Below are 114,008 nucleotides of genomic sequence, written 5' to 3' on the forward strand. Positions count from 1 at the left end.
TGGAGAAAAAGCTGGAACGGGATACTGAATTTTGATAATCAGCCATGATCGTATTGAATGGCGGTGCTGGCTCGAAGGGCCGAATGGCCTACTCCTGCACCTATTTTCTGTTTCTATATGATGCCCAGATTCTGAAGATCATTAAAAAATGTAAATCATTTACATTTTTATTTGCTTCTTGCCTTCATTTTTGCATTCGATACCGAAAGTCGAGAATTAAGAATGCATGCAGTGCATTCGAGAGATACCAATAGTCGAGAAATAAAGAATGCATGCAGTGCATTCGAGAGATGCCGATAGTCGAGAAATAAAGAATGCATGCAGTGCATTCGAGAGATACCGATAGTCGAGAAATAAAGAATGCATGCAGTGCATTCGAGAGATACCAATAGTCGAGAAATTAAGAATGCATGCAGTTGGAGATACTGATAGTTGGAGATATATGAATGCATATATCTCAATATGCGCGGGCCCGTGCGCTGTGCCCGCCCGCGCGCGTCCACGGCTGATGCCCGCGCCTGCTCCCGCCCCGTGCTTGCGCAGCGCGTCACTCCGTCAGCCTCGCCTGTGCTGGGGCTGGGGCAGGCGCGGGGGGTGGCGGCGAGCGTCCACATTGGCCACAAAGTTGTTGCACGGACGTCGCTTTTAATCCTCCCCGGATAATCCCTCCCGTCTGCAGCCCCGGGAGCGGTGCAGCGCGGTGCGGCGCGGCGCGAGCCCGGCTCAGGTAAGGCGGCGCCAGGGCATCGCCGTCCCCGGGCGGCAGCGGCGGCGCGCGCGCTTGCCCGAGCCCGGAGCCCCAGCGCGGCAACCAGGCGCCGGGCTCGAGTTTATTCCCGTCCCTCTCTCTTTCTCTCTCTCCCTCTTCCTCCTCCATTCGCATCACAAAATGCATGTGGCGACTAATCGGCCTCGCACTTGGGTTGGAGGGTGCGAGCGACTGTAGCAGGTCGAGAGCAGCAGAAAGTGAACGCGGTCTGTAACAAGATGGCTGGTCTGCGAGAAGGAGCTGTACTCGTGACAGTGTGGGCGCGCCGGTAGTGGAAGCGCGATCCGGGCTGCATTGCAAAGGGCGAGGTGAACGGAAGGGACTTGTCCATTTTATTGCAACGATTTTGCATTCATATCCAGAAGCCGAATATGCGGCCACTCTCCCCGGAGCGTACATTCTCCCCTGCAGATTTTTAATACGCAGTCTGTCGGTGTGCATTCAAGATCAACAAACGGAATCGAAACGTGCACTTTTCAAAATTGAGCTTCCAATTAAAATTAAAATTCGCTTTGAATAAATCTAGAACCTATTCTCTGTAGAACTAAAGCTTTCTGACCACATTGTAACAAAAATATTAAATGCTTAATTTTACGTTTAAAATGTTAAATCAGATTTGCCTTATTAATGTAATAGGAGAAGGATATCCAGGTTGTTAAAATTATAGAAATCGGTAATTGCCGGGGCACGGCTAACTGCAATAAGTAAAATGCAAAATAAAAAACGGCGGGGAAGCGCGCGATCCCGACAGGGACGCGGGAAGAGCTGTTTGCAGACGCGGCAATGAGCGCAGTGCATGTCGCTGCTTGGAGAGTGCACTGTGGTGGAGCTTCACCACGGAGACACTCCGCCGTGTGGCTCTACTGTTTATTGCATCGGGGAGGGGGCGTGGAGAATCGAGATGGGAATGGACACGTAAATAAGGGGGAATTCGCGGCACCTATTATTAATCCACCAAGAACTCCACACGCTCTGATGGGTATTAGCTACAGAGCAATTTATACTATTCTAGCCTCGCTGGATTGAGACCCGGCTATACATAAGAAATAGTAGGAGTAGCCCACTCAGCCCGTTACCCCACTTTACCGTTCAATAAAATCAATGGCTGTTGCTTTTTTCCGTATCCCATTCATATATTTCCTTTCGGACTATGGTTTCAATGTCTTCTCATAGCTTAGAGCAATCCTGTTCCACCACAAAAAAAGCTAGAGTAACTCAGCGGGACAGGCAGCATCTCTGGTGACGTTTCGGGTCGAGACCCTTCTTCAGTTACTGAGTTACTCCAGCTTTTTGTGTCTACGGTTTAAACCAGCATCTGCAATTCCTTCTTACCTATTCCATCATAGTTCCCTGAAACCTATTATTTATCACATCTCAAACTCCCTCCAATTCTACCGCCGATCAACATTGGAGTGATTTAAAGTAGACAATTTACTAACCGACTAATGTGTTTTTGAGAACAAGAATATCCAGAGAAGATCTCGCCAATCTCTGGGAGAACAACTCCACACAGTCAGCATCCAGGTTGCTGAAGAAATTAGGCACCAACACTACCTACTGTGCTATTTAGCTGCTCACTTTCCTTAATATAATTATCCATCTATTGAATATACTCAGCAGACGAGCTTACATTGCCCTCTTTGCAGTAAATTCCAAAGATTCATCATTCTTTGGGTGAAGGAATGTCTTTTCATCTCTGTGCTAGGTAACAGGATCTTATTTTAAGACTGGAATCCTTAGTTCCAGATAGTCAGCTTGGGGAAATATCAGCTCTGCATTTGTATTTCAACAAGGTCACCTCAAGGTTAGGACGGAACTGCAGATGCTGGTTTACACCAAAGATAGACACAAAATCCTGGAGTAACCGGGTCAGGCAGCATCTCAGGAAAAAAAGAAATAGGTGATGTTTCTGGTCGAGACCCTTCTTCAAACCTCAAGGGTATGTAGGCCTGGTCGTAATCATTGTTTTTTATTGGACAAACTCACCATCCCAAGAATTAGTCTGGCAAATCTGTTCTGCACTCTTTAGCAGCAGTATTTTCTTCCTCGGGTAGCCAAAACTCTCCACATTGTTCAAGATGTTGTCTCTCAGATCCCTATAATGCCTACTCCTGAATTCAGCTGAGTGTGCGCTGACCACGATCACCCTGTAAACTAACACTGTCCTGCACACAAGGGAAAATGTAACCATTTTTACCAAAGCCAATTAACCTACAGATCTGTATGCATTTGGATTGTGGGAGGAAACTGGAACACCCAGAGAAAACCCACGTTGCCATGGGGAGAACGTACAAACTCCGTACAGATAGCACCCATAATTAGGATCGAACCTATGTCTCTGGCGCTGTAAGGCAGCAACTCTATCGCTATGCCACTGTGCTGCCCCGTAACACTTTAGACTAAAGAAAGACACAAAGTACAGGTCTGAAGAAGGGTCTCGACCCAAAACGTCACCCATTCCTTCTCTCCAGAGATGCAGCTTGTTCCGATGCTGCCTACTCCAGCATTTTATGTCTACCTTAGATTTAAAGCAGCATCTGCAGTTCTTTCCTACACACAAAGTACAGGAGTAACTCAGTGGGTCGGGCAGCGTCTGTAAAGAATATGGATGGGTGACAATACGTGTTGGGACCCTTCTTCAGACTGATTGCAGGGGGAGGGGAAGAAAGGTGGAAGTGAGAAGGGCAGGACAAAATCTGGCAGGTAATAGGTTGATACAATTGATGGGGGGTTGATAGGCAGATAGTTGGACAAAGACCAGAGGTGAAAAAACAAGGTGTGAGACAGAACGAATGAAGAGTTCTGAATTGTGAAGCTAGAGAAAGGAATGTAGGTAGGATAGACAATAGGTGCAGGAGGAGACCATTCGGCCCTTTGAGCCAGCACCGCCATTCACTGTGATCATGGCTGATCATCCACAATCAGTACCCCGTTCCTGCCTTCTCCCCATATCCCTTGAGTCACCTATCTTTAAGAGCTTTATCTAACTCTCTTGAAAGCATCCAGAGAATTGGCCTCCACTGCCCTGAGGATAGGAGAAATTTGTGCGTCCTGGCGGGATACTAGGGAGGGGGAATGAAGGGTGGGCTGTGGAAGAAGGGGGGGGGGGGGGATTGTAGTTACCTAAAATTGGAGAATTCAATGTTCAGACATTTGGGTTGTAAGCAACCCAAGAGGAATATAATATGCAGTTCCTTCGCTTTGCGTGTAGTCTCACTGCAGCAACACAAGAAGCCCAGGACAGAAAATTCAGTTTGGTAATGGGAAGAGCAGCTAAATGATTAGCAACTGGGAGATCCAGAAGGCCTTGGCAGACCAAGTGCACGTGTTCAGCGAAATAGTCTCCGAGCCACTTGGTTTTTCCAATGTACAGGAGGCCACATCAGGAACTCTGGATGCAGGAGATGAGTTCGAGAGAGTGCATGTGAACCTCTATCTCACCTGGAAGGACTGCTGGGGTCCCAGGATGGAGGTGAGGGAGGAGGTATAGGGACAGGAGTTACATCTCTTGTGGTTGCTGGGGAAAGTACCTGGGGAGTGTGTGGTTTCCCCCGAGATCCCGACCACGGGTGAAAATGGAGGAGGACTGGCCAATTTTTGTCTCTTCCACCACAGTGATGAATGCTGTGGTGGATGTTTGTGTTAAATTTTTTGTGTGTTTGTGTGTTCTTTATCATTGTACCGCTACTGGCAAATTCATTACACTTGCACTTTATGTGCAATGTGACTAATAAAACCGTATTGTATTGTTTGGGTGGGAAGAGATGAATAAACAAAGAATTGTGGAGGGAGCAGTCTCTGCAGAAGGCAGAAATTAGTGAGGATGAGGTCACTTTGGAGGTGACAGAAATGTCGGAGGATAATGTGTTGTCAAATGCAGCTGGTGGAGTGAAAGGTGAGAATCTGGGGAACTCTGTTGTTCCATGTGGGGGAAAGACGAGCAAGAGCAGAACTGCTGTGAGGGATCCATCTAAACCACGTTTACTAAAGATTGTGGACATCTCTGACATTTTTGTCCTAGAATCCGAACCAGGAGTCAGGAGTGGTCCCAGCGGATTTAAAAATTGCAAATGTTTCTCTTCTGTTCAAAAATGGAGCAAGGCAAGAGAGGGGAAACTAGTGTAGGAAGGAACTGCGGATGCTGGTTTACACCAAAAGTAGACACAAAATGCTGGAGTAATGCAGCATCTCTGGAGAGAAGGAATAGGTAGAGTTTTGGGTTGAGACCCTTCTTCAGACTGAGAGGCGAGAGAGAAACTAGAGATATGGAAGGGTAAGGTGTGAAAACGACAGATCAAAGCAGACGATTATCAATGAAATGTAGAATGGTTCAGGCAACAATTAAATGGTTTTGGAATACAGTAAACCTCATTATTACGGATCTCTTTAGAATGAGTTTCAGTTATAGCGGACAGATCTACTGACTTTAACCGCAGGTCGACAACGCTATCCCTGGCCCACGGCGCCTCTCCAGCACTGAGCCTTGTTGTACCCCACTAGTCACTGCCTGCCATTCTGAAAAGGACCCGTTAATTCCTACTCTTTGCTTCCTGTCTACCAGCCAGTTCTCTATCCACATCAATACTGAACCCCCAATACCGTGTGCTTTAAGTTTGTATACTAATCTCTTATGTGGGACCTTGTCAAAAGCCTTCTGAAAGTCCAAATATAACACATCCACTGGTTCTCCCTTATCCACTCTACTAGTTACATCCTCGAAAAATTCTATAAGATTCGTCAGACATGATTTACCTTTCATAAATCCATGCTGACTTTGTCCAATGATTTCACCACTTTCCAAATGTGCTGCTATCCCATCTTTAATAACTGACTAGCAGTTTCCCCACTACCGATGTTAGACTAACTGTTCTGTAATTCCCCGTTTTCTCTCTCCCTCCATTTTTTTAAATTGGGGTCACATTAGCTACCCTCCAATCCTCAGGAACTACTGCAGAATCTAAAGAGTTTTGAAAAATTATCACTAATGCATCCACTATTTCCGGGGCTACTTCCTTAAGTACTCTGGGGTGCAGCCTATCTGGCCCTGAGGATTTATCGGCCTTTAATCCATTCAATTTACCTAACACCACTTCCCGGCTAACCTGGATTTCACTCAGTTCCTCCATCTCATTTGACTCGCATACCTACGTTTAATACCTGTGGGCTCTAGTCCTCAACTTCTCCATCAAGAGAAACACATCCACTGGACCCATATCATTTTATATATTTCTATCAAATGTCACCTCAGCCTGTCCTTGTAACAGTGGTCCTTCATCCCAGGTACCATTGTAATAAATAATTTCTGGGCTCTCTCAAACCCAGCATTGTCTATATGTTTTTAAACTGCTTTCTCATCCTGCTCTGACACATTAAATGATTTCTGCACATAGACTCCCAGGACACTGCACCTGTTACACTGTCATAAAACACTATTACAGAATAATATCCTTTATTCTATTTTGACTTTCCAAATTTTTCCAATGAAAATGCATTATCTCAGATCTTTCTGCCTTAAACATCATATCAAGTCGTCAAGTTTATTCGTCACATACACATACGAGATGTGCAGTGAAATGAAAAGTGGCAATGCTCGCGGACTTTTGTGCAAAAAGACAAACAAACAAACAACCAAACAAACTATAAACACAATCACATATTCTTTTACATATTGTGGGCGGAAGGAAAAACGTTCAGTAAAGTTAGTCCCTGGTGAGATAGGAGTTTACAGTCCGAATAGCCTCTGGGAAGAAACTCCTTCTCAACCTCTCCATTGCTATATGCTATACATCTGCCCATTGGACAAGTTTGTTTGTGTCCTGTTGCAACGGGGGAATCAGTTACATACTTTTGTTACATCTGATAAACCACTGTTGACTACTGGTTTGCTTTTTATGCTTTAGCCAATTTCATATCTATTGAATCACCCGTCCGATTAATCTTTCAGCTTTAATTTTTTTTAATGATGGTGCTTGCATTTTACTGCAGGCACATTTAAAGAGCAATTCAAAATGGAGCCACGGGAATTGTTGACTTCATATAGAAGCTATGCTGACGAACAGAAATGTAATCACAAAATGTAAAAGTATGTAAAACCGGGAGCCGTGCTGGTCGATTTATATAAGACGTTATGGGGACAGTGATTATCAAGTATATAAGAAAACATCTTAAGATGCCTCTTGCCCTATGAACAATAATTAATACTGCATTATAGGGTATGGATCATCAAAATACATACTATTTATTGGTTATCTGCAGAAATTGAAGTTACTTTCTTTCCTTTTCTAAACTTTCTTTTTCCAGTTGTTTACAGTGCACAATGGGTGAGGCGATTAAATACAATGACGATGAACATAAAAATACATTCCTGAAAACATTGAATGAACAACGTTTAGAAGGGGAGTTCTGTGACATAGCCATTGTGGTGGAAGATGTTAAATTCCGGGCACACAGATGTGTATTGGCAGCATGTAGCACTTACTTCAAGAAATTATTTAAAAAATTGGAGGTTGATAATTCCTCGGTGATTGAGATTGATTTTTTGCGTTCGGATATATTTGAAGAAGTATTGAATTATATGTACACTGCCAAAATCTCTGTGAAGAGGGAAGATGTGAACTTGATGATGTCTTCAGGACAAATCCTTGGGATCAAATTCTTAGATAAATTATGTATTCAGAAGCGTGATGTTTCTCCTCAACAGAATGCAGCTCGGCGAAAAACCCGATACCCGTACAGTATAAGTGCTAAGATCCATCGGCCCTCAGTAAATAGCACAGACGAAGAGATAGAAGAAATAGGCGATCAGCTTGAAGGACAGTCAGAAGAGGCAGTAGACGAAACTGTACCTAATCCTGATGACGGAAAGACCCAAGCAAATGGCCTGCGTGTTCAGGAAGCTATTTTGAAAGAACTTGGAAGTGAAGAAGTTCGAAAAGTCAATTGCTTTGGTTCTGAAGTAGAAACCATGGAATCAACCGAGCCCAAGGATGTGGCTCCTCAGCCTCCTCCAACTCTTGCTTTCAATGATAGCATGAGTGGAGTCAAGGAAGAACAGGCACCAGGTTGGACAGCAAATACTGATGTGAAATTTGAATATTTGTTGTATGGAGACAGGGAGCAGTTCAGTTGTCAGTCCTGCGGTAAGACTTTCACTGACGAAACACGTTTGAGGAAACATGAGAAGTTACATTCCGCTGATCGACCATTTGTGTGTGACATCTGCTCAAAGGCTTTTACCACACAAGCTCACTTGAAAGAACATCTCAAAATTCATACAGGCTTCAAACCTTATGGGTGTGATGTGTGTGGCAAATCGTTCATTCGTGCTCCTGACCTAAAAAAACATGAACGAGTCCACAGTAATGAAAGACCCTTTGCATGTCACATGTGTGACAAAGCTTTTAAGCACAAGTCTCATCTGAAAGACCATGAACGGAGGCATCGAGGTGAGAAGCCATTTGTTTGTGGTTCCTGCACTAAAGCGTTTGCTAAAGCTTCTGATCTAAAGAGGCATGAAAATAATATGCACAGTGAACGCAAACAAGTACCCACAAGTGTGATTGCCAGTGAGACTGAGCAATTGCAAGCTGCAGCAATGGCAGCTGAAACTGAGCAAAACCTGGAAACTATAGCCTGTAGTTAATTTATTGTCGATGTTCATATTCCTCTTTTGTTTCATAATAACATAGAAAACTGCATTAGCAAAGGTGACCCTTATATATTTTTCTGTTAAATTCTGTTCCTTTTTACAATTTGTATGAAGAATGCTAATTTTTTCTGTCTTGAGTATATAATCTAATATATTTAGTATAAATTGTTGCACTGTATAAGGATTTGATTTTAGTAGGGTTGACCACTTGGGACAACATAATAATTATGTCATTGAATATTTCAAGTGTCTTTAATGCCTTTATCCCTGTATGGTGCAATAATATAATTATTTTGAGTGATGTATTACAGTTTTAATTTTTTAGTAAAGTTGCTTTTAATGTTTTGGTCTGCCACCACCGTCTATTTAACTATATTCTGGTAAGAAATTAGTCATTAGGATTAAAATTCTTCAGGGTTAGGATTCAGCATGTCGGGTTTTTTGATTATCCTTTGTACATTTGCCGATTAGAATGTTGCTAATTTGGTGAGAGGAATCTTTACACTTGAGTTTTAAGTATTCTTAAAATAATGGAATAACTCCTGATGTTTATTTTTCCCAAACTTTAAGAATATCAGAATATCAATTTACTTATATAGCCTAGAATACTCAATCTTTCTTCGTACCAGTAGCAAGTGGCGCAAGAGGCATTAGTTGTACACGCATATTCTGTAAAAATAAAAGCTTAGTTTTATTGTTTGGTACTTTTTATCAGAGAATATGATGTAATCCAAGATTTACTTTCAATATTTTCTTTATCAGGCTAAAGCTTGAGTTCCGCAATGGGCTAAATAGCAGCAGAACCTGACAGCAGCACGTTATTTTAGAAATTCAATGCAACACTGTTGTTCTTAACTTTTTGTCAGTACTTGTATCTCTTTTAAAACTCTTTAAGAGAAATATCTACTGATAATTCTTATGTGAACATTTTTGATATTGGTGTGTAAATAATTTTTAACTAAATGCAAATAATTGTAATGTTAATTGGTAGTTATAAGTGCAGATTAAATTGTATAGCACAACACAAAGTTTAGTAAATATGATTAAGTTTTTATGCATAAATTGGATGATTAAATCAAAGTGTTTAAAGCTCAATCCGTGACAGTGCACTATGTTCATGTGTCAAACCTTAGCAATGTGGTGTAAACATTGAAACGTGCTTCTATTCAAAATGGAGATCAGAGTCTGGACGAATGTTTGGTATTTAGCCCGTGAACCTACAATGTTGAGTTAGGTTATTTCATCATTTTTTGTTCTGTTTGTCGTTGGTCTGAAATTAGCTTAATTTTCTCAGAAAATGTACATATATCTGTTAAACGTCTTTCAAATCAAAATATAAACATTTTGTAACCTGGGTTTTGTCTGTTTTGGATTCATTACTGCTGTTGAACTCTCACACCATTGCCTACCTCATCAAAACCCCTACAATTGACCAGGAACTTAACATAAAAACTGTATCATGAAAGAACAGATGCTGATATCCTCCAATGAGTTAAGGCCCTGTCCCATTTTCCCGAGTTACTCACAAACTCTCCCGAGTTTTCCCCTTGATTCAAACTCGGAGAATTACGGTAATAGCCGTTCGTAGGTACTCTGGCCTTTTTTTAACTCGTGGACATTTTTCAACATGTTGAAAAAACATCCCGACTTACCTGATGCCCCGAGTTCCTACGGCTGGCATTACGAGCCGCTACAAAACATCTACGGACTCGCTACCGACATTCCCCGAGTTCGAATCAAGGGGAAAACTCGGGAGAGTCCGTGAGTAACTCGGGAAAGTGGGAGAGGGCCTTAACTTGCCTTCTGAGTCCTCAAGGCCATTCCAATTTTGATGAGGCAGAGATCAGGAATGAGATTGTTTTCTGTTTACCAGCATACTTCCAATATGTGACAATGTCCTATGCATAATCTTAAATATTAATGACACCATGAGGATACCCTGGTTGCTGTGTACCATTTATCATGACACACTGCAGCAATTTATTAAAGGGCCTGTCCCACTTGGCGATTTTGCCGGCGTCATATCAGTGTCGCCAAAAGATTTTGAACATTTCAAACTCCAGCAGTGACAAAAAGGTGGTTGCGACACTTGAAAAAATACCGCGCGCCATACGTCGTCACGCTGCGTATTTTTCGGTGACATGATACGTCAGTCAATTATGCCGCAGTTGCCGAAAAAATCGGCAAGTGGGACAGGCCCTTAAGCTTTTTCAACACCTCTTAATCCATGACCATTCCTGCCTGGAATAACACAGGGAGCTGATATAAGGTAAAGGTGCCCTCTTCAAATCTAAACCCATCTAAACCCCTCTAACCCCACTAACCCCATCTAAACCCCACTGAACCCGTCTAAACGCATCTAAACCCCAAACAACTAAACCTCTATAAACCCCTTTAAACCCACCTAAACCCTTCCAAACCCCTCTAAAACCCTCTAAACGCATGTGGACCCCTTTAACTTCTAAACCCTCAACAATCTCTTAACCACTCTAAACCCCCTTAAACATCTCTAAACCGCTCTCAACCCCTCTAAACCCTTCTGAACGTCTCTGAACCCCTCTAAATCCTTCCAAACCGCTCCAAACACCTCTAAACCCGTCTGTACCCCTCTAAACACATCTAAATCACTCTAAAGATGTCGAAACCCCTCCAAACCTCTCTGAACCCATCGACACCCCTCTAAACCAATCTAAACATATCTTAACCACTCTAAACCCCCCTAAACACATCGAAACCACTCTGAACCCCTCTAAACACCACTAAACCCCTCTAAACTTGTCTAAACCCCTCCACACCTCTCAAAACAACTCTCAACCTCTATAACCCCTCTGAACACCTCCAAGCCCCTTTAAACCCCTCTGAATCCACCTGAACACCTCTAAACCCGTCTAAACCCACCTGAACCCCTCTAAACCCATTAAACCCTTCCAAACCCCTCTGAACTCCTGTAAACCCCTCTAAACCCATGTAAACGCCTGTGGGCCCCTCTAAACCAATCTAAACATATCTTAACCACTCTAAACCCCCCTAAACCTCTAAACATCTCTGAACCCCTCTAAACGCCTCTGAACCCCTCTAAATCCCTCCAAACCGCTCCAAACACACCTGAACCCGTCTGTACCACTCTAAACCTCGCTAAACACATCTAAATCACTCTAAACCCCTCTGAACCCCTCGAAACACCTTGGAAATCCTCTAAACCACAAAACCCCTCAAAACCGCTCTAAACCCCTCCAACCCCCATGTGAACTCCTCTACACCCGCCGAAACCCACTAAACCGCTCCAAACCACTCTGGACCCCCCACTTAACTCCTCTAAATACCACTAAACCTATATGAACCCCTCTAAACCTGTCTAAACCCCTCCAAATCCCCCTAAGCCCCTCTAAATCCCTCTAAACTCCCCTACATCCCTCTAAACCACTCTGAACCTCCACTTAACACCTCTGAAAACCATTAAACCCCTATGAACCCCTCTAAACACTTCTGAACCCCTTTAAACACCTCTAAACCAACCTAAACACATCCTAACCCGTCTAAACCACTTCAAACACCTCTAAACATCTCTAAAACGCTCTAAACTCCTCTATGCCCCTCCAAACAACTCTAAATCTCTATAACCCCTCTGAACCCCTCCGAGCACCTCTGAACCCCTTTAAACACATCTGGACCTCTCTAATCCCCTTTAAACCCTTCTAAACCCACCTGAACCCCCCTAAACCCGTTTAAACCCTTCCAAACCCCTCTGAACTCCTGTAAACCCCTCTAAAACCCTCCAAACGCATTTGGACCCCTCTAACCCCTCTAAACCAATCTAAACATATCTTAACCACTCTAAACCACTTTAACCCCCTCTAAACCTCTATAACCCCTCTGAACACCATTAAATCCCTTCTGAACCCCTCTAAATCCCTCCAAATCGTCCCAAACACCTCTAAACCTGTTTGTACGCCTCTAAAACTCGCTAAACACATCTAAATCACACTAAACCCCTCCAAGCATCTCTGAACCCATCTGGACCCCTCGAAACCCCTTTAAATCCTCTAAACACCTCGAAACCCATCGAAACTCCTCTAAATCCCTCTAAACCACTCTGAACCCCTCTAAACACCTCTAAACCTCTCGCATTGAGGGTTCAGTATTGATGTGGATAGAGAACTGGCTGGCAAACAGGAAGCAAAGAGTAGGAGTAAACGGGTCCTTTTCACAATGGCAGGCAGTGACTAGTGGGGTACCGCAAGGCTCAGTGCTGGGACCCCAGCTATTTACAATATATATTAATGATCTGGATGAGGGAATTGAAGGCAATATCTCCAAGTTTGCGGATGACACTAAGCTGGGGGGCAGTGTTAGCTGTGAGGAGGATGCTAAGAGACTGCAAGGTGACTTGGATAGGCTGGGTGAGTGGGCAAATGTTTGGCAGATGCAGTATAATGTGGATAAATGTGAGGTTATCCATTTTGGTGGCAAAAACAGGAAAGCAGACTATTATCTAAATGGTGGCCGACTAGGAAAAGGGGAGATGCAGCGAGACCTGGGTGTCATGGTACACCAGTCATTGAAAGTGGGCATGCAGGTGCAGCAGGCAGTGAAGAAAGCGAATGGTATGTTAGCTTTCATAGCAAAAGGATTTGAGTATAGGAGCAGGGAGGTTCTACTGCAGTTGTACAGGGTCTTGGTGAGACCACACCTGGAGTATTGCGTACAGTTTTGGTCTCCAAATCTGAGGAAGGACATTATTGCCATAGAGGGAGTGCAGAGATGGTTCACCAGACTGATTCCTGGGATGTCAGGACTGTCTTATGAAGAAAGACTGGATAGACTTGGTTTATACTCTCTAGAATTTAGGAGATTGAGAGGGGATCTTATAGAAACTTACAAAATTCTTAAGGGGTTGGACAGGCTAGATGCAGGAAGATTGCTCCTGATGTTGGGGAAGTCCAGGACAAGGGGTCACAGCTTAAGGATAAGGGGGAAATCCTTTAAAACCGAGATGAGAAGAACTTTTTTCACACAGAGAGTGGTGAATCTCTGGAACTCCCTGCCACAGAGGGTAGTCGAGGCCAGTTCATTGGCTATATTTAAGAGGGAGTTAGATGTGGCCCTGGTGGCTAAGGGGATCAGAGGGTATGGAGAGAAGGCAGGTACGGGATAATGAGTTGGATGATCAGCCATGATCATATTGAATGGCGGTGCAGGCTCGAAGGGCCGAATGGCCTACTCCTGCACCTAATTTCTATGTTTCTATGTTTCTAAACCCATCTGAATCCCTCTAAACGCTTCTTAACCCATCTAACCCCCTCCAAACCACTCTAAACCCCTCCAAACAACTCTATAACCCCTCTGAACACCTCCATACCCCTCTAAACACCTCTGAACCCTTTTAAACCCCTCTAAACCAACCTAAACACATCTTAACCCATCTAAACCACTCCAAACACCTCTAAAACGCTCTAAACCCCTCTGAACACCTCAAAACCGCTTCAAACCCCTCTGAACCCGTCTGTACCTCTCTAAACCACTCTGAACCCCTCTAAACCCAACTAAACACCTCGAAACCACTCTAAACTCTTCGAAACCCCCCCAACCCCTCTGGACCCCCTCCGGCACCAGCAGTGTCCTTGACCTCCCACATACTGCAAGCATCACACTGAATCAGCTTGCATGACATCTCCTTCTTTCATCTCTCCAGCGTTTTGTGTAGCCTCCTCTCCTCAGCCTCCTCGCCGAAGACTCTCAAGCCAAAGACTCACACTTTCCTCACAAGGTCGCTCCCTAAGCACTGTCTTGCTTATATTGACTGATAAATTGCCTAATTTACCAATTTACAAACCAAATTCCTCAGTTTTCAACTGTTTTCCCCCTCTGACTCACTTCTAACTCTCCTTCCATTCAGGCTAGAGCCAATCAGTGTTTTCTCCTGCTTCTCTTTGTTGCTGTTGCTTCCAAATCCACGGGAGCTCTGATGCGGTGGGTACCGCAAGGCTATTTACAATATATATTAATGATTTGGACGAGGGGATTGAATGCAACATCTCCAAGTTTGCGGATGACACGAAGCTGGGGGGCAGTGTTAGCTGTGAGGAGGATGCTAGGAGGCTGCAAGGTGACTTGGATAGGTTGGGTGAGTGGGCAAATTCATGGCAGATGCAGTATAATGTGGATAAATGTGAGGTTATCCACTTTGGTGGCAAAAACAGGAAAGTAGACTTTTATCTGAATGGTGGCCGATTAGGAAAAGGGGAGATGGAACGAGACCTGGGTGTCATGGTACACCAGTCATTTAAAGTAGGCAAAGGTACACAAAATTGCTGGGGAAACTCAGCGGGTGCAGCAGCATCTATGGAGCGAAGGAAATAGGCGACGTTTCGGGCCGAAACCCTTCTTCAGACTGATGGGGGGTGGGAGAAAGAAGGAAAAGGGGGGGAGGGGGAGGAGCCCGAGGGCGGGCGGATGGGAGGGTGGGAGGAGACAGCTAGAGGGTTAAGGAAGGGGAGGAGACAGCAGGGGCTAGCAAAATTGTAATTTTGTAATTGTAATTTTGCTAGCCCCTGCTGTCTCCTCCCCTTCCTTAACCCTCTAGCTGTCTCCTCCCACCCTCCCATCCGCCCGCCCTCGGGCTCCTCCCCCTCCTCCCCTTTTCCTTCTTTCTCCCACCCCCCATCAGTCTGAAGAAGGGTTTCGGCCCGAAACGTCGCCTATTTCCTTCGCTCCATAGATGATGCTGCACCCGCTGAGTTTCCCCAGCAATTTTGTGTACCTTCGATATTCCAGCATCTGCAGTTCCCTTTTGAACATTTAAAGTAGGCATGCAGGTGCAGCAGGCAGTGAAGAAAGCGAATGGTATGTTAGCATTCATAGCAAAAGGATTTGAGTATAGGAGCAGGGAGGTTCCACTGCAGTTGTACAGGGTCTTGGTGAGACCACACCTGGAGTATTGCGTACCGTTTTGGTCTCCTAATCTGAGGAAAGACATTCTTGCCATAGAGGGAGTACAGAGAAGGTTCACCAGACTGATTCCTGGGATGTCAGGACTTTCATATGAAGAAAGACTGGATAGACTCGGCTTGTACTCGCTAGAATTTAGTAGATTGAGGGGGGATCTTATAGAAACTTACAAAATTCTTAAGGGGTTGGACAGGCTAGATGCAGGAAGATTGTTCCCGATGTTGGGGAAGTCCAGAACAAGGGGTCACAGTTTAAGGATAAGGGGGAAGTCTTTTAGGACTGAGGTAAGAAGAACATTTTTCACACAGAGATTGGTGAATCTCTGGAATTCTCTGCCACAGAAGGTAGTTGAGGCCAGTTCATTGGCTATATTTAAGAGGGTTAGATGTGGCCCTTGTGGCTAAGGGGATCAGGGGGTATGGAGAGAAGGCAGGTACGGGATACTGAGTTGGATGATCAGCCATGATCATATTGAATGGCGGTGCAGGCTCGAAGGGCCGAATGGCCTACTCCTGCACCTATTTTCTATGTTTCTATGTTAACCCCCGCTAAACCCCTCTAAATTCGTCTAAACCACTCTGAACGCCTCAGAACCCCTCTAAACCCATCAAACCCCCTCTAAACGCCTCCAAACCCCTCTGAACACTTCCAAACCCCTCCAACTCTCTGAACCCATCTGAACCCACTAAAACCTTCCAAACCCATCTGAACCCCACTAAACGCTTATAATCCCCTCTAAATCCCTCCGAAGCCCTCTAAACCCATCAAGACCTATACCCATCTGAACCCCTCCAAACACCTCTAAACCCATCTAGACCCCTCTGAACCCCACTAAATCCCTCTAAACCACTGAACGCCTCTGAATCCCTCTAAACCACTATGGTTCCCTCTGTAAACCCCTCTGAACCCATCTACACTAAACCCATTTAAACCCCTCTGAACAATTCAAACCCCCTCTAAATCCCTCTAAACCTCCCTAACCCCCTCTAAATCTACACCCCGAGACCCCTCTAAACCCATCTGAACCCCCCCTAAACCCCTCAAATTCCAGACTAAGAATAGCTTCGTACAGGAAGGAGTTGCAGATGCTGCTTTCAACCGAAGATAGACACAAAATGCTGGTGTAACCCAGCGTGACAGACAGCATCTGTGGAGAAAAGGGTCTCGAAAAGGAACTGTGCGAGTCCGCACTGTCCATCGATCCCCACACATTAACGATGTCCTACACACACTGGGGGCAATTTACATTTAAACCTGTATATCTACAGACCTGCGCGTCCTTGGAGTTTGGAGGAAACCGAAGATGTCGGAGAAAATCCACGCGGTCAGGGGGAGAACGTACAAACTCCATATAGACAGCACCCTTAGTTGGGATTGAACCCGCGTCTCTGGCGCTGTAAGGCAGCAACTCTACCGCTGTGCCATCGTGCTGGATAGCTTGAGCTCAGAAACGCAGATATAACATATGTGGCCACAAAAAGCTGGAGTATCAGCGGGGCAGGCAGCATCTCTGGAGAAAATCCACACGGTCACGGGGAGAACGTACAAACCGTGCAGACGGCGGCCGTGGTCGGAATCGAGCCCGGGTCTGTGGCAGCAACTCTACCGCTACGCCACTGTTTACTGGTGCCCTCCCATAAATCCCCATTTACCGGTGCCCTCCCCTCATTCACCATTTCATGTTGCGCTCCCCTAATTCCCCATCTATTAGTGCCCTCCCCTCATTCCCTATTTACTGGCTCGCTCTTTTCGCACCAGGCTCGCAGCTTGTGCGCCCGGCTCGTAGTTTGCGGACGAGGTTTTGCAGCAGGCTCGCACTTTTCACACCAGGCTCGCACATTTAGTACCAGGCTCGCACTTATCGCACCAGCTCGCACTTTTTCGGACCAGGCTGGCATTTTTCGCAGACGGCGCGTACTTTTCGCACCAGGCTCGCACTTCTCGCACCAGGCACGCACCTTTGGTGCCACGCTCGCACTTTTCGCAGCAGGCTCGCACTTTTTGCGAGCGTGTGAAAAGAGCGCCTCAGTAATTTGGGGAGAGGAGAGGGAACTAATCAATGGGGAATTAGGGGAGCGCAACATTAAATGGTGAATTAGGGGAGGGCACCAGTAAATGGGGATTTAGGGGAGGGCGCCAGTAAACATTGGCGCAGCGGTAGAGTTGCTGCCTCACAGGTTCAGACCCGGGTTCGATTCCGACCACGGCCGCCGTCTCCCTGTGACCGCGTGGATTTCTCCAGAGATGCTGCCTGCCCCGCTGTTACTCCAGCTTTTTGTAACCACATATGTTATATCTGCGTTTCGGATGTGTTTAGAGGGGGTTAGAAGGCTTTGGAGGTGTTTAGAGGGGGTTAGAGGGCTTTAGAGCGGCTTAGAGGCTTAGACGGATTCGAGGGGTTTAGAGGGGCTAAGAGCAGCTTACAGGGGTTGAGAGGTTTAGTGGTTTAGATGGCTTTGGAGGTGTTTAGAGGGGTTAGAGGGGTTTAGTGTTTTGAGTGGTTTAGCGGGGTTAGAGAGGTTTACAGGTGTTTACACGGGTTTAGAGGGGTCAGAGGGATTTAGAGGGGTGTAGGAGGCAACATTGGCTGACAAGAGAATTTAGGGATAGAATGAAACTAAAGGAAAAGATGTATAACACAGCAAAGAGTAGCCGGAAACCAGAGGATTGGCAAACTTTCATAGGACAACAGAAGGAAACAAAACGGGCAATACAGGCTGAAAAGATGAAGTTTGAGGGGAAGCTGGCCAGGAATATAAAGGACAGTAAAAGCTTCTTTAGATATGTTATGGGAAAAATAATAGCAAAGTCAAATGTGGGCCCCTTGAAGGCAGACATGGGTGAAATTATTATGGGGAACAGGGAAATTGCAGAAGAGTTTAAAAGGTTCTTCGGATCTGTCTTCACTAAGGAAGACACAAACAATCTCCCAGAAGTACTGTAAGAGGGGTAGAGGAACTGAAAGAAATGTTCATTAGGCGAGAAATAGTATTGGGTAGACTAATGGGACTGAAGGATGATAATTCCCAGGGTCCTTATGGAGGTGGCTCTAGAAATAGTGGACGCCTTGGTGATCTTTTTCCAATGTTCAATAGATTCAGGATCAGTTCCTGCGGACTGGAGGATAGCTAATGTTATCCCACTCTTCAAGAAAGGAGCGAGAGAGAAAATGGGGAATTACAGACCAGTTAGCCTGACTTCAGTGGTGGGAGAGATCATGTTTGACAAATCTTCTGGATTTTTTTGAGGATGTGACAAGTAAAATGGATGAAGGGGAGCCAGTGGATGTAGCGTATCTAGACTTTCATAAGCATTTGATAAGGTCCCGCACGGGAGATTGGTGACTAAAATTAGAGCACATGTAGGGTAGGGTGTTGACGTGGATAGAAAATTGGTTGGCAGACAGGAAGCAAAGAGTAGGAGTGAACGGGTCCTTTTCAGAATGGCAGGCAGTGGCGAGTAGAGTGCTGCAAGGCTCGGTGTTGGGGCCGTAACTGTTTACCATATATATTAATGATTTGGAAGAGGGAATTAGGAGCAACACTGGCATATTTGCGGATGACACAAAACTGAGTGGCAGTGTGAACTGTGAAGAGGATGTTAGGAGGTTGCAGGGTGTGGGCAGATGCGTGGCAGATGCAGTATAATATAGATAAATGTGAGGTTATCCACTTTGGCGGCAAAAACAAGGGGGCAGATTATTATCTCAATGGGGTTATGTTAGGTAAGGGGGAGGTACAGCGAGACCTGGGTGTCCGTGAACACCAGCCACTGAAAATTGGCGTGCAGGTACAGCAGGCAGTGAAGAAAGCGAATGGAATGTTGGCCTTCATAACAAGAGGAGTTCAGTATAGGAGTAAAGAGGTTCTTCTGCAGTTGTATAGGGCTCTGGTAAGACCACATCTGGAGTATTGTGTACAGTTTTGTTCTCCTAATTTGTGGAAGGACATCCTCATGATTGAGGCAGTGCAGCGTAGGTTCACAAGATTGATCCCTGGGATGGCGGGGCTGTCATGTGAGGAAACACTCAGCTTGCAGATCATTCTCAATGTGGAAAGGGTGCTCAATGGGGACTAGGGCTCTGGCACAAATTATCTACTAGAGTGAACACCCACAGAAACATAGTGAATACGGGGAACAAGGCAAATGGTTTAAAAACAGGACCTTGGGGGGGGGGGGGGGGGGGGGGGAGGGGTTGTAATCTCCAGTTTGCTCATGGTGCTACATGATGCTGAGGGCAAGAACAAGAAGGGAAGACCGGTGAAGGCCTGGCTGCGGAGTTGGTGGAGGCGGCAACCACTCAGATTTTGGGACCCCTGAGATCCTTGTTGGAGCCGAGGTGACCTGTACAAGAAGGCAGACCAAAATGCTGGAGAAACTCAGCGGGTGAGGCAGCATCTATGGAGTGAAGGAATAGGTGATGCAGGGCTGCCAACTCACACGCATTGAGCGTGAGAATCACGCATTTGGCCAAATTCTCTCGCGGATCACAAATTTCTCACGCTCTGTCGTGAGAAATTCTGTGATCAACGAAAATTTCAAAACCTATATCAACTACATGGGCGTTGGAGAGCCGGGGCTGAGGGAGGTACGGAAGCAGAAGCAGCGGCGGGGACAGATGCGGAAGGGAAGTCAGGGCTCGCGAGTGTTTGCCGGGCTGGCAAGTCGCTCACTGCAGCTCCGGCCATGGAGTTGCCTCAATGCAAGAGTCCCGGGCCGTCGGAGGCGTCCGAAGCGTTGCGCCGCTGCCGTGAGAGTCTCTGTGCCGAACTCGCCCAGGTGACCAACATGGATCAGGCTGAGGCTTGGTGCATCCTGGAGGACAACCAATGGTTGCTGAAAGTATTCAGAATGGCGTTTATTGTCATTTAAATATAGGTTCAAACAAAATTATGTTTTTTGCAGTCATAACAACAACAAAAACAAAACAAAAAACACACAATTCACACACAAACATCCATCACAGTGCATCCCCAAACACCTCCTCACTGTGATGGAAGGCAAAATTCTTATCTCTTCCCTGTTCTCTGCTCTTATTCTTCTCCCGCAGTCAAGAAGTCAAACTGCTGCATCGAGCTGATCGAGGCTCTTGATGTTAGGCCCAACGACAATGGAGACTCGACAAGGAAAAAGTCGGGTCCCCGTACAGGGAAGAGATTACGAAGTTTCCCCCGCCCCCCACATATACACAGCTAAAAAATAATATTAAAACTAAAACCAAGACATCCACCTAAAAGGACCAAAAGAAAAAAAGACCAACGGACTGCAGAGGCCGCCATGATCAAAGATCCTATAGCCGAGCAAGATGGCCTACTCTCACGCAAACGTGCAGTATGGTCATGGGCAGATTCATGGGTGATTATAGGACCCATTTTAGCAACCAGCCTCCGCCATCTTGTTTCCGGCCAAAGATCGGATCTTTGCTTCCGCCTCCGCTCCCGTATCTTCGCTTTGGTCTTTGACTTGGGCGGGGAGAGGGAGTGTGCAGCCCGGGGAGGCCTGAGGCCTTGGCGGGGTGAAGGGGGTGCGTGGCCCGGGGCAGCGGGGAGAAGGGGTCCGGGGCAGCGGAGAGAAGGGGTGCGTGGCCCGGGGCAGCGGGGAGAGGGAGGTGCACGGCCCGGGGCAGCGGGGAGAGGGGCATAGGAGGGGGGGAGACATTGTAGTGTGGGTGGAGGCGAGGGAGTGCCGGGGGGGGGGGGGGGGGGGGGGGGGAGAGTTGAGGGGTGGGATAGTTGTGGGGAGGTTTACAATGTTTATTATTTAATGTCCCTTGTCTGGTCTGAAATAAAGTTCATCATTGGATATAAAAACCAGAAGAAATATAATTGTGTGTGTGTTATATGATTATAAACATCTATATCACATTCATGTATGTGTGTTCTTTCCAGCACAATCTAGTCAGTTGTATGCTTATGGAATAAAATCATCCTTAAGTTATACATCTTTTGTAAATCTTGCTCAAACCAAAGTTAATTTTGTGAAATTCTTCAATTAGATAACCCCACAGGCAGATCTCATTCCACTCTCTGGATATTGGGAAGACCAGACCTCTTTTTATTTGTGGAGAAACAACTCCATAGAAAATAAGCACAAAAACATTAAGCAACATTCCAGGGCTAGAGCAACTGGAATCTTCATATTGCTATTATTTTCCCAAATACTGCAGATGTGAACAGTTTGATTACATTAATGTGATTAGATGAATGAATTACAGAGTGCAAGTGTAATGCAAAATCAGCTCAAACACAGCATATGAGCCATTTAAAAAGAAATGATTTATAAACATTAAAAAAGAAAATTACTGATTATATTTGCCGTAATGGAAGATGGGAATAAATTGAACACATCTCAAAATTTATTTTTTAACTATGGTTTAATAATAGCAAAAAAATTAATACTTAAAATTTGGAAAAATACATCAATACCAACGCTTAAAATGTGGATTGCAAGTATGTTGGATACCGCACATCTTGAGGAAATGCGATTCCTCCTAATGGATAAATCAGACCAATTCATAACGAGTTGGTCTCCATTTGTCGTCTTTTTGGAATCATATGGTGCAACACAATTGTAAAAAATAACAGTTTCAGGACTGGACGAGGATTGGTCAAGATTATAAACAATGATTTCCTTACTTTAAAAATTGTTTTTTTTAATGTTTTATTCTCTTTTTTCTATTTTCTTTTTCTCAACTTTCTTCACTCATTCGTCTTTTTTCTTTTTCTTCACACACTATATATCGCACGTCTTTCTATCCTTTACTATCTAATTTATTTTTCTTATTCTAATCTTTCTTTAATATAAAAAAAAAAAAAAGAAGCGGTAGAAAATATATATTAGGCACTTTGGTGCCATATGATTGTACTTACTTCTAATAAAATATTAAAAAAAAAAAAGAAAATTACCAGATGGTAAAATTTATAAACATTTTATTCTTTAACAAGAATTAACAGAATTATGAATCTAACCCTATATCACACAAAAAAGCTGTTCCCCCGCAACGTTGATTACCCTGCGAGTTGGGTCGGGTCGGGTAGGTTCCGGTTAATACAAAATCAACTCAAACACAGCCTATGAACCATTTTAAAAGAAATGATTTAAAAAACATTAAAAAAGACAATTACCAGAGTCAAATTTTATTCTTGACAAGAATTAACAGAGGTGTGAACTAACAGAATTACACCAAAGATCCTATAGCTCTGCTATAAGATCTTTGGATTACACTGCGAGACGGGTTGGGTCGGGTAGGTTCCGGTTACTAAAATGGGCGGGGAAAAATGCCCAAGATCCCCTCCGTAGCGTACTACACGTCAGCCCATTGCATTTCGCAGGAGTAGCCCATCCTATAGGATCTTTGGCCATGATCATATTGAATGGCAGTGCTGGCTCGAAGGGCCGAATGGGCTATTGATGCACCTACTTTTTATGTTTCTATGCTTGAGTATATGACAATAAAAATCGACCACTTAATTTTTAAATTTTAAAATTTTTTAAATTTATTAGAAGCAAGTGTACAAAAATATAACCAGCGGCATATGACATAATACAGGTTTTGTACAGCTTCAATTTTGATTTTAGCTATAGTTGAGAGAAAAGAAGAAAGAAAAAGCAAGTGGAAAAGTGGAATGTGCAAGGATAGAACCCCTAGACTACCAAAGTGACGTAGCCAAAGAGTGAGTAAGTAAATGAAATAAGGAAGATGTAGAGAAATAAAAAGACAAAAACAGAAAGAAAAACAAAAGGTGGTGATATACCTGCCTCGCATCCCTCCCCACCCATCACCCAACCCGTAATTAGATTTAACTCCAAAATTGTGTTGCACCATACTATCCTTGTAATAAATCAATGAATGGTGTCCATGTCTTCGAAAAATGCTGATTTTTATGCTGACAAGTCTAATATTTTCAAGATGTAGCATCTCAGACATGTTTGTAATCCACATTTTAAGAGTAGGGCCAGATGAATGTTTCCAAAATTTGAGTATTAGTTTTTTCACCGTTATCAGGCCATAATTGAAAAAACTTCTTTGAAATATTGATTGCTTAGAGCTGGCTTCTGACGTACCTAGAATAATCAATTCCGTGTCAGGGTCCAATTTGGTTTTTAGTGTTTTTGAGAGAATTTCAAAAATTTCTCTCCAAAAATTATGTAATTTTATGCAAGAGGCAAAGGAATGTGTTATAGTTGCTTCCCGAAGAAGACATTTATCACAAATAGGGGATACATTTGGAAAGATCCTATTCAGTTTAGACTTTGAATAGTAGAGTCTATGCAGTATTTTAAATTGAATTAACGTATGTCTAAAGTTAATCGAACAATTGTGTATATATAAAAGATTTTCTTCCCATCTGTCCTTTAGAATTTTTAGGCCTAGTTCCTCTTCCCAGTCTCTTCTAATTGCTTCTGACAATGGGATTTCTATATTTAGAAGGGTGTTATACAAATATGATGTTAAGTTGTTTGACTCTGAGTTTCTATTCATACCTTCGTCTAGTATATCTGGTAGCAAAGTTTGGTAGTCTTGGGTATATGTTTTCAGATAGTCTCGAATTTGAAGATCTGAAATATTGATTACCTTTCAGGTGATATTCTGACTGTAATTCTTGAAATGAGAGAAGAGTTCCCATCTCGTAAAGATCTCCAAGTTTTTTTATTCCTAATCTTTCCCAATATGTAAACGTTATAATCTATAATAGATGGCTTGACCAAAGGGTTATTGGCTATTGTTGAAAGAGATACATTTCTTAGTTTAAAAGTTGATTTTTCTTGTCTCCAGATTCATAAGAGTGCTGTGAATAATTGGGTTTTTATCATATAGTGTGTTCTTCAAATTTGTTGGAGAGAAGAATCGCGCCTATATTAAAAGGCGAACAATCCTCTCTCCATTATTAACCAGTCTACCTGTTGGCCTGAATTATCCAGCCAGTAGATTACCTTTTTAATACCTTTATAGGGGTTTAGAGGGGTTTACATGGGTTTAAGGGGGTTTAGACGCATTTACAGGGGTTTACAGGAGGTTTAGAGGGGTTTAGATTGGTTTACAGGAGTTTACAGGGGTTTAGAGAGGTTTTGGGAGGATTACAGGGGTTTAGAGCTGTTATTAGGGGTTTAGAAAGATTTACAGGGGTTTAGAGGGGTTTCGAGGATTTTGATAGGGGTGTAGGGGGGTTTAGATGGGTTTACAGGTGTTTAGTGGCGTTTAGAGGGAATTACAGGAGTTTAGAGAGGTTTACATGGGTTTCGAGGTGTTTACAGGGTTTTAGATGAGTTTACATGGGGTTTACAGGAGTTTACAGGGATCTAGAGCCATGTGTAGGGGTTTGGCGGGTGTGGGCAAGTTGCGCCGAAGGGCCTGTTTTGGCACTGTATCACTCTATGACCACATTATATCTCCATTATGCATGAATGCTTCGAAATCAAGTGGTCGAGCTTTATTGCCATATACTCAAGCATAGAAACATAGAAAATAGATGCATCAATAGGCCAGCACTTTGAGCCAGCACTGCCATTCAATATGATCATGGCTGTTCATCTAAAATCAGTACCTCTTTCCTGTTTTTCCCCCATATCCCTTGATTTCGCTAGCCCCAAGAGCTAAATGTCACTCTCTCTTGAAAACATCCAGTGAATTGGCCTCCACTGCCTTCTGTGGCAGAGAATTCCACAGATTCGCAACTCTCGGCGTGAAGAAAGTTTGTCCTCATGTCAGTCCTAACTGGCCTATCCTTTATTCTTAAACTGTGACCCCTGGCTCTGAACTCCCCCAACATCGGGAACATGTTTCCTGCAAGTGAAATTCTAGCAGTCAAGCAGGATGCTTTCTCCAGCCACCCCCACTTGGGGGCCACTATCTTCCACCGTTTCTACCCAATGGCAAGATGGCTGCGCCTCGTGGCAGCGGCCTCCGCAGTCCGTCTGTCTTTTTTTCTTTTTGTCCTGTTAGGTGGATGTCTTGGTTTTAGTTTTTATATTATTATTTAGCTGTGTATACGTGGGGGTGATGGAGGGGGAAATTTTTAATCTCTTCCCCGTACGGGGACCCGACTTTTTCCTTGTCTTGTCTCCGTTGTCGGTGGGCCTAACATCGTGGAGCCGGCTGCCTCCAATCGGAATCGACCTGGGGCTCCAGTAACAGAGCATGCGGACCCACCATCGCTGGCTGACTTGTGGAGTGTGGAGCGCTGTTTTGGCGTGCGGCTGCGGGCCCGACTTCGGAGCTCGTAGGCTTCGGCTGCAGGCCCTGTGGTCGGAAACATTGGGAGCTCGCGGGTCCCTGGTGGGAGACCGCTTTTCTATGTTTCTATGTATTCGGAGCTCCCGCTACGGAAAACCGCCCGCCGAATCGGGGGGTTTAAATAGACCCGGAGCGGGGCCTTACATCGCCTGGCGCGGCTTAAACGGCCACGGGACTTACCATCGCCCCCCGGTGGTTCTAACATCAAGAGCCTCGATCAGCTCGATGCAGCAGTTTGACTGCGGGAGAAGAATAAGAACAGAGAACAGGGAAGAGGTAAGACTTTTGCCTTCCATCACAGTGAGGAGGTATTTGGGGATTCACAGTGATGGATGTTTGTGGAATTGTGTTAATCGTGTGTTTTTGTTTTTTGTTGTTGTTGTTATGACTGCAGAAAACGTAACTTCGTGTGAACCTATGTTTAAATGACAATAAACGCCATTCTGAATACTTTCAGCAGCCATTGGTTGTCCTCCAGGATGCACCAAGCCGCAGCCTGATCCATGCCGGTCACCTGGGCGAATTCGGCACAGAGACCCTCACGGCAGCGGTGCAACGCTTCCGACGCCTCCGTCGGCCCGTGACTCTTGCACTAAGGCAGATCCATGGCCGGAGCTGCAGTGAGCGACTTGCCATCCCGGCAAACACTCGCGAGCCCTGACTTCACATCCGCATCTGTCCCCACCGCTACTTCTGCATCCATACCGCCCTCAGCCCCGGCTCTCCAACACACGCAGCCCACGCAGTGGATATAAGTTTAGAAATTGTCGTTGATCAGGTGAGAAATTTGTGATCATCGTGAGAATTTGGCTAAATATGTGATTCTCACGCTCAATGCGTGAGAGTTGGCAGCCCTGCATCGCCTATTCCTTCACTCCATAGATGCTGCCTCACCCGCTGAGTTTCTCCAGCATTTTGGTCTGCCTTCTTGTACAGGTCACCTCGGCTCCAACAAGGATCTCAGCGGCCCCAAAATCTGAATGGTTGCCGCCTCCACCAACTCCGCAGCCAGGCCTTCACCTGTCCTCCCTTCTTGTTCTTGCCCTCAGCAGCATGTAGCACCAGGAACAATCTGGAGATTACAACCCCTCCCCCCCCACCAGGTCCTGTTTTTAAACCATTTGCCTTGTTCCCCGTGTTCACCATGTTTCTGTGGGTGCTCACCCTACCTACAGTAGATCATTTGTGCCAGAGCCCTAGTCCCCATTGAGCACCCCGTCCCCATTGAGAATGATCTGCAAGACTAGTATTTTCAATCTTTCCTCACATGAGAGTCTCGCCATCCCAGGGATCAATCTCGTGAACCTACGCTGCACTGCCTCAATCACAAGGATATCCTCCCTCAAATTATGAGAACAAAACTGTACACAATACTCCAGATGTGGTCTTACCAGAGCCCTATACAACTGCAGAAGAACCTCTTTACTGAAATCCTCTTGTTATGAAGGCCAACATTCCATTAGCTTTCTTCACTGCCTGTTGTACCTGCACGCCAACTTTCAGTGACTGGTGTACAAGGACACCCAGGTCTCGCTGTACCTCCCCCTTGCCTAGCCTAACCCCATTGAGATAATAATCTGCCCCAATTTTGCCGCCAAAGTGGATAACCTCACATTTATCTATATTATACTGCATCTGCCACGCATCTGCCCACTCACTCAACCTGTCCAGGTCACGCTGCAACCTCCTAACATACTCTTCACACTGCCACCCAGCTTTGTGTCATCCGTAAACTTGCTAGTGTTGCTCCTAATTCCCTCTTCCAAATCATTAATGTATATGGTAAACAGTTGCGGCCCCAACACCGAGCCTTGCGGCACTCCACTCGCCACTGCCTGCCATTCTGAAAAGGACCCGTTCCCTCCTACTCTTTGCTTCCGGTCTGCCAACCAATTTTCTATCCCAGTTCTCCGACCAGTTGCACTGTCCCCCTGTTTAATTTTACTGATTGCATGCCCCCTCGTCACCTTCCCCTCAGCCAACATTGATCCCGTCTACTTTTTCCTTAGCATCGCCTGCTTTGTTCACTCATTTGCACACCTAACCTTTCCATCTCTCCGGACAACCCACTCCCCCCCGACTCTCAGTCTGAAGTAGGGCCTCGACCCGAGGCGTCGCCCATTCCTTCTCGCCAGAGATGCTGCCCGTCCCGCTGAGGTACTCCAGCGTTCTGCATCCGTCCTGTCTCAGCGTGCCGGCCGAAGCATCAGTCTCATTGTCCAGCATTTCGCCACACGAGTTTGCCTAAGGGAATAGTCTCCCGATTTTAAGAGCATTACAAATGTGTCCCGTAAACAAAAACAAACATCCCACTTCTCATCTCATGATTTTTCATCGCAACAGAGATGGTTAGCTACCTTCGCTCCCGACTTGCTCTCATACAAGGACCGTAAATCAAGATTCTCAAACAGAACCACACGTTTATGCGATCAATGGCGTACGTCAATAATCGAACATCCAAAAGCAGACAGAACCACTGTAACTCTTCCTCTTTAGAATGGATCGGGAATGCACAGCAGCAGTGAATTTGCATCCTTTGATTTTATCGTGAGCATATACATATATAATCTACCGCGTAAAAACAAGTGAAATGTTCAAAAATTGAAAGAAAATTCACGCAAAAAAAATAATAATCCACCTGGAATCAAAGTAATATAACCATTTACACACAGCTGGCAAGGTCTGCGCCTTTATAACTCAAGCTGCGGTGAGCAACTTCAGACCAACGCTAAGTGAAATTATTAACTGCAGCATTTGGCACAAACAATGTGTGCGCTTTTGTGCAAGCTTTTAACAGAGGGATTGTTCAGGGTGAAAACGCTGCTGCTGAGACCAGTCAGAAAGTGCAAAAAAAAAGCATTTGCTTTGCTTGTTTACGACACCTCACTAACCTCAATGGCTTTTAACGCCACGATTGCCTTCAGTAACTCAATAACAAAACTGCCGGCAAAGAAAAAAAAAACCTTTAAAAAAAATATACGCAAGGAGGAACTGCAGACGCTGGTTTACACCGAAGATAGACACAAAATGCTTGAGATAGAGTAACTCCGCGGGGACAGGCAGCATCTCTGGATGGAAGGAATGGGTGATGTTTTGGGTCGAGACTTTGTTGTTAGCAATGATCTATTCCACATTTCCCCCGATCTCAGTCCCCTTTGATCTCTCGTTTTCACACCTTCCCCTCCCATATCTCTCGTCTCCCTCTCCTATCACTTTCAGTCTGAAGAAGGGTCTCGACCCAAAACGTCGCCCGTTCCTTCTCTCCAGAGGTGCTGCCTGTCCCGCTGAGTTACTCCAGCATTTTGTGTCCATCTTCTTGCAGTAAAAAAATATATATATAGAGGCTTCCAGAATTTCTTCTCTTCTTTGCACCTTAAAGAAAAACCTGCAAGAACGAATGTAGGCCCATTTTAAGCCTCTGCATTACAATCCACTGCAAAACAACACAACTGCTTAGTCTTCAAACACCAGACATCAAGCTACTGAAATAGCAAGTTACTCCAATAGTTTTCTTCCGTTTGCTGGCATCCCGAATGCTTTCACATCCAGCTCCCAATATTCATATGGAAGGTAGATTCCATCTCTCCTTACTTCCTGCCAACGCCATTGCTCGTCTTACTTCTGCCAGAGTATTTTTTACGCCTTGTTGCACTCTTTTCTGCTACATTCACGTTCGTCACTTCACAGCTTCTGTCACCTGGTTAAAAAAAAACAAAATTAATTCAGTGAATTGTTCATGCAAATTTGAGGAAGGACATTCTTGCTATTGAGGGAGTGCAGCGTAGGTTCATTCCCGGGATGGTGGCACTGTTATATGCTCAGAGAATGGAGCGGCTGGGCTTGTATACTCTGGAATTTAGAAGGATGCGAGGGAATCTTATTGAAACATTAGATTATTAAGGTTTTGGACACGCTAGAGGCAGGAAACATGTTCCCGATGTTGGGGGAGTCCAGAACCAGGGGCCACAGCTTAAGAATAAGGGGTAGGCCATTTAGAACGGAGATGAGGAAACACTTTTTCACGCAGAGAGTTGTGAGTCTGTGGAATTCTCTGCCTCAGAGGGCGTTGGACGCCGGTTCACTGGATGCTTTCAAGTGAGAGCTAGATAGGGTTCTTAAAGATAGTGGAGTCAGGGGATATGGGGAAAAGGCAAGAACGGGGTACTGTTTGGGGATGATCAGCCATGATCACATTGAATGGCGGTGCTGGCTCGAAGGGCCGAAAGGCCTACTCCTGCACCTATTGTCTATTGAATGCAACTATACATCTAAAATATGCCAGCTATAAGCTCTGCCCTTTGCTTTCCATGTGCTTTAATGGTTGTCTGGTTCATGGTGTCCTGCCAAATGCTATTATGTCTGTAATGTTAGTGCCTGTGCTTAAAGATAAGGCTGGTAAGCTCAACAGTATTGATAATTACCGACCTATTGCATTAGCCAGTATCTTATCTAAAGTACTGGAGAGAATACTGTTGACAAAGCTAGAAATGTATGTCCTTACTACTGACAATCAGTTTGGGTTCAAAAGAAAACATGGAACTGACCTGTGTATCTATGCTCTTAAAGAGATTGTGTTCAGGTACACAAGCCTGAATTCATCTGTATTTCTATGTTTTATTGATGCGTCCAAGGCATTTGATAGAATTAATCATGAACAATTGTTTGTAAAATTGCTAGATAGAGGTGCCCCTAAATTCTTAGTGAGAATTTTAGTGTTTTGGTTTGCCCATCAAACGTTTCAGGTTAAATGGGACAATGTTGTATCTGCTCCATTCTGTGTTAGTAACGGAGTGCGGCAAGGAGGAATTTTGTCTCCTATTTTATTTAATGTTTATATGGATGAATTGTCAAATCAGTTAAATAGGTTAAAAACTGGCTGTCTTGTGGGCAACACTATTGTTAATCATCTTATGTATGCAGACGACCTGGTCCTGCTCTGTCCATATAGTGCTGGGCTGCAGCAGATGCTGAAGGTGTGCTCTCAGTATGGCTTTGATTATGACATAAAGTATAACGCTAAGAAAAGCCACATAATGATAGTTAGAAGCGCTGAGGACAGGAAATCAAATTTTCCGACCTTTTATTTGTCAGACAGTCCTCTTGCTGTGTGTGAGGAAATTAAATACCTAGGTCATGTCATATCCGATGACTGGACGGATGACAAAGACCTCTACCGACAGCGCTGTAAATTTTATCTTCAAGCTAACATGCTTATAAGGAAGTTTTCTATGTACTCTGACTCTGTGAAGTGTTCCCTGTTCAGAACCTACATCACACCGTTATATACTGCTCAATTGTGGTCTAATTATAAGAAAAAGAGTATGCAGAGGCTCAAGGTAGCATACAATGATGCAATGAGGTTGCTACTTCGTGTCCCTAGGTGGCATAGTGCCAGTCAATTGTTTGCGTCCACTAGAGTGCCAACCTGTGAGGCACTCTTAAGACAGCTGATGTTTAGTTTTATGTGTCACCTGGACAAGTCAGAGAACCACATAATTGAAGCCCTAGTCAGCCCTCTGAAAAGCTGCTATAGATTCACTTCTAGGCTAAGACGGCATTGGTGCAATAGCTTGTATATCTTATAGGCTAATATGCAATTTTTAATGTATTTTTGTATCTCCTTATACTGTTTGATGTGTTATATGGACTTGTGTCTGAAATAAAGCTTTAATTAATTATACAGGAGGCAGAATTCCACCAAGATTCTTCAACCCAATGTGTTCATCATCTCATTTATTCAGGATTTTTTTTTTTAATTAAAAAAAGTGTAAAGGAAGGAACTGCAGATGCTGGTTTAAACCACAGACACATAATGCTGGAGAAACACAGCGGGACAGGCAGCATCTCTGGAGAGAAGGAATGGGTGACGTTTCGTATCGAGACCCTTCTTCAGACTGAGAGTCGGGGGAAAAAGAGTGCTGCTCAGGAATGCAGCATTTACTGTGACATTCACTCTCATTTCAGTTTAGTTTAGAGATGCAGCGCGGAAACAGGCCCTTTGGCCCACCGGGTCCGCGCCGACCAGCAATGCCCGCACATTAACACTACCATGCACACACCAGGGGCAATTTTACATCTATACCAAACCAATTAACCTACAAACCCGTACGTCTTGGAAGTGTGGGAGGATCTCGGGGAACACCCACGTAGGTCACGGGGAGAATTTTAGTTATTAGTCCTTGTTTATAGTCAGACAGCATGGAAACAGGCCCTTCAGTCCTTGGTCTCAAAGTTTGGTTTAGAAGATGGGTCTCGACCAGAAATGTCACCTATTCCTTTTCTCCAGAGATGCTGTCTGACCTGCTGAGTTACTCCAGCTTTTTGTGTCTATCTTCTCCAAAGATGTTGCTTGATCCACTGAGATACTCCTGCACTTTGTGCTTTATTGGTTCCAGCATATGCGTTTCCTTGTGACCAAACTAATTCCATGTTATCCCACTTTCTCATCCACTCCCTACACACTAAGGGCAATATGATAGAGGGCCGAATTACCTACAAATCTGCACGTCTTTGGGACGTGGGAGAAAACCAGAGCACCCGGAGGAGGCCCACGCGGTCACATGGAGAACGTGCAAACTCCATGCAGACAGCACCCAAGGTAAGGATGGAACACGGGTCTCTGGCGCTGTGAGGCAGCACCTCTACCGCTGTGCCACCGTGCAGGGCACGAAATCTCTAAACAACTGTGTTCAAGGCAACAAGTTGTGGTTTCAAATACAATGAAAAATATTAAGATGTCTTTTACAATGCTCAGGACAGAGATGAATACAAGCAAATAAGGATCGACTGAAGTCAGTGATACAGCATGGAAACAGACCCTTCGGCCCAACTTGCCCACTCCGACCAACATGTCCCACCTACACCAGTCCCACCTGCCTGCGCTTGGCCCATATCCCTCTAAACCTGTCCTACCCATAAACCTGTCAAAATTTCCTTCGCTCCATAGATGCTGCCGCACCCGCTGAGTTTCTCCAGCATTTTTGTCAACCTGTCTAAATGTTTCTTAAACGTTGGGATGGTAAAGTATGCCGAAAGAAAACAGATTGGAGAAGGTGTGTAGGAAAGAACTGCAGATACTGGTTTAATTTGCAGATGTCACAAAGCTGGGTGGCAGTGCGAACTGTGAGGAAGATGCTATGAGGATGCAAGGTGACGGACAGGTTGGGCGAGTGGGCAGATGCATGGCAGATGCAGTTTAACGTGGATAAATTTGAGGTTATCCACTTTGGTGGCAAAAACAGGAAGACAAGTTATTATCTGAATGGTGTCAAGTTGAGAAAAGGGGAAGTACAACGAGATCGAGGGGTCCTTGTTCATCAGTCACTGAAAGTAAGCATGCAGGTATAGCAGGCAGTGTAGAAAGCGAATGGCATGTTGGCCTTCATAAGAGGAGTTGAGTATAGGAGCAAAGAGGTCCTTCTGCATTTGTACAGGGCCCTAGTGAGACCACACCTGGAATATTGTGTGCAGTTTTGGGTCTCCTAATTTGAGGAAAGACATTCTTACTATTGAGGAAGTGCAGCGTAGGTTTACAAGGTTAATTCCCGGGATGGCGGGACTGTCAAATGCTGAGAGAATGGAGCGGCTGGGCTTGTATACATTGGAATTTAGAAGGATGAGAGGATATCTTATTGAAACATATAAGGTTATTAAGGGATGGACACGCTGGAGGCAGGAAGCATGTTCCCGATGTTGGAGGCATCCAGAATCAGGGGCCACAGTTTAAGAATAAGAGGTAAGCCATTTAGAACAGAGATGAGGAAAAACTTTTTCACCCAAAGAGTTGTGAATCTGTGGAATTCTCTACCTCTGAGGGCGGTGAAGGCCAATTCTCTGGATGCTTTCAAGAGTTAGATAGTGCTCTTAAAAATAGTGGAGTCAGGGGATATGGGAAGAAGGCAGGAACGGGGCACTGATTGTGGATGATCAGCCATGATCACATTGAATGGCGGTGCTGGCTCGAAGGGCCGGGTGGCCTACTCCTGCACCTATTGTCTATATCAGTGGTAGACACAAAATGCTGGAGTAACCCAGCAGGACAGGCAGCATCTCTGGAGGGAAGGAATGAGTGGGTGACGTTTCGGGTCGGGACCCTGCTTCAGTGATGTCAGGGGAAGGGGGGGGGGGGGGGGGACAAAGATAGAATGTAGTCGGAGACAGTAAGACGGGTGGCAGAACTGGGAAGGGGGAGGGGATAGATTGGAGAAGGCCCAAGTTATGCAGCAATGCAACAAAAAAAAATTAACAATTTTTCTTAAAATTTGGATTTATTTTCCTGTTCATAGAAACATAGAAAATAGGTGCAGGAGTAGGCCATTCGGCACTTCGAGCCTGCAGCACCATTCAATATGATCATGGCTGATCATCCAACTCAGTATCCTGTACCTGCCTTCTCTCTATACCCCCTGATCCCTTTAGCCACAATGGCCACATCCAACTCCCTCTTAAATATAGCCAATGAACTGGCCTCAACTACCTTCTGTGGCAGAGAATTCCAGAGATTCACCACTCTCTGTGTGAAAAATGTTTTTCTCATCTCGGTCCTAAAATACTTCCCTCTTATCCTTAAACTGTGACCTGGGCTTCTGGACTTCCCCAACATCGGGAACAATCTTCCTGCATCTAGCCTGTCCAACCCCTTAAGAATTTTGTAAGTTTCTATAAGACCCCCCCTCAATCTTCTAAATTCTAGCGAGTACAAGCTGAGTCTATCCAGCCTATTCATGTCAAGGTGTAGTCGTGTGCACAAACCTTTAGCGTATGTGTCATAAGGCAGTGGTGAGAAATCATCGCTGTTAGACATCTCTTCATACTCGGATTCTGAGAGGTTCTGAAACACAAAAAACATTGAACAGTTATAGAATCCTTTCTTTCCACAGATGCTGCCTGACCCGCTGATGTAATCATAGAGTGATACAGTGTGGAAACAGACCCTTCGGCCCAACTTGCCCACACCGGCCAACAATGTCCCAGCTACACTAGTCCCACCTGCCTGCGCTTGGTCAATATCCCTCCAAACCCGTCCTATCCATGTACCTGTCTAACTGCCTCTTAAACGTTGGGATAGTCCCAGCCTCAACTACCTCCTCTGGCAGCTTGTTCCATACACCCCCCCACCCTGTGTGTGAAAAAGTTACCCCTCAAGATTCCTAATAAATCTTTGCCCCTTCACCTTGAACCTATGTCCTCTGGTCCTTGGTTGCCCTACTCTGTGAAAGAGATTCTGTGCATCTGCCCGATCTATTCCTCTCATGGTTATATACACGATTATGTACATGAGATACATTACCATAGCTTATGGATATTGTTGAACTCACCTCTACCCCATTGGATTTAGTCTATGGAACTGATGCGCTACAATGCTGAGAACTATATTCTGCTTTGTGCATCTCCCCCTTTGCTCTACCCATTGCAGGGGAGTCTGACTCAATTCTGTTTATGTATGGTATATTGGATCTGTTTGGCGAGCATGCAAAACACAGCTTTTTATTTGAATGTTTGTACTCACTGAAGTTCAGAAGATGGAGGGGGACCTCAATGAAACTTACTGAATAGTGAAAAGCCTGGATAGAGAGGATGTTTCCACTAGTGGGAGAGTCTAGGACCAGAGGTCATAGCCTCAGAATAAAAGGACGTTCCTTTAAGAAGGAGATGAGAAAGAATTTCTTTAGTCAGAGGGTGGTGTATCTGTGGAACTCATTGCCACAGAGGGCTCTGCGAGGCCATCAGTGGATATTTTTACGGCAGAGATTGACAGATTATTGATTAGCACGGGTGTCAGGGGTTATGGGGAGAAGGCAGGAGAATGAGGTTGAGAGGGATAGAGAGATTAGCCATGATTGAATGGCAGAATAGACTTGATGGGCTGAATGGCCTAATTCTACATCTAATACTATCACTTATGAACTTTCCCTGTACATCGTTACATGCGACAATAATAAGCCTGAAGGTATTCCACTGTGGACATTGAACTTTGTCTCTGGAACTGATGGGCTACAATGCTGAGAACTATATTTTGCATTAGAAAGAACTGCAGATGCTGGTTTGAATCGAAGGTAGACACAAAATGCTGTAGTAACTCAGCGGGTCAGGCAGCACCGCTGGATTAAATCGAAGGTAGACACAAAATTTGCTGGTTTAAATCAGTCTGAAGAAGGGTATCGACCCGAAACGTCACCCATTCCTTCTCTCCAGAGATGCCGCCTCTCCCGCTGAGTTACTCCAGCATTTTGTGTCTGTCTTCGGTGTAAACCAGCATCTGCAGTTGCTTCCTGCACTACATATATACTGTTGAAGTCTCTTAGAAATGTCATCAACCTCTCTAACTGCACAGGAACTGTTTAGACACACAAAGGGAAACCTGGAGACTCTTGTATGTGGACTCCGTGGGCCGTTTCTATGTATTCTGCACTTCAGTTTACAGTTTAGTTTATTGCCACGTGAAAAGCTTTCGATGCATGCGGAAAGACAACACACGATTACAATCGAACCACTTACAATGTATAGCAACATGATAAGGAATAATGTTTAGTGCCAGGTAAAGCCAGCTGAGTCCGATCAAGGATAATCCGAGAGTCACCCACAAAGTAGATAATAGTTCAGGTCTGCTCTCTATTTGTAGCCGGTCTTTCTGCTGACTGGAGAGCACACAACAAACTCGCAGATAGTACCCGTGACAACGAACTCATCTTCTTGCCTAAAGTTGTATTTATTTTATTTATCTTATCTTTTTTGATTGTGCACTCCTCCGGGTTGATTGCATTCGTCGAAACAGGGCGGACCACGTGAAGGTTGCAATCTCCCACCCCGTGACAATGAACGAAACTAACGGATGACAGACACAGAAAGCTGGAGTAGCTCAGCGGGACAGGCGGCATCTCTGGAGAGAAGGAGTGGGTGACGTTTCGTGTCGAGACCCTTCTTTGTGATTCAGTTGCCTGACACCAGCTGGGAAGAAACTGTCCCTCACTTATGGCAATAACCAGTGGACTGTACACCATGGTGCACATGTTAATAAGGAATCATTGAACCTCTGCCTTTTATACAAACTCACCTTGTCGTGTTGACCCGTGTGTTCAGCGTACCACACCATTCCCGCAAGGCAAAGGAAGGTAATCAAAGCCTGTAATGAATAAGAAATATAAACCAAGTAGTCTTCTTGCCTTTTCTGGTCCCAAATTACACAACACAATAATAACGGCCGATGCTGTATGAAATAAGAAGAATAGTTCGGGTAGAGTCTCCTGGCCAGAATAGACAATAGACAAAAGGTGCAGGAGTAGGCCATTTGGCCCTTCGAGTCAGCACCGCCATCCAATGTGAACATGGCTGATCATCCCCAATCGGTATCCTGTTCCTGCCTACTCCCCATATCCTCTTTAAGAGCTCTAAAAAAGCTCTCTTGAAAGTATCCAGAGAACCGGCCTCCACCGCCCTCTGAGGCAGAGAATTCCACAGACTCACAACTCTGTGTGAAAAAGTGTTTCCTCATCTCCGTTCTAAATGGCTTACCCCTTATTCTTAAACTGTGGCCCTTGGTTCTGGACTCGGGGAATAGGGGAATCAAGGACCAGAGGACAGGTTTGAGGTGAAGGGGAAAAGATTTAATTGGAATCCGAGGGGTAATTTTTTCACGCAAAGGGTGGTGGGTGTATGGAACGAGCTGCCAGAGGAGGTGGTTGACGCAGGTACTTTTAAGAAGTAACTTTTCAGAAGCATTTAGACAGGTACATGGAGAGGACAGGTTTAGAGGGATATGGGTCAAACGCAGGCAGGTGGGACGAGTGTAGATGGGACATGTTGGTCGGTGGGGGCTATTTGGGCCGAAGGGCCTGTTTCCACACTGTATCACTCTATAACTAAACCAATCACCATCCACCCCAGAAAGCAGACTTTAAAATTCAGATACATTTGAGGTAATCTGTAATTATAGTCTAGAGATACAGCGCGGAAATAGGCCATTCGGCCCAACGAGTCCACACTGACCAGCGATTCCCCCCACACTAATACGATCCCACACACACTAGGGACAATTTGCATAGTTATACCAGGCCAATTAACCTACAAACCTGTACGTCTTTGGAGTGTGGGAGGAAACCGAAGATCTCGGTGAAAACCCACGCAGGTCACGGGGAGAACGTACAAACTCTGTACAGACAGCACCCGTAGTCGGGATCGAACCCAGGTCTCTGGCGCTTCGAGGGAGCAAATCTACCGCTGCGCCCCCGTGCTGCCCCTTTAGTTTCCTTGGAGATAGTAAGACAACGGAAGAGTATGTTTTGCTATTGCTACCGTGACTCACAGGAATATACTGTGAGTGACCGTGTACTTTTCATGGCCTTGTGAACTGATGAACTTGTGCTCTGAACTGGAGAACAATTCTATGCAACATTGAAAAGATAACTGAGTAAGACATGGCCTACATTGTACTAAAACAACCTTTGCTGGCTGTGTTGTTCCAAGGATATTAAAGCAATAAACAGCTCATCACCCAAGTTATTCACCCAATATACACATTAAACCTTAAAAGAGATGTTCGTTTTCTTACTGGGTAGTTTACAGCAACCAAGATCAATTTAATGGTATGCCCCAGTAATAATAAATTCACTCCCGGGATAAATCTTTTGGAAATATATTAAAAAGAAATGTCATATAATAATTCATGTTTTATTATTATTAATGCTTTGTGTTTTTTGAGTCATTCGTAACTGTCACTGTATGTCATGTTGTTACTTGTGGGCGGAGCACCAAGGCAAATTCCTTGTATGTGAATACTTGGCCAATAAACTTACATATCAAAAATATAAAAAACCGACAATACCATTAAAAAAAAGTAAGGTGGAGCATTGTTAACAGAATAAAGGGGATCCGGGGTGGGGGGAGGGGGAGATCACGGAGAACGAAGGGGGGACCTGGCGTTGGGGGGGGGGGGGGGGGGGTGGGGGGGGGTGGGTGCCGAGAATGTAGGAGGAACCTGGCGATGGAATCTTCATATGAAGAAAGACTGGATAGACTCGGCTTGTACTCGCTAGAATTCAGATGTTTGAGGGGGGATCTTATAGAAACTTACTAAATTCTTAAGTGGTTGGACAGGCTAGATGCAAGAAGATTGTTCCCGATGTTGGGGAAGTCCAGAACAAGGGGTCACGGTTTAAGGATAAGAGGGAAGTCTTTTAGGACCGAGATGAGAAAAACATTTTTCACACAGAGAGTGGTGAATCTGTGGAATTCTCTGCCACAGAAGGTAGTTGAGGCCAGTTCATTGGCTATATTTAAGAGGGAGTTAGATGTGGCCCTTGTGGCTAAAGGGATCAGGGGGTATGGAGAGAAGGCAGGTACAAGATACTGAGTTGGGTGATCAGCCATGATCATATTGAATGGCGGTGCAGGCTCGAAGGGCCGAATGGCCTACTCCTGCACCTCTTTTCTATGTTTCTATGATGGGGTGGGGGTGGGGTAGGGACCACCGAGAATGATGGGGGGCCCGGCATGAGGGGGGGCCGCTGAGAACGAAGGGGGACCTGGCACGGGGGGACTGCCAAGAATGATGAGGGTCTATACCATTGGGGACTACTTGGTAACTTTTGTCTGCCCCCGAGACATGGCGGTTCGATGCATACATTGTGTGTGGAATGCAAAACAAAAAGAGTTTTGCTGTGACATGTCACATGCTTCCACTCGTGGCAGAGTCTAGGACTAGAGGTCATAGCCTCGGAATTAAAGGACGTTCCTTCAGGAAGGAGACATTTCTTTAGTCAGAGGGGGAGGTGAATCTGTGAAATTCTTTGCCACAGACGGCTGTGGAGGTCAAATCAGTGGATATTTTTAAGGCAGAGATAGATGGATTTGTGATTAGTACGGGTGTCAAGGGTTATGGGGAGAAGGCAGGAGAATGGGGTTAGGAGGGAGAGATAGATCAGACATGGCTGAATGGCGGGGTAGACTTGATGGGCCGAATGGCCCTTTTCTGCTCCTATCACTTATGACTTTATAACAGGCAATAGACAATAGTTTCAGGAGTAGGCTATTTGGCCCTTCGAGCCAGCACCGCCATTCACTGTGATCATCCACATTGAGTACCCCGTTCCTGCCTTCTCCCCATATCCCTTGACTCCGCTAACTTTAAGAGCTGTATCTAGCTCTCTCTTGAAAGCATCCAGAGAACAGGCCTCCACCGCCCTCTGAGGCAGAGAATTCCAGGTTTCCTGTCTCTAGCGTGTCCAATCCCTTAATAATCTTATATGTTTTAATGAGATAGCCTCTCATCCTTCTAAACTCCAGAGTATACAAGCCCAGCCTCTCCATTCTATCAACACACGACAGTCCCGCCATCCCGGGAATTGACATTGCTGTATCTTTATACGAATTCTCTTACCATGCAAAGAAGCCAAAGGATGACGTACAATCCCACGGTTTTAGAGAACAGATCTTGGCCAGACTTGATGCACACTATTGCTTCCAGAAAGGAAATGGCACTGTTAACATTTAAAAAAAAGGAAAGTTAGACAAATCTCTTCAATGCAGAATAAGTCACAGCCTGCGATTTGAGTTGAAGGCTTCTAATATCACAAAAATGCATTTAATAATACATTTAATAAAATAAATTACTGCAGGCACCAAAAATAGATGAGATACATTTGGTACAATTGAAATTCAGAGGCGGCACCGTGGCGCAGCGGTGGAGCTGCTGCCTCACCGCGCCAGAGGCCCAGGTTCGATCCTGACCTCAGGTGCTGTCTGCATGGAGTTTGTATTTTCTCCCTGTTTTCTCCCACATCCCAAAGACGTGCGAGTTGGTAGGTCAATTGCCTTCTGTAACTTGCCCCCAGTGTGTAGATGAGAAAATGGGATTACGTAGAACCAGTATGATTGTCACCTTGTCGTGGTGGAGAAGCTTGTGTGGTCCTGAGATCCTGAGAGCGATGCCGTCTGGAGCTATGCTCCTGGTAGGGCCACCCATGGCGGTAAGGTCGAGGGGGGAGGTCTCTGACAAAGAGCAATCCAACCAAGACCGCAACGGTGGAACAGGCGGAGGACGATGGGTGACCTTAGTGGAGCGTCACAACGGCTGGGAAGGCGGATGAAGGCTGCAGCAGAAAAGGGTCTCCGGTCGTCTTGGACTCCATGCCACTGGATCCTGACCCAGATCTGTCAAAGACTTTGGGGTGGCTGTCTGTGCACCAGTCTCCCCACATTAAACAAAGTCACGCACAGACCCTGGAGACACCCATGGTCAGCCACGACCGAGGGGGGCCTAAGAAGTGTGGAATGGGTGATCGATGGTTGGCATAGAATCACTGGGCTAAAGGGCCCGTTTCCCTGCTGTAACTTTAAATTAAACTATAAGCATCTAGCATTTATTTAGTTTTAGAGATAGTGTGGAAGCAGGCCCTTCGGCCCACCAAGTACATGTCGTCCAGTGCTCAATCCCGTTCACGAGTTCTATCCTCCAAACTGGGGACAATATACTGAAGCCAATTAACCTACAAACACACACGTCTTCGGAATGTGCGAGGAAACTGGAGCACGTGGAGAAAACCCATGCAGTCCCAGGGAGAACGCGCCTGGGTCTCTGGCGCTGTGAGGCAGCAACTCTACTGCTTGTGCCACTTGTGTTGAATCAGAAATCAGATTTCTTTTCATCGGGGGATGCAAAGCACTTTGGCCAACGAGAGTTGTTTTTTAAATGTGCTATATATGATGAAGCCGAATTTTAGTTAAAAATATAAGAAGATATTAAATTGGCTTCTGGGCTAGCTTACAGTTTATATTTAGTCTCAAATTAGGCTTGCCTCAGGTTGCGGGTGTGTGAGATAATAAATCCTATAACATTGTCTCCCAAGTGAGGAAGTGACAGAGAAAGAAACAGCTAGTCACATCTTTGAAGTAAGATGCTGTAAACCAAATGGCCAATGTTTATGAGGGACCAAATGACAGCGAGGAAGCAGCGAAAGAGCTAGGGTGATCTCTGTGAAGATAAAATGGCATTATCCAAATGGCCAATGTTTATGAAGGACGAGAGAGGAACCAGGGAAGTAGAAAGATAAAATGTCGTAAACCAAATGGCCAATGTTATCTTGTACTATGTAAACAAAAGGCCTTTGATGTGATGCATTCTGTGGAAACCTTTTCCTGTACCTCTGACCATGACGAATGTCTGTGGAATATGCTAAGGAAACAAAAAAACCCTATTTAAGGCAATGTAATTCTGTTGTTCAGAGAAGTGGACGGAAGACGGTCAAGTGTCTGTATTGGTCACTTGACTGGAATTCTCGCTCCCTTCCATCGGCCGATGTTAAGTAAAGTTTTGAACTGGTCTATCAAACAGTTTGTGTGGTGTCTGTTTATTAAGAAGCGAACCTGGTTTAGTAGTTAAGAAAAGTAACTTTTTCATATAAATAAAAGTGACTTAACTTGACTTGACTTGACTTGGATGCAAACGTATTTAAGAGGGTTTGCATAACAAGGTCAAAATTCAAGAGAACTGGAAAGTTAAGAGAACTAGAATGTGCGAGTAGTGTTTACATTACAAACACATTTTTGATGTGTAACCAGAAGGTGTCAATTTGCATTCATGACAAAATTGGATGCAAACAGGAGAAAAGGCGACCAATGCAGATGGCTGTTTGGAAGGCCCCCCAAAAGAAACACAAATTAAAATAGAAAGCAGACTGTCTGGTTGCACGACAACTTGGTTCGGGAACAGCCCTGCCCAAGAATGCACGACTTGTGGACGGAGCCCAGTCCATAAACACAGATCAAACTGCCCACCGTTGACTCGACACGCACAACGCTGCCTCGGGAAAGCAGCAGACACAATCAAAGACTAGTCCCGCCCCGGTCATTCCTTCTTCTCCCCGCTCCCGTCCGGCAGAAGGTACAGAAGCTTGACCACCAGACTGAGGAGCAGCTTCTTCCCCTCTGTTATCAGGCTTCTGAACGACCCTTCCATAAGCTAGGGTACTGTCCGATTCACCTCTTGCCCCATTGCGGACATTGGACTTTGTCTCTGGAACTGGTGCGCTACAATGCTGAGAACTATATCCTGCACTCTGTATCTTCCCCTTTGCGCTACCTATTTCGCACTGTATTTCTAAATTAAAGACCATCATAGATAGGGGCGACATGCTAGCGCAGAGTTTGAGTTGTTGCTTCACAGCGTGAGACTGGGTTCGATCCCGACTACGGAGTTTGTATGTTCTCCCTGGGACCGTGTGGGTTTCCTCCAGGTGCTCCGGTTTCCTCCCACACTCCAAAGACGTACAAGTTTGTAGGTGAATTGGCTTCAGTAAGAATTTTCTGGAGAGAATACTCTCTAACTTTCCCCCCATAAATTCATAAGTGACAGGAGTAGAATTAGGTCATTCGGCCCATCGAGTCCATTCCGCCATTCAATCATGCCTGATCTCTGCCTCCTAATCCCAATTTTCCTGCCTTAGACAATAGACAACAGGTGCAGGAGTAGGCCATTCGACTCTTCGAGCTAGCACCGCCATTCAATGTGATCATGGCTGATCATCCCCAATCAGTACCCCGTTCCTGCCTTCTCCCCATATCCCCCGACTCCGCTATTTTTAAGAGCCCTATCTAGCTCGCTCTTGAAAGCATCCAGAGAACCAGCCTCCACCGCCTTCTGAGGCAGAGAATTCCACAGATTCAAAACTCTCTGGGTGAAAAAGTGTTTCCTCATCTCTGTTCTAAATGGCTTACTCCTTATTTTTAAACTGTGGCCCCTGGTTCCGGACTCCCCTCACCCGCTGAGTTTCTCCTGCCTGTAGCATGTCCAAACCCTTAACAATCTTATATGTTTCAATGAGATCCTTCTAAATTCCAATGTATACAAGCCCAGTCGCTCCATTCTTTCAACATATGACAGTCCCGCCATCCCGGGAATTAACCTTGTAAACCAACGCTGCACTCCCTCAATAGCAAGAATGTCCTTCCTCAAATTAGGAGACCAAAACTGCACACAATACTCCAGGTGTGGTCTCACTAGGGCTCTGTACAACTGCAGAAGGACCTCTTTGCTCCTATATTCTATTCCTCTTGTTATAAAGGCCCTTCTCCCCAAAACACTTGGCACCCGTTCTAATCAAGAATTTGTCGATCTCTGCCTTAAAAATATCCATTGACTTGGCCTCCACATCCCTCTGTGGCAATGAGTTCCACAGATTAACTAACCTCTGACTAAAGAAGTTCCTCCTCACCTCCTTTCTAAAAGAGCGCCTTCAGGTGCTGCACAATAACCTCAGGTGCTGCACAATTCACCATCCCCACAGTAACCAGGATTGCTATTAAACACACTCCTGTGGAGGCCAAGTCAATAGATATGTTTAAGGCAAGAGATTGACAGATTCTTGATTAGTGCGGGTCTCAGGAGTTACGGGGAGAAGGCAGGAGAATGGGGTTTGGAGGGAGAGATAGATCAGCCATGATTGAATGGCGGAAAATACTTAAATGGGCCCGAATGGCCTAATTCTGCTCTTTGATCTTATGAAGGTAAACACTACACCATCCATAGACACTAAAGGGCCTGTCCCACTGTACGAGGTAATTCAAGAGCTCTCCCGAGTTAAAAAAAAAAAATCAACCTCGTGGTAAGCACATAGAATGTACCTAGCGGGTACGTCGGAGCTCGGGACGTCTCTGAGCGGTTCGTAACGCTAACGGCAGGTACTCGGGAAACGCGGTAAGCTCGTGAGGATTTTTCAACATGTTGAAAAATGTCCACGAGAGCCCCGAGTATCTACGAGCGGCCATTACCGTAATTCTCCGAGTTCGAATCAGGGGAAACTCGGGAGAACTCTTGAATTAGCTTGTACAATGGGACAGCCCCATTACTAAGGAAGAAGGCCTGCTTTTGCATTTAGCCACCTGATAATAAGGTCATAAGTGATTGGAACAGAATTAGGCCATTGGGCCCCTCCAGTCTACTCCGCCATTCAATCGTGGTGATCTATCTTTCCCAACCTGTCATCTTTAAATTTGATTTTTATTTAACATGGCCAAGTTAACTCTTTTGATTTAGTGTGTAGGAAGGAACTGCAGATGCCAGTTTACAATGAAGATAGACACAAAATGCTGGAGTAACTCAGCGGGACAGGCAGCATCTGTGGAGAGGAGATTCGCACTCTCCCCCATAAGTTCATAAGTGTCAGGAGCAGAATTAGGCTATTCGGCCCATAAAGTCGCCTCCGCCATTGAATGCCGAGCAGCGGGGGAGCTACGTGCGCATGCTCTTTGTGGACTACAGCTCTGCTTTTAACACCATCCTTCCCCACAAACTGGTGGACAAACTGGGGGACTTGGGACTTCCACACTCCACCTGCATGTGGATAAATAGCTTCCTGTCGGGTCGCAGCCAGAGAGTCAGAGTGGGCCATCACACATCCACGGCCCTCAGCCTCAATACCGGCTCTCCACAGGGCTGCGTGCTGAGCCCCCTGATCTACACCATCTACACATATGACTGCACCCCCGCCCACCACAGTAACACCATTGTCAAATTTGCGGATGACACTACGGCGGTTGGGACTCATCTCCGGGGGGGACGAGTACGCCTACAGGGATGAGGCGGAGCAGCTGACAGTGTGGTATGGAGAGAATAACCTGCTCCTCAACATCTCAAAGACCAAGGAGCTCATAATAGACTACAGGAAGAAGAAAACGGACATTACACCATTAATCATCAGAGGGGACTGTGTGGAGAGGGTGGCGGATTTCCGCTTCCTGGGAATCCACATTGAGGAGGACCTGACATGGAGCGTGAACACCTCTGCGCTGCTGAAAAAGGTCCAGCAGAGACTGCACTTCCTGAGGGTGCTCAGGAAGAACAACATCACCCAGAGACTGCTGCTGTCCTTTTATCGGTGCTCCATAGAGAGCATCCAATACTGTGTATGCATGTGGTACACCAGCTGCACAGCGGCTCAGAGGAAAGCGCTCCAGAGGGCCATTGACAACGCCCAGAGGATTGTCGGCTGGCCTCTCCTTACCTTGGAGGACCTACACAGTTCCCACTGTCTCAAGAAATCCCAGAACATTATAAAGGACATTTCCCACCCCGGACACTCCCTGTTTGAACTGTTGCCGTCAGGCAGACGGTACAGATTAATGAGGACAAGGACAAACAGACTGAAAAACAGTTTTTATCCCACAGCAATAACTACACTTAATATAGCCACCAAATGAGCGCAGGTGCGCTACATACCAAAGGGATTGTGCAATCGACAGAAGAATGTATGGTTGTGTGTTTATGCTTGTTTTTTTCATGTTATTTATTTTAGTTGTTTATTTTAGATATTTCTCTTTTACGTATCGTTAGCTTTTAGATAATGTGTGAATGGTGCACTGACTGGTTGGTATTTTTAATTTTGTTGTACATGTTTACATGTTATAATGACAATAAAGAACCTATCTATCTATCTATCATGGCGGATCTATCTCTCCCTTCTCCTGCCTTCTCCCCATGGCTGAAAAAAATCATCGGGACTTCTCTTCCTTCAATCCAGGACGTTGCGAGCAAACGTTGCTTGTCCAAGCCCATCAGCATTATAAAAGACCCCACACGTCTCCATCATGGACTGTTCACTCTGCTGCCCTCAGGCAAAAGGTATCGCAGTTTAAGGAGCAGAACAGCCAGGTTTTGCAACAACTTCTTCCCCCCCCCCCCCCCCGAGCCATCAGACTCCTGAATTCCATATAATGTGCCGCCACTATTATCCATTTTATCTTTTTGTTATTTTATGTTGCACGGTGAGCCAAATGCAACGAAATTTTGTTTAGCACTAATCAAAAATCTATTTATTTCTGCCTTAAAGGAAGGGAAACTAAATAGAAAGCATACAACAAGAATGTCTGCCCTGATTGATATTGCATTTCTGTACATTATCAGTCTTATAGATGGACTTCAAAGGTAGACAAAATGCTGGGGTAACTCAGCGGGTGAGGCAGCATCTCTGGGCAGAAGGAATGGGCGATGTTTCGGGTCGAGACCCTTCTTCAGACTACCATCGATTTAAACCAGCACCTGCAGTTCTTTCTTACACATACAGTATTGGGAACAATTCTGCCCAATCTATGATAGGTGTCTATCATAGAGTCATCGTTTTAGTTTAGTTTGGAAATACAGTGAGGAATAGATAGAGCAAAAGGGAAGATACAGAGTGCAGAATATGGTTCGCAGCATCGTAGCGCACCAGTTCCATGGACAAAAAACGTACAGCGCGAGGTTAAATAAAGCAAATTTAATGCCGTTGTGGAAAAGATTTAGAAATAAGCACTTACCCAAACACCCAGCATTGTGTTCCCACTCTTTTGCAGTGACTGTCAGTGAGATATGCGTAATACTGCCTGTAAGAAAACATTAAAGAAGAACATTGCGGGCGGAGCACCAAGCCAAATTCCTTGTATGTGAATACTTGGCCAATAAACATATTCATTCATTCATTCACTGAAGGAATAAGTTGCTTGCAACTTATGTCAACAAACCAAAAAAATGCAGATCAGATCCATTTTGGAACAGTTAAGATTGCATGTTGGGGCAGCACGGTGGCGCAGCGGTAGAGTTGTTGCCTTACCACACCAGAGACCTGGGTTCAATCCTGACTACGGGTGCTGTCTGTGAGGAGTTTGTACGTTTACCCTGTGGGGTTTCTCCCACACACCAAACACGTGCAGGTTTGTAGGTTACTTGGCTACGTAAAATTATAAATTGTTCCTAGTGTGTGTAGGATAGTGCTTGTGGACGGGGTGATCGTTGGTCGGCACGGACTCGGTGGGCCGAAGGTCCCCGTTTCCGTGCCATGTCTTCAAGGTAAACTAATGTGACTACAGGAAACATTTAGAGGGATATGGACCAAATGCTGGAAAATGGGACTACCTTTCCAAGAGAGTTCGATATAGCTCTTAGGGCTAATGCAATCAAGGGATATGGGGAAAAAGCAGGAACGGGTATTGATTTTTGATGATCAGCCTTGATTATATTGAATGACAGTGCTGGCTTGAAGGGCCGAACAGCCTACTCCTGCACCTATTGTCTATTGTCTAATGATAGAGCTCAAGAGAGAACTCAAGGCAAAAAGATAGTGGAACGGAAAAGTAGAAAAATAGAAACTAAACCACGTTCATTTTCATGCACCAGCCATGATCATGGGAGACAAAATGTTTTTTTTATACAAAATGTGAAGTTGCTTTACCGTACGGTCGGTGCGGTGATCACACCAATGAAGAGGATTCGCCCGTAACTCAGGGCGTGGCTTGCTTGAAATACAAAGATGTGCTTCAAGAAAAACGTGTTGAGCTCAGTCAGCTAGAATAAGAAGAACAGAAATTTCAATAGCACGCCTTGAAACATTTCTTCAGCTTTATGGGCCTGTCCCACTGAACGAGATAATTCAAGAGCTCTCCCCAGTTAAAAAAAAAAAAATCAAACTCGTGGAAGCACGTAGATTGTACGTAGCGGGTACGTCGGAGCTCGGGGACGTCTCTTAGCGGCTCGTAACGCTAACGGCAGGTATTCGGGAATCGCGGTAAGCTCGGGAAGACTGGTGAAGTTTTTTCAACATGTTGAAAAATGTCCACGAGAGCCCCGAGTACCAACGAGCGGCTGTTACCGTAATTCTCCGAGTTCGAATCGGGGAAACTCGGGAGAATTAGCTCGTACAGTGGGACAGGCCCTTAACTCAGCGGGACAGGCCGCAACACTGGAGAGAAGGAATGGGTGACGTTTCCGGTCGAGACCCTTCTTCAGATGCTTACCTGCCAGATAATTAGAAAGAGGTAAATTCCAGCCACTCGCTGAACGGAGGATTTGGGGTCAAACCAGCGGACGTATGTCCAGCTGGCCGGAGTAAACTGCAGCACTGCCCGCTTCAGCTTTCCGCTCGTACTGTGAATGGCTCTGGAACAAAGCAGGTTATCACGTTATTACTGTGAGTGTACACTTGAACGAGGAACTTCCTGCACTCTTCACAGAAAAAATATACACCATAACTCCAAATCATTCGAAATAGCATCTTATAGACAATAGACAATAGGTGCAGGAGTAGGCCATTCTGCCCTTCGAGCCATGGCGGTGCTGGCTCGAAGGGCCGAATGGCCTACTCCTGCACCTATTGTCTATTGAAGTAATATCTGTCAAATTACAATAAATATCAAGCAAGGACAAAGAACAAATTAGTAAATCAAAAACAAAATTTTAAACAAGGGAGAAAGTGATGAGGGAAATAAACTAGAAAAATTAAGGACAATTAATTAAAACAGCAAAGATAAACTATTTCTCTAACTTCAAGTAATCTCCCTCTCTCTCCCATCCCCCCCATCCCAGTTCTCTGATCAGTCTGACTACCGATGATTTAATTTTACCTTTGTATGCTTTGTCGTCACCTTACCCTAGCTAACAATGATCTATAGACAATAGGTGCAGGAGTAGGCCATTCGGCCCTTCGAGCCAGCACCGCCATTCAAAGTGATCATGGCTGATCATCCCCAATCAGTACCCCGTTCCTGCCTTCTCCCCATATCCCCCAAGTCCGCTATCTTTAAGAGCCCGATCTAGCTCTCTTGAAAGTATTCAGCGAACCGGCCTCCAATGCTCTCTGAGGCAGAGAATTCCACAGACTCGCAACTCTCCGTGAGAAAAAGGTCTATCTACATTTTCCTTGATCTGCTACCCCTTTGATGTCTCAGTTTCACACCTGTGCCCTTCCATATCTCTATCTGTCTGTGTCTCTCTCTCTCTCCTCCCCCCCTCCCCCCTCCCGACTCTTAGTTCTGAACAAGGGTCTCGATCTGAAACGTCACCCGTTCCTTCTCTCCAGAGATGCTGCCTGTCCCGCTGAGTTACTCCAGCATTTTGTTTCTATCTATGATAGAGCCTGGAGATGTATGTCTCGCTATATGGAACATTCCACCCAGTGATGATGCACTTGGGCGAATTGAGACGAGAGCAAAGTTGAAAATAAAGAGAAAAAGTTGCAAAATGTTTAGACAGGGAAGAAAAATAATTCACTCCATTGTAATAAGGGTATTGGTGCATTATTGTACCGAAAAGCTTTTGTTTACATGCCATCGAATTAAATCAGGTTTTGCTATACGCGAGTACAATCAAACCATGCACAAGTTCAACAGGTAAAAATACCAGGTCGCAGTTACGACTGGAACTGAGATATAAAACACTGGACAGATTACATTTGATAATAGTGCAGAAAGGAACTGCAGATACTGGTTTACACCTTAGAAAGACACAAAATGCTGGAGTAACTTAGCGGGACAGGCAGCAACTATGGAGAGAAGGAATAGGTGACGTTTCGGGTCGCGACCCTTCTTCAGAACTAATTGGAGAACAAGGGTGGGGGAGGGATGGAGAGAGAGGGAAAGCACGGATTACTTGAAGCTAGAGAAATCAATATTCATACCGCTGGGGTGTAAGTTGCCCAAGCGAAAGGTGAGAGGGGACATTTGATAATAGATTGACTTTTAGTTTAGTTTTGAGATACTATAACAGGTTTAGAGGGATATGGGCCAAACGCAGGCAGGTGGGACTAGTGTAGATGGGACATGTTGGTCGGCATGGGCATGTTATGATGGGCCTGTTTCCACACTGTACGACTCCACGAACAGCGTTCAAAAGACACTGGGCCAAGTAATGTGCGAAGGAACTGCAGATGCTGATTTACACCGAAGAAAGACTCAAAATGCTGGAGTAACTCAGCGGGACACGCAGCATCTCTGGAGAGAAGGAATGGGTGACGTTTTGGGTCGAGACCCTTCTTCAGACTGAGCGCCAGGGGAGGGAGTTAAGAGATATGTGGACGGGCAAGGTGTGAAAACGACAGATCAAAGCAGACGATGATTGAGTATATGGTTATATGATTGAGCCCTGGTTCAGTGACGCAACTCGTACAGCTCGACGGAAGTGTCGCAGAGCTGAACGAAAGTGGAAGAAGGACAGGCTGCAGGTTTCATCGCAAATCCTAAAGGACAGCTGGCGAAATTACCAAAATACTGTTAAAGAGGCCAAAAGATATTACCTGTCTAATATAATAGTGTCTAAGCGTCACGACCCACGTGTGTTATTCAAAACCATTGATTCTGTTTTAAATGCCCCACAGCCTGTCTGCTTGGAAGCATCGTCCGAATTGTGCAATGACTTCCTGCACTTCTTTATCAATAAGGTTGTTTCTATACGGGCTCTCATCTCAGCTCCTGCCTCTGACCCCTCTGTTCCGGCCCCATGCCTGGTGGCATTCGATAAGTTTGTGCCTCTGACATTGTCGGGTCTAGAGGATGTGGTTAGCCATATTAAGCCGTCGGGTTCCCCTTGTGATGCTGTCCCTCCTCTTCTTTTTAAAGAGGTTTTCCCGAGTATAGGGCAGTCGGTTCTCGCCATCATAAACAGTAGCTTGTGTTCTGGGGTTGTCCCCATAAATTTTAAACATGCTGTAGTGCAACCACTACTTAAGAAACCAGGCCTGGATCAAACTGTTCTGGCCAATTTTAGGCCGATCTCCAAGTTGCCATTTATCTCTAAAATCATGGAGAAAGTAGTTTATGCTCAGCTGAAACTCTTCCTGGATGAGCACAATATTCGGGAGGTTTTCCAGTCTGGATTCAAAGCTATGCATAGCACAGAGTCGGCTCTGCTAAGGGTCTTCAACGACATCCTCCTGGCAAACGACTCTGGTAATTACGTGGTTCTTGTCTTGCTGGACCTATCTGCCGCCTTCGATACAGTGGACCATGGAATTTTAATTTCCCGGTTACAGCACCAAGTGGGCATTTGTGGCAGTGCCCTGGGATGGTTCAGGTCCTATCTGGCAGACAGAACCATGCGTGTAAGCCTTGCTGGCTTTGAATCCTCCTCCACTCCCTTGGCATATGGGGTTCCACAGAGCTCAATTTTAGGGCCCCTGCTCTTCTCTTTATACCTACTTCCTCTGGGCTCAATTTTAAGAAGGCATGGCATCTCCTTTCACTTTTACGCAGATGATAGCCAGTTATATATGCCACTCAGGAAAGAAGACGACTATTCTCTAAAATCACTTCTGTCTTGTCTTGAGGATATTAAGTCCTGGATGGCCTTAAACTTTCTGGGACTTAATGAAGAGAAGACAGAGGTGATTTTGTTTGGCCCCAATGGCTGCCGTGAACCTCCCTTTGTTGACTTGGGTCCACTGGCATTGTCTGTAAAGCCAACCGTTTTGAACCTGGGTTTTAGGATGGACGGTGATTTTAAACTAGATAAACAAATAGGCGCGGTGGTTAAGTCCAGCTTCTTTCACCCAAGGAAGCTGGCAAAGGTGAAGCCCATTCTCGAGCAGCAGCATTTTGAAACAGTAATCCATGCCTTTATTACATCTAGGCTGGATTACTGTAACGCACTCTACTCTGGAGTCGCACGAGCTTCATTGGCTCGTCTCCAGCTTGTTCAAAATGCTGCCGCTCGCCTTTTGACCGTAACTCGAAATTGGGAGCACATTACGCCAATTTTGGCCTCCCTTCACTGGCTCCCAGTGCACTTTCGAGTTCATTTCAAAATTCTTTTATTTGTTTTTAAATCGTTGAATGGGCTCGCCCCGCCCTACCTCTCTGAGCTGCTCCACCTATATGCTCCTGCCCGGTGCCTCAGGTCAGCTGATCAGCTGCTCCTTGAGGTACCAAGGTCTAAGCGGAAGCTCAGAGGGGATAGAGCCTTTTCTGTTGCTGCTCCGGCACTCTGGAACACCTTGCCGCTGCACATCAGACAGGCCCCCTCACTGTCCATCTTCAAATCCCCCCTAAAAACACATTTTTATTCTTTGGCTTTCGACACTGGCTGAGACATTGCTCCTGTTCTTAGTGCTTTTAATGTCTTTTAATTTTTAGTGTGTTTTTTATAGTCCTTCGTTTTACGGTTTTTAATGGTTTGTAATAGCTTTTTGTCCATGAGTTCTCATGTACAGCACTTTGTGGCAACTGCGGTTGTTTAAAGTGCTTTATAAATAAAGTTATTATTATTATATTGATACGAAGGTAGACAAAAATGCTGGAGAAACTCAGCGGGTGAGACGGCATCTATGGAGCGAAGGAATAGGTGACATTTTGGGTCGAGACCCTTCTTCAGACCATAGATGTTTTATTATTAATGTTTAGTGTTTTCTGAGTCATTCATAACTGTCAGTGTATGTCATGTTGTTACTTGTGGGCGGAGCACCAAGGCAAATTCCTGGTATGTGAATACTTGGCCAATAAACTTACTTACTTATATGGATATACAGACTAGTACATAGATACGAAAGGTTCAGAGCGACATGGGCCAACTGGGGCTAGGTTAGATGGAGCATCTTGGTCAGCATAGACGAGTCGGGGCCGAAGGGCCTGTTTCCGCGCTGTGTGACTCCAGGAGCCATAAATACTGTGTCTCGTTAAATAAAAGAGAGAAATTAAGGCCACATACTTGAAACTTCCCCAGTGATAGGTTCTCATCTCTAGAAAGCGACAGACCACCATTCCTAGCCAGATGCCACCACCATTGCACAGCAAGATGTCAAGAATGACCTGATCCCACCAGCATTCCGCAAAGTTCGGCAACAGATGCATAAAGAACAGCTAAAAGAAAATAAAATGTTGGAACATTGGATACACTTAACAAGAAGAATTTCACTGCAGTTTAGAGATACAGCGTGGAAACAGGCCCATTGGCCCACCGAGTCCGCATGCTCAGATAGATATGATTTGACATAGATAGAATCTTGATTAGTACAGATGTCAGAGGTTATTGGGAGAATGGGGTTAGGAGAGAGAGAGAGATAGATCAGCCACGTTTGGATGGCGGAGTAGACTTATAGACAATAGGTGCAGGAGTAGGCCATTCGGCCCTTCGAGCCAACACCGCCATTCAATGGGATCATGTCTGATCATCCCCAATCAGTACCCCGTTCCTGCCTTCTCCCCATATCCCCTGACTCCGCTATTTTTAAGAGCCCTATCTAGCTCTCTCTTGAAAGCATCCAGAGTACCGGCCTCCACCGCCCTCTGACTCCGCTACCTTTAACAGTTTTTGTTTTAGATATACATGATAGGCCGAATGGCCTAATTCTACTCCTATCACTTATGACCTCATGACACCAACACTAACCCACACACACACGAGGGACAATTTACAATTTTACCAAGCCAATTATCCTACAAACCTGTACGTCTTTGGGATGTGTGGGGAAACCGGAGACCTCGGAGAAATCCCACCCAGGTCACGGGTAGAACATACAAACACCGTACGGTCCGCACCCGCAGTCAGGATCGAACACGGATTTCTGGCGCTGTAAGGCAGCAACTCTACAGCTGCACGTGGGTACACGTGACGATAAAGGAACATTGAACCACATAAAGAATTTAGAAAAACAGCATGATCATGTTTTAATTCCACTACAGTCAAAGGGTTTTGAGGAATTAAATGCTAAAATTCGCTCTCGTTTATGTTGACAGATTCGAATCGGAATAGAGAGAAAGCTGCAATCAATGCAGTCAGATGATGGACACAAAATGCTGGAGTAACTCAGCGGACCAGGCAGCATCTCTGGAGAGAAGGAATGGGTGGCTTTTCGGGTCGAGACCCTTTTAATTTAGTTTAGTTTAGAGATACAGCACGGAAACAGGCCCTTCGGCCCACTGGGTCCGCGCCAACCAGTGATCCCCGCACACTAACACACACTTGGGACATTTCATACATTTACAAAACCAATTAACCTATAAGCCTGTACGCCTTTGGAATGTGGGAGGAAACCGAAGATCTCGAAGCAAACCCACGCAGGTCACTGGGAGAACCTACAAACTCCGTGCAGACAGCAGTAGTCGGGATCGAACCCGGGTCTCCGGCGCTGCATTCGCTGTAAGGCAGCGACTCTACCGCTGTGCCACCGCGAGTACCCTTCTTCAGACGGAGAGTCAGGGGAGAGATGTGGAGGGTAAGATGTGAAAATGGGACATTAAAGGGGACGAAGTTCAAAGAAAATGTAGAATAGGGCGGCACGGTGGCGCAGCGGTAGAGTTCCTGCCTCACAGCGCTAGAGACCCAGGTTCGATCCTGACTACGGGTGCTGTCTGTACAGAGTTTGTACATTTTCCCAGTGACCTGTGTGGGTTTTCTCCGAGGTATTCAGTTTCCTCGCATACTCCACAGACATACAGGTTTGTAGGTTAATTGGCTTGGTATAAATGTAAATTGCCCCTAGTGTGTGTAGGATAGTGTCAATGTGCGGGGATCGTTGGCTGGCGCAGACTCGGTGGGCCGAAGGGCCTGTTTCTGCGCTGTATCTCTAAACCAGATGTGGGCAACCTTGTTCTGCATGGGGGCCGGGACGCATGTCTGAGGGCGGATAGCGGGCCATGTCCCCGGCCTTTTGGCAACCCCTATCCAGACAGTGAACCCCAGACGCAAAAGGTGCGCGGCCGTGCCGGCGACTTTGCGCAGGATGCAGTAAAGCCAGAGATCGGTGGCTCCGCCATTTCGGCCGCCAGCGCAGGCCTCCTTGCGTCACCGCGCCTTGGCGCCGCGGCCTCGGGAGGTACTGGAGATGATGGAAGTCTGCAGGCCGGATAACAACGGGGGAAAAAAAAAAACGCCTGTGGCCGGATGATTTCCGGTTACGGGCCGCATTCGGCCCGGGGGCCATAGGTTGCCGACCCCTGCTCTAAATTAAAGATCATTATTAGCAAAGGGGAAGGTGACAACGAGGCATGCAAAGATAAAATTTAATCAGGGCAGTCAGACTACTCGGAGAACTAGGATGAGGGAAGGATGGACAGGGCGGACAGCAAAGGTTACTTGAGGTCAATATTCATGCCGCTGGGTATACGAGGTCCTGTTCCTCCAAATAGCTGGGCCTCACTCTGACAGTGGAGGAGGCCCAGGACAGAAAGGTCAGTGTGGGAATGGGAGGGGGAATTCAAGTGTTTGTAGGTTAATTGGCTAAAATTAACTGGTTAATTGGTTAAACGGGGTACTGATTGTAGATGATTAGCCATGAATGGCAGTGCTGGCTTGATGGGCCGAATGGCCTACTGCACCTACTGTCTTTTGTTTGGCAACTGGGAGATTGGGTACGTCTTGGCGGACCGAGCGGAGGTGTTCAGCGGAACGATCGCCGAGCCAGCGCTTGGTCTCAGGACTCCACACCTGGAACTGCAGATGAGGTTGGAGGAGGCCTGCCTTCAGGGAATTGCTTGCTTTCTCTGTCTCTGTCTCTCACTGCAAACGTACTTGTGACAGCTGAGGCACGGAAAAATCCAGGCAAACAAGAGTTGCGCGGTGCTATCTGTCGGCGGAGAACCAGCTTGAGAATACTGATGTCCATGAAAACAGCACTCTGCCACTTCCTCAATTGTGCCGGGGGGGGGGGGGGGTTTATGGGGAGAAGGCAGGAGGATTGGGGTTGAGAGGGAAAGATAGATCAGCCACGACTGAATGGCGGAGTAGACGTGATGGGCTGAATGGCCTATTTCTGCTCCAATTAGAACTTCTGATACCAATTGGAAAACTGGATTCTTCACTGCAACTAATGCAAACTTGAAACTCTAGAGTCAATGTGCAATAATTAAACCTGCAAATCTAATTCACAAGATGCTCCAGTTTAGTCCAGCTGTTGCCTCCCTCTCACCGTATCAACTACTCAGCAGCTGTTTGTTTTCACCAACTTCCAACCTCAACATTTGCTAGTCTACACTAACCCACCGCTCCTTGGTAAAATGCATCCAAGCAGGAAATAAGACCAAAGGTGTCAGGCAGCAAGCTGGACTAAGCTTTATAGGCGAGGCAGGCAGAAAGCGTTGGGATAACTCAGCGGACAAGGCAGCATCTCTGGAGAAAAGGGACAGGCGACCCTTCTTAGGGTCCAGAACCGAATCGTCACCCGTCCCTTTTTCTCCAGACATGCTGCCTGACCCGCAGAGTTACTACGGCACATTGTCTCCTGGATTGGGGGATGGGAGGCAACAGCAGCAAGTTCAAGTTCAAGTGAGTTTATTGTCATGTGTCCCTGTATAGGACAATGAAATTCTTGCTTTGCTTCAGCAACAGGCTTTGATGTGTAGGAAGGAACTGCAAATGCTGGTTTAAACCAACGCTAGACATCTAACCCCATTCCTTCTCCCCAGAGATGCTGCCTGTCCCACCGAGTTACTCTAGCATGTCATAGAAACATAGAAAATAGGTGCAGGAGTACGCCATTCAGCCCTTCATGGCTGATCATCCAACTCAGTATCCTGTACCTGCCTTCTCCCCTTACCCCCTGATCCCTTTAGCCACAAGGGCCACATCTACATCTAACTCACTCTTTCTGCGTCAGAGAATTCCACAGATTCACCACTCTCTGTGTGAATTTTTTTTTTCTCATCTCGGTCTTAAAAGACTTCCCCCTTATCCTTAAACTGTGACGCCTTGTTCTGGACTTCCCCCAACATCGGGAACAATCTTCCTGCATCTAGCCTGTCCAACCCCTTATCTTGGGTCCTGGCTTGGGGGATGGGCGGATGGAGGTGACGGCAGCAACAGGCTTTGATGTGTCGGAAGGAACTGCAAATGCTGGTTTAAACCAAAGATAGACACCAAACCCCATTCCTTCTCTCCAGAAATGCTCCCTGTCCCGCTGAGTTACTTCAACATTTTGTGTCTGTCCACAGGCTTTGAAGTGTAGGAAGGATCTGCAGGTGCTGGTTTAAATCTCTAAACTAAACTAAACAATGCATTAAAAAAAAAATAATTTATGCGCATGCATGTAGAGTTCTTTGTTTCGCCACAAGGTCTGTAGGTTAACTGGCCACTAAATTACCCCTCGTATGTAGAGAGTGGATTGTCACCTTATCGTGGTGGAGAAGCTTGTGTGGTCCTGAGATCCTGAGAGCGATGCCGTCGAAAGCTATGCTCCTGGTAGGGCCACCCATGGCGGTAAGGTTGAGGGGGAGATCTCTGACAAAGACCAATCCAACCAAGACCTCAACGGTGGAACAGGCGGAGGACATAGAAACATAGAAAATAGGTGCAGGAGTAGGCCATTCGGCCCTTCGAGCCTGCACCGCCATTCAATATGATCATGGCTGATCATCCAACTCAGTATCCTGTACCTGCCTTCTCTCCATACCCCTGATCCCTTTAGCTACAAGGGCCACATCTAACTCCCTCTTAACTATAGCCAATGAACTGGCCTCAACTACCTTCTGTGGCAGAGAATTCCAGAGATTCACCACTCTCTGTGTGAAAAATGTTTTCCTCATCTCGGTCCTAAAAGATTTCCCCCTTATCCTTAAACTGTGACCCCTGTGACGATGGCTGATCTTAGTGGAGCGTTACAACGTCTGGGAAGGCGGATGAAGGCTGCAGCAGAAAAGTGTCTCCGGTCGTCTTGGACTCCATGTCACTGGATCCTGACCCAGATCTGTCAAGGACCGTGTGGGTATCTGTCTGTGCACCAGTCTCCCCACGTTAAACAAAGACACGCACTGGCGCCCTCCATTTTGGGAATAGCACCCTGGAGACACCCATGGTCAGCCATGACCGAAGGGGGCCTAAGATGTAGAGAGTGAAAGCGAAAGCGGCATAACATAGACATGGAGTGAAGGGTGATCGCCGGTCGCTGTGGACCCTGTCATATGCTGAGAGAATGGAGCAGCTAGGTTTGCACACTCTGGAGTTTAGAAGGATGAGAGGTTATCTCATTGAAAGATTGTTAAGGGCTTGGACACATTGGAGGCAGGAAACATGTTCCCGATGTTGGGGGAGTCCAGAACCAGGGGCCACAGTTTAAGAATAAGGAGTAAGGCATTTAGAACGGCGACAAGGAAACAATTTTTCTCACAGAGAGTGGTGAGTCTGTGGAATTCTCTGCCTCAGAGGGCGGTGGAGGCAGGTTCTCTGGATGCTTTCAAGAGAGAGCTAGATAGGGCTCTTAGAGATAGCGGAGTCAGGGGATATGGGGCGAAGGCAGGAACTGGGAACTGATTGGGGATGATCAGCCATGATCACATTGAATGGCGGTGCTGGCTCCAAGGGCCAAATGGCCTACTCCTGCACCTATTGTCTATTGGTCTGTCTATTGGCATGTTGGAGGCCAAATCACTGGATGGATTTAAGAGAGTTAGATAGAGCTCTAGGGGCTAGTGGAATCAAGGGATATGGGGAGAAGGCAGGCACGGGTTATTGATTGGGGACGATCAGCCATGATCACAATGAATGGCGGTGCTGGCTTGAAGGGCTGAATGGCCTCCTCCTGCACCTATTTTCCATGTTTCTATGTACCCCTTCAGATGAAGGCCAATTCATGGTGCTTTGAAAACTCAAAACAATTCCGAACATGTATCAATTTCCTTTTTTTTTTGTTGCATATATTAAATATTGTATTTCAACTAATGCATCAATTGTTATTGCCTCCGTGGTCTGATTTAGTCCTTGTGCTCCCAGGCTTCAGAAGTTTACCAGAGATATATTATTAAAACTCCCGAGATTAAGCATCATTAGATAATTGAGCTGCAAGGGGAATCTCAGTTTTGTCATATCTAATTAACGCGCAGCGGTAGAGCTGCTGCCTCACAGCGCCAGTCACCCTCGTTTGATCCCGACTACGGGTGCTGTCTGCACGGAGTTTGTACATTCTCACCATGACCCCGTAGGTTTTCTCCGGGTGCTCTGTTTTCCTCCCACACTCCAAAAACGGGCAGGTTTGTAGGTTAATTGGCTGTTAAAATTGTAAATTGTCCCGTGTGTGTGTGTGGGCAACAGACAACACGTGCAAGAGTAGGCCATTCGGCCCTTCGAGCCAGCACCGCCATTCACTGTGATCACACCCACAATCAGTACCCTGTTCCTGCCCTCTTCCCATATCCCTTGACTGCACTATCTTTAAGAGCTCTATCTAACTCGCTCTCGAAAGCATCCAGAGAATTGGCCTCCACTGCCTTCTGAGGCAGAGAATTCCACAGATTCACGACTCTCTGGGTGAAAACGTTTTTCCTCATCTCGGTTCTAAATGGCCTACCCCTTATTCGTAAACTGTGGCCCCTGGTTCTGGACTCCCCCGACATCGAGAACATGTTTCATGCCTCTAGCGTGTCCAATCCCTTAATAATCTTATACGTTTCAATAATATACCCTCTCATCCTTCTAAATTCCAGAGTACACAAGCCCAGTCGCTCCATTCTTTCAACATTTGACAGTCCCGCCATCCCGTAGGACAGTGTTGGTGTACGGGGATCGCTGGTCGGTGCGGACTCGGTGGGCCGAAGGGCCTGTTTCAAAGGGAAATCAGATAGTGATAAAGGTAGGGGAGTCAAAGCACAAGGGGGACTAGATTGAACCGAGGGGCAATTCTTCCCCATCAGAGGGATGTAGGTCTATGGAACAAGCTGCCAGAGGAGGTAGTTGAGACAGGTGCTATAATAGAATTTAGAAGACATTTGCCCATGTACATGGATAGGAAAGGTTGAGAAATATTTGGGCCAAACATAGGCAAATGGGATTAGCTTAGATGGGGCATCTTTGTCGGCATGGAGGAGTTGGGACATAAGTGATAGAAGCAGAATTAGATCATTCGGGCCACATCCATTCAATCATGGCTGATCTATCTCTCCCCCCCTAACTCCCATTATCCTGCCTTCTCCCCATATTCCTTGACACCTGTACTAATCAAGAATCTATCTAACTCTGCCTTAAAAATATCCACTGACTTGGCCTCCACAGCCTTCCGTGGCAATGAGTTCCACAGATTCACCACCCTGACGAAATAAATTCCCCCTCAGCTCCTTCCTAAAGGAACGTCCTTTAATTCTGACTCTCCCACCAGTGGAAACATCCTCTCCACATCCACTCTATCCAGGCCTTTCACTATTTGTAAGTTTCAATGAGGTCCCCCCCCTCATCCTAAACTCTAACAAGTACAGGCCTAGTGCCGTCAAACGCTCATCAGATGTTAGTCAATGGGCCTCTTTCCATTCTGTATGACTCTATGACACGAAGAGAAACCTCTTTGGAAGAAGCGGAGTTAACAAGTATGAGGGATGCAGATCATGTGTAGGCAGATGAGATCAGGTTAATGTCATAGAATGATACAGCATGGAAACAGGCCCTTCGGCCCAACTTGCCCACAACGACCATCATGCCTCATCTACACTAGTCCCACCTGCGCTTGGCCCACATCCTTCCCTATGCATGTACCCATCTACATGTGTAAGAAAGAACTACAGATGCTGGTTTAAATCAAAGATAGACACAAAATGCTGGAGTAACTCAGCGAGACAGGCAGCATCTCTGGAGAGAAGGAAAGGGTGACATTTTGGGTGGAGACCCTTCTTCAGACTGATGTCAAGGAAGAGGGAGATTCATAGATAAGGAAGTGTAAGGTGTGAAAACAGGACAGTGTTCTTGATCTCCATTCCCTTTGCCGTTTGTACACCTTACACTTCCTTATCTATGAATCTCCATCTCCCCTGACAGTCTGAAGAAGGGGGTTGGACCCGAAACGCCAACCATTCCTTCTCTCCAGAGATGCTGCCTGTCTCGCTGAGTAACTCCACCATTTTGTGTCTATCTTTGATTTAAACCAGCATCTGCAGTTCCTTCCTACACATTTTGGTTGCTTCCTGACATTTGGATATTAAAGTCGCTGTGCCTCGAGAGCCTTACATGTTGAGGAGTAAAACTTGGTGTACATTGATTTGATAAGGGCGTAAGTACCTCAGTCAACTCCCAGGTGATGCTGATAGTCCAGCACAGGCCATAGCTGCGTATCAGCAAGGCTTTCATCGCCCAGCCCCAGAAGTGTCCAAAGGCAAAGATGTCAAAATGGCTGAGAATCCTTTCCCAAGTTATGTCGTGACAGTTCACTGCGTATTCCTGTCAAAGACAAAACACACACACACACAAGCAAAATAGTTTAATATCTGACGTTAGTTAGCCCGGCTACCAGATCAGCAAAAAGAACGAGTCTTTTCAGCATTCTTACGAACACAGTCCTAAAATAGGACTTCAGACTTTAGGCTACAGCGTGGAAACAGGCCCTTCGGCCCACCGAGTCAGAGCCTACCAGCGTTCACCCCGTACACCAGCATTATCCTACGCACTCGGGACAATTCACAATTTTTACCGAAGCCATTTAACGTACAAACACGTCATCATCGGCGGTCACTCGAAACGAGTATGACTGACCTCTCCTCAGGGTCGTCCACTTGTGGGTCTGCAGATGTCTGTGGAGGTCGATACGTGATCCACACACCTTGGTGCAACGTGGGCAGTGGAGGCTGGCGGTGGTTGGTAGTCGTCGAGTCCCCTTCTATCTCTCTCTCTCCCCTTACGGTGCTGTCGCTTTGTCTCTGCGACACGGCGTAGTTCCATTTCATGACGTGCAGCTCCTTCCTGCACGGATTTCTTCCAGGAGCGCCTGTCCACTGCAATGTGCTCCCAGTTCCTCGATGTGATGTGGAATTTCTTCAGACTGTTCTTGGAATTTCTTCAGACAAACCTGCACATCTTTGGTGTGCGAGAGGACACCGGAGCACCCTCTGACTAAAGAAATTCCTCCTCATCTCCTTCCTCGGACTAAACATATGTAATGCAAAGGGAATTCTTTGCAAAGTGTATATTCCCACTTTTATTCACTGGAATTTAGAAGGATGAGAAGGAATCTTATAGAAATATATTAAAAATTTTAAGGGACTGGCCAGGATAAATGCACGAAAAATGTTCCCGATGTTGGGGCAGTCTAGGCCACAGTTAAACAATAAAGGGTGGGCCATTCAGGATTGAGATGAGGAGAAACTTTTTTTTGCCCAGAGAGTTGTGGATCTGTGGAATTCTCTGCCACAGAAGGCAGTGGAGGCCAATTCACTGGATGTTTTCAAGAGAGCGTAATATAGTGCTCTTAGGGCTAACGGAATCAAGGGATATGGGGAAGAAAGCAGGAACAGGATACTCATTTGGGATGATCAGCCATGATCATATAGGTGCTGGTTCGAAGGGCTGAAAGGCCTACTCCTGCACCTATATTCCACGTTTCTAATGTGCCACGGATTTGAAATACTGCAAAAACAATATTGTCTCTGCTCATGCTTAAAATATTACAATGATCACTTGAGGATTGAAGTTTGCAGCCAGCGAGACTGAGGCACACCTGATGTTTACAAAGATCCTTCACAGTTGAATGTAAGCACAGAGACATGACTAGTAGTTTAGTTATAGGTAGATAAAACTGCTGGAGAAACTCAAGAGGGTGAGGCAGCATCTATGGAGCGAAGGAATAGGTGACATTTTGGGTCGGGTTGGGTTGGGTCCTCCAATTTACGGTGGTCCTCACTCTGGCCATGGAGGAGGCCCAGGACAGAAAGGTCGGATTCGGAATGGGAGGGGGAGTTGAAGTGCTGAGCCACCGGCAGATCATGTTGGTTATTGCGAACTAAGCAGAGATGTTGAGCGAAGCGATCGCCAAGCCTAGGCTTGGTCTCACCGATGTAGAGCAGCTGACACCTAGAGCAACGGATGCAATAGATGAGGTTGGAGGAGGTGCAGGTGAACCTCTGCCGCACCTGGAAAGACTGGTTGGGTCATTGGATGGAGTCAAGGGGGGGGGAGTAGTTTAGTTGTTGTCACTTGTACCGAGGTACAGTGAAAATCTTTCATTGTTGCGTGCTATCCAATCAGCAGGACTATACATGATTACAATCATCCATCTAAACTCCAGGCCCAGTGCCGTCAAACGCTCATCATTATTAACCCTGTACCCGCTGGAGTTTAGCAGGATGAGGGGGGGGGGGGGGGGGGGGGGGGGGAGAACCCCATTGAAACTTACTGAATAGTGAAAGGCCTGGATAGAGTGGATGCTTCCACTAGTGGGAGGGTCCAGGACCAGAGGGCACAGCCTCAGAATAAAAGATCATACCTTTAGAAAGGAAATGAGGAGGAATTTCTTTAGCCCGAAGGTGGCGGATCTGGGGAATCCATCGCCACAGACGGTTGTGGAGGCCAAGTCGGCGGATATTTTTACGGCAGCGAAAGATTCTCGATTGGGACGGGTGTCAGGGGTTGTGGGGGGAAGGCAGGAGAATGGGGTTGAGAGGGAGAGATAGATCAGCCATGATTGATTGGCGGAGTAGACGATGGGCCGAATGGCTCCTGGAACGTATGAACTTACAAAACACAAAGTGCAGAAGGAACTCAGAGGGTCAGGCGGTATCTGTGAAGGAGATAAACAGATGGCGTTTCGGGTCGGGAACCTTCTTCAGGCTGATTTTAGAGGGGATGGGGAGGAAGAATATGTGGCAAGTGATATGTGGCCATTCAGGGGTTCAGTCTGTTGTGGAGGGAGCGTCCATTTTGCATCGAGTCCCACGCTGTGGCTCCCTCTTCACTGTCGTTTTGATTGACTGAGTGAGATGTTCAGATGTTTTTCAACCCAGCGGTATGAATATTCGTCTCGTCCAGCAAGATAATCAAGGACGAGTCGCACCCTGGCCACTCCCTCTTCTCCCCTCTCTCATCGGGCAAAAGGGACAGAAGTGTGATTCCTCCAGATTCAGGGACAGTTTCTTCCCAGCTGTTATCAGGCAACTGAACCATCCTACCACAACCAGAGAGCAGTCCTGAACTACTAACTACCTCATTGATGATCCTTGGACTATCCTTGATCAGACTTTGCTGGCTTTACTTCGCACTGAACTTTATTCCCATATCATGTATCTATACATTGTAAATGGCTCGATTGTAATCATATATTATCTCTCCGCTGACTGGATAGCACGCAACAAAAGCTTTTCACTGTACATCGGTACTCGTGACAATAATAAACTAAACTGAACTGAAGGTTTGTAGGTTTATTGGGTTTGATCAGTTGTCCCTGAATCTGGAGGTGTGCGTTTTCACACTTCTGTACCCTTTGCCCGATGGGAGAAGAGGGAGTGGCCAGGGTGCGACTGGTCCATGATTATGCTGCTGGCCTTGCCGAGGCAGCGTGAGGTTTAGATGGAGTCAATGGAAGGGAGGTTGGTTTGTGTGATGGTCTGGGCTGCGTCCACAATTCGCTGCAATTTCTTGCGGTCTTGGATGGAGCTGTTCCCAAACCCAGCTGTGATGCATCCCGATAAAATGGGCAGTCACGGTGGCGCAGGGGTAGAGTTGCTGCCTTACAGCGAATGCAGCGCCGGAGACTCGGGTTCGATCCCGACTACGGGTGCTGTCTGTACGGAGTTTGTACGTTCTCCCCGCGACCTGCGTGGATTTTCTCCGAGATCTTCGGTTTCCTCCCACATTCCAAAGACGTACAGGTTTGGCTTGGTAAATATAAAAATTGTCCCTCGTGGGTGCAGGATAGTGTTAATGTGGGGGATCGCTGGTCGGCGCGGACCCGGTGGGCCGAAGGGCCTGTTTCCTTGCTGTACCTCGAAACTAAACTAAAGTAGAAAGTTGGTGAGTCTTATGGAAAGATGCTGAAGGGCCTGTCAGCTGTGCAGCCTGAACCTATGACGTCAGAGTTATTTCATACAAACACCTACCATAACGTCCGATTCACGCGTGGCATAGCGCAGATTAGGATCCAGCCAATACATGACGGATTTGACTTGCTCGAAGTTCAGGAACAGCAGGAAGACCAGGAAAAGAAAATATAACACGCTGAAACCTGGAGTATAATACAAAATAAAACATCAAGTGAATGTCACCTTCACCCAAGCTTCAGATCAGGCATGCCATACAATGGTCGCCAAATGTTCATTTAAGACTCACAAATATATTCAGTTCTGAGCACCGTGTTATAGGAGAGACGTTGTCAAGCTGGAAAGGGCACTGGGACGATTTTTACGAGGCGTAGCCAGGAGTCAAGGGTCTGAGCTATTGGGAGAGATTGAGCAGGCTGGGATTTTATTCCCTGGCGCGCAGGTGGATGAGGGGGTGACGGTTCTGGTCGAGGCCCTTCTTCAGGTCAGTCTGACCCCGAAACGTCACCCATTCCTTCTCTCCAGAGATGCCGTCTGCCCCGCTGAGTAACTCCAGCATTTTGTGTCTACCTTCGATTTAAACCAGCATCTGCAGTTCCTTCCTACACAGGGTGAGGGGTGATCTTGGAATGGAATGTTTTATTGTCACCTGTGGCAAGGCACAGTGAGGGTCTTTGCTGGCATGCCCAAGGTATACAAATAGTGGCCACCTAAGGTGCTAACAAAGTTACAAAGCGCGCCAGCTCCTCCTTTGTACCCCCTCCCCCCCCACACCCCACGGCGGTCTCCTCACTGCGGGTCCCCATTGTCCTCCTCGCCCTGCCATCTTATGGTGGTGTATAAAATCATGAGAGGAATAGATCGGATAGATACAAAGTCTATTGCCCAGAGCAGGGGATTCGAGGACCAGAGAGCGGTTATCGTGGGTGACTTTAATCTACATATAGATTTGGGCCAAACAAAATGGCAGCAGCGCTGAGGAGGAGGGTTTCCAAGAATGTATACGGGATAGGTTTTTAAACCAATATGTAGAGGAACCGACCAGAGGGCAGGCCATCATAGACTGGGTATTGTGTACTGAGGAAGGATTAGTTAGCAATCTTGTTGCGCAAGGCCCCTTGGGCAACAGTGACCATAATATGGTAGAATTCGGCATTAGGATGGAGAGTGACACGGTTAATTCAGACACTAGGGGCCTGAACGTGAATAAAGGAGACTTTGAAGTTATGAGATGGGAATTGGCAAATTATTGGGATGAGAGGGGATCTTATTCAAACATAAGAGACACGCTAGAGGCAGGAAATATGTTCCCGATGTTGGGGGAGTCCAGAACCAGGGGCCACAGTTTGAGAATAAGGGGTAAGCCATTTAGAACGGAGATGAGGAAACACTTTCTCACAGAGAGTTGTGAGACTGTGGAATTCTCTGCCTCATAGGGCGGTGGAGGCCGGTTCTCTGGATACTTTCAAGAGAGAGCTAGATAGGGCTCTTAAAAATAGTGGAGTCAGGGGATATGGGGAGAAGGCAGGAACGGGGTACTGATTGGGGATGATCAGCCATGCTGGTTCGAAGGGCCGAATGGCCTACTCCTGCACCTATTGTCTATTGTTTATAAATTATACTTAAAGGGTTGACAGTGGAGAAGCAATGGCAAAGATTTAAAGACCGCATGGATGAAAAAATAAAACGGGGAAGGCGGCTCAACCGTGGCTAACGAGGGAAGTCAAGGATAGTGTTAAATCCAAGGAAAAGGCATATAAATTGGCCAGAGGACTGGGAGAAATTTAGAACTCAGCAGAGGAGGACAAAGGAGTTAATTAAGAGGGGGCAAAAAGAACATGTAAGAAAGCTTGCAGGAAATATAAAAACAGACTCTAAAAGCTTCTTTAGATATGTAAAAAGGAAAAGATTACAAGACGAATGTTGGTCCCTTACAATCAGAGACAGGTGAGTTTATAATGGGAAACAAGGAAATGGCAGAACAGTTAAACGAGTACTTTGGTTCAGTCTTCACTAAGGAAGACACAAACAATCTCCCGGAAATACTAGGGGACTGAGGATCTAGTGGGAGGGAGGAACTGAAGGGAATCCACATTAGGCAGAAAATGGTGTTAGGTAAACTGTTTGGACTGAAGGCAGATAAATCCCCAGGGTCTGATGGTCTGCATCCCAGAGTACCCAAGGAGGTGGCCCTAGAAATCGTGGATGCATTGGTGATCATTTTCCAATGTTCTCTCGACTCTGGATCAGTTCCTGTGGACTGGAGGGTAGCCAATGTAACTCCACTTTTTAAGAAAGGAGGGAGAGAGAAAATGGGGAATTATAGACCAGTTAGCCTTACGTCGGTAGTGGGGAAGATGCTGGAGTCGACAGTTAAAGATGTTATAGCAGCGCATTTGGAAAGCAGTGATGGGATCAGTCAGTCAGCATGGATTTATGAAGGGGAAATCATGCGTGACTAATCTTCTGGAGTTTTTTGAGGATGTAACAAGCAGAATGGATAAGGCTCTGGTGGATGTGGTGTATCTGGACTTTCAAAAAGCCTTTGACAAGGTCCCACACAAGTGATTAGTGTGCAAAATTAGAGCACATGGTACTGGGGGTAGGGTATTGACATGGATAGAGAACTAGTTGGCGGACAGGAAGCAAAGAGTAGGAATTAACAGGTCCTTTTCAGAATGGTAGGCAGTGAGTAGTGGGGTGCCGCAAGGCTCAGTGCTGGGACCCCAGTTATTTACAATATATATTAACGATTTAGACAAGGGAATTAAATGTGACATCTCCAAGTTTGCGGATGACACAAAGCTGGGAGGCAGTGTGAACTGCGAGGAGAATGCTATGAGGCTGCAGGGTGACTTGGACAGGTTGGGTGAGTGGGCAGATGCATGGCAGATGCAGTATAATGTGGATAAATGTGAGGATATCCACTTTGGTGGCAAGAACAGGTAGGCAGATTATTATCTGAATGGCAGCAGATTAGGAAAAGGGGAGGTGCAACGAGACCTGGGTGTGCTTGTACATCAGTCACTGAAAGTAAGCATGCAGGTACAGCAGGCAGTGAAGAAAGCGAATGGCATGTTGGCTTTCATTACGAGAGGATTTGAGTTTAGGAGCAAGAAGGACCTACTGCAGTTGTACAGGGCCCTGGTGAGACCGTACCTGGAGTATTGTGTGCAATTTTGGTCTCCTAATTTGAGGAAGGACATTCTTGCTATTGAGGGAATGCAGCGTAGGTTTACAAGGTTAATTCTCGGGAGGGCGGAACTGACATATGATGAAAGAATGGGTCGACTGGGCTTGTATTCACTGGAATTAAAGATGAGAGGGGATCTTATAGAAATATATAACATTCCTAAAGGATTGGACAGGTTAGGGAGTTCCTAAAGGATTGAACGATGTTGAGGGAGTCCAGAACCAGGGGGTCACAGTTTAAGAATAAGGGGTAAGCCATTTAGGACTGAGATGAGGAAAAACTTCTTCACCCAGAGAATTGTGAATCTGTGGAATTCTCTGTCACAGAAGGCAGTGGAGGGCAATTCACTGGATGTTTTCAAGAGAGACTTAGGTTTAGCTCTTAGGGCTAAAGGAATCAAGGGATATGCGGAAAAAGCAGGAATGGGGTACTGATTTTAGATGATCAGCCATGATCATATGAATTGTGGTGCAGGCCCTCCTACTCCTGCACCTATTTTCAATTTCCATGACATAGGGTTAAGTTAAAGGGGGAAAAAGATTTAATGGGATTCTGAAGGGTAATTCTTTCACACAAAGGGTGGTGGGTGTATGGAACGAGCTGCCAGACGAAGTAGTTGAGGCTGGGACTATCACAATGCTTAAGAAACGGGTAGACGGGTACATGGATAGGACAGGTTGGAGGGATATGGGCCAAACGCGGGCTGGTGGGATGTGTAGATGGGACATGTTGGCCGGTGTGGGCGAGTTGGGTCGACTGTCCCTGTTTCCACACTGTATCACTCTATGGATCTGTGACAATACAACCCTGGTTTAAAGAATACTCGTACACTGACGTTTGTGAATATAATTAGCTGGTCATTGATTCCACTAAATAGTTTAGAGTAATAAAATCCTCAGTGGGAAAGAAAAGGCTTAGACTTTACTTAACCAATTGGAGCTGTACATCAGTGTAAAAACAAAACTATGAGAAATATCTTTGCAAATTCACTGAGCCTAAATGGGGCGGCAGTAGAGTTGCTGCCGGACAACGCCCGAGACCCAGGTTCGATCCCGGCCACAGGTGCTGTCTGAACAAAGATAGAATAAAGGGGAGGCCATTTAAGACCGAGGTGAGAAAAAAACCTTTTCACCCAGAGAGTTGTGAATTTGTGGAATTCCCTGCCACAGAGGGCAGTGGAGGCCAAATCACTGGATGGATTTAAGAGAGAGTTAGATAGAGCTCTAGGGGCTGGTGGAATCAAGGGATATGGGGAGAAGGCAGGCACGGGTTATTGATTGGGGACAATCAGCCATGATCGCAATGAATGGCGGTGCTGGCTCGAAGGGCCGAATGGCCTCCTCCAGCACCTATTTTCTATCTATGTTTCTATGTAAGAGTTTGTACGTTCTCCCTGTGACAGCGAGGGTTTGCTCCGGATTCCTCCCACATTCCAAAGACGCGCATGTTTGTAGGTTAAGTTGGCCTCGGTGAAAGTTATAAAAATTGTCCCCGATGAGTAGGATGGCGCTCGCTGGTCGCTGCAGACTCGGTGGGCCAAAGGGCCCGTTTCCGTGCTGTATGTCTAAACTAAACAAATTCAAGAGCCTGAGCTACAGGGAGAGTTCAGGCAGGCTAGGACTTCATTCCTTGGAAGCACAGCAGTGCTGAGCAGTTATCTTATGGAGTGTATAAGATCACAACGAGAATAGATAGGGTGAATGCACAGTCTTTTACCCAGCGTTGGGAAATCAAGAAGCAGACCACACAGGTTTAATGAGAGAGGGGAAAGATTTTATAAGAACCTGAGGGGCACCTTTTTCATTCAGAAGGTGGTGAGTGTATGGAATTAGCTGCCAGAGGAGGTAGTTGAGGCAGGTACAATAACATTTAAAAGATAGACACCAAATGCTGGAGTAACTCAGCGGGACAGGCAGCATCTATGGAGCAAAGGAAATAGGCAACGTTTCGGGCCGAAACCCTTCTTCAGGCATTTAAAAGACATTTGGACAGGTACATGGATAGGAAAGGCTTTTTTTGGGCTTCTGGCCCTAGACTCTCCTACTGGTGGAAGCATCAGGATTAGGAGGTAATAGCTACAACAGAGAGATGTCGGACAGATTTGGATTGCTTTCTCTGGAACACCAGAGGTTGCAGGGAGACTGGAGTTTGTACATTTCCCGTTTAAGGTTTGTAGGTTAATTGGCTTGATAAAATTGTAAATTATCCCTAGTGTGCGGGATAGCGTTAGTGTGTGGGGCTTGCTGGTCGGCGCCAATACTGGGTATGGGACGAAGGGCCTGTTTTTCTAAATTAAACTACACAAAAGACAACATTTGGGACGATGCAGGGGGGGGAGGGTGGAGAACAATTGTAGTGTTACAGCAATAAAGAAGGATCAAATGCCATAGTAACATCGTTCGATAAAACAATCAAATTGGTCTCACCAAAAACCATCCTCCATATTGCTGGATGTGGTCGGGTGAAGGGACCTGAAAAATGAAAATAATGCCATTGGGTAGTATAGTTGAGGGGGGGGGGGGGGGGGAAATGAAGAAAATGAAAATTCTAAAGCAAGAAATGTGATTTAATCACAATTCCCGATAATAACTGTCAACAACTTACCATTAGGAAATGTCAATACACTTACAATTAGAAAAAAGAACACCACAGAGAGAACGCCCGTCCGTATATTGTCTTCCAGAGTGGAATCATCCCTGGATAACGACACACGTTAATGTAGAAACACCCCGACCATACATAATGTAGAAACACCCCGACCAGAAACTAAAAGATGAATATTAGAGGAGGGGAGTGATCAGCATTTGGGGACAAGATGGAAATTTTTTTGCCAACCGCTAACTAAAGAAATTCCTCCTCGCCTAGTCCTTTTTTCCAACTAAATTATATTTAATATGGGGAGTTGGGGATAGGGGTTGGGAGGAAGCGTAAGGAGAGGGAAGAGGAGGGGGGGAGAAGGGGAGGAGGGGGGGGGGAGGGGAGGGGGAGGGGAGGAAGGGAGAAGGGGAGGAAGGGAGAAGGGAGGGGAGGAAGAAAGGAGGGGGGGAGGGGAGGAAGAAAGGAGGGGGGGAGGAAGAAAGGAGGGGGGAGGAAGGAGAGGGGGGAAGGAAGGAGAGGGGGGAGGAAGGAGAGGGGGGGAGGAAGGAGAGGGGGGAGGAAGGAGAGGGGGGGGAGGAAGGAGAGGGGGGGAGGAAGGAGAGGGGGGGGGGAGGAAGGAGAGGGGGGGGAGGAAAGGAGAGGGGGGGGGAGGAAGGAGAGGGGGGGAGAAAGGAGGGGGGGGACGGGAGGACAGAAGAGGGGAAGGGAGAGGGAGGGGTGGAGGGAAGGAGAGGTAGACAGGGAGAGGGGAAGGGGTGGGGAGGGGGAGAGAGGGGAGGGGAGAGGGGGAGGGGGGAGGGGGAAGGGGAGAGGGGGTGGTGGAGGGGAGAGGGGAGGTGGAGCGGAAGGGGGAGGGGAGAGGGGAGAGGAGAGTGGGAGGGGAGAGGGGGGAGGGAGCGGGGGAGGGGTGAGGGAGAGGGGGAGGGGGGAGGGGGGAGGGGAGAGGGGGGAGGGGAGAGGGGAAGGGGAGAGGGGGAAGGGGAGAGGGGGAAGGGGAGAGGGGGAAGGGGAGAGGGAGAAGGGGAGAGGCAGTACCTGGTGAAGGCGAAGTACATGACGCTGATGATGGCGAAGGTGAGCAGGGTGATTGTGTGGGGTTTGTAGAAGAAGTCGATGGTGATATCCTCCACCTGCTGCTCGTTGATCATGCGGAAGTGCATCTTGTAGTTCACGTCGTTCTTGCTGATTGTCCGGCTGTATTCGCCCGACGCCATGGCTGCAACCGCTGGGCCGGAGCACGACGAGCCGAGTAAAGCCGATTGGAGCCGAGCCGACAGCAACGTGCCGGGGAGAGGAGGGTGAGTCTCAACTTGCCGTGACCCCACGAATAGACGCGGAATTCAATGCGTGAGTGAAGTGACTCAGCTGGGACGGGCGGCGTCTCTGGAGAGAAGGAGCGGGTGACGTTGCGGGTCGAGACCCTCCCTCAGACAGCATGCATCGCCACGGGGCTGCTTTAACAACACTGTTCACCCGCTAACATGAGGCGTTTGTGAAGATGAGAGTGAGATTATACGGATGTATCTGTGACTTCCCGCGCTGTCGGTCTGTCTGCAACTGGAACGTTGCCCGGAGCGGCCCCGCGCTCTCATTGGCTGCGGCCCGAACTGATACATTGTGGGTGACGGAGAGTGTATCCGAGCGGCCCACGTGGGCGCCTGCTGCGCCTGCTCAAAGTATCGTTACTCCTGGTGCTGCTCGTCACTCTCTCCCAGTCCCCCACTGCAGGGGTGTCTCTGTCTCTCCTCCAAAGTGTCCCTCTCTGTATCCAAACACTCTCTGATATTCCCATACCCCCCCTCTGTCTCCCCCATACCCCTCCTGTCTCCCCCATAACATCCCTCACCAGGAGTGCGGTATCCCCATCTCCCCTCTGCAGAAGTTCTCTCAACCTCTATTCCCCCCCTCTATCTCCCCTCATTCCTCCCCCTCTATCCTCCCCCCTCTATCCTCCCCCCCCCCCCAAATTCTCAAATCACCATCAACAGCAAACGACAAACCTGGTAAGTACTGCAAGGAACTGCAGATGCTGGGGTCATGAGCAAAGTGGGGTCACAGTGCTGGAGGAACTCAGCAGGCCAGGCAGCATCATCAGAGACCCACACCACCCTCGCCACGCGCTCATTCCACCCATGCCATCGGGAAGAAGGTACAGGAGCCTGACAGCTGTAACGTCCAGGTTCAGGAACAGCTTCTGAACTGCATAGACTTGGGGGCATTGTTTTTGTCTTTGCGCTATTATTGTTTGTTTATACTTTAATTATATATAAAGAAATATATATATATTTAAAACATAATATATGATGCACACTTGGCTGGTGTGGGCAAGTTCGGCTGAAGGGCCTGTTTCCACACTGTATCAATCTATGACTATGTGTATGTATATATATATATATATATATACGCACGCACACACAGTTACACGCACGCGCGCACACACATGCGCGCACACACACACAGAACTTTGTTGTGGTCACAAAGTCATGTTAATCCAGCTTTTTGTGTTTTATCTTCTGTTTATATATGTGTTGTGCTGCTGCAAGTGAGAATTTCAGTTCTGTTTATTATTGTTATGTGAACCCAAGGTACAGTGAAAAGCTTTTTGTTGCATGCTACCCAGTCAATGACAAGACCAAGCGTGATTACAACAAGACGACCACAGTGTGCGGATGCAGGATAAAGGCAGGGACTATCCCAACATTTAAGAAACAGTTAGACAGGTACATGGATAGGACAGGTTTGGAGGCGAAGGCCAAGACCAAGCGCAGGCAAGTAGGACTAGGGTAGCTGGGACATGTTGGCTGGTATGGACGAGATGGGCCGAAGGGCCTGTTTCCACACTGCATCACTCTTGACTCCATGTGCGGGGCAAGTGTTTTGTACAGTGAGGGGTAGGTACCTGGAAAGCACTGGTAAGCATGGGGGGGAGGAGGCAGAAACGACAGTGGTGCTTAAGATGCTTTGCAATAGACATATGAAAAGTGCAGGCAGATGACATTAGCTTATCTTGGCATTATTTTAGGCACAGGCATTGTGAACTGAAAGACGTGTTCCTGTACTGTTCTATATAGGAAGGAACTGCAGATGCTGGTTTAAATTTAAGACAAGGGTCTTGACCCGAAACATCGCCCATTCCTTCTCTCCAGACATGCTCCCTCTCTTGCTGAGTTACTCCAGCATTTTGTGTCTACCTGCACTCTTCTATGTATTCTTTTCTTTTATTATGAAATATTTTACTACACTGGCGCATTATAGTTTTAGTTTAGAGATCCAGCGTGGAACCGGGCCCTGAAGCTGGGACTATCGCAATGTTTAAGAAACAGTTAGAGGAGTAAATGCATACGACAGGTTTGTAGGGATATGGACCAGACGCAGGCAGGTGGGATTAGTGGAGATGGGACATGTTTGCCGGCGTGAGAAAGTTGGGCCGAGGGGCCTTGTTTCCACACTGTGTGACTCTGTAAAGAATACTTATCTATCAAATTTTTCTTTCACAGAATCTTGATTTGAATTTTAAAAATGGCCTCGCTGTGTCACCGCGCATGCAACAGGTGGACTTCACTGAGAGTTTCTGGTCTCCTTTTCTCTTCCAACCCAGAGGTGAAGGTGATGCCTGCAGCATCATACAGCCTTCATCCTCCGACTGGTGCAGGCGGACATCGGTGTTTCCTCGTTCAAAAGCGCTGGAGGTTGACACATTTTAGCTTCAGCTCCTCAGCAACAGGCTCGCCACCCAGTGAAGAAGCTGACTCGGTGCAGTTCGTAGACAACAGTCCGTTGCAAAATACAAAGCACAACCAGGGCCGAACCGAACTGTCCACACCGGATGACAGCTTACTACCCATAGGTAAGCTGGTGGAGAAGCTGTCTTTTTAATTTAAAGATAGACACACAATACTGGAGCAACTCAGCGGGACAGGCAGCGTCTCTGGAGAGAAGGAATGGGTGATGTTTTGGGTTAAGACCTTCTTCCGATGTTTCAATTCTTTAGTCAAAATTCCATGCCAGCTTCAGCGCTGTTCATCAGCTTAGAGATGCAGCATGAAAATAGGCCCTTCGGCCCACCGAGTCTACGCAGGCACCACCTGTAGGAAGGAACTGCAGATGCTGGTTTAAACCGAAGGTCAACACAAAATGCTGGAGTAACTCAGCGGGACTCATGTGTGTCGTTCTTCAGACTGAAGAATGGTCTCGACCCGAAACATCACCCATTCCTTCTCTCCAGAGATGCTGCCTGTCCCCCGCTGAGTTACTCCAGCATTTTGTGTCTATCTACGCAGGCACAATTGGAGATACAATGTCCACGCCGACCAGTGATCACTCGTGTGCTAATTCTCTCCTACATACTAGGGACAATTTACAGAAGCCAATTAACCTACAAACCTGTGTGTCTTTGGAATGTGGGAGGAAACCGGAGCTCCCTGAGAAATTCCACGCGGGTCACGGTGAGAGCGTACAAACTCCGTACAGATAGCGCCCGTAGTCTGGAACAAACCTGGGTGTCCAGCACTTTGAGGCATCGGACCTACCCGCTGCGTCACTGTGCTGCCCACTGGATAGCAGCTTTGGAACACTCTGAAGTACCATGTTGATAGGTTATCAACAAGTATACGTTTGGAAATCTGCCAAACTACCGATGTAATAATATGTATGTTGACTTGTTAGTACTCAATTTAAATCATTTTTGTTTTTCTTTGTAATTCGCATGCTAGGGCAGAATGAAACGTTTTTGCTATCCAATAAGATCAAATAAGATTAGCAGCTGTACCGCTGCCTTAGCGCCAGAGACCCGGGTTCGATCCTGACTACGGGTGCTGTCTGCATGGAGTTTGCACGTGAAGGTGACAAGGAGGCATACAATCAGTAAAATTAATCAGGAGGTCAGTGAGAACTAGGATGGGGGAGAGAGATGGAGAGAGAGGGGGAAGGCAAGGGTTACTTGAAGTTGGAGAAGTCAAGATTCATACCGCTGGGTTGTAAGCTGCCCCAGCGAAATATGTTCAAGAGAAATACAAGAGGGAAAAAAAAGAGCTTAATGGGGAGGTGTCACAGAATTAACAGGTGGGCGGCCACGGTGGCGCAGCGGTAGAGTTGCTGCCTTACAGCACCAGAGACCCGGGTTCGATCTTGACTACGGGTGTTGTCTGTACGGAGTTTGCACGTTCTCCCTGTGACCTGCGTGGGTTCTCTCCGGTTTCCTCCCACACTCCAAAGACGTGAAGGTTTGCAGATGAATTGGCCAGTGTGTCAGACGGAACTAGTGAACGATGGTCAGCATTAACTAGGTATGTTGCAAAGCCTACCTGAAGCGTCGTTGAAAATCTGCCGTTGTGGGTGTGCGCGATTTTGGCGCCGTTTAGAGGGGGCGGGTTTAAAACGCGATTTTCTCTAAGCTGTTCCAATCGAAAATGTTCAGCCTAGTTAATTATTAACGAAAAATCGCTGGAAGACCCCGTCGCAAAAGCTATTATTAGTTTTAAAGGCCTTGAATAATAGTTATAGTAATTTAAAAATCAATCTTTAAACCCGCGACAGCCAGCAACCGCAGGGTCCCATAAAGCAAACCACAGAAGTTAGGTTGTATATTTTTACATTAAAAAGGGCTTTTAAAGAACCCTTTATACAAAGTTTAATATTGCGAGTAGCTCAATTTGGCCCCATTGTATCCCGCAGTATTTTTCTCGGCATTTGGGGCACAAATCTACCGCAATGTGAACGTTCTAAACCAGCGCGTTCCACAGGGACCCACTGGAAAGCTGATTTAAAATGGACTTTAATTTGCAGCAATTGAACACTAAATTCCTTCCATTTGGCCTATAAATTAATGTAAATGAGATTTAAAAATCATGTTTTATTGTGAATTATTTGTGAATATTATTTGGACATTTAGGCTATTTAAAAATGTTAATCATTTATTAAGAAATGGATAGATGTTTAGATCTAGTAATTGAAGTCTGAAATTAGCTACAATTAGGTAACTAACTAATTATATGCTTTAATTTCAGGTCATCCAAGTAAGATTATTTTATATTTGTTTCAGAATGCTTCAATCTATGATAACTGAAGATTTCATTCAGTTCTCTTAATTTTTAAGAAAGTTATGGGCTTTTGACTGTTCACGATCACAGCTTTTTTGTTATGTCCATAGAAAATCAATAGGGAACAAGATGCTCATTTCCCAGTATGAAAATGGCCATAACTTTTTAAATACTTGAGATATGAAAGTGAATTAGGTGTCAAATTAAACTTATTTTTATGCTTTATCTGATGGGATAAATTACAGACTTGATTTTTAAAATCTCAAAATTTTGTAACATTGCTACATTAACTCGGTGGGTCGAAGGGCCTGTTTGCACGCTGCATCTTTAAACTAAACGATAATACTGTACATAAATGCAATCGTAACCCTGAAGTACAACAGCAAAGGGGAAGATACAGAGGGCAGAATATAGTTCTCAGCATTGTAGCGCAAATTATAGCCATTTTGGTTAATGTGTTGATTTTTCCATTAAAATTCCAGTATTTGATGATGTCCCACTACCGTCGGTGTTTGAGGAAATATCTGACGAGGAAGCTTTACACATTGAGGCGAGCCCACCACTCCCTCCGACCTCTTTCACGCTTCGTGACTACGTGGACAGGTCCGAGACTCTGACCAAGCTGGTGCTTCTGGGTGAGTGCTAACTGAACGTGGAACATCGAGCATTGCGCAGGACAGCACCGTTAGGGCAGCACAGTGGTAGAGTTGCTGCCTTACCCCTCTTGAAGCACCAGAGCCTCGGGTTCGATCCCGACCACGGGTGCTGTTTGTACGTTCTCCCCGTGACCGCGTGGGTTTTCTCCCAGATCTGTAATATAGACATAGACTTAGAAAATAGGTGCGGGAGGAGGCCATTCGGCCCTTCAAGCCAGCACCGCCATTCTTTGTGATCATAACCACATAACAATTACAGCACGGAAACAGGCCATCTCGGCCCTACAAGTCCGTGCCGAATAATTATTTTCCCTTAGTCCCACCTGCCTGCACTCATACCATAACCCTCCATTCCCTTCTCATCCATATGCCTATCCAATTTATTTTTAAATGATACCAACGAACCTGCCTCCACCACTTCCACTGGAAGCTCATTCCACACCACTACCACTCTCTGAGTAAAGAAGTTCCCCCTCATGTTACCCCTAACCTTCTGTCCCTTAATTCTGAAGTCATGTCCTCTTGTTTGAATCTTCCCTATTCTCAAAGGGAAAAGCTTGGCCACATCAACTCTGTCTATCCCTCTCATCAATTTAAAGATCTCTATCAAGTCCCCCCTTAACCTTCTGCGCTCCAGAGAATAAAGACCTAACTTATTCAACCTTTCTCTGTAACTTTGGCTGATCGTCCCCAGTCAATAACCCGCGCCTGCCTTCTCCCCATATACCTTGATTCCACTAGCCCCCTAGAGCTCTATCTAACTCTCTCTTAAATCCATCCAGTGACTTGGCTTCCACTGCCCTCTGTGGCAGGGAATTCCACAAATTCACAACTCTCTGGGTGAAAAAGTTTTTTCTCACCTCAGTCTTAAATGGCCTCCCCTTTATTCTAAGACTGTGGCCCCTGGTTCTGGACTCGCCTAACATTGGCAACATTTTTCCTGCATCTAGCTTGTTCAGTCCTTTTATAATTTTATATGTTTCTATAAGATCCCCCCCCCCCCTCATCCTTCTATATCTGAGATCTCGCCCAAAGAGTTGTGAATCTGTGGAATTCTCTCCCTCAGAGGGCAGTGGAGACCAATTCTCTGGATGCTTTCAAGAGATAGTTAGATAGTGCTTTTAAAGATGGAGGAGTCAAAGGATATGGGGAGAGGGCAGGAACGGGGTACTGATTGTGGATGATCAGCCATAATCACAGTGAATGGTGGTGCTGGCTCGAATGGCCTACTTCTGAACCTATTGTCTAATTTTGGTTTCCTCCCGCACTCCAAAGACGTTAATTGGCTTTGGTTTGAATATTTGGTATAAGTATAAATTGTCTCCGGTGGCGAATGCAGCGCCGGAGACCCGGGTTCGATCCCGACTACAGGTGCTGTCTGTACGGAGTTTGTACGTTCTACCCCTGACCTGCGTGCGTTTTCTCCGAGTTCTTCGGTTTCCTCCCACACTCCAAAGACGTACAGGTTTGTAGGTTAATTGGCTTGGTAAATGTAAAAATTGCCCCTAGTGGGTAAAGGATAGTGTTAATCTTTCTCCCCTCACCTTAAACCTAGGTCCTCTAGTACTCGATTCCCCTACTCTGGGCCAAAGACTCTATGCGTTTATCCAATCTATTCCTCTCATGATTTTGTGCACTTCCATGAGATGACCGCTCATCCTCTTCCGCTCCAAGGAATAAAGTCCTAGCCTGCTCAACCTCTCCCTCTAGCTCTGTCTGTCTGTCTGTCTGTTGTAAAACACCATGCTGGAGGAGTGAGTCGGGCAACATCTATAGAAGGTATGGGCAAGTCTTAAGAAGGGTCCCGACTTGATGCATTGCCTGTCCATTCGTTTCCACAGATACTGCCTGACTTGCGGAGTTCCTCCAGCACTTTGTTTCTGTTTCAGTTTAGTATATTGTCACAGAGTACAACCTTATGTATCGGTACCGTGAAAAGCTTTTGTTGCGAGCTAATCAGTCATTGGAGAGACACTATATGGTTACATTCGAGCCATTCACAGTGTACTGATGTATGATAAGGTTGTACTCCATGTATGACCCTAAATGACACAAGAATGATCCCAGGAATGAGTACGTTAACCTATGATGAGTGTTTGTCGGCACTGGGCCTGTACTCACTGGAGTTTAGAAGAATGAGGGGGGCACCTCATTTAAACATACAGAATAGTGAAAGGCTTGGATAGAATGGATGTGGAGAGGATGTTTCCACTAGCAGGAGAGTCTAGGAATAGAGGTCACAGCCTCGGAATAAAAGGACGTTCTTTTGGGAAGGAGATGAGGGGGAATTTCTTTAGTCAGAGGGTGGTGAATCTGTGAAATTCTTTGCCACAGAAGTGCTGTGGAGGCCAGGTCAGTGGATATTCTTATGGCAGAGAGAGATTCTTAATGAGTACAGGTGTCAGAGGTTATGGGGAGAAGACAGGAGAATGGGGTTAGAAGGGAGAGATAGACAAGCCATGATTGAATGGCGGAGTAGACTTGTTGGGCCGAATGGCCTAATTCTACTCCTCTTCCTTGTGACCTTGTATGTGTTTATCACTGTTCGGCAGCTGGAACGAGTGGCTTTTTTATGACTAATTGTCACAATAACAAATGCATTTTACTGTTATGGGTTTTATTGCATAATAATAGGTGTCGACCTGTCCAAACTACAAAAGCGACCAAATGTGGCCAATATGCTGTTGCGACTGGATTTTGACCGAGACGTAAAAGATCGACTTCTGTTCCTGAAGGATGTAGGTGTAGAAGAAGAATTGCTCGGGGCATTCCTCACAAGGAATCCCTTCATCCTCACTGAAGACTTGGAGAATTTACAGAAGAGGTAAAGATTAAATTCCAAATTGCATTTGGGCCTGATGAGACTGCAGGCAGGTTCATCTTTTAATTTTAGAGATACAGCACGGAAACAGGCCCATCAGCCCACCGGGTCCGTGCCGACCAGCTATCCCCGCACATTAACGCTGTCCTCCACACACTCGGAACAATTTTACACATACACCAAGCCAATGAACCCACAAACCTGCATGTCTTTGGAGTGTGGGAGGAAATTGAAGATCTCGGAGAAAACCCACGCAGGTCACGGGGAGAACGTACAAACTCCGTACAGACAGCACCTGTAGTCGGGATCGAACTCGGGGCTCCGGCGCTGCATTCGCTGTAAGGCGGCAACTCTACCGCTGCACCACCGTGACTGTTAATTCTGTGACACCTCCCTGTTAAGCTCTTTATTCTCTTGTGTTTCTCTTCAGCATATTTCGCTGGGGCAGCTTACAACCCAGCGGTACGAATCTTGACTTCTCTAACTTCAAATAACCCTTGCCTTCCCCCTCTCTCTCGCTCTCTCCATCTCTCCCCTAGTAGTATATTCCATTATATGTTGAAGTTTTCTAAAATTTAATCGTGTGTTCAAATGTAATAAATTTTGTAATGTGGATGTTTTAAATATTTTAAGAAAATATGTTTTTTTTTCACCTTAGGGTACAATATCTGCAATCGAAGAAATTCAGCACAGCAGCCATTTCACGGATGGTGTCAGGAGCTCCGTATTTGTTAAATTTCAGCGTGGAAAGACTGGACAACAGGTTGGGATTCTACCAGGAAGAACTGGGACTAAGTACGCAGAAGGTAAATAATTGAATTCTTTCCATGTGGAAGTCCCCTCAGGAGAACTCCGCAAATGCCAGTGGGGAGACTTGACATTTTCGCTTAAGGAGACCTCGTGTAAGTTTGTAGGTTCTAAGAGCAGATTTAGGCCATTCAGCCCATCAAGTCTACTCCGCCATTTAATCATGGCTGATCTATCTCTCCCTCTCAACCCCATCTATCTCTCTCTCTCTCTCTCTCTCAACCCCATTCTCCTGCCTTCTCCCCAAACCCCCTGACACCCTTTCTAATCAAGAATCAGTCAATCTATTAAAAAAATATCCATTGACTTGGCCTTCACAGCCGTCTGTGGCAAAGAATTCCACAGATTCACCACCCTCTGACGAAATAAGTTCTTCCTCACCTCCTTCCTAAAGGAACGTCCTTTAAATCTGAGGCTATGGCCTCTGGTCCTAGACTCTCCCACTAGTGGAAACATTCTCCCCACATCCACTCTATCTTGGCCTTTCACTGTTCGGTAAGTTTCAATGAGGTTTCTCCCCTCATCCTTCTAAACTCCAGCTAGTACAGGGTTAATATATGATGAGCGTTTGACGGCACTGGGCCTGTACTCGCTGGAGTTTAGAAGGACGATTGTAATCATGTATAGTCTTGCTGACTATATCTCGCACCACGTGACAATAACTAAACTAGGCTGTGCTGATAAGCTAATAACTTAAGTGAGGCTATTTTTGAATTCCGTCAATTCCTGCTCTTGATGTTATTTTTGTTTTGTCTACCTTTTTATCTTGAGTGATTTTTCAGTGAAATGTGTTTCTTCTTTCCTAGACTCGAGATCTGGTCATTCGACTCCCTAAATTGCTGACTGGTAGCTTGGAGCCAGTCAAGGAAAATCTTAGAGTAAGTGGAATGACAATAACCTTCTCCGAACAGCGTGGTGTTTCTTCATTTCAAATTCCCTTTGTGGCACCTTTTCATACTTGAGTTTGGCTTGATTGTATTTGTGTGTAGTTTTATCTGATTTAATAGTGTACAAACAAAAGCTTTTTGCTGTAGGAAGGAACTGCAGAAGCCAGGGGGAAGCTGCGATCGAGGCGGGAGTGTCCCGGGGAGCTTTGCATCATCCTTTACCACACGATACAATAGAACTTTATTTATCCCAGGAGGGAAATTGATCTGCGAACAGTCATAAAAACACAATATACATGAAGCATGGAATTAAAGTGATGAGTGGAAAGGATTGGGGATGTGCAATGATTGGGGGGGGGAGTCTACCCCACGGCAGAAGGAGGAGGAAATATGTAGGAAGGAACTGCAGATGCTGGTTTAAACCGAAGATAGACACAGAAAGCTGGAGTGACTCAGCGGGACAGGCAGCATCTCTGGAGAGAAGGGATGGGTGATGTTTCGGGATGAGACCCTTCTTCAGACTGGTTAGGGATAAGGGAAACGAGAAATGTAGGCGATGATGTAGAACGATGAAAACGTTGATGTAGAATATATGCAAAAAAAAACAATGATAAAGGAAACAGGCCAATGTTAGCTGATAGGTGAAAATGAGAAGCTAGTGCGACATGGGTGGGGGAGGGATACAGTTTACACCTTCACAAGATCACCCCTCATCCTCTGCATGTCTCTGAGTATTAATGCTCCGTGAGTATTATCCCCTATTAATATTTTGCTCATCCGTGAATATAGGTGCTCCATTCTTCATGGCCCTTCCTTCAGCAGCTATGTCTGCGAATTTTGCTACTCCTTAAAATACTTCTCTGTCTCACTTTCCTCCTGTATGATGCTCTTAAAACACCATAAACCCCATTTATAAGGAATTTCACTTTAAAATGTGGATTGAAGTTTACAATGCAAACCGTAATAAGTATCAAAGCGGGAACATTTTTTAATTGTTTGCAATGTATCAATTTTGCAAGATTATTAAGAGGCATAGCATACGCCACAGAAACAGGCCCTTTGGCCCAACATGCTCACTCCAACCAAGATACCCCATCTACACTAGTCCCATCTGCCTGCATTACAGCATTATTTGTAGGAAGGAACTGCAGATGCTGGTTTAAACCGAAGGTAGACACAAAAAGCTGGTGTAACTCAGCGGGACAGGCAGCATCTCTGGAGAACGTCACCCATTGCTTCTCTCCAGAGATGCTACCTGTCACGCTGAGTTACTCCAGCTTTTTGTGTCTATCTATACATAGATAAGGAAGTGTAAGATGTGAAAACAGGACAAACATTTTTCCTTGAACTCCATTCCCTTTGTCCTGTCTTCACACCTCACATGTCCTTATCTGTGTATCTCCCTCTCCCCTGACATTAATCTGAAGAAGGGCCTCGATCCGAAACGTCACACATTCCTTCTCCCCAGAGACGCTGCCTCACCCGCTGAGTTACTCCAGCATTTTGTGTCTACCCTCAGTTCTCTTGCTTTCCAGGTTTGTCGGATTGAGTTGGGCTTTCGTGAGAATGAAATCCAGCAAATGATCACGTGTGTCCCTAAGCTACTCCTTGCCAGCAAGAGTAAAGTGACTAGATTGTTCGATTACCTGCACAATACAATGGGCATTCCTCACCATCTGATGACAAAGTTTCCTCAGGTAAATATACATGTTTAGTACATTTATTATAGTAAATATCAAGGCTGGGAAACGGTACATTCAAAGATAAAAAGCTGGAGTAACTCAGCGGGTCGGACAGCGTCTCTGGAGAAAAGGAATAGGTGACATCTTGGGTCGAGATGAAACGTCACCCATTCCTTTTCTCCAGAGATGCTTTTCTCCAGGGACGCTTGCTCCAGAGAAGATGCTTTTCTTCCCTACAGCCATCGGGCTATTAAACACGACAACAAATGCAGATGCTGGTTTACCAAGGATAAACACAGAAGTCTTTGACTGCAAAAAGTTGTGACCACTGCCCAGTCCATCACCGGCTCTGACCTCCCCACCATCGAAGGAATCTATCGAAGTCGCTGCGTCAAAAAGGCAGCCAACATCATCAGAGACCCACACCATCCTGGCCACGCACTCATTTCACCATTGCCATCGGGAAGAAGGTACAGGAGCCTGAGAACTGTAACGTCCAGGTTCAGGAACAGCTTCTTCCCTACGGCCATCAGGCTATTAAACACAACAACGAATAAGCTCTGAACTACAATAGACTATTATTATTATTGCAGTATATTTGTTTATTTATTGAGTATGTGTGCATGTGTATATATACACACTGAACTTGCTTTTTCTCCCGTCACGTACTATGTTTACATATTCTGTTGTGCTGCAGCAAGCAAGAATTGACTCGCTGAGTTACTCCAGCAACTTTGTCTTTTTCCTTGGCAAACCAGCATCTGCAGTTCCTTGTTTCTTCATAATTATAATGCCCTTTTCACGTATCAGCATTGGATTCTACCAAAATAAACACATTTTAAACTAGTAGCATAGTATCTATAGTATACATTATATCTAATAGTATATATTAGAATTTAGCTTGGTTCAGAGATGCAGCATAGAAACGGGACCTTTGACCCACCGAGTCCATGCCGGCCAGCGATCACCCGTTCACACTAGTTCTATGTTATCACACTATCTCATCCACTCTCCACACACCAGGGGCAATTTAAAGAGCCCAAGTAGTTTGTTTAGAGACACAGCGTGAAAATGGGCCATTCGTCATAAGGAACAGGAGTAATTGGAGTAGAATTAGCCCATTTGACCCATCAAGTCTACTCCGCCATTCAATCATGGCTGATCTATCTCTCCCTCCAAACCCCATTCTCCTGCAGCCTTCCCATAACCTCTGACACCTGTACTAATCAAGAATCTATCTAACTCTGCCTTAAAAATATCCACTGACTTGGCCTCCACAGCCTTCTGTGGCGAAGGATTCCACAGATTGACCAGGCTAAATAAACAAATGTAAAACTAGTAACATAGTATCTATAGTATGCATTATATCTGTCCACGTCGACCAGCGATCATCCTTTAAATGCTTTTTACACATGTCAGCATTGGGTTCTACCAGAGTAAATAAAAATCTTAGATGCGAGTTACAATCTTGGAAATGAATTACCATAATAACATTTGAAGAAAAGATGTTCAAAATGTCCTTAGAAACTTATCCTGTTGATGCTGTCTAATTACATTTTATAAATCATTGTTTACAAATACACAGGACAAGATGTTAAAAGTCCAAAGTGCCAAATATCAATTTACTCCCGATGGTGATGGGAGCCTTCTGTACTCACCTATGCTCCTCCGATGTTGAGAAAGGCTAGACAGACACATCATTGGGGTTATCAAGTGGGCACCTACTTTCATTGACATTTCGCTGATTGGACCCACGACGTCTCCAGTGGCGTCCCAGAACCACCCCCCTCTGCATCTGTCTAGTCGGTTATTTGGGAGACCAGAGCCACCCGTGATGTTTCTTTGATGGCCTGGCGTAGGGCTTGTCCGCTTGTCCCCCAGGTCCTTCATCAGTCTTAAGGTAGATGTTGCCACGAATCCTCGACATCCAACTTCTACCGGGCAGATCTTAGCTCTCCAGCCCCGCTGTTCTGCCTCTGCTGCAAATTGTAGCGATGTTGTTTCGGAAGAGGAAACTAATCTTCCTGAGAGTAACCTAGGTTTACCACAGAAGGCAAACAATGAAGTCTCCAAATCACTATGGTGCTGTCTGTACGGAGTTTGTACTTCCCCTGTGACCGCGCGGGTTTTCTCCGGACTCTCCGGTTTCCTCCCACACTCCAAAGACATGAGGGTTAATTGGCTTCTGTAAATTGTCCCTTGTATGTAGGATAAAACTAGTGCATGAATGATCGCTGGCCGGCTCGGACTCGGTGGACCGAAGAGCCTGTTTCCACACTGTATCTCTTAACTGAACCATCAGAAAGTTATAAATGGCAAATTTAACACATTCCTGAAGTGTAAGCTTTCAGTTCAACCTCGAGTTTCCTCCAGAGGGTTTAGAAGGGGGAAAAACAAGAAACAAAAACCATCCATGTTGAAGGGACATGCCTCTGGTATTACTATCAGGGCACTGTTTACATAGCTGTCGATTTAATGTAGGCTAATTTTCTTTACATACTAGAAATTGTCCAGTTGTTGAGTATTATTCTCAGTGGGTGCGATTTTAATTTGTCACAAAAAGCTGGAGTAACTCGGCATCTCTCCAGAGATAGACAATAGATGCTGGACTAGGCCATTTGGCCCTTCGAGCCAGCACCGCCAGTCAATGTGATCATGGCTGATCACCCCCAATCAGTATCCCGTTCCTGCCTTCTCCCCATATCCCCTGACTCTGCTATTTTTAAGAGCCCTATCTAGCTCTCTCTTGAAAGCATCCAGAGAACCTGCCTCCACTGCCCTCTGAGGCAGGGAATTCCACAGACTCGACACTGTCTGTGAGAAAAATTGTTTCCTCATCCTGTTCTAAATGGCTTACTCCTTATTCCTAAACTGTGGCCCCTGGTTCTGAACTCCCCCAACATCGGGAACCTGTTTCCTGCTTCTAGTGTGTCCAAACCCTTAACAATCTTATATGTTTCAATCCTCTGAGCATTTGACAGTACCGCCATCCCGGGAATTAACCTTGTAAACCTACGCTGCACTCCCACAATAGCAAGAATGTCCTTCCTCAAATTAGGGGACCAAAACTGCACATAATACTCCAGGTGTGGTCTCACTAGAGCCCTGTACAACTGCAGAAGGACCCCTTTGCTCTTATATTCGATTCCTCTTGTTATGAAGGCCAACATGCCATTCGCTTTCTTCACTGCCTGCTGTATCTGCATGCTGAGTTACTCCAGCTTTTTGTGTCTGTATTTGTCTGCAGATCCTTCCAACACATTTTATTTTGTCAATTACATTTCAAAAATCTTTTGAGTATTTTTCTAATGTTAACATATAATTATTGGGAGGTCTGACCCCCCCCCCCCTAATACGAGGTCCTTGTTATTTATTGTCCTAGGCTTTCAATGCAAAGTTTTTGAGGATAAAAGATCGACACCTGTTTCTCCAGCACGTGGGCCGGGCCCAGTATGACCCATCTCAGCCCAACTACATTCCCCTGGATAAACTGGTGGCAACGCCCGACGATGTATTTTGTGTGACGTTAGCAAAAGCCACGTTGTCAGACTTTGAGACGTTCCAAAAAACGCTCTAAATTACTTTGCGTGGCTTCGTGGACTGGGCGGCACGGTGGCGCGGCAGGTGGAGTTGCTGCCTCACAGCGTCAGTGACCCGGGTTCGATCCTGACAGGGGGTGCTGCCTGTGCAAGGTTTGTATGTTCTGGTGACCGCCTGGGATATCTCCGGGTGCTCCGGTTTCAATAGACAATAGGTGCAGGAGTAGGCTGTTCGGCCCTTCGAGCCAGCACCGCCATTCAATGTGATCATGGCTGCTCATCCTTAATCAGTACCCGCTTCCTGCCTTCTCCCCATATCCCCCGACTCCATTATCTTTAAGAGCCCTCTCTTGAAAATACCTAGAGAACCGGCCTCCACCGCCCTCTGATGCAGAGAATTCCACAGACTCACAACTCTGTGTGGAAAAAGTGTTTCCTCATCTCCATTCTAAATGGCTTACCCCTTATTCTTAAACTGTGGCCTCTGGTTCTGGACTCCCCCAACATCGGGAACATGTTTCCTGCTTCTAGCGTGTCCAAACCCTTAATAATCTTATTATTGTCTGAAGAGGGGTTTCGGCCCGAAACGTCGCCTATTTCCTTCGCTCCATAGATGCTGCTGCACCCGCTGAGTTTCCCCAGCAATTTTGTGTACCTTAATAATCTTATATGTTTCAATAAGATGCCCTCTCATCCTTCTAAATTCCAGTGTACACAAGCCCAAACTCATCCTTCTAAAGTATATAGTGTATCCTCATCTCCGTTGTAAATGGCTTACCCCTTCCTCCCACACTGCAAAGACGCACAGGTTTGTAGGTTAATTGGCTTCTATAAATTCCCCCTGGAGTGTAGGATCGAACTAGTGCATCGGGTGATCGCTGGTCGGCACGGACTCGGTGGGCCGAAGGGCCTGTTTCCATACTGTACCTCTAAACTAAACTAAAAACTGAAGAACAGTACAGCACAGGAGCAGGCCCTTCGACCCACAATGTCCATGCTGAACATGATGCCGAGCTAAGCTAACCTTATCTGTCAGCATGTGATCCCTGTCCCTGCGTATGTATCCGTGTACCTATCTAAAGGCCTCTTCAATGCAGTGGTTCAAGTGTACTTTGTTTGCCAAAGGAAGTTGAGGTGCAGTGAAATTCATTTTGAATAGAGTCCAGTACAGGTATCACTGTACCCAAGCACTAAAATACATCTTGGATAAGCTTCCCGGATACAGTGCAAGTGTACACTAATTGTACCAAGACGGTATACAGAGTCTGTACCAATTTCAAGTCTCAGTTGTTAATGGGTCTGTCCCAATTAGGCGATTTTTTGGGCGACTGCCGCAAAATTTTCAACATGTTGAAACATTTTCGACGACAGTGGTGACAATTTTTGATGTAGGTTGACGAAGATGTTGTCGTAGGTTGTCGCCAAGTGTTGTAGGTAGATTCCATTAAAACTAGTCGGTCGGCAGTCGCCGAAAGTGTCGTCGAAGTGGGACAGGCTCTTAAGTGCTTCGCCACACTCTGCAGCTGCAGGCTGTAAGCCACTATCCCATATCCCACCACCACCACTGGCCTCTGGCTGTGTGCGTTCCAGGTACCAAACCTTTCTCTGTGTAAAAACTGGCCTTTCACACCTCAATAGACAATAGGTACAGGAGTAGGCCATTGGGCCCTTCGAGCCATTCAATGTTATCATGGCTGATCATCCCCAGTCAGTACCCCGTTCCTGCCTTCTCCCCATATCCCCTGACTCCGCTATTTTTACGAGCCCTATCTAGCTCTCTTGAAAGCATCCAGAGAACCCGCCTCCACCGCCCTCTGAGGCAGATAATTCCACAGACTCACAACTCTCTGTGAGAAAAAGTGTTTCCTCATCTCCGTTCTAAATGGCTTACCCCTTATTCTTATCCTTACTCCTTGAAATGTTGTCCCCCTCTCACCAGACAGTTAGACCCTCTGGCCTTTGACCTTTCCACCTTGGGAAAGAGGTTCTGTCTGCCTACCCTATCGAAGCTTCTAATAGTAAACCTAGAAGCATAGAAAATAGATGCAGGAGTAGGCCATTCGGCCCAAGTCAGGACCACCATTCAATAGGATCATGGCTGGCCATCCAGAAGCCATGATCATATTGAATGGCGGTGCTGGCTCGAAGGGCCAAATGGCCTACTCCTGCACCTATTTTCTGCTTACTATTAGAGAGCGATCTACCTCTCCATATTTGCTGACGACACACATTGCCCTCCATAATGTTTGGGACAAAGACCCATCATTTATTTGCCTCTGTACTCCACAATTTGAGATTTGTAATAGAAAAAAATCACATGTGGTTAAAGTGCACATTGTCAGGTGTTAATGAAGGCTATTTTTATACATTTTGGTTTCACCATGTAGAAATGGCAGCAGTGTTTATACATAGTCTCCCCCCATTTCAGGGCACCATAATGTTTGGGACACAACAATGTCATGTAAATGAAAGTAGTCATATTTAGTATTTTGTTGCATATCCTTTGCATGCAATGACTGCTTGAAGTCTGTGATTCATGGACATCACCAGTTGCTGGGTGTCTTTTCTGGTGATGCTCTGCCAGGCCTGTATTGCAGCCACCTTTAGTTTATGCTTGCTTTGGGGGCTAGTCCCCTTCAGTTTTCACTTCAGCATATAAAAGGCATGTTCAATTGGGTTCTGATTGAATGATTGACTTGGCCACTCAAGAATTTACAATTTTTTAGCTTTGAAAAAAAAATCCCTTGTTGCTTTAGCAGTATGTTTGGGATCATAGTCTTGCTGTAAAATGAACTGCCGGCCAATGAGTTTTGAGGCATTTTTTTGAACTTGAGCAGATAGGATGTGTCTATACACTTCAGAATTCATTATGCTACGACCATCAGCAGTTGTATCATCAATGAAGATAAGTGAGCCAGTACCTTCAGCGGCCATACATGCCCAGGCCATAACACCCCCACCACTGTGTTTCACAGATGAGATGGTATGCTTTGGATCTTGGGCAGTTCCTTCTCTCCTCCGTACTTTGCTCTGTCCAGCACTCTGATATAAGTTAATAATAATAAATACTTTATTGATCCCCTCAGGGAAATTCAGATGTCCAGAAGCCCCCAACCAACAAACCCACACATTCAGAACGAAAGCAGACAAAAAAAATACATAAAATACAATATGGACAATACCTGAAATCAATAAATACTTAAAAAGACCCAATAATTAACTATTCAAAATGCAAAAGCATCCCCCTACAGCCTAGCGGTCCTTATTATAAAATCTAATGGCTGCAGGGGTGACGGACCTCCTGAACCGCTTTGTGCTACAGCGCAGGTTGTTGTTCCGAGTGCTCTTTTGACCCTCCAGAATTTCATGGAGGGAGTGCCCGGAGTTGTCGAGGGTGACCTGCACCTTGCGCCTCATACGCCTCTCAAGCACATCCATCCCAGAGTCCACTCCATCTCACCCCCCCACCCCCACCCCCCCAGCACTGAGCTAGCCCGTTTCACCAGTTTGTCCAACTTTTTGCTGTTTTTCGCACTGATGCTGTTTCCCCAGCAGATAACAGCGTAAAAACTGACACTTGCAACCACAGTATAGCAAATACATGTGCAGCATATCATTACGCACATTGAAGGATTTGAGCCTTCTGAGGAAAAAGAGTCTGCTCTGACCTTTTTTGTAGAGGGAGTCAGAGTTGACAGATCAGTCCAGTTTGTTATCAAGGTGCACTCCAAGATATTTATATGTCTCCACCACCTCAATGTCAGCCCCTGCAGTGTTGACCGGCTGAAGAGGGAGCTTGGACCTGCCAAAGTTGACCACCATCTCTTTGGTCTTGGTTGTATTCAGGATGAGACAGTTCTCTTTATTCCAGACACAGAAAGCACTGGTCAAGTCCGTGTATTTCTGTACGTGGCATGTGTCAGATTTATAATTGAAGTCTGCAGTACACAGGGTGAAGAGGAACGGAGCCAGAACCGTTACCTGTGGGGCTCCAACATTGCACACCACTGTGCCAAAGACACAGTCCCCCAATGTAGACGAGCCATGCCCTAGGACTCGGAAGGGACCCATGACGAGACGTGGGCACTGGCGCCAGCTTGCCCACCGTCTGCTGAAGACGTTGCAGAGTGTCCGAAGTTCCGACGTGAACTGAGGCTCCCGGTCGGATGTTATGTCCAGTGGCACACCGAACCGGGCGATCCAGTGCGCCACCAAGGCCGGAGCGCAAGTGGCCGTTGAAGAATCAGGTAGCGGAATGGCTTCAGGCCACCGCGTGAAGTGGTCCACGACGGTGAAGAGATAGGTCATGCCCCGGGACGACGGCAGCGGCCCCACGATGTCCACGTGATGTGGTCGAACCGCTGCCGAGGGATGATGAACTCCTGCAACGGTGCGCGCACGTGTCGTTGCTGCTTGGCGGTCTGGCACGGAATGCAAGTGCGCGCCCAATGTCCAACCTCCTTGCGCAGCCGGTGCCACATGAAGCGGGAGGCTACCAGGGCCGTTGTCGCCCTGGTGGAGGGATGCGCAAGCCCATGGAGCACCTCAAATACCCTGCACCGCCAGACGATGGGACGCGGAGCTCCAGTGGAGACATCGCACAACAACGTTGCGCCCCCAGGACCACAGTCAACGTCCTCCAACTGCAGGTCCGAAACTGCCGTATGATAGGCGGCCATCTCCTCGTCGACCAGCAGAGAGGCTGCCAGGGCGGAATAATTAATCCCCTCAGCGACTTGGAGAACCGCGTGGACTGCAGGTCGAGGCCACCCTGTTGTATTTGCCCACAACCAAACGGATGGAGGTGGTGTATTCGGACACATACACCAACTGCCTCTGCTGCCGCGCAAACCACGGGTCTGAAACCTTGGCGAACGCGAAGGTAAGCGGCTTGTGATCCGTAAATGCAGTAAAAGGCCTCCCCTCCAGGAAGTAGCGGAAATGGCGTGCGGCGAGATACAGGGCAAGGAGCTCGTGGTCGAAAGCGCTGTAACGGCGCTGAGCACCATTGAGATGCCTGCTGAAGAAGGCGAGTGGCCGCCAGCATCCGTCAACGAGCTGCTCCAACACTGCCCCAACCGCAACCTCGGAAGCGTCTACCGTCAGGGCGGTCGGGGCGTCCTCTCGTGGGTGGACGAGCATCGTGGCCCCTAGCCAGTGCCTCCTTAGCCCTCTCGAATGCCGCTGTTGCTTCCACGGACCACTCGACCTCCCTGCGATGACCAGCAATCAGGTGGAAAAGCGGACGCATGACTGCGGCCGCTGTCGGCAAGAACACGGTGATAAAAGGCGACCATCCCCACGAATTCCTGTAGGCCCTTAACTTGTGGTCGAACAGGGGAACCTGCGGACAGCGTCCACCCTGGCCTGGCAAGAGGCACCATCCCCTGTGGAGTTACACGGTGGCCGAGGAAGTCGTATGGCCGTCACCCCTAAAACAGCATTTGGAGGAGTTGACAGCCACCTATATCGCTGAGGCGCTGACACAGCTGATGGAGGTGAAGCAGTGCTCCTGCCGCGAGCGACTGCCACGAGTATGTCGTCCAAGTGCACGAATACAAAGTCCAGGCCACGGCACACACAGTCCCTAAGCCGCTGAAAGGCCGCGCAGCTATCTTCAAACCAAATGGCATCCTGCAAAAATTCAAACAGTCCAAATGGTGTTATAATGGCGTCTTAGGGATATCGTCGGGGTGGACTGGAATTTGGTTGTACCCTCGCAAGAGGTCCACCTTCGAGAACACCGATGCTCCGGCCAGATGGGCATTGAAGTCCTGAATGTGCAGGACCGGGTACCTGTCGGCGACGGTAATCCCCACACGGGCGCCGGCCCCCTCCCGCTTTGGGGACCATGTGGAGCGGTGACGTACATGGGCTATCGGAGGGACGCACGATGCCCATCACCTCCATCAGGCGGAACTCCTCCCGAGCCAGACGAAGCTTGTCTTGCGCGAGATGACGCGCCCGGGCGTGCACAGGCGGGCCTGTAGTAGGAATATGGTGCTCCACCCCATGCTTGGGGGTGGAGGAGCGAAAGTGGGGTTCGAGGATGTCCGGATAATCCGCCAGGATGCGCGCAAAAGTCGCATCCACGGACGACGGGGCCATCAGGGCTCACCAATGCGGAGGAAGACCGGCTCCAACGTGACGGAGTGCATCAGGCGCCGCCGCTTGACATCCACGAGCAGTGAATGGGCTCGAAGGAAGTCGGCACCCAGCAGCGGCTGGGAAACGTCGGCGATGACGAACTCCCACGAAAAGCAGCTGCGGCCAAAGTTGAGAAAGATGGTGCGAACCCCGTAGGTGCGAATAGCACTCCCGTTCGTCGCGGTGAGGAGGTGGCCCCGTTTGCCGGCACGGATGTCAGCAATGAAGGAAGGATGAACACTCACTTCCGCACCAGTGTCCACGAGGAATTGACCTCCAGTGTGGCGATCCCAGGCGAAGACGCGATGAATATTGCCGGCCGCCGAAGGAATCACTGACGACCGGCCCCTTCGTTTCCCGGGAATGAACACGGTGGGCGACATTGCCTTGCTGCACCTCCCCAGCGACGATGGTAATAGCACCAACCCCCTCTGCTGGCGTCTGGTGGAACTGCAAGCGAATTTGGCTGGGTTGAACGCAAGCGACCTCTGCTGGCGTTGGGTGGAACTGCAGGCGGGCCTTGCAGGAAGGACGTGCCTGCAGTGGAATGCCCAATGGCGGCCGGATTTTGACGGGGGGGCCGACTGGGAGCAGTGGACACGCGGTCGATAGTGGCCCCGACCTGCTCCGAGCCTCCAAAAGCCTCGGGAAGGAAGGGCAAAATGTTTACAGAGGTCTCCATGATATTGCAAAATAGTTTGGATTTGCTTTGAGTTTGAAGCCTGTCTGGTTGGTGCTGCCTTTGGAATGCGTTTCTGCACTATTTCATCAAGAAATTGCAATCGTCTTGTAGAATGACTGAAAAATGAGGCAAGAGCGTCAATGGTCTTGAAAAGGCTCGTACATTCAGGTATGAATTTAGCCGACTGAGAACAAGATTCAACTTGTGAGCATAGTGTTGTGTTTGACGGATAATAACTCAATATCGACTCATGTACCGTGCCAGCGCGTGCGTTTATTCAAGCCAAAATGGCTGCATGACTGATTCGGAGAAAAACATACATATAGTGGCAGAGCCCTCTAGTGGTGACTGTGTAAGGACAGTCTTACATAGATACAACATATTTTCCCCTCCTTGTAAATGAAGGCGATCATTTAAGTCCAGTTATCAAATCAAATATAAGTCCATATGAAATCAGTCCAAAGTCCTTTCAAATTTCATGTCTATTAATAAACAGAATTCCAAAAAATAACTGCTCAGTGAATATAACGGTTTATGGGTTCACAGCTGAAAATCTTGCAGATACTGAGGTCTCCTCTACTGTCGCTGAGAGCGTGGAGCCAGATTTGACTGCTTGCTGTATGCTGACCGCGATCGCTGTCTTGACTGGATATCAGGAAAGGAAAAGCGTCCGGTTCGTCGTCTTCCTGTCTCTGCTTGCAATGAGACGCCTCGCGTTCCATCTGGTGTCATCTTGGAGGAGGTACGCATTCTTGCCGAGTCTCAGTTTGATCGGTATCGGCTTGGAGAGTGCGCTTGCGAGCTTACGCTGTCTGTTTGGGCGGCTGATTCGTACCCAGTCGCCGACCTTGAACCGCGGCGCTCGTACTCTGCGTTTGGCATCACAGTACGTTTTCCCTTTCGCTTGTCTGTGCGCTATCGTTTCCGCCCTCACATTTGTGCCTGGATTTGGGCGCGACGGTGGTTGAAGAGCATTCAGTTTCGTCCGCAGTTTTGGCCCTATCATCAGCAGTATCTTTGAGAAGACCCTCGCCCCCTGTCTGTTTAGATGTATTCCGTCATGGAGGTCCCATGTACCGATGGTCGGGTGGTGGGCCAATTGGACATTAGGGAGGGCGGCACATCCTCTGCTGATCTCCATGTTGGTGTTGTGAATCACATGGGGTGGGGTATCCGTCCTGGGCAGCAGGGTGGAGATCACGATCCTCGAATCAGGGAATTCCTTGCTGGCCTTTTCTGCCATCCTCTTTATTGCCCCAGCAGTACCATGACGTAAGGCGCGCAGATCATTCGTGCCTGTATGGATCACAAGGTATTGAGGGCTCCCGATGGTGTCTTTGCTCAGGACCCTCATTGCATGGTCTGTGGGGCTGCATGTTTTAACCAATACCTGGCGACCTGGGAACAGCCTCTGGGGGTCCAGAAACTTCCCGTTGGAATCAGTCAGTAGGACTACCTGGGGGTATTGGTCTTCAGACTTGGGGGGGCAGGAGGTTGGGTGAGGGTTGCCTGTTGACTGTATTCCTGGGGCGAGCTGTGTAATGCCCCTGTCCCACTTAGGAAACCTGAACGGAAACCTCTGGTGACCTTGCCCGGCACCCAAGGTTTCCATGAGGTTCCCGGAGGTTTTGGTCACTCTCCCGAATGGCTGAATGTGGTTTCCGCGTGGTCGAGGCTTCTATGTTCCTTTGATTATTTCAACAAAATCAAAACCGGCCTTGACTAAAAATAGGTTGCCGTTTTGAAAATTGGTAATTTTTTAGTCGAAGCCGGTTGCGATGCTAGCGGAAGGTGGTCACGGGAGGTCGAAGGTAGTCGACGGTGAAAACTGGGTGAAAAAAAGGTTAATATTAACATAAGCATGTGACCTCTGTCACTCCTGGGCGTGCTCAATCATAGTTGCAGAGTTCTTTTTAGGAGAGGAAAGTTGTAAAATGCAGACTAATCCTCTTGCAGCACATTCATCAGGTTATCTTAGTCCAAGCATCAATCTTCTTTGCAAGAAGGGCTTCACCCACTGACACCTCTTCTGCTTCCTCATCATCCTTGTGCTTTCCCTTCTGCCTTTCTTGAAAGGCTGATGAAACAAAAGGGCTACTGCTGACAGCAGTAGATGTACTTTTAGTAACATCCACCTAACTTGTTCTTTCCCTGCTCTCATGGTTCAGAATGATTTTGAAAAAAAAACAACCCGGGAGGCGTTTATCATAAGAAAAAAACATTCATGACATTTCATCGCGTGATCAACTGAGCTGTAACCAGTCGACGCTGGTGGTTGTTGGTTTTCAGTTTGGTTGTATGAGGTCAAATGGGGTGTTGTTCAATAGCGGACCAATTTAACGAAGCCAGTTTTCAAATTAGTCGAAGGAGGTTGCCGTCGGTCGAAGGAGGTTTTCTTCATAGTCGAGGAAGGTTTTCAACATCTGCGTGGGAGGTGGTAGGAGGTTGCAGGTCACCTCGACCTTGATTTATTTTTTTGGGTGGTGGGCAAGGTCACCAGAGGTTTCCGCTCAGGTTTCCTAAGTGGGACAGGGGCATAACAGAAGGGGTGTCCAAAAATGGTGTATTGGTGGGCTGAGTGCAGATCGGAGAGGTCGGATCAGCCATAGGAAAGTGAGCAGCAGCTGGGTTCTGTGTTTTTTCGTGTGTCCTTTTTGGAAGATCTGGGTGATTGTCCCTGACCTTCTGGAGTTGCTGGTCAAATTATTTTCCCTGCTTATTTATATCCTTCATTTTGGCTATTTGGGCACGAAGTGCACAGTTTTCTTGTCTCAGCTTTTGCAGGGTTCTCCTCATCTCAGAGGTGGTAGTCTCATTTTTCGTCATCAGCTGTTTGAAATCCTCTTTCAGCTGGTAGAGTTGCTTAGCCTGTGCTTGGCGCCCAGCAATGGCTGGGAAACATTGGTGATGACGAACTCCCACGAAAAGCAGCTGTGGCCAGAGTTGAGGGAGATGGTGCGAACCCCGGAGATGCGAATAGCACTCCCGTTCGCCGCGGTGAGGAGGGGCCCCCGTTTGCCCGCACGGATGTCAGCGATGGAGGAATGCAGAACACTCACTTCCACAAAATGTTGTAGAGAGTGTCAGTTTTAATGAAAATGTCATTATAAACCATTAGAAGAAAGTATGTAGAATCTTTCGTTAGCCAAGCATAAAACCCATTGCTTAGCAATGTTACAACATTTTGAGATTTAAAAAATCAAGTCTGCAATTTGTCCCATCAGATAAAGCATAAAAATGTCGAGGTGTAGGGTCCAAGTCTCACCGTCTGTGGGCGTTCACTGAGAAAGTCGAGATTATCAAGGTAATTGACTGTTTTATTCTTGCAGGCCCGCATCCTATATGACAAATAACACATGGTGGCATTGGGAGATTTCTGTTTCGATGAGCTAAACATCCCCATTATCTCCTCCGCATCAATGTTGTGTGATCTTGCTAATGCAGTCTCCTCCTTCAGTTTCTCAGTTACATCAAGTTCAAAGTATTACTATACTGCCTCTCCAACACAGTGATGACAGCTTGAAGACAGCTCCTCATCTTTGAACTGAACTGTGGATGTACTGGTAGCTCCCAAAGCTTTTTCAATGTGGCATCAAGATATACCTCCTCACCGAAGGAATCTTCCCTTGCCAATATCAAGTTCTCTGGATTTTCTGTAGCTTCCTTTATAGTAGCAATCACCCCTTTAACCACTTTGATGCCATCAACACGGTTGATCTGATTCTGGCTTGAAGTGTAGAAGCGCTTCATCCAAGGCCCAGTCAGATATTTGCCAAGTAAGCCCAGTATCTGAAGTTCTACTTTTGCTTCAGCCTGGGTGGTCATGGAGGATGGCGCTTTTCAACCCCCCACAGGATGTTCCGCTATTCAGCAGTACAACAAAGTCATCATAATATTCTATGAGCTTGCCACTAATATGAAACAGTATGTGCAATCTGTTGCCACGGTACCGTGGGAGGACACCTCGGGGGATGTTCCTGTCCCCTTTTCCGTTTTTATAACGAAGCTTGCTCATCTGCAGAATGGCATAGACTGCTAGACAGTCTTTCCCAAACAAGAATTATCCTCCGGATTGTTTCTGCATTTTTAGGGCTGAGCGAACTGATGTAGCAATGGAGTCAAGAGGATGCAAGTGGCAGTAGAGCTCGTTCAAATATTTACCCCACTCACTACTCACAATTCTAATAGCAGCATGACTTGCACATCTGCCACTCATTGTGTTTGAAATGTTGGCGATTATATTTTGTCTGGTTTCTTGATAATTTGCTTGCTGATTGAAATATGTGTAGGTTTTACACAAATTGTCAATTGGTTCACAAGCATGTTGTGCATAGTCCTCAGCAGTCCCACCAGCCAATTCCTCGACTGCTGCAGAGAGACATTTGTTTGTGGTGGTGAAATGAACACTGTTAATGTGGGTCTCTTCCTGGGTGTAAATTAATGGCCGTTTAAATCAGCTTTCGAGTGGGATTCTGTGGAACGCAATGGTTTGGAACGTTCCCATTGCGGAGGATTTGAAGCCCATATGCCCAGAAAAATACTGCGGGATTGAATGGGCCCCCAAGTCAGCTACTCGCAACATAAAATTTTGTATAAAGGGATCTTAAGAAGCCCTTTTTAATGTAAAATTAAACAACCTACCTTGCCTTGTCCCTTACATGAGATCTGTCCCGTTGTCGGCGGTTGCGGCTTTAGAGGATGATTTTTAACCTACTACAACAATTAAATAAACCAATTTAGTTTAAAAATAGCTGCAGCGAACTAATGTCGCAGCGATTTTTCGTCAGCAACTAAGTAGGCTGTACAACCTCAATTTCAATAGCCAAGAGAAAATGGCGTTTTAAACCCGCCCCCCTCTCAAAGGCGCCAAAGTCGCGCACACGGGCAGTGACAGATCTGCAGCGCCGCTGAAGGTAAGTTTTGCAACATACCTACATTGCTCCACACAAAAGTTTCATGATCCCACAATAAAGGATTGGTGTTAATGCTGTCAAAATGTTTACAGAGGTCTCCATGATATTGCAAAATAGTTTGGATTTGCTTTGAGTTTGAAGCCTGTCTGGTTGGTGCGGCCTTTGTTTTGCGTTTCTGCACTATTTCATCAAGAAATTGCAATCGTCTTGTAGAATGACTGAAAAATGAGGCAAGAGCGTCAATGGTCTTGAAAAGGCTCGTACATTCAGGTATGAATTTAGCCGACAGAATGAAGATTCAAGTTGTGAGCATAGTGTTGTGATTGACGGATAATAACTCGATATCGACTCGTGTTGTACCGTGCCAGCACGTGGGTTTATTCAAGCCAAAATGGCTGCCTGACTGATTCGGAGAAAAACATACATATAGGGGCAGAGCCCTCTTGTGGTGACTGTAGGGACAGTCTTACATAGATACAACATATTTTCCCCTCCTTGTAAATGAAGGCGATCATTTAAGTCCAGTTATCAAATCAAGTCCATATGAAATCAGTCCAAAATCCTTTCAAATTTCATGTTTATTAATAAACAGAATTCCAAAAAATAACTGCTCAGTGAATATAACTGTATAGCTGTATGCTGACCGCGTTCGCTGTCTTGACTGGATATCAGGAAAGGAAAAGCGTCCGGTTCGTCGTCTTCCTGTCTCTGTCTGCTTGCGATGAGACGCCTCGCGTTCCATCTGATGTCATCTTAGAGGAGGTATGCGTTCTTGCCGAGTCTCCGTTTGATCTGTATCGGGTTTGAGAGTGTGCTTGCGAGCTTACGCGGTCTGTTTGGGCGGCTGATTCGTACCCAGTCGCCGACCTTGAACCGCGGCGCTCGTACTCTGCGTTTGGCATCACAGTACGTTTTCCCTTTCGCTTGTCCGTGCGCTATCGTTTCCGCTCTCGATTTTGTGTCTGGATTTGGGCGCGACGGTGGTTGAAGAGCATTCAGTTTCGTCCGCAGTTTTGGCCCTATCATCAGCAGTATCTTTGAGAAGACCCTCACCCCCTGTCTGTTTAGATGTATTTCGTCATGGAGGTCCCATGTACCGATGGTCGGGTGGTGGGCCAATTGGACATTAGGGAGGGCGGCACATCCTCTGCTGATCTCCATGTTGGTGTTGTGAATCACATGGGGTGGGGTGTCCGTCCTGGGCAGCAGGGTGAAGATCACGATCCTCGAATCAGTGAATTCCTTGCTGGCCTTTTCTGCCATCCTCTTTATTGCCCCAGCAGTACCATGACGTAAGGCGCGCAGATCATTCGTGCCTGTATGGATCACAAGGTATTGAGGGCTCCCGATGGTGTCTTTGCTCAGGACCCTCATTGCATGGTCTGTGGGGCTGCATGTTTTAACCAATACCTGGCGACCTGGGAACAGCCTCTGGGGGTCCAGAAACTTCCCGTTGGAATCAGTCAGTAGGACTACCTGGGGGTATTGGTCTTCAGACTTGGGGGGGCAGGAGGTTGGGTGAGGGTTGCCTGTTGACTGTATTCCTGGGGCGAGCTGTGTAATGCCCCTGTCCCACTTAGGAAACCTGAACGGAAACCTCTGGTGACCTTGCCCGGCACCCAAGGTTTCCATGAGGTTCCCGGAGGTTTTGGTCACTCTCCCGAATGGCTGAATGTGGTTTCCGCGTGGTCGAGGCTTCTATGTTCCTTCGATTATTTCAACAAAATCAAAACCGGCCTCGACTACAAATAGGTTGCCGTTTTAAAAATTGGTAATTTTTTAGTCGAAGCCGGTTGCGATGCTAGTGGAAGGTGGTCACGGGAGGTCGAAGGTAGTCGACGGTAAGACCTCCCGGGTGGAAAAAAACTGGGTGAAAAAAAGGTTAATATTAACATAAGCATGTGACCTCTGTCACTCCTGGGCGTGCTCAATCATAGTTGCAGATTTCTTTTTAGCAGAGGAAAGTTGTAAACAGCTCAGGGGTGATTCGTAGAAAGTTTTTAAATGCAGACAAATCCTCCTCTTGCAGCACATTCATCAGGTTATCATACTGTCCAAGCATCAATCTTCTTTGCAAGAAGGGCTTCACCCACTGACACCTCTTCTTCTGCTTCCTCATCATCCTTGTGCTTTCCCTTCTGCCTTTCTTGAAAGGCTGATGAAGCAAAAGGGCTGCTGCTGACAGCAGTAGATGTACTTTTAGTAACATCCACCTAACTTGTTCCTTCCCTGGTCTCATGGTTCAGAATTATTTTTCTTAAAAACCTGGGAGGCTTTTATTTTAAGAAAAAAAACCATTCATGACATTTCATCGCGTGATCAACTGAGCTGTAACCAGTCGACGCTGGGTGAGCTGTGTAATGCCCCTGTCCCACTTAGGAAACCTGAACGGAAACCTCTGGTGACCCAAGGTTTCCCTGAGGTTCCCGGAGGTTTTGGTCAGTCTCCCTAATGGTCGAAAGTGGTTTCCGCGTGGTCGAGGCTTCTATGTTCCTTCGATTATTTCAACAAAATCAAAACCGGTTGATTAAAAATAGGTTGCCATTAATGAATGAATGAATGAATGATATCTTTTATTTCGAACGATTAAAAAAAAAGAAGAAGAAAAGAAAAGATGAAAATGAATAAATAAAAGGAAATATGCGCACGCGCACGCGCACACACACACACACACACACAAATCAAAAGCCAATTTCAACATAATACACATTAGACTCGTTCGAAAAGGGATAGGAAGAAGCCTATGCTTGTCAAGTCCTACCCCCATTCTTCACCATTAACAAATGCAAAATTCAATAAAATAAACTAAACAAACAATTCAAATAAAACATAAGCATGTGACCTCTGTCACTCCTGGGCATGCTCAATCATAGTTGCAGAGTTATTTTTAGCAGAGGAAAGTTGTAAACAGCTCAGGGGTGATTCGTAGAAAGTTTTTAAATGCAGGCAAATCCTCCTCTTGCAGCACATTCATCAGGTTATCCTACTGTCCAAGCATCAATCTTCTTTGCAAGAAGGGCTTCACCCAATGACACCTCTTCTGCTTCCTCATCACTGATGAAGCAAAAGGGCTGCTGCTGACTGCAGTAGATGTACTTTTAGTAACATCCACCTAACTTGTTCCTTCCCTGCTCTCATGGTTCAGAATGATTAAAAAAAACCTGGGAGGCTTTTATTATAAGAAAAAACCCATTCATGACATCATTTTATCGCGTGATCAACTGAGCTGTAACCAGTCGACGCTGGTGGTTGTTGGTTTTCAGTTTGGTCAAGTCAAGTTTATTCGTCACATACACATACGAGATGTGCAGTGAAATGAAAAGTGGCAATGCTCGCGGACTTTGTGCAAAAAGACAAACAAACAAACAACCAAACAAACTATAAACACAATCATAAACACACACATATTCTTTTACATATTAAATATTGGAAGGAAAAACGTTCAGTAAAGTTAGTCCCTGGTGAGATTTACAGTCCGAATGGCCTCTTGGAAGAAACTCCTTCTCAACCTCTCCGTTCTCACTGCATGGCAACGGAGACCGTAGCAGCTGGAACAGTCCGTTGCAGGGGTGGAAGGGGTCTCCCATGATTTTATTGGCTCTGGAGTTGCACCTCCTGATGTATAGTTCCTGCAGGGGGGCGAGTGAAGTTCCCATAGTGCGTTCCCATAGAAGCACTCGAGGATCCTCGGAGACACTCTGAATTTCCTCAATTGCCTGAGGTGGTAAAGGCACTGCCTTGCCTTACTCACGAGTGCTGAGGCGTGTGATGTCCATGTCATATCCTCAGAGATGTGGACTCCCAGATATTTAAAACAGTTCACCCTATCCACAGTATCCCCATTTATCCTCAATGGAGTGTACGTCCTCGGATGATGTGCCCTCCTAAAGTCCACGATCAGCTCCTTAGTTTTTTTGATGTTCAAGAGGAGACTGTTGTCCTGGCACCAGAGTGCTAGATCAGCCACATCCTCCCGGTAGGCCTTCTCATCGTTGTCTGAGATCAGGCCCACCACCACAGTGTCATCAGCAAACTTAATTATTGAGTTGGAGCTGAACCTAGCCACACAGTCATGTGTGTACAGGGAGTACAATAGGGGGCTGAGGACGCAACCCTGGATCCTGTGCTCAGGGTGAGGGACTTTGATGTATTCCCTCCCATCTTGACTACCTGGGGCCTGGCGGTGAGAAAGTCCAGGGCCCAGGCACACAGGGGGGTGTTGAGCCCTAATTCCAGTAGCTTCCCGGCCAGTCTGGTGAGGACTATCGTGTTGAAGGCTGAACTGAAGTCTATGAACAGCATGCTCACGTAGCCCCCCTTCTGGCTGTCAAGATGAGAGAGTGGTGTGCAAAACCTGGGAGACCGCATCGTCCGTGGATCTGTTCGGACGGTATGTGAACTGCAACGGGTCCATGTTGTGAGGGAGGAAGGCACAGATGTATTTCTTCACCAGCCTCTCAAAGCATTTCATGACTACCGAGGTAAGGGCCACCGGACGGTAGTCATTCAGACAGGCTGGGGAGGCATTTTTTGGTACCGGTACAATGATGGATTTTTTGAAGCAGGCAGGGACCACGGACTTGTCCAGGGAGAGGTTGAATATTGTAGTGAGCACCGGAGCTAGCTGCATAGCACAGGACTTGAGTACTCGCCCCGAGTTGCCATCGGGGCCTGCAGCTTTCCTCGTGTTCACCCGTGTCAGAGCCCTCCTCACGTCGTGCTCGGACAGCGAGAATGTGTGCACATTCCTCCCTTCAGCTTCGGTAGCCAGCCCGCTGGCGGTATTGTTGATAGTCGGCAGACCTGGGGTGGTGTTGCCCATCTCGAAACGAGCATAAAAGGAGTTCAGGTCATCAGCTAGGGAGGTGCCGGCACTTGCGGATGAGGGTGGGGTGCTCTGGTAGTTGGTTACAGTCCGTAGCCCCTGCCACAGGCTTCTGGTGTCCTGCTGCTCCATCTGTGACTCCATCTTGTCCCTGTACCTCCTTTTTGCGTCCTTCACCGCCCTTCGCAGTCGGTAGGACTCTACCTTGTAGATGTCCATGTTTCCGGATGCCAGGCCCGAGTTGTAGGCAGCGGTGAGAGCATTCGAGGCAACACGCACGGACCTGTCCGCCCAGGGTTTTTGTTTCGGAAAGGTGCTTACCCTTACCGTGGGGACGATGTTGGCGGTTATTGTTGTGATGAAGTCCGTGACTGCTTCTGTGAACTCACTGATGTCACTGGAATCAGTGCATCTTTTTTTAAATTTATTTTTTTTATTTATGAAACTACTTTTATTCAAAAAATAAAAATACACAATCAAAGGCTGCCTATGTTGACAGTTTACAAACAAACAATCATCAAATTAATATAACGTCAACTTTATCAACAAAACACTCGACCTCCAACGGCGACCAGCATTCACGGAAGGCCTCCAATTCATGGACACCGCGTGTTCCCTCTCCAGGGACAGGCGGGAACGGACGTAGACCCGGAAAAAGCTCAAGCAATTTAAAAAACACTTAAACAAAATTATCAAATTAAAATATTAACATTTTCTAGGGACACGCGAGCTCGGACGTAACCCCGGAAAAGGGGCAGGCAGGCGACCGCTGTGCGGCCATCGACTGCCCGCTGCCTGGACCCGCGAATGGCCATCTTGGCCAGGCCCAGGAGCAGACCGACAGGGAGACCCCCTCCTCCCTCCCATCCATCCCCTCTCTGTACCGGGTGCCCATAAATTAATAGCGTTGGACTAAAATGTAGCCAAAACTTGAGGAGCAGCCGTTTCAGATACTCGAACAGGGGCTGCAACCTCTCACACTCTATGTACACATGGAACACGGTCTCTTCCTCACCGCAGAAATGACAAGCAGGGGAAGAGTCCGTGAACCGGCTCAAATACCTATTACAGGCCACGGCTTTGTGCAACACTCTCCACCCCAGGTCCCCGATGTAAAGGGGGAGGACTCCCTTGTAGAGAGACCTCCACTGGGGACCGCTCCCCTCGTCAGGAGGTAACACGGACCGCCAGGGTGTGTCTGGACGGAAGACGAGGGCGAGGAAGTGGAGAGTGTGCAAGAGCAGCCTGTACAATACGCGCCTCTCCGCGTCACAGAACGGCACGCTGGGCATCTCGGAAAGGCGGCTCATGTTGCATGGGGCCAGCTCTCGGGGAGGGACCCGGGCCGTGGGCCCTATGAACAATTCCGACTGAACGGGGGCAAGCTCGTCCGGAATCGCTCCATGCACACGCCTCTCCTCAACACCCACCATCACAGCCACGACACCCCCCTCCCCCTGAGGAGCAGGGCCCTGGCTGAAGGTGACCAAATTCCTGGCCTTCAGGAGGTCGCGGTAAAAGCCAGGCAACTCCCGCCTAGCGCGTCGACTCATGCCCGCTACTGGGAGCCGTGAGCCCTCCTGAAGGCAGCGCCCCTGGCAGAAAAAATACGTCGCCAGCATGTGCCATTTAGGAGGGTAGTCCGAGTAGACGTACCTCCGCAGGGTCCTGAGTCGGAGAGCTGCCACCTGGGTACAGACCAGCGCCTGACCACCCTCCTCCAACGGGAGACTCAGAACCCCAGCAGAGACCCAGTGGTTCCTCTCACCCCAGAAGAAGTTGACCAATCTCTGTAACATGGTTATAAAATAAGAGGACGGGACCATAGTGGCCATCCGGTACCACAGCAGAGAGGCCACCAGCTGGTTTATAACGTCCCAGCCGGTCGATCACCTTCGCCTCCAGCTCCTGCCAGTTCGCCGGCCACCCCCCCTCATCGGGACTCAGGTAGACCCCCAGATAGAGGAGGTGCGTGGTATTCCACGCAAAACCTGCCATCTCCTCCGGCAGGGAGTCCACCTGCCACCCACCCACCAAGAGACCAGAACACTTCTCCCAGTTGATCTTGGCGGAGGAAGCAGCCGAGAAAACCTGCTGGCACTCACGCATCCTCCGCAGGTCAACAGGGTCGGTGAACATCAGAATGACATCATCGGCGTAGGCCGAGAGGACCACCTCCATCCCCGGCCCCGGTAAAGCCAGGCCTGTCAACCGCCTCCGGAGAAGGCACAGGAAAGGCTCAACACAGATGGAGTACAGCTGGCCGGACATGGGACATCCCTGACGAACCCCCCTCTCAAAGGGAATGGGGGCCAACAAAGAGCCGTTGACCTTAACAAGGCATTCTGCAGCAGTGTATAAAAGTCGGACCCAGGCCACAAAGTGTGGTCCAAATCCGAACGCCTGCAGAGTCCCCAGAAGGTAGTCGTGCTCCACCCTGTCGAACGCCTTCTCCTGGTCGAGGGAGAGAAAGGCGACTGACAGACGAGCCCCCTGGGTCAGATAGATCAGGTCCCGGACCAGATGAACATTGTCCTGGATGGACCGGCCCGGGACTGTGTACGACTGGTCAGGGTGGATCACCTGGGACAGCACAGGACCCAGGCGATTCGCCAATGCCCGGGCAAAAACTTTATAGTCCGTGCTGAGGAGAGAGACCGGGCGCCAGTTCTACAAAAGGCGGAGATCGCCCTTCTTGGGCAGCAGGACAACAACTGCCCTGCGCCACGAGAAGGGCATCTCCCCAATCGCCAGGCTCTCCCCCAGGACCTTCATATAGTCACCCCCCAGGACATCCCAGAAGGCTCTAAGGTACTCCACAGTCAGCCCATCCAGCCCTGAAGACTTGCCCCCCTTGAGCTGGTGCAGGGCACCAGTCATCTTCAGAGTTAGGGGATCATCCAGGTGTTCAGCCACATCATTGCACACAGCAAATAAGCCCTCCCACAGGACCTCTTGCGCCTCCCCACTCGATGTGCCTGCCGAGAACAGAGTCTTGTAGAAAGACCCAACCGAGGCACCAATGCGCTCTGGATCTGTGACAGAGGAGCCATCATCCGCAAGCAACTCAACAAGCTGCCTGCGGGCTCCTCGCCCCTTCTCCAGAGAAAAGAAAAAGGGGGAGGCGCGGTCCAGATCATGCAACATCTGGACTCGCAACCTCACATACGCACCCCGGGACCTCCAAAGCTGCAAGTCCCTCAGTGCTCCCTTCTTCTCCTGGTACTCCTCCCACTCATACGAAGCCCCACCAGTCTGATCCAGACGTGCCTCCGAGTCGAGCAACTCTCTCTCAAGCCGTCCAATCTTGGAGTCCCGCCCCTTGGTCGACCCCCTCGCGTAGTCCTGGCAAAACAGACGGACGTAGGCCTTCCCCACGTCCCACCACTGCCTTAGGGAAAGGAAACGCCCCTGCCTCTCTCTCCACCTCGCCCAGAACTGCCTGAATGAATCCCGGAATCGGCAATCCTCCAACAGCTGGCTATTAAAATGCCAGTACGTGGACCCAGCCCGTGTGCGCATCGGGATAAAATCCACTCGCACCAGGCAATGGTCCGAGCATGGTGCCGGCTGCATGGACGCCGCCGAAACACAGGAGACATAGGCCTTGGACACGTATAAATGATCAATACGGGAACCACCACCCTCAAACCTGTACGAGAAGGCGTTAGAGTCGGGGTGGAAATTCTGCCAAGCATCTACCAGCTCAAAAGAGTCCACCATCTCCCTTAAAGTCTTTACTGCACCCGGGTCATGCTGAATGCCAGTGCGATCTCTTGCCTCGAGGGCACAATTAAAATCTCCCCCAAGGAAAACACACTCCCCACGGTCGATAGTATTCAACAACGTGGTCACTTCCCTTGTTAAGCGCGTCTGCATTATGCCGATCTTGGGGGCGTACACATTAATGAAGTGCAATGGCACGCCATCCAAGCGCACGGCCAGATACAGCAAACGGCCTGGTACAATGTCCTGCACTTTGAGGATCTCTGGCTGGAAAGATGGGGCCAGCAGGAAGGCCACTCCACTCGAATTGGAGCTGAGATGACTCATGTAGACCCCCCCTTCCCACTCCAGGAGCCAGGTGGGTTCATCACTAGCCACAGTGTGTGTTTCCTGCAGGAAGCTCACCGCATACCTCCCGTCCCTGAGCACTGAGAGATGGTGAAACCTACGGAGAGACCCCCTGCCCCCATTGATATTCAGGTTGGCTATAGTGAGCTTCATTTTGAAAGTACACTAGATCTTTTACCCGCCCCCGGTGAAGGATTGGAGCCGCCCCTAACCTTCTGCCCTCTCTTTAGGGTCTTAAAAAGCTCTTGGAACTGGTGCCTCTCATTTCTTATTAGCCCCGCCTCATTCCCCTTCTTCTGAAGGATGGCATGAATGGACTGCATGGGCGCACTCAGATCCGACCAGCGGTCGACAGCCAAATCCACCTTGTTCCTACTCCCTCAAGTGTCCTTTAAGAACTTCCGAAGTTCCCAGACTTCGACAAGTCGAGACACGGGGCCGCGGGTGGAGCAGTCCGATAACTCACTGTCGATGGACTCCGCGTACCCCTCCTCCTCGCACTCAATGTCCGAGCCCGAGTCTGGAAGGTTACTACTCTCAGCCGCCTCACTCACCCCTCCCTGTGAGGTGGGCATTTCAGCCACATCACACAGTCCCTCCTCTGTCACCATCCCACCCCCAGGATCAGTGACAGGGGCAGGTACCAGTGCCTCTGACTGCGGCAAGCTATCTGACAATTGGCTCAGTGCATCTTGCAGCATGGCCTCTGACTGGTTGTATGAGGTCAAAGGGGGTGTTGTTCAATCGCGGACCAATTTAACAAAGCCAGTTTTCAAATTAGTCGAAGGAGGTTGCTGTAGGTCGAAGGAGGTTTTCATCATAGTTGAGGAATGTTTTCAACATCTGCGTGGGAGGTGGTAGGAGGTTGCAGGTCACCTCGACCTAGATTATTTTTTTTTGGGTGGCGGGCAAGGTCACCAGAGTTTTCCATTCAGGTTTCTTAAGTGGGACAGGGGCATAACAGAAGGGGTGCCCAAAAATGGTGTATTGGTGGGCTGAGTGCAGATCAGAGAGGTCGGAGCAGCCATAGGAAAGTGAGCAGCAGCTGGACTCTGTGTTTATTTGTGTGTCCTTTTTGGAATTTCTGGGTGATTGTCCCTGACATTCTGGAGCTGCTGGTCAAATTATTTTCCCTGCTTATTTATATCCGTCTTCATTTTGGCTATTTGGGCACGGAGTGCACAGTTTTCTTGTCTCAGCTCTTGCAGGGTTCTCTTCATCTCAGAGGTGGTAGTCTCATTTGTTTGAAATCCTCTTTCAGTTGGTAGAATTGCTTAGCCTGTGCTTGTTTGAGTTCCGTGAATTTGAATTCTAGCTGGGCCAGATTCTCTCTCAGCTGGCGGCTTGAGTTTTGAGGTGTAAACATAGAAACATAGAAAATAGGTGCAGGAGTAGGCCATTCGGCCCTTCGAGCCCGCACCGCCATTCAATATGATCATGGCTGATCATCCAACTCAGTATCCCATATCTGCCTTCTCTCCATACCACCTGATCCCTTTAGCCACAAGGGCCACATCTAACTCCCTCTTAAATATAGCCAATGAACTGGCCTCAACTACCTTCTGTGGCAGAGAATTCCAGAGATTCACCACTCCGTGGAAAAAACGTTTTTCTCATCTCGGTACTAAAGGATTTCCCCTCTCCTTAAGCTGTGACCCCTTGTCCTGGACTTCCCCAACATCGGGAACAATCTTCCTGCATCTAGCCTGTCCAACCCCTTAAGAATTTTGTAAGTTTCTATAAAATCCCCCCTCAATCTCCTAAATTCTAGCGAGTACAAGCCGAGTCTATCCAGTCTTTCTGTAGGAGAGGTAGAGGTGGCCAAGGCGGTAATTTTCTCCAGTGGATTCTCATCTTCATAATTATCCTGGTAGGTACTGGTCCAGTTATCAAATCAAATATAAGTCCATATGAAATCAGTCCTTTCAAATTTCATGTCCTCTATTAATAAACAGAATTCCAAAAAATAACCGCTCAGTGAATATAACGGTTTATAGCGTCACAGCTGAAAATCTTGCAGATACTGAGGTCTCCTCTTCTGTCGCTGAGAGCGTGGAGCGGGATTTGGCTGCTTGCTGTATGCTGACTGCGATCGCTGTCTTGACTGGATATCAGGAAAGGAAAAGCGTCCGGTTTGTCGTCTTCCTGTCTCTGTCTGCTTGCGATGAGACGCCTCGCGTTCCATCTGGTGTCATCTAAGAGGAGGTACGCGTTCTTGCCGAGTTCTAGCTGCTTGTCAAATTATTTTCCCTGCTTATTTATATCCTCCTTCATTTTGGCTGTTTGGGCATCTCAGAGGTCTCATTTTACGTCATCAGCTGTTTGAAATCCTCTTTCAGCTGGTAGAGTTGCTTAGCCTGTGCTTGTCTGATTTCCGTGAATTTGAGTTCTAGCTGGGCCAGATTCTCTCTCAGCTGGCAGCGTGAGTTATGAGGTGTTGGAGGGGTAGAGATGGCCATGGCAGCAATTGTCTCTAGTGGACTATTTCATTCACCTTCTCTTTTAGCAGGGGAAAGACCTCTTAAAAAGAGTCCAAGCTTTCTGTGTTTCCCTGTATCATGATCTTGCCACTATTATAGTAGGAAATAGTAAGGAGAGGGTCATCTTTATCCAGGCTTTGATCTTTACATTCTTTCTGTCTACCCCCATGTCCAATACCCTCCCTGTGAACATGTGGGTAGTTTTCGAGCAGAGTGTCTCTCCAGGAATAGATGTATTTAGTGAAGAATATTAGATTAGACTTCTTCCTACTCCCTCGATGTCGGGCGTAATCAACGTAAAGGACCTCTGGGTTTTCCTGGAGGATTTTCTCCTTATGTTTTTCTTTTGCGCGTTCACTTTTACATTTAGGCGGATATGCTATTTCCCAGCTCCTTACTCTGCATGCTGTGCTGCTCTGATCTGTCTGCAGCGTTTTTATTTGTTTGTTTATTTATTTATTTATTCCTTTTTTTTACCCCTTTCCAAGTTTTCGTGTTTCAGGCTGTCCCACTGTAGGTTTAGTTTTCAGTGGTTCATCCTAGATACGGCTATTTTGGATAAGTTTAAGTTTAAGTAAGTTCTGGCAAAGCAGACCTTCTTGGGTTCAGGCCTCGAGTTCGGTCTACCAGCTTCGGGCGTTCTCAGTCGCGAGATTTCTCGAGCTGTTACTCGCGGCCTTCTGGGGCTGCAGCAAACTCAGGATCTCTCTCCCCCTCCCCCTCCCCCTCCCCCGCTCCCCCCCGCCGGCTTCTTCACTCGTCACCTCACTGCGCCGCCATCTTGTCCATGTCTGTGTATATCAGGCACGTGCCGTGAGTAATTACTCAGGGTACGCAGGCGGCTTTTAAAAAAAATCTTAAACAGCGCATGCGCAGATTGTTCTCATTAAAAGAGGTAGAGATCACGATCCTTGAATCAGGGAATTCCTTGCTGGCCTTTTCTGCCATCCTCTTTATTGCCCCAGCAGTACCATTACGTAAGGTGCGCAGATCATTCGTGCCTGTATGGATCACAAGGTATTGAGGGCTCCCGATGGTGTCTTTGCTCAGGACCCTCATAGCATGGTCTGTGGTGCTGCATGTTTTAACCAATACCTGGTGACCTGGGAACAGCCTCTGGGGGTCCAGAAACTTCCCGTTGGAATCAGTCAGTAGGACTACCTGGGGGTTTTACTCTTCAGATTGGGGGGGTAGGAGGTTGGGGGAAGCTCGGGTGAGGGTTGCCTGTTGACTGTATTTCTGGGCGAGCTGTGTAATGCCCCTGTCCCACTTAGGAAACCTGAACGGAAACCTCTGGTGACCTTGCCCGGCACCCAAGGTTTCCATGAGGTTCCCGGAGGTTTTGGTCACTCTCCCTGATGGTCGAAAGTGGTTTCCGCGTGGTCGAGGCTTCTATGTTCCTTCGATTATTTCAACAAAATCAAAACCGGCCTCGACTTAAAATAGGTTGCCATTTTAAAAATCGGTAATTTTTTAGTCGAAGCCGGTTGCGATGCTAGTGGAAGATGGTCACGGGAGGTCGAAGGTAGTCGACGGTAAGGCCTCCCGGGTGGAAAAAAACTGGGTGAAAAAAGGTTAATATTAACATAAGCATGTGACCTCTGTCACTCCTGGGCGTGCTCAATCATAGTTGCAGAGTTCTTTTTAGCAGAGGAAAGTTGTAAACAGCTCAGGGGTGATTCGTAGAAAGTTATTAAATGCAGACTGATCCTCCTCTTGCAGCACATTCATCAGGTTATCATACTGTCCAAGCATCAATCTTCTTTGCAAGAAGGGCTTCACCCACTGACACCTCTTCTTCTGCTTCCTCATCACCCTTGTGCTTTCCCTTCTGCCTTTCTTGAAAGGCTGATGAAGCAAAAGGGCTGCTGCTGACAGCAGTAGATGTACTTTTAGTAACATCCACCTAACTTGTACCTTCCCTGGTCTCATGGTTCAGAATGATTAAAAAAAAAAAAAACCTGGGAGGCTTTTATTGTAAGAAAAAAAACATTCATGACATTTCATCACGTGATCAACTGAGCTGTAACCAGTCGACGCTGGTGGTTGTTGGTTTTCAGTTTGGTTGTATGAGGTCGAAGGGGGTTGTTCAATCGCGGACCAATTTAACAAAGCCAGTTTTCAAATTAGTCGAAGGAGGTTGCCGTCGGTCGAAGGAGGTTTTCTTCATAGTTGAGGAAGGTTTTCAACATCTGCGTGGGAGGTGGTAGGAGGTTGCAGGTCACCTCGACCTTGATTTTTTTTTTTGTGTTGCGGTCAAGGTCACCAGATGTTTTCGTTCAGGTTTCCTAAGTGGGACAGGGGCATAACAGAAGGGGTGTTCAAAATGGTGTATTGGTGGGCTGAGTGCAGATCAGAGAGGTCGGAGCAGCCATAGGAAAGTGAGCAGCAGCTGGGCTCTGTGTTTTTTCGTGTCCTTTTTGGAAGATCTGGGTGATTGTCCCTGACATTCTGGAGTTGCTGGTCAAATTATTTTCCCTGCTCATTTATATCCTCCTTCATTTTGGCTATTTGGGCACAGAGTGCACAGTTTTCTTGTCTCAGCTCTTGCAGGGTTCTCTTCATCTCAGAGGTGGTAGTCTCGTTTTTCGTCATCAGCTGTTTGAAATCCTCTTTCAGCTGGTAGAGTTGCTTAGCCTGTGCTTGTTTGAGTTCCGTGAATTTGAATTCTAGCTGGGCCAGATTCTCTCTCAACTGACGGCTTGAGTTATGAGGTGTTGGAGGGGTAGAGATGGTTAAGGCGGTAATTTTCTCCAGTGGACTCTCATCTTCATAATTATCCTGGTAGGTACTGGTCCAGTTATCAAATCAAATATGTCCATATGAAATCAGTCCAAAGTCCTTTCAAATTTCATGTCCTCTATTAATAAACAGAATTCCAAAAAATAACTGCTCAGTGAATATACCGGTTTATGGGTTCACAGCTGAAAATCTTGCAGATACTGAGGTCTCCTCTTCTGTCGCTGAGGTCGTGGAGCTGGATTTGGCTGCTCCGCTGTATGCTGACCGCGATCCTTGTCTTGACTGGATATCGGGAAAGCAAAAGCGTCCGGTTCGTCGTCTTCCTGTCTCTGTCTGCTTGCGATGAGTCGCCTCGCGTTCCATCTGGTGTCATCTTAGAGGAGGTACGCGTTCTTGCCGAGTCTCCGTTTGATCTGTATCGGCTTTGAGAGTGCCATTGCGAGCTCACGCTGTCTGTTTGGGCGGCCGATTCGTACCCAGTCGCCGACCTTGAACCGCGGCGCTCGTACTCTGCGTTTGGCATCACAGTACGTTTTCCCTTTCGCTTGTCCGTGCGCTATCGTTTCCGCTCTCGCTTTTGTATCTGGATTTGGGCGCGACGGTGGTTGAAGAGCATTCAGTTTCGTTCGCATGTTTCGCCCTATCATCAGCAGTATCTTTGAGGTTCTTTGCGAAGACCCTCACCTCCTGTCTGTTTAGGTGTATTGCTAGTGGAAGGTGGTCACGGGAGGTCGAAGGTAGTCGACGGTAAGATCTCTCAGGTGGAAAAAAAACTGGGTGAAAAAAAGGTTAATATTAACATAAGCATGTGACCTCTGTCACTCCTGGGCGTGCTCAATCATAGTTGCAGAGTTCTTTTTAGCAGAGGAAAGTTGTAAACA

At 46.9% G+C, this 114,008-nt stretch overlaps 3 protein-coding genes and 2 long non-coding RNA genes across 9 annotated transcripts; 2 read left to right on the plus strand and 3 right to left on the minus strand.

The window, feature by feature from the left end:
- The first annotated feature begins 570 nt into the window (after nt 1–570).
- zbtb14 (zinc finger and BTB domain containing 14) lies at nt 571–9,772 on the plus strand. 4 transcript variants are annotated; one of them, XM_033020059.1, is made up of 2 exons: nt 571–727; nt 7,070–9,512. In XM_033020059.1, the coding sequence occupies exon 2, from the start codon at nt 7,086–7,088 to the stop codon at nt 8,409–8,411; it is 1,326 nt and encodes a 441-aa protein (XP_032875950.1). In that variant the 5' UTR covers nt 571–727; nt 7,070–7,085; the 3' UTR covers nt 8,412–9,512. The 4 variants fall into 4 exon arrangements, with proteins under 4 accessions (XP_032875950.1, XP_032875951.1, XP_032875949.1 ...); XM_033020060.1 differs by lacking the exon at nt 571–727 and adding an exon at nt 767–1,077 and having other exon boundaries at nt 7,070–9,772; XM_033020058.1 differs by lacking the exon at nt 571–727 and adding an exon at nt 6,444–6,981 and having other exon boundaries at nt 7,070–9,772.
- Nucleotides 6,532–28,644, minus strand: LOC116972409. Its single transcript, XR_004411799.1, has 3 exons — nt 27,490–28,644; nt 10,058–10,064; nt 6,532–6,542 (listed from the first exon to the last, which is right to left on the minus strand). It is a non-coding gene; the product is annotated as an uncharacterized LOC116972409 (long non-coding RNA).
- Nucleotides 28,645–28,828: 184 nt separating this feature from the next.
- Nucleotides 28,829–72,078, minus strand: ptdss1 (phosphatidylserine synthase 1). The gene is made up of 13 exons (XM_033020062.1): nt 71,870–72,078; nt 70,841–70,932; nt 70,663–70,707; nt 65,104–65,228; nt 61,298–61,456; nt 53,036–53,187; nt 48,358–48,499; nt 47,796–47,908; nt 46,885–46,950; nt 39,974–40,073; nt 36,653–36,721; nt 34,351–34,429; nt 28,829–29,296 (listed from the first exon to the last, which is right to left on the minus strand). The coding sequence occupies exons 1-13, from the start codon at nt 72,046–72,048 to the stop codon at nt 29,187–29,189; spliced, it is 1,431 nt and encodes a 476-aa protein (XP_032875953.1). The 5' UTR covers nt 72,049–72,078; the 3' UTR covers nt 28,829–29,186.
- Nucleotides 72,079–87,438, plus strand: mterf3 (mitochondrial transcription termination factor 3). Of its 2 annotated transcripts, none has more exons than XM_033020064.1 (8): nt 72,079–72,132; nt 74,332–74,681; nt 77,355–77,507; nt 80,163–80,352; nt 81,008–81,155; nt 81,963–82,034; nt 83,579–83,740; nt 87,108–87,438. In XM_033020064.1, exons 2-8 carry the CDS (start codon nt 74,354–74,356, stop codon nt 87,300–87,302), a joined length of 1,248 nt encoding a protein of 415 aa, XP_032875955.1. In that variant the 5' UTR covers nt 72,079–72,132; nt 74,332–74,353; the 3' UTR covers nt 87,303–87,438. The 2 variants fall into 2 exon arrangements, with proteins under 2 accessions (XP_032875955.1, XP_032875954.1); XM_033020063.1 differs by lacking the exon at nt 72,079–72,132 and adding an exon at nt 72,798–72,837.
- Nucleotides 87,439–97,719: 10,281 nt separating this feature from the next.
- LOC116972413 lies at nt 97,720–101,987 on the minus strand. Its single transcript, XR_004411800.1, has 3 exons — nt 101,975–101,987; nt 99,615–99,616; nt 97,720–98,028 (listed from the first exon to the last, which is right to left on the minus strand). It is a non-coding gene; the product is annotated as an uncharacterized LOC116972413 (long non-coding RNA).
- Between the last annotated feature and the right edge of the window lie 12,021 nt (nt 101,988–114,008).

Source organism: Amblyraja radiata, chromosome 4, assembly GCF_010909765.2.
Source record: "Amblyraja radiata isolate CabotCenter1 chromosome 4, sAmbRad1.1.pri, whole genome shotgun sequence".
NCBI lineage: Eukaryota > Metazoa > Chordata > Chondrichthyes > Rajiformes > Rajidae > Amblyraja > Amblyraja radiata.

Excerpts from the sequence above, each read along its gene's own strand:
- zbtb14 (XM_033020059.1), top strand. The coding sequence starts at position 7,086 with ATGGGTGAGGCGATTAAATACAATGACGATGAACATAAAAATACATTC.
- ptdss1 (XM_033020062.1), bottom strand. The coding sequence starts at position 72,048 with ATGGCGTCGGGCGAATACAGCCGGACAATCAGCAAGAACGACGTGAAC. Across the intron at positions 70,933-71,869 it reads ATGTACTTCGCCTTCACCAG|GGATGATTCCACTCTGGAAG; the intron begins GTACTGCCTCTC and ends GTCGTTATCCAG. Across the intron at positions 65,229-70,662 it reads AATATGGAGGATGGTTTTTG|GTTTCAGCGTGTTATATTTT; the intron begins GTGAGACCAATT and ends ATTATACTCCAG.
- mterf3 (XM_033020064.1), top strand. The coding sequence starts at position 74,354 with ATGGCCTCGCTGTGTCACCGCGCATGCAACAGGTGGACTTCACTGAGA. Across the intron at positions 74,682-77,354 it reads TGACAGCTTACTACCCATAG|TATTTGATGATGTCCCACTA; the intron begins GTAAGCTGGTGG and ends TTAAAATTCCAG. Across the intron at positions 83,741-87,107 it reads TGATGACAAAGTTTCCTCAG|GCTTTCAATGCAAAGTTTTT; the intron begins GTAAATATACAT and ends TTATTGTCCTAG.